The sequence below is a fragment of the Balaenoptera ricei genome, chromosome 8 (genome assembly GCF_028023285.1).
Source record: "Balaenoptera ricei isolate mBalRic1 chromosome 8, mBalRic1.hap2, whole genome shotgun sequence".
In the NCBI taxonomy this organism is placed as follows: Eukaryota; Metazoa; Chordata; class Mammalia; order Artiodactyla; family Balaenopteridae; genus Balaenoptera; species Balaenoptera ricei.
In genome coordinates, this window is record NC_082646.1 from 9,917,250 (window position 1) to 10,039,145 (window position 121,896).

The 121,896-nt window shown below is 41.5% G+C and overlaps 2 protein-coding genes across 4 annotated transcripts; one reads left to right on the forward strand and one right to left on the reverse strand.

Moving 5' to 3' along the window:
* The first annotated feature begins 35,678 nt into the window (after positions 1 to 35,678).
* On the forward strand, positions 35,679 to 39,485 carry BSX (brain specific homeobox). Its single transcript, XM_059929269.1, has 3 exons — positions 35,679 to 35,940; positions 37,957 to 38,153; positions 39,246 to 39,485. The coding sequence occupies exons 1-3, from the start codon at positions 35,679 to 35,681 to the stop codon at positions 39,483 to 39,485; spliced, it is 699 nt and encodes a 232-aa protein (XP_059785252.1).
* Positions 39,486 to 56,062: 16,577 nt separating this feature from the next.
* Positions 56,063 to 115,462, reverse strand: JHY (junctional cadherin complex regulator). 3 transcript variants are annotated; one of them, XM_059929270.1, is made up of 8 exons: positions 115,149 to 115,462; positions 101,197 to 101,716; positions 84,403 to 84,516; positions 68,994 to 69,655; positions 64,561 to 64,855; positions 59,136 to 59,216; positions 58,226 to 58,354; positions 56,063 to 56,260 (listed from the first exon to the last, which is right to left on the reverse strand). In XM_059929270.1, the coding sequence occupies exons 1-8, from the start codon at positions 115,460 to 115,462 to the stop codon at positions 56,063 to 56,065; spliced, it is 2,313 nt and encodes a 770-aa protein (XP_059785253.1). The 3 variants fall into 3 exon arrangements, with proteins under 3 accessions (XP_059785253.1, XP_059785255.1, XP_059785254.1); XM_059929272.1 differs by lacking the exon at positions 84,403 to 84,516; XM_059929271.1 differs by lacking the exon at positions 59,136 to 59,216.
* Between the last annotated feature and the right edge of the window lie 6,434 nt (positions 115,463 to 121,896).

The following is a 121,896-nucleotide window of genomic DNA, read 5'->3' on the forward strand; positions in this document are numbered from 1 at the left end:
ATTATCTATTAAAAAGAAATTCCTTTCTTGGAAAGAGATAGTAGGAGCTCACCAACAATATACTATTCCCTACTCCCCTCCCTTAACACACTCACAACTAGAATTCTCTGCACACACACCCCTTCCTTCCACAGGTGCATTTGAACAGTTAACTTAGAGCAAATGCTCTCTCTCGTACCACAGGCCCAGCTAGGCACACGAAGGCAGCCATGCGTCTGTGGTACGCACAGGAGTCCTCATGCATGTACCCAACAAGAGTCCCGTGTGTGAATATGTGTGCTTTAATGTACATTTCTTATGTGTATATATGTATGTGTGTGTATATGCATATGTATGTATATGCATGTGTGCCTCTGACCCAGCCCCCTTACTCGCTGCCCTCACCTGCACCTGCTCCCACATGTGTACACCTGGACGGAGGCCTCCAATTACAAGGCAAAATAGGTTAAAGGTATCCTATTCAGAAGCACTGAAGGGGCCTAATTATAGGTGACTGTAAAAATCTAATTAGATGAGGACTCATTAGCTGCCAAACAAGGGAGGAGAACGCAGACCTGAAAAGACCTGAATGACAAATGCAGCCTCCCTGACAGTTAGGAGAGAGGGGCTTAAATACCCTTTGAGAAAACCAGGACGGGGTAGACAAGAAGGAGGGCAAGGCCCATAATCAGAGGAGGGGAATCCTGCAGACAAGTCTTCCCCTGCTTGTTCCTCCAGCACCTGCCCGGAGGCCATTCCACTTGCCTTCCAGTGCTGGTGCCTGAAGTAAGAGGAACTTGTGACTTGCATCCGCGCTCTCCTTCCTGCTGTCTGAGCTACCTCTGGGCTCCCTCAGGAATCCCGGGTCCTTGGTCCCCTCCCACCTGTCTAAATCCATTCTGCGGGCTGCAAGCGTGCCTCGTGAAGATGGCTCACATTCTAATCCTGACTCAGCCACTCCCTAGCTGTGTGACCTTTGTGAGCCACTTACACTAAATGCACCTGTTTCCTCCATTGCAAAATGGACTGATAACATCTATCTTCCAGAGTTGTGAACAAGCAGAGAATTGTAAATGAGAAAGTGCTACGTAAACTGCAAGTTGCTACATAATTATTAGCTATTATGGACCATATCGGCTGGACCAGATTGGACGTTCCTAAAGGACAAGAATCATGTCTGAGTCATCTTTGCGTTCAGACTCCAGCTATGGGTATCTGATTGAATGGAATTGAGGAGTCATTATCACTGTGGGTTCATTAGCAGACCAGAACAAATACGTCCTCTCTGCCCTGGTGTGGACAAATGGGCAGAACCACTGGCAATGGGATGGAGCTGTGGTGACTGCACTTGAATTCCAATATTTATTGAGCATTTATTGTGTAGCAGGCATCATCTTAAGAAGTTTACATGTATTTATTTATTTGATCCTCGCAACGTCCTTAAGAGGAAGCACCTTATCAGCATCATCCCCATTTTAAAGATGAAGAAATGGACTCTCAGATTTGGGAACTTACCCAAAGCTACGCAGCTGGTAATTAGGGGAGCAGGTCTTGAACCAAGGCAGTCTGGCTCCTCAGCCCACGCTCCTTAACAATGTAGAGTTTAGGTACCAGCTAGCATGGGAATTACATTTGGGCCTTGTGAACTTTTTGATGCCCTTGGATTATACGTAACATTTCCTGAGTAATTATAATACACCAGGTACCATGTTAAGACTTTTATATCTTATGTCCTTTAATCCTTCCAACAAGCCTGTAAGTGCTGCTGTTTATTTTCTCGATTTTACAGGTGAAGAAACTGAGGCCCAGAGAGGTGAAACGAATTGCCCAAGATCACAGTAAGAGATGAAGGTATAGGTGTACCTCATTTTATTGCAATTGCAGCTGGTGTTTTTCTTCTTTTTTTTTTTTTTTTTACAAACTGAAGGTTTGTGGCAACCCTGTGTCAAGCAAGTTTAACGGCGCCATTTTTCCAACAGCGTTTGCTCACTTTGTGTCTCTGTGTCACATTTTGGTAATTCTTGCAATATTTCAGACTTTTCCATTATTTATTTATTTATTTGGCTGCACCACACAGCTTATGGGATCTTAGTTCCCCAACCAGGGATCGAACCTGTGGACTGTCAGGGAAGTCCTGAAACTTTTTCATTATTATTATATTTATTACAGTGATCTGTGATGAGTAATCTTTGATGTTACTATTGCAAAAAGATTACAACTCACTGAAGACTCAGATGATGGTTAGCATTTAATAGCAATAACGCATTTTTAAATTGAGGTATATACAGTGTTTTTTTAGATATAATGCTATTGCACACTTAATAGACTACAGTATGGTGTAAACATAACTTTTTAAAAAATTGAAGTATAGTTGATTTACAATATTGTATTAGTTCCAGGGGTACAGCATAGTGATTCAGTTATTTTTTTTCTGATTATATTCCATTATATGGTATCACAAGATATTGAATATTATTCCCTGTGTTATACAGTAAATCCATGTTGCTTATCCATTTTATGTATAGTGGTTTGTATCTGTTAATCCCATACTCCTAATTTGTCCCTCCCCCATCCCCTTTGGTAACCTTTGTTTTCTATGTCTGTGAGTATGTTTTTGTTTTGTACATAGATTCATTTGTATTATTTTTTAGATTCCACATATAAGTGATATAATATAGTATTTGTCTGACTTACTTCACGAAATATAATATTCTGTAGGTATATCCATGATGCTGCAAGTGGCATTATTTCATTCTTCTTTATGGCTGAGTAATATTCCATTGTATAACTATGCCACATCTTTTTTATCCATTCATCTGTTGATGGACATTTAGATTGCTTCCATGTCATGGCTGTTGTAAATAGTGCTACTATGAACATTGTGGTGCATGTATGTTTTTGAATTAGAATTTTTGTTTTTTCTGGATGTATACCAAGGAATGGTGTTGCTGGCTCATATGGTAGCTCTATTTTTAGTTTTTTCAGGAACCGCCATATGGTTTTTCATAATGGCTGCACCAATTTACATTCCCACCAACAGTGTAGGAGGGTTCCCTTTTCTCCACATCCTCTCCAGCATTTATTATTTGTAGACTTTTTGGTGATGGCTATTCTGACCAGTGTGAGGTGATACCTCATTGTAGTTTTGATTTGCATTTCTCTAATAATTAGCAGTGTTGAGCATCTTTTCATGTTCCTGTTGGCAATCTGTATGTCTTTGGAGAAATGTCTGTTTAGGTCCTCTGCCAATTTTTTTGATTGAGTTGTGTTTTTTCTGGATATTGTTTTATTAGCTTTTTGGTTATTAACCCCTTGTTGGTCACATCATTTGCAAATATTTTCTCCCATTCTGTAGGTTGTCTTTTTGTTTTGTTGATAGTTTCCTTTCCTGTGCAAAAGCTTTTGATTAGGTCCCATTTGTTTATTTTTGCTTTTATTTCTTTTGCCTTGAGAGACTGATTAAGAAAATATTGTTATGATTTATGTCTGAGAATGTTTTGCCTGTGTTCTCTTCTACGAGTTTCATGGTGTCACGTCTTTATTTATTTATTTTAAAAATAAATTTATTTATTTTATTTTATTATTTATTTTTGGCTGCATTGGGTCTTCGTTGCTGCACGCAGGTTTTCTCTAGTTGCAGTGAGTGGGGGCTACTCTGTTGTGGTGAGCGGGCTTCTCATTGCGGTGGCTTCTCTTGTTGTGGAGCATGGGCTCTAGGCTCACGGGCTTCAGTAGTTGTGGCATGCGGGCTCTATAGCACAGGCTCAGTAGTTGTGGCGCATGGACTCAGTTGCTCCACAGCATGTGGGATCTTCCCGGACCAGGGCTCAAACCCATGTCCCCTGCATTGGCAGGCGGCTTCTTAACCACTGCACCACCAGGGAAGCCCTCATGTCTTATATTTAGATCTTTGAAACATTTTGAGTTTATTTTTGTAGATGGTGTGAGGGAATGTTCTAATTTCATTGATTTACATGTAGCTCTCCAGCTTTCCCAACACCACTTAGAGAGAGTGTCTTTTCTCCATTGTATATTCTTGCCTCCTTTATCATAAACTGTTTGATGATAGGTGCATGGGTTTGTTTCTGGGCTCTCTATTCTGTTCCATTGATCAATATGTCTGTTTTTGTGCAGGTACCATGCTGTTTTGATTACTGTAGCTTTGTAGTATAGTCTGAAGTCTGGAAGGGTTATACCTCCAGCTTTGTTCTTTTTTCCTCAGGATTGCTTTGACAATTCTGGGTCTTTTGTGATTTTTTAAATCCCGTATAAATTTTAGGATTCTTTCTTCTAGTTCTATGAAAAGGGTCATGGGTATTTTGATAGAGATTGCGTTAAATCTGTAGATTGCTTTGGGTAGTATGGCCATTTGAACAATATTAATTCTTCCAATCCAAAAGCATAGGATATCTTTCCATTTCTTGGAATCATCTTCAATTTCCTTTATCAGTGTTTTACAGTTTTCATCATATAGGTCTTTCACCTCTTTGGTTAATAAACGTAAGTTTTATCTGTACCAGGAAACAAAAAATTCATGTGACTCACTTTATTGCAATATTCTCTTTATTGCAGTGGTCTGGAACCAAACTCGCAATATCTGAGGTGTGCCTGTAGAGTTTAAGTTGGAACTTTGTTAGTCAGACTCAGAACCTACATACTGAACCCCATGATATTTTGCAGTTACTTTGCAAAAGCAGCCACCTCCTTTGCTGAAGCTGTAAGAGTGATTCTATGTGGTCTTGTTCTAAGAGGAGAGAAGTCTGGTGGGGGAGGACCATTATGGATGTAGAGAAGAGACTGAGCAGGTCATGGTGCATGAAGGCAGAAGGAGGGAGAGGGAAAAAGAAAGCAAGCTGGTGACAGTGACTGTGTGTCTTCTGAAAGCAAGATATCTTGTTAGTCTCTTTGGGGTGAAAAGATGATATAGGCCTCCAGAGTATTTGTGGCTTGGAGGTGGCACAAAACTAACTCTCAGATGATTAGGCTACAAAGCTTACATGTTGAAGAGAGGTGCTTTGGAGGTTCATCATGAAGAGATATGCATATGGTGGAAGGAATCAGAAAGGATAAGGAGGTATTTGACCTGGGTCTTTTTTTTTGGTTGCGTGGCATGTGGGATCTTAGTTCCCCAACCAGGGATCGAACCCACGCCCCCTGCAGTGGAAGCGCAGTCTTAACCACTGGACCGCCAGGGAAGTCCCCTTGACCTGGGTCTTGAAGGGAGGAGAGGATATCAGTGAATGAAGAGAGCTGAGAGGGCCTTTCCAGGAACTACAGTTGTGATGCCTAAACTTTCCTTTTTGCAATGGTCCCACATTTGAAAGATTGTGCTATCAAAGTACAATAGATTTATTAAGTAACACGTTTTCCTATTTATAATTAAAGCAATAAAGCTGTCGATTAAAGCTCCTGATCATCACTTATTAGCCAACATTTATTCAACAAAACAGGTATTTAGCACCTTCTATGTGTATAGTGCTGTGCCTGGTACTTGAAATACACTGATAGATAAGAGACTGCCCTCCTTCAAGGGACTTTCTGAGATTTCTAGTTGAAACCAAAGAAACTAGACATCTCTGTCCCATACTATCTTGGGTACATCTGTTATTAGGCCTTTTGAAATATTTGAAAAGAAAAATGATTACCATTTACTGAGAGACAGCGATCTGCCAGACACGCATTGGGCACTTTATATGTGTTTTTATTCATTCGTGTCTCCCCTCCACCTACACTCAAATGCAAGCTTCATGTTTTGTTCATTGCTGTGTCTCTAGTCTCACCGTGATGCCTGCCACACACTAAGTGCTCAACAAACACTAGTCAAAGTGACCACATGAATTAACTCGAATCTCTCAACAATCCTGCCAGGTAGTGGTGATTTGTTTTCTTTCACTGCTGAGGAATCTAGGACTCAGGGAGAGTGACTAAGTTGCTCAAGTTCACGCAACTCTCAGTGACAGGGCGGGGGTTTAAATCTTAGATCTGTCTGACTTTAAAGGTGCTCCTCTCATTCTATTCTTCTGCCAGAGAGGCCTAAAGACAGGGACACTAGGTTGGAAAACCCTGAGATGAGAAAGAAATATGCAAAAGAGGGTTGGAGCAGGGGGCGTGGCCTGGGCGCAGGGTCAGAAGAGGAGTGGCATGAGGCTGCCTCACGTGTTGGGGTGGAAGGCCAGTGCGCTGGGCAGAGGACTTTGCCTGGATTGGGAAGGCACCGTCTAACGCAAATTTCCACTTGATTGGAATCATGTTTTCGAAAGATTAGCAGCAATGCATGGGGTGGTTTGGCTTTTAGAGAGATGGGAGATGAACAGGGTCATTAATTCACCCATTGAGGGAGAGGTAATCAGTAACTGAATGGAGGTGGTGACAATAGGAATGGGAAGGAAGGATGATGTCAGGGCAGACTCAAATGCCCCAATGAGGGGTCCAAGATAAAGCTCAGAGATGGATTTGCAGTGACAAGTGGGTGAGGCAGCTGGTATGAATGGTCTTCTCCCTCTTCCTAGAGTAACCTCCAGGTGGGCGGCAGCCTCTGTTTTAGGGCCACAGCTTTAAACAGTCATCTCGGCAGAGCCTATGGCTAGCCATTTCCTTTGCAAGTATTTATGGAGCTCTTAGTATGATCTGTTCACAGCCTCAGCATCAGCACTTTTTTGCACTTTGGGCTTAGGTCAATAACATGCATTAAGGCTGTACTACGGTAGAGTTTGGAGATACAATGAGAGCAGACATGTGGGACTCTATCAGGCTTCCTAGTTCAATCTGTACATAACACCTCCTTTCACTTTCTTCAACTGTAAAATAGGGATAATAATTGCACCCATCTTACAGGAGTGCTGTGAGGATTCAATGAGCTAACACAGGTTAAGCAAATAGAACGGTGCCTGTCATGTACAGTAGTAAGTGATTAGTATTTGCTAATATGATGTGTAAGACAAAGTCCCTCCCCTCAAGGCCATCATCGTGTAACTGTATTCATCCAGTCCAGCAAGACGCTGCAGTAACAGATATATATACAAGGGACAGAAAGAGTTATAAAGGGGAGTGATTTTTTAAAAAAATTTTTATTTAAGTATAGTTGATTTACAATGTTGTGTTAGTTTCAGGTGTACAGCAAAGTGATTCAGTTATACCTACATATCTATTTTTTTTCAGATTCTTTTCCCTTATAGCTTATTACAAAATATTGAGTATAGTTCCCTGTGCTATATAGTAGGTCCTTGTTGATTATCTATTTTATATATAGTAGTGTATATATGTTAACCCCAAACTTCTAATTTATCTCTCCCCCGCTTTCCCCTTTGGTTTTCTATGTCTGTGGGTCTATTTCTGTTTTGTACATAAGTTCATTTGTATCTTTTTTTTTAAGATTCCACATATAAGTGATATCATATGATATTTGTCTTTATCTGGCTTATTTCACTTAGTATGATAATCTCTAGGTTCATCCATTTTGCTGCAAATGGAATTATTTCATCCTTTTTTATGATTTTTCATCCTTTTATGGCTGCAAATGGAATTATTTCATCCAGTGTGTGTGTGTGTGTGTGTGTGTGTGTGTATACCACATCTTTTTCTTTTTTTATTTTAAAGAAGGGAAGGAAACTACGGCTTTATTAAGATATAATTCGCATACCCTTTTTCTTTTTGGCTGTGCCGCGGGGCATGCGAGATCTTAATTCCCTGACCAGGGATTGAACCCGTGCCCCCTACAGTGGAAGTGAGGAGTTTTAACCACTGGACTGCTAGGGAAGTCCCCCACATCTTTATCTAGTCATCTGTCGATGGACATTTAGGTTCCTTCCATGTCTTGGCTATTGTAAATAGTGCTGCAATGAATATTGGAGTGCATGTATCTTTTCGAATTATGGTTTTCTTTTTTTTTTTTAATTATTATTATTATTTTTAAAAAATTTTATTTATTTATTTATGGCTGTGTTGGGTCTTCGTTTCTGTGCGAGGGCTCTCTCTAGTTGTGGCAAGTGGGGGCCACTCTTCATCGTAGTACGCGGGCCTCTCACCATCACGGCCTCTCTTGTTGCGGAGCACAGGCTCCAGATGCGCAGGCTCAGCAATTGTGGCTCACGGGCCCAGCTGCTCCGCGGCATGTGGGATCTTCCCAGACCAGGGCTCGAACCCGTGTCCCCTGCATTGGCAGGCAGATTCTCAACCACTGCGCCACCAGGGAAGCCCTGAATTATGGTTTCCTCTGGATATATGCCCAGGAGTGGCATTGCAGGATCAAATGGTAACTCTATTTTTAGTTTTTTAAGGACTCTCCGTACTGTTCTCCATAGTGGCTGTATCAATTTACATTCCCACCAACAGTGTAGGAGGGTTCCCCTTTCTCCACACCCCCTCCAGCGTTTATTATTTGTAGACTTTTTGATGATGGCCATTCTGACTGATGAGGTGATAACCTCATTCCAGTTTTGATTTGCATTTCTCTAATAATTAGCAATGTTGAGCATCTTTTCATGTGCTTTTTGACCATCTGTATGTCTTCTTTGGAGAAATGTCTATTTAAATCTTCTGCCCATTTTTGAATTGCGTTGTTTGGTTTTTTTTTGATATTGAACTGCATGAGCTGTTTGTATATTTTTAAAAATATTTATTTATTTGTTTATTTTGGCTGTTAGTTGCAGCATGCAGGATCTTTTTTTTCTTAATTAATTAACTAATTTATTTTTGGCTATGTTGGGTCTTCGTTGCTGCGCGCAGTCTTTCTTCAGTTGCATTGAGCGGGGGCTACTCTCCTTGCGGTGGCTTCTCTTGTTGCAGAGCATGGGCTCTAGGCACGCGGGCTTCAGTAGTTGTGGCGCACGGGCCTAGTTGCTCCGCAGCATGTGGTATCTTCCCGGACCAGGGCTCTAAACCATGTCCCCTGAATTGGCAGGCAGATTCTTAACCACTGCACCACCAGGGAAGCCCTGTTCGTATATTTTTGAGATTAATTAAAGGAGAGTGATTCTTATGGATGCCTGTCTGTTGTTCAACCTCATCCCAACCACTGAAAGCCAAGCTCTCTTTATATCTCTCCAAACTCCTCAGCAATAAAATGACTATAACTCTTTCCAAGCTTCCATGACCCTAGGACTTCTCACAAATGTTCAGGCGTCAGAGCCCCCCATACAGTTTTGGAGTTGATCTTTATCCCCCTCCAGCTCAGCAGATCTGCAGATATTAAGTCCTGGGACAAATGAGATTATGTTCCCTTTGGAGAGAAAAAAAGACAATCTTCACCTCTCCCTGGACACAGATATTCATTTGCCCGATAACCTGCAAAGCAGATGAGCCTCTGAGATGCCCTTTTTCTTGTTCACTTAGGGGTGAAAAATTACCAGCAAAAAACCAATTAGTATCTTCTACGAGCAAGTCCCAAGCCTTCTGGAGCCAATTCTTTTACTCCATCCTCTGCACATAAGCAGCATCTGCTTTGGGATCTGGTCCTAATTGAGTCCAACCTGTGCCGTTATCATGTGTTAATTGTAGCCCCAAGAGAGAAGAGGGAGGGAGGGGGGGTGGAAGGGAAGGGGCTCTCTCCTTCCTTTGTCTCCAGCCTAGAAGAAGACAATCAAGAAAGAGGGTGGTTGGACAGAGGGGCAGAGGTCAGAGATGGAGGAACTACCTAGACGCCTGAGTGGCTGATTTACATGTGATGAAAAAGAATAAAAACGATTCTTTTTTGAGCACTTATTATGCACCAGGCCTTACTATTATTATTACTATTATTATTATTATTATTATTATTTGGCTTGCGGGATCTTAGTTCCCTGACCAGGGATCGAACCTGGGCCCCGGCCGTGAAAGCACTGAATCCTAACCACTGGACCGCCAGGGAATTCCCACCAAGCCCTATTCTAAATGCTGTATACGGATGAACGGATTAACGGATTACCACAACAAGTCTCCAAGTTAGGTATTGTTATTAGTTCTCGTTTGAAAAAATGAGGAAAATGGGGGCACTAAAAAGTTAAGTATTTTCCCAAGGCCACGCCACTGAAACGAAGGGAAGCCAAGATTTGGGCCTTGACATTCCTGCCGCTGCCTCTGTGCTTGTACCCACTGTGCTGCACCGCTTCTCCCCTCCGCTGCCCCTTGGCTGCACTTGGAGAGCTGAGTCAGCGGCACCATCGGGGCAAAGACTCAAGTGCAGGTGCTGCCGCTGAGAATCACCAAGCCTGGGTCTCCGAGGTCTCCCAGTTACCTGCTGAGAGAGCCTGGATGAGCGTCAGGCAGCGGGTGGCCCCTGGATGTAGAGCTCTGACCTGGCTGCAGAGGGGAGGTGCAGAGGAAAGAGGCGCAGTGTGTGGGGACACCCGGTCTACTGGGCAAACAGGATATGCAACGGATTGAGATAAGCAAAGGCAAGTGAATACCTGCCATTTGGGCCACGGCCTGAAACCTAAAGCCCAGACTCCCTAGTAAAGCATGAGCGGTCCCTCGCCCTGTGGCCCCTGTCAACCTCCCAGCCTCAGGTGTTTGCCTTGGATGAAGACTGAGAAGAGGAAACCCCCCTCTCCTGTCACAGCTTCTTCTCATTTCCACCCTACTGGCAAAGCCCAGCATCCCCCGGACTGCAATAGAATTGCTTGGGTTCAAATCCAGATGCCAGGCAGGCTCCAATCCTATTTCTTAGAGCACAGGGCTGCATGTTCAAATGTCCTCGGGAAATAAGGGAGGTATAATCCAATAGTGAGTGAGTGGTGCTGCCCGCCTTAATGTGAAGAGCATGCATTTTGCCTAATGGCTTTCAGGATAAAAACATTTAAAAAACACTGCTGAGTAGTGCAAGGCTCTTAGCTCCCCAGGAAGAGGAGTGATGCAAGTAGACCTAGAATTTCTCCTTTCCTGTGAATTCCTAATAGTAAGGAAGCAACACACTGTAAAGGCATGGATGGACTCCGCAGGCAGGTTACGTGATTTTGATCCCAGCTCTGCTATTTAGTGCCTCTGTGACCTTGGACAAGTTATATGCCTCCCTCTGCCTCAGTGTCTTCATCTGTAAGATGGGGAGAATGGTAGGACTCACCCACTTCATGAGAGCCGCTGTAGGAGTTAAATGAGTTACATGTAAAGTGCTTAGAACAGTGTCCCGCACGCATTTAGAGCCATGTAAGTGTTAACAATTATTATTTCTATAGTGCACATTTCACAAGTTCTGGATGCTGTGGACATGTAATGACAACCTACAGTTCTGTATGCAGCCTGACAGCAAGAAGGTAATCAAGAGTTACATTTGGGCTTCCCTGGTGGCGCAGTGGTTGAGAATCTGCCTGCTAATGCAGGGGACACGAGTTCGAGCCCTGGTCTGGGAAGATCCCACATGCCACGGAGCAGCTGGGCCCATGAGCCACAACTACTGAGCCTGCGTGTCTGGAGCCTGTGCTCCGCAACAAGAGAGGTCGTGATAGTGAGAGGCACGCATACCGCGATGAAGAGTGGCCCCCACTTGCCACAACTAGAGAAAGCCCTCGCACAGAAACGAAGACCCAACACAACCAAAAATAAATAAATTAATTAATTAATTAAAAAAAAAAAAAAAGAGTTACATTTGTCATGATATCTCTAACTTCGCAGGTTCCCTGGAGTTCACCATTATCTCACTACTTATTATTTTATGATTATTAATAAATAATTAGTAATAGTATTTATTATACAGTACAATGTTTAATAATAATAAAAGTAATTAAAAGTAATAATAGTAACAGATTACATATAGACAGAGCTTTCTGTAAGTTGGGCACCATCCTATATGTGTTCTATATGTCATCTCAGTCTTCACATTAATTCTCTGTGACAAGGACTATTATTATCTCCATTTTACAGATAAGGTCCCTGAGGTTTAGAGAAGTTAACTAATTAATTCACTTTTAAAAAGCATAAAAAATGTGCTGCCTAGATTTAATATAATCCTATGTCAATATCTGTGAATATTATGGACAAGAAATTCTGGGGATAAGAACTATTCTTTTTTTTATTTGGCCTCACTGCGCGGCTTGCAGGATCTTAGCTCCCCAACCAGGGGTTGAACCCAGGCCTAACCACTGGACTGCCAGGGAATTCCCAGAACTATTCCTTAAAAGGGAACCCTTCTAGTGCTTATTTCCAGGATTTCCAGGTAATGACCTGTTAGGCTGGGAGGAGACTGCAGGGAGTAAAAGGAAGCAGAGAAACTCAAGACTGAAGATGTACATCTTAAACTGTGCAAATGTGAACGCGGGAAAATGTGCATAGCACTTGGCATTTTATTAAGTGCTTTCTGGTTGCACCGGATCCTTTTTGAAACAAGGCATTGTGTAGCTAAATAAATAGTGATGTCACATTCTTTTTCTTGAAGAGTCCCCTGCAACAACTGTGAGATCCTTATTTTATAAATGGGGAAACTGAGACTAGGAGGGGTTAGGTGACTTGCCTAAGTTCAGTGCAGAGCCAGGATTCAAACCTATGTCTTACAGATTTCCATCTAGCAGCCTTTCCTTACACTGTGCTGCCTAAGAGTTCGCAACACTGCTGGTGCAATCGAGCCACCATATTCATGACACTGTACTAAGTGCCATGGAGGAATCAGAGAGCATCTGGACTAGCCACTCCTTATGCTTCAAATGCAGAGATAAGACACATGGGGAACTGAGTTAGTGGTAGAAGAAATGTCCCAAAGCAGTGTAATCGGAAATAAAGGGAAAGCAGTTCTCAGATGTCAAGGAAGAAGTCAGATTCTGTGCCTATAAAAGAGATTTGTGCACAAAGTATATGGAACATGCTGACCAACTAGAGGAAGCCAAAAGGGAGAGAGCCTGCGGCCCTGGTCAGCCCTCAACCCTGTCATCCAGCACCCAGCTGAACCCTCATGCGCAGAATCCTTTATGGCCACAAAATGGCTCTTCCTTTTCCTTTCGAGTTGCGAGCGTGTTTCATCGTGGTTTTGATTGAGGACTGGAGAATTTACGCCCTGCAGCCCTTCTCCCCAGCATTCTCGTCACTTAAATCGGTTGAGCCGCCTAATTACCTAAATACTTCTGGCCGAGAAGCAGGATGGGGATGTTGAGGCTGGTGTGCCTCTCCCCTCCTCCTCCTCCCCCAGCTGGGCCATCCCCATCTCAATTCCAAAGGCCCAGCAGTTTCCATTGGAGTGTAGCAGCTCCATTTCCCTCCAGTATTAATAATTATGACATTAGAAGGGTGATCTGCTGCAATTCAGCCGTTCTGTTTGCAGGCTGGTGGCTGCATATCAATGGCATGATTAGGCAAATGAAATCAGATTGACGCTGTCGTGAAATATTCACATGGCCAGAATGCATATGCTTCAATCTCATTGTTCCCATTATTAAAGCCATTTTATAATCTCATAACATTTAGACTCACACTTTGCATTTCTAATTAACTTGAGGAGTGACTTCGCTGGGAATTAATTGCAACTTGTGCATTCTTATACACACAAACTCGCGGAGCAACAAACTCCGGTTGGCAATCATGCAGTTCACCCGCAGGATGGACCCTAGGCTGACTTCTGTTCTAAACCATCCTCTCTGTCAGTTGGGAAAAGTGGCTGGGGACATTGGTTTTCATTAAAATTTGGCTACAGATTGCATGCAGGAACAGTCTGAGTGCCAGAGTCCCATTTCCCTTTGGGGGGACTTGTGTCCACCTGAATAGCCTTTCACAAAGAAGAGATTTGATGTGAGGCAGCGGTTTTCAGCCTTTTGGATTCCATGGATCAGTAATATCTTTAAAGCAATAATAATAATAATGAAGGATTTGGGATATCTAAAAAGCTGTCATATCGAGCTATTATATTGCCTTTATTGAAAATTACTTCGGGATGAAGAATGTGGTGTATCTCTCACACTTTAGTTGGTTAGTTAGCATTTGAAAATCTCGAATCAAAAGTCCATACCCTTGAAGTGGCCGCTACAAGCGCTTTAATGATCTCTATTAACATCAGAGCTTTGTTAATGCGCACAATTGGTGTCAGAAATGTTTTGTTTTTTTTTTTACTGGTGAAATGAATGATGTTCAAGACATGTGGATTGGTTAGAAATATTGACGAGGCACTTTTCATGAATGAACTGCGTAGCAAGGTAGCCTACGCCCTTCAGAACAGTGCCTAGGCCCAGTATTTTGCCTGGTCTTATTTTGAGAAACTTATACAGGATCTGGCTGCCTGGCATTGATTAAAAAGTGATCTGGAAAAAAAAAAATGGTTCTGAAGAACCTAGGGGCAGGACAGGAATAAAGACGCAGACGTTGAGAATGGACTTGAGGACACGGGAAGGGGGAAGGGTAAGCTGGGACGAAGTGAGAGAGTGGCATGGATTTATAAATACTACCAAATGTAAAACAGATAGCTAGTGGGAAGCAGCAGCATAGCACAGGGAGATCAGCTCGGTGCTTTGTGACCACCTAGAGGGGTGGGATAGGGAGGGTGGGAGGGAGACGCAAGAGGGAGGGGATATGGGGATATATGTATACGTATAGCTGATTCACTTTGTTATACAGCAGCAACTAACACAACAATGTAAAGCAATTATACTCCAATAAAGATGTTTTAAAAAAAAAAGTGATTTGAGTCTACCGTGAGTGAACCTTGCTTGCAAGATGCTTGATGGAGTGACAGATTCTCAGCTGGGGACAATTTTGCACCTCCTGCCCCCGACCAGGGCCTTTACAATGTCTGGAGATACTTTTGCTGGTCACAGTTGCGTGTGTGTTTTGTGGGGAGCCATTGGCATCTTGTGGGTAGAGGCCAGAGACGCTGCTAAACATCCTGCAGTGCACAGGACAGTCCCCGTCCCCAACAGGGAATGACCCGCCCCCAAACGGCAACAGTGCCCAAAAACCCTGGAAAGGGATAGAGCTTCAACTTCGTTGAGCCCACGGAGCTGGCTGTAGGACTGTTTTTGTAGCTAATTGCTAACGTTTGCATGTGTGGCAGAATTTAGTCTGTGCCTCTCTTTCACTGTAATTTAGGACCTGCTGGTGAAGTTGGAGGGAAGTTACCAATGTCTGTCAAAAAGAACCTAATAGGGACTTCCCTGGTGGCACAGTGGCTGGGAATCCGCCTGCCAGTGCAGGGGACACGGGTTCAAGCCCTGGTCCAGGAAGATCCCACATGCCGTGGAGCAACTGAGCCCGTGAGCCACAGCTACTGAGCCTGCGCTCTAGAGCCCGCGAGCCACAACTACCGAGCACGCGTACCACAACTACTGAAGCCCGGGCACCTAGAGCCCGTGCTCCGCAACAAGAGAAGCCACCGCAATGAGAAGTCCGCGCACTGCAACGAAGAGTAGCCCCCGCTCGCCGCAACTAGAGAAGCCTGCGCACAGCAACGAGGACCCAACACAGCCAAAAATAAATAAATAAATTTATGAAAAAAAAAAAAAAGAGCCTAAAAATTGTGCAAGACCAAGCTGTCTTAGGTCAGTTTGACACAACAATGCAGAGTCTCGGGGTTTTTTTTTTACTTTGGAAACTTTAAATTTTGTTAATTCCTGCCTTTAAAAAGAAACAACTACCATCCACTATCACCATCACATAGTAACTGAATAAAAATCTTTAATACCAAAGACATTTCTTCCCCCCACCCCACCTTTTTTTTTTTTTTGGCTGCATTGGGTCTTCGTTGCTGTGCGCAGGCTTTCTCTAGTTGCGGTGAGCGGGGGCTACTCTTCGTTGCAGTGCGCGGGCTTCTCATTGCGGTGGCTTCTCTTGTTGCCGAGCATGGGCTCTAGGCGCGTGGGCTTCAGTAGTTGCAGCACGCGGGCTCAGTAGTTGCGGTGTGCATGCTCTAGGGCATGTGGACTTCAGTCGTTGTGGCATGCAGGCTCTAGAGCACAGGCTCAGTAGTTGTGGCGCATGGGCTTAGTTGCTCCACAGCATGTGGGATCTTCCCGGACCAGGGATTAAACTCGCGTCCCCTGCATTGGCAGGTGGATTCTTAACCACTGTACCACCAGGGAACACCCTTTAATACCAAAAACATTTAGTAAGAATGATCCTTTAAGTAAAATATGTTCAGCTTTTTAAAAAACTCATTTTTTTCCCTCAACTCATTGCATTAGGATTTTGCTCCAGTTTCCCCTCATACTGGCAAGAATGTGCCCAATTTAGAAGCAAATGTTGCTCTTTTTCTCTTTAAAGGGTATCTTGGATTCAAGGACCAGCCTAGAAAAGGGAACATCTTTCCCAGAGAAGATTGAGAAAATCTTCAGGCAGCCAGGCCACTGGGACATCCTTCCTTCACAGGGCTGAAAATCCACAAATGGTACACCCCTCCCCCAAACAAAACAAAACAAAACCCAAGTAGCATGACTCCCATTCTACAGAGGAGAAAACACGCTTCAGCGACTTGTCCGAAGTCATATGACTAATATGTTCTCCAGTATCTGAGCCCAGATCTCCCTGCCTCTAAGATCTTAGAAAGGAAACATCTCTGCCAGGATGTGGCCTAAGGACTGTGAGTGTGTTTCCTCTCAGTGTCTGATGGATCATAGGATTCAATGTTCTCTGGTGGATCACCTGGTCCAGAGATCCCCAATCTTAAACATGATAGATCCGTGAACCTTTTAAAGATAATTATATACTTTGATTTTTTCCAAGGAAAAATATTTTTTAAAAAAAACCCCAAAACCTGACACTACTAATACCATTTCAGCAAAGAAAGGATATTTTAATGCTAGGAGAATAGAAAGGAAATAATTCATTCCTTCATTCATTCAACAAATATTTATCAAGTGCCCATTACATACAGGTATTCTGGGTGTTGGTGAAAAAACAGAGAATGAGAATATCAAAGTCCTTGTCCTTTTGGATCTGACGTTGCAATAACAATCTCCGTTCTTTAAGTGAAATAAATTTAACTCTATGAAAGATTCTTCCGGTGTTCTTATTGTTCTCTTTTCATCTCAATTAGTAAAATCCTTGTGTGGCAGCACTGGTCCACAGACCAGCATTTGGGAATTCTGCATCTAATGCATTTGTCTGTTTCCAGGGACAGAGCCCTGAAGTTACTTCATATGGAAGAAAATCAGATCAAAATTTAGATGCTGTCTGGATTCTCACAGGGCTCAAATGGGAAATGGGGCATGGCCTTGTACACCACTGGGTGGCATGAGCCAGGTTTCCGTGAGTGCAACTTCTGACGCTTTGGTTTTATCGGTAAAGTGGCGATGTCCAGCTCACTTTGCCTGCTTTTTCTGCACCTTCACGGATAACTCTGGAAACCCTCCAAAGCATTCCAAGCACCTTTGCGTCTCCCAGTTCACTGAAGCTCATTAACAGCCCTGGGAGGCTCAGTTCATTTCCCAAACAGGGAAACCGAGCCCAGCAAGAGGTCACCTGGCAAGGCAGAGATGGCTTTAGGACCAATCCCGGCTCTTCCGCTTTTCATCCATGGATCTACTCACGGGACAAGTCAGAGTTATCTCTGTTCAGAATAGAAAAGGCCAGAAGCATCTCCAGGCCTCTGTACCAACAGTCTTGTTTGTTTCTTTCCCTCGATTGTTTGGGTTCTACCTCTTCCAAATCACCCTTCCCACTCGGCCTGAAGCAGTGACCTAGGAGTTCAGGGTAACGGGTTCGCATGGCTAGTATCTCTTACTTGCTGAGCTATCCAGCAGGCTTGGAAATGGCAATAAAATTACTCAAATACTGGGACAACCCTGGTGGTGCAGAGGATAAGACTCCACACTCCCAATGCAGGGGGCCTGGGTTCAATCCCTGGTCAGGGAACTAGATCCCACATGCATGCCACAACTAAGGAGCTGGTGAGCTGCAACTAAGGAGCCCTCCTGCCGCAGCTAAGAGCGCAACCAAATAAAATTTTTTGTTTGTTTTTTGTGTTTTTTTAAAAAATATTTATTTATTTATTTGGCTGCATCGGGTCTTAGTTATGGCATGTGGGCTCTTTCATTGCAGCGCGGGCTCTCTAGTTGTGGTGCACAGGCTCAGTAGTTGCAGCGTGTGGGCTCCAGAACATGTGGGCTCTCTAGTTGTGGCGCGCAGGCTCTAGAGTGCACGGGCTTAGTTACCCCATGGCAAGTGCGATCTCAGTTCCCCAACCAGAGATTGAACCCATGTCCCCTGCATTGGAAGGCAGATTCTTTTTTTTTTTTTTTTTTAATTAGTTAATTAATTTATTTTTGGCTGTGTTGGGTCTTTGTTTCTGTGAGGGCTTTCTCTAGTTGCGGCAAGCGGGGGCCACTCTTCATCGCGGCGCGCGGGCCTCTCACTATCGCGGCCTCTCTTGTTGCGGAGCACAGGCTCCAGATGCGCAGGCTCAGCAATTGTGGCTCACGGGCCCAGCTGCTCCGCGGCATGTGGGATCTTCCCAGACCAGGGCTCGAACCCGTGTCCCCTGCATTGGCAGGCAGATTCTCAACCACTGCGCCACCAGGGAAGCCCGAAGGCAGATTCTTAATCACTGGACCACCAGGGAAGTCCCAGTAAATAAATATTAAAAAAAAAAAAAGACTCAAACACTGAAGAAGTGTCCCTGCAAGAGGGCACAGTGAAGAGGTAGGAGCAAAGGGGGAGAAGCAGGCCTGAAAGTCTGAGGCTGGAAGGCTGTTCAAGGAGCTCCCCAGGCCACCAAAATCCTCAAGGTGAAAATGAGAAGGCCGGGATCCTTGCCAAGCTTGACAGTTGGAAAATAAACACTGAGCTTCCCCTACTCTGTGTGAGCTTGGTTAGGTTTGCTTTAGAGAAAGGAAAGTCTGGCTGGGATCTTTAAGCAGCATCCTGTCTCTCCTCTGGCCTCCAGGCAGGCCTGCGTTTGCACCAGTCCTGGTGAGTGCCATTGGACTGCACTCCCCTCCCTCCAGCCAGGGCTGTGCAAGCCCTCAGCCCTCCATCCAAACTCCTGCTCTTCCCAGCCATCTTCCATGGAAGCTTCCTTGGCTGATGAGAGTGTGGGCCTTCACAGGTCTAACCTTGTTAATGCTCATTCTACTTTCTTCTTTAACTATGGAATTCATTCTCAGTCACTGGTGCTATTGCCACAGAGAAGGGTGACTGGGTGACCGTACAAAACAGTGCCTGATACCAAGATCTTTCTGTTTGGTGCTGAGAAGTGTGAAGGAATTTTCTGAGGGAGATGCATCTCTTTTTATTTTGTTCTTTAGGCAAAGGCTAAAAATGAATTCGTGGTTCCTGAGCCCGTAACAACTGCAAACAAAATGAAGAATACCAGGAAGCATGGTTGGGATGGGAGCAACCTCCTTGGAATGAATGCTTGGCCATGGATGATCTTCAACATGCACGACCAAGAGGTGATTTTTTTTTGTAGAATATTTTATTATTTTTAATTGAAATATAACTGACATGTAACATTATATTAGTTCAGGTGTACAACATAATGATTCCATATTTGTATATATTTGCAAAATGATCACCACAAGAGGTCTAGTTAACATCCATTAGCACACATAGTAACAAATTGTTTTTCTTTTGATGAGAACTTTATTTATTTATTTATTTATTTATTTATGGCTGTGTTGGGTCTTCGTTTCTGTGCGAGGGCTCTCTCCAGTTGCGGCAAGTGGGGGCCACTCTTCATCGCGGTGCGCGGGCCTCTCACTGTCGCGGCCTCTCTTGTTGCGGAGCACAGGCTCCAGACGCGCAGGCTCAGTAGTTGTGGCTCACGGGCCTAGTTGCCCGGCATGTGGGATCTTCCCAGACCAGGGCTCGAACCCGTGTCCCCTGCATTGGCAGGCAGACTCTCAACCACTGCGCCACCAGGGAAGCCCTGATGAGAACTTCTAAGATCTACTCTCTTAGTAACTTTCAAATATACAAAACAATGTTATTAACTATAGACACCATGCTGAAGAGGTCACCTTTTATATATAGCATTTATTATGCTATTTAATATATATGTCCAAACATGTGACGAGCTTAGTTTCTGCTGTCAATAAGTGTTGGATCAATTAGTTAATCAATGAGTGAATACAATATGTTTTTCTATCCAGCATTATTCAGACCACATGTGGAATATTATGTTCAATTCAAGGCAGGCTCTGTTTTAAAGTTCAGAGGTCCATAGTGGTGAGATGGCTAAAAAATGATGTGTTACAAGGAGCAGTGCAGGTTCTGGGAAAGAGAATACTCAGAGAAAACAGTAGAGCTTTGGAATTTTTGTTTGTTTGTTTAATATTGGAAAGGCTTCTCTGTAGCAGTGAGTTTTCTCCTATGTGATTCTGTTGGTCAGAACAGGGACCAGTAGTACAGGTGACATGGAAGTAAATTGAGTCTTCATAAGAGGGAGTCATCGAACTGTCTCGGATCTTCTAGGTGGGAGGCCTACTTTGGGTGGAGGTTGGACAAAATATCTGGTAATGCCCTTTCCTGTTATAAAATTATACTACATATATGTATATATGTGTGTAGCATATGGGTCTCCTCCTGTACCCAGACATAGGTTTTTGTTTGTTTATTTTTATGAACGGGTAAATGTAGGTAAGACCATTTACTCTCTGAAAGTACACTATTTAAAGGAATGTGAATATGGTCATACGTAGATATGCATGTAAAGACTCAGAAGCACATAACAGTGTTTCCTAATTTTTATTAAACACCACGTGCTGGACTCACTAACCACTTTCCACGCACTGTCTCATTTAAAGCTCCCAACCATCCTGTGAGGAGGTGGGACCATTTATTTATGTCCCCATTTTACAGATGGGACAAAGACTCTGTGAGGTCCCAGATAACATACCCAAGGGCACACAACCAGGTAGACCTGGGTTGAACATCCAGGAGTGTCTGATAATCAGCCTCATAAAAGAGGATCTGTGATCTGTATTTAAACACAGACACACATTCTGAGACTGTGCATTTATTACAGAGACCACATACATACCTGCTGTTGTCCGATTTAGTCATTGGCTCATGGGACAGTGGGACTGCAGAGTGGGTGGTGTAGCTTCTCTTCTGAGTGATGGGCTCTCCCCACCTCCTTCAGGATCTGCTTACCTCAACTTCAAGGAGCCCAAAGGCCCATGGCCAGGCTGGCCAGGCTGGGCCATGATGTTGGTCTGGGGTTTCCCTGCCATGGCCCATCACAGAATAGAAATAACCTCAGGTTTCTTTAGTTGAAGCAAATGAAGCTTTCTGTGCCTTATTTCATTTTGGTTTTTGTGCGTTTTGTGTGCATATGTGCATATACACGTGGGTTCTTGTTTTTATTTTCCTAATGGACGAAGTTGGCATGGGAGAAGCTGAGCTCTCTGCAGCAGGCAGAAGCCTCCCAATGAATGAGGATGGTTAAATGAAAGGAGATGCTTTTCATAATTTGTCTCAAACAATCACTTAATGGGCGCAGGAAATTTCTGCGAAATGGGTGAATAGCATAGGTCCATTTTATCAGCCCCTTAATGAAGTAAAGCCCGCTGGCTTTTAAGACCCAGGCAGCAAACAAAAAGTGGTCTTTATCCTCACACACCAAATCTGTGCGTCAGTAAAGTGCAGGCCCTGACAGGAATTTCAATTATTTAATCAAAAAGAAAATGAAAGAGGTCTTAAGTGTTGTGATTCGAAGACAGCCTTTTCATAGACCAATCTAGTGTGTGCTCACATTGAATATGAAGCAAAATGGGAAGGAAATTAAGGCAGCTTCGGCTTAAATCATGTGATTGCAAATAGTAAATTAGTTTCTCGATGTTTTCATTTAAGTGTTTAAGTGGAAGGTTTTATTCCTAATGTAGTGTAGTGACACAGAAGAGAACCCTCGCCGACTCCAGCTTCGCCGTCCTCGTTTGGTGATGCATTTACGCTGGAGCGGGAGAGGGGGGAAGGGAGACTAAGATGGAGAGAGAAGGGGAAGGGGGCCTCAGTCACGCTGAGATGCTTTTGTTTCAAATTGCTACCGAAGTAGCTTTCACAGCAAACTCATTAATCGAGCAGATGAGTAACGTCTGTTGAAAATGTACTAAGCGAAATGCATTTAATTTGGAAGGGAAATCAGGAACTGCATTAGTCAGAGCATTTAAATGGCAACATTATCCATTCGCCTGTTGTTTTGTTTGATGCGGGCTCGCTGAGTTTGTTCTTAAGGGATAAGGGTTGGTAAAACTGGTCGGCATTGAACTTCAGAGAAAACATGCCCCTCTGGCTTTCAAAGGCTTCTGGGTGGTTTTGCTGGGGCTCAAACGAGAGCCTGCTGTTGGGATGGGCGAGGATGTCACAGGAATCTCTCGGGGAAAGTACTAATTGGGTTGGACTGAGTTGACCTCTGGCTGATGCAACAAGTAGCTGGAGGTCATTTCTTTGCAAATGAGCATCCCTTTGTGTTTGTAATTAGCTTTGATTATTTGGCTGGGGGCTCCCGGCGGTGCGGGAGATCAGGCTCTGGGTTCACTCCAGAGAACAACAGTGAGTGGACTTTTAATATCAAATTAGGCACTAGGGCTTGGCATCTCTGAGGGTTAGACTTGCCAGCATCCCTCCTGCAGCCCACAGTGAGAGGAGTATGACGGTGAATGTGTCTTTAACTGGCACTGTCTTGGCTCTGCTAGGATTACTGACCCTCGTGTATGTTTCAGTTTCATTCATCCAAAGTCCCACCTCCTCCATGCAGTATTCCTTGCCTACCTCAGGCCAAGAGATCTTTTTTTTCTCTAGACTCCTAGAAAGCTTTTGGTCTATGTTTCTGTGATGCTTTCTGGACACTTGATACTGAGCATACACTAACTTACCGTTGCCCAACTTTCTTTTTATGGTTGAATGGTATTTTTGCTCTTTCTTTTTATTATGGAAATTTTCAACAAATAGAAAAACAAAGAAAATAGTATAAGTAACTTCCATGTACTGATCACTAAATTTTAACAATTATTAACCTCTTGTCGTATTTACTTCATCCCCCCTGACCCAGCCCCTGCGATTTACTTACATTTCTCCATTATTCTAAAAGTATTTTTTATGATTGGTGCGTTCAAAGCAGGATCTAATCAAGGACCACACATAATGTTTGATTTTGTGTCTTAAGTCTCCAGTCCTCACTTTATTTTTATTTTCCTTGTGGCATTGCCTTTTTGAATGAAATGGGCAATTGTCCCATGGAATGCTGGATCTCCTGGATTTCTCTCACCGCTTCTATGCAGTATAGTTTAGCTTGCTTTTGTATCCTTCGTATTTTCTGTAACTTAAAGTTGGATCCAAGCCTGACTGGATTCAGGTTAAACATTTGGCAGGAATACTTTACAGGCGATGATGTGTGCTTCATGTAGCATCACAACAAGGGCACGTGTAATGTCTGGTTGTCCCACCATTAGGGGTGCTAAGATCGATCATTGGGTTGAAATGTTGACAGCCTGATGGCACTATATAAAGTTACATTTCCTTGTTCGTAAACAGCAAGTAATCTGAAGGGTATTACTTTGGTGCCATTAACAAAACCCAGTTTCCCTATTTCACAGCAAGTGAGAGCCAAGGATGTGCATTAGAGTTTCCTGTTTTCTGCAGCACCTCGTAGGAAGAGATGTAGTAATATTAAAAAATACTGGTTGAAGGTATGAATGAACGAATGGATGGACACACGAGGTTCTGAGTGAATCAAGTGAAAAACTTAACATAACGAGAAATTCTGCAAACCCACCTGTGACTGATACGCTAGTTAAAGGGTTCAACACCTTTGGGGGTCACGAAACACTAACACTTCACTGGATGTGGAGAGCCTCAGGTTTTCTAGCCTCAGCTCTGCCAACAATTTGCTGTGTGACTTTGGGCAAATCACTTACCTTCTCTGGAATTTATTTGTACAACCAGGAATACAAAAAGGAAAATCTCTAAGGTTCTACCAGCCTTAGAATTCTAGGACTCTCAAAAAGACAAAGAACTATTTGGACCAGGTGGTTGGAGGCTGCAGATCTGAACCCACTTGAATCTGCAAACCCCCATCCGCTTCCTGTGCTATAGGTTTGTGGTATTTAATAAGCAACCACCTTCCCCATAGCTTGTTATCTCATAACCAGCCATTCCAATTCCACTGCCACATAGGATCTCTGCCCCATTTGATATTGAATTGGAAAAGTGACCAGGGATTGACTGGCTTTCATGCCATTTTGTAACCAATGGAAAACACTTGCTTCTTTCCTGAGCAAAGTAAAATCTTCCAGGCTTGATCGTCTGAGTGGCTATTTCACCTATGCACTTATTTATTTATTCACTTGTTCAGTCAGTCAATATTTGAGGCCTTACCATGTGCCAGACATTGAACTAGATAGATGCCTAGGGTATAATTGGTCCTCCTTACTGTAGAGTTTACAGTTGAGAGAGGGATACAAATGATTAAAGAGGAAGTTGCAATGTAGTGAGAAAACTATGATGATGTCAGAAGTGTGTGGTAGCACAAGCGCAGGGCACTTAATACCCCTGGGGGCATTAGGGAAGGCTTCCGGCAGGAAGTGATTTGTTTTAGCTGAAAACTGTATAGGAGTAAAAGCCAGCGCTAGAGTGAGAGATGGCAAGAGCAGTAAATGTTCCTGGCAGAGAGGGTAGCATAACATACTGCCAAAGGATTTTAAGCATGGAATAACAATCAGATTTGTACTTTTGAATCATCACATTGGCTAGTGAAGAAAAGATTGGAGGGAGTGACAAAAGAGGGACACAGAGACCATTAGCATTTAAGATCATGCCGTTACCATGAGGTTTGAAAGTCTTAAAAGCAGATCATGTTGTATTTATATTTGTAACTTCTAAGCTACTACTATCATGCCTGACATCCATAGAAAGTGACTAATAAATATTTGTTGAATGAATGTTAACTGAATGGCTGAGTGGACTTACATCTGGAAACACGGATAACTTACCTTCTGGACTTTCTAGTATCTTTCTTCTAATTCTTCACGCATAGGGATTTGAGATAAAAATTTCCTAAAATGTTATCATCCACAGTTAGAGCTCTGCTCAGAAAACCTTCTTTGGCCCCTACCCTCACCCCACTGGGCTCCAAATTGAGAACAAAGTCTTCTATCTTGCAAAGCACTCATTAATAAGCCCCTAACCACATTTCCAAATACTACTCAGAGTCTCTACTCTAGTTATGCTAATCACAGTATCCTGCAAATACGCTCTGTGCTATCCCACCTGTGAGTGCTTGTACGTGCCCTTCTCCTTTGCTGCAACAGTTTCATCATCTCCACGCCACCTGACCAATCCTGGATGGTCCAGCTCCAGTCCTGTGTCTTGCATGAAGCCTTCACTCATGCATTATATTTGATAGATGATTTAAATAACATTTTATAGAAATTACAGTAATAATAGTGGTTGATTTATTTACATTATAAGTCAAAATGAGGTTTAGTGGAAACAGCCCAGTCTTTGAACCCGTGCAAGCCTGGGTTTGAATACCTCTTCTGCCATTTACCAGATGCCTGGTCTTGTAAGTCCTCTCTCTGAGCTTCAGTTTCTTGAAATATAAAACTAAGCTAATTATCTTTACTTTGCTGTATAAATTGGAGAGAATATATTAAAGCATGTAATACAATGCCAATCACAGAGTAAATGCTAGAAGCTATTATCCTTAATAATAATCAACATTTTCATCCTGCTTGACAGTTTTGAAAGATCTTTTGCATATTGTCCTCATAAAATAGTCCTACAATAGTCCTCCGAGGTAGGTAACATTATCTCCACTTTGCAGATAGAGTAACTAAGGCTTTCAAGGGTTAAGTGACCTAGTAAACACAAGAGTATTATCCTTAGATCAGTTGCATGAGAATCACCTGGGGCTCTCTGATGTGCTACAGAAAAAAGTATAGACTGATACTATCTTTATGGGGTACAATTTGGCAAAGCCAGTGAGAATTACAAACTTGATCCAGCAATTTATCATCTAAGAATTCCTGTAGACATACTTGCCTATTTGCAAAATAATATATGTGTATGGTTATTTATTGCAGCATTGTTTGTAATAGCAAGAGATTGGAAACATCCTAAATATCTTATTATCATCGAAGGGGACTAGTTAAATAAAATCATGGTCGTCCATAAATATTATAATGTGCAACCAAAAAAAAGTTAAGTAAAAAACCAAAATGCAAAAGAATTTGTATAAAAAGAGAAAGGATGTGTGTATGTGAGAGGAAAAAAAAAATATATTACATAATATTTATATTTCACTTATACATTTATTTATTTATTCACAATATATATTATGTATTGGGTGGCTGGAAGAGTGGGATGGGAAAATTTTTCACTTTGTAACTTTTATGATTTTTCACTTTGCATTATTTGAATATATTTCCTATAGAAAAAAATGATATGTAATCTAGTTGGAAAAACAGAACCTGACCATAAAAAGAGATAAAACATATAAATGTAGTATTTAGCCTATTCCAAAAGCTCAGTGAGTAGAATATCTGCTAATTCCATGATGATTAAATACTGTGGACAGGAGTGGTTTTCTGAGGGAAAAGGGTATGAACTGGATCTAGATTTGGATAGAAATTATCTACGTAGATGGGAGGTGATAAGGATGATCCTTCCCGAAAGAAGATAGATGAAAGCAATTTTTAATAATCAAGTTTTGTGAGGCTAAGACCTCAGAGTGCAAAGTGGAGGCTCTGTTTTAGTTTAGTTTTGAAGAGATTTCCCTACATTTGCCAGTCCATATTTCTTCCCCCCCCCAAAAAATCACATGGTATTTTTTTAAAAAGCACATGGTATTACCACACCATCTTGAGGGGCTGCCCACATTCCAGCCAATAAGGAGGGCTCTGGTAACCTGCACTAAATTGTTCTCTTACCTGGTAACTGTCAAATAATACTGCAGTCAATTATAGAAATATTTTCGTGTCAATTTGGGGGGATTCCAATACTGGAAAATATTAAAGACACAGAAGATAAAATTAAATCCGTGGCCTAAAAGTGGAGGCAAGATATATATGTATGAGAAAAAGCCTTCAAATGCACACTCACATTTTTATAAGGTACATGTTCAATAAATGTTTGCAGATGTAAACTGAATAAATCACAGAGCTCTTGGCTTCACTGTCTCCCAATATAATTTTCTCCCCTAGTTACAATTGAGCCTGCATCATCTCAGTGATGAAAATATTTTGCTAATTAAGTAAAATGCACAGAGAATCTCTTGGTTGGTTGTTTGTTTTGCATGTTTTTAGTTTCATGTGTTGAGGTGTGTGTGTATTTCAAGAGGAAATAAGGCTTACACTTCTCTGAAATTTCTTTGTTCCCTGCACTTCTCTACCCTATCTCTCCAAACCACCTCACAGGGAGCCTAGCCAAGGTAAGGTACCTGGTAGACACTCCGTAAGTAGTCTTTGTATGATTGGTTCTCCCCACCCTCCACCAGAAGAAAATAGACCTGATGTGGATATCATTTTCTAATTTAATGTTTCGAACCCTGTCTGGGGGAAAGTAGGAACATGAATAGCGCAGCCATCCAATAAGAAGGTGTCATCTTTCTTAAAATCATCTTCAAGGTATCTTCTAGAGCTAAATAGCTATTCCCCATTTGTATCCAGGAGACCACTCCCTCATAGCTCGTAGTCATCACCACCTTCCCAATACATTCTTTTTTTTTTTTTTCTTGACAAGAAACTCTTTCTAGGATTATATAAGCCTGCTTTTGTGTAGCGACACGGTGTTGGATTCATTATTCACATGTCCGTGGTAGCCCTAGGGTTCCAGTATTGATCATTTGGCCTTGCTTTTATCACCACCAGCATCACCACTACCACCATCTCCATCACCACCTCCATCAGCACTACCGTCACCATAACCACCACCACTTCCACTATCACCACCATCATCACCAGTAGCAGGGCCACTTATTAAGCATTAGCTGTGTGCCAGGCACTGAGCAAAATGCATTACCTTTTAAAAATTGAGGTACAGGAATTTCCTGGCAGTCCTGTGGTTAGGACTTGGCGTTTTCACTGCTAGGGCCCCAGTTCCATCCCTGGTCGGTGAACTAAAATCCCACAAGCCACACGCAGCAGCGCAGCCTAAATAAATAAATAAATAAAATTGAGACATAATTGACATATATCCATTAGCTTAAATTCTCTCCAAAACTACCCTATGAGATGCAAATATTGTCCCCATTTTACAATTGAGAACAATAGAGCTTAGAGGGATTAAACAAAATTTCCACGGCCATACAGCCAGTATGCAGCAGTGATGGAGCCAGATCTCTAATCTCAGTCTGTTTGACTCTAAACCCTGTTCTATCTTCAACTGGTTATGTATACTGCCCTCATCATCTTGAAGTGTACATGTGTGTGTGTGTGTGTGTGTGTGTGTGTGTGTGTTCATATTCCAAAGTTAAAACTTTAAAACATCCTTTCTGGTTCTAGTTATTACAGATCATGGTATGAATTTATAAATCCTCCAATGAGAAGAATTGGGGAGATTGTTCTCTTAAATCAAGGGTGATAGTTTCAAGTTCCATTCCAGATGAGAAATAAGCAGCATCTATTATTGCTTTAGTTGTCTATTTTTCAAAGATAATGTGGTTGGAATGAACAGAGTATGGACACTGGGGTCAGATAAACCTGAGTTCAAATCCTAGCGTACAAAGCTGAATGATCTTGAGCTCCTGACTCTACCTAAGTGATCTTCTGTTTCTTTGTATGTAATAAGGAAGAGTTGTGATACTCAAGTGAGAAGGCAGAGCAAAATATATGATGTATAATATAAATGCAAGAAATTCACCTCATTATCCATAGTGCCATCATTGAAATTGTTAAAAAACATTCTTCAAAGACATTCCTTAAGTGATTAAATCGATATTATTCTTAATTTATGGATGAGAGTGAGGTGTGTGATCAACTTTGAAATCACGTATAGTTTATATGAAAATAAAGACTTGCAGAACTTTTACTAAGGAATAAAAGTTTCATGTCCCTTATAGGCAAATATCAATTAAAAACAACTATGTACTAATTTGGGTCCAGTAACTGATGGAGAAAAGCTAAAATCATAATAAAAATAATGTAGTGAATTTTGATTTGAACATTTTGGGGTTGAAGTAAAATAATTCTTTTTTCTTTTATATTTTAATTTTAAAATGACTTTTGAATAAATATTATATTCATATGATTCTTACTCAAAAGATACAAAAGGGCATTTAGGGAAAAACCTGCTTCTCATCAAGTCCCCAGGACTTCAGTCCCTAAAGGCAACTAATGCTTTGAGTTTCTTTTGTATCTTTCCAGAGGTATATATAGAATATGTAATCAAATTTGTGTAGTTTCCCCTATCCTTCCCCCTTTAAAACAAATGTTAGCATACTTTGCTCTTTTCACTTAAAAATACATCCTAGAGCTCCTTTTGTTCTGGGTTTGTGTAATTTAGCCATGATGTGCAAATCATATCTGTTGGATAAATTACGATGTGCATTTGTAATTTTGATATATAGTACCAAATTGTTCTCAATAGAGATTGTACAAATTTGCATTCTTTGCATCAATATATGAGAGTGATTCTTTCCCCCACAGCTTTGCCAACAGAGTGGGCAATTAGATTTAAAAACTGTTTTATTTGACCGGTTAATGATGTCTCAGTGTAATCTTTTATTAGTCTTATTTTTAGTATTATTGTTAGCATCTTTTAAAATGGTTAACAGACATTTATTTATATTTTCTTTTTGGTGAACTCTTTCAATCCTTTGCCCATTTTTAAATTGTACTCTTGATTTTTTTTTTTTATTGATTTGTAGGAACTTTTTAAATTTATTTATTTATTTTTGACTGTGTTGGGTCTTCGTTTCTGTGCGAGGGCTTTCTCTAGTTGAGGCAAGCAGGGGCCACTCTTCATCGCGGTGCGCGGGCCTCTCACTGTCGCAGCCTCTCTTGTTGCGGAGCACAGGCTCCAGACGCGCAGGCTCAGTAGTTGTGGCGCACCTGCTTAGTTGCTCCGCGGCATGTGGGATCTTCCTGGACCAGGACTCGAACCCGTGTGCCCTGCATTGGCAGGCGAATTCTCAACCACTGCGCCACCAGGGAAGCCCGGAACTTTTTATATATAAGTAATTATCCTTGTGTCTGGGATATGAGTTGCAAATACTTTCTCCCAGTTTATTGTTTGTCTTTTTCCTTTGCTTATGATAACTTTTGCCATGCAGAATTTTTAAAAATTAATTTTTTAATCAATGTTTTCTTCTCTGACTTCCAGGTTTTTATGTTATACACAGATTATCTACCATCTTGGTCATTGTAAGACAAATTCAATATTATTCTCTTATAGTGACAACATTTGTACCTCCCATTTTTTTGGTCCACTAACTTGATTGCATTACCAATGAGAGTTTACAAATAAATATCAATCTGTTTCATGAACAGTATTCTCAAACAAAATATAAACGGTCCAGCATTTTAACAAAACATACCAAATATTTAGTTCCATGTACATAGTCCTTTTGGGAAATGTTTACAAATTTCTATACCCAATAATAGAGTTTGAAAGGGTCTTACAATCTCTAACATTAGAAATTCACATTGTATTATGGTAGCAACTCATGAACCTTTATTTTTAAAACTATGCATTACTAATTTTGTATTGTTTAAAGTACATTGTGCTAGTAGGTGCTAAATTTAAAATCTGACATAGAATTTGAATGGTTTGGAATGGGAGAAAAGAATACTTAAAAGGCATTTTGTTAGCTTATTGGGTTTTTTCCTCTGGTAATATACTTGGCTACTCTTCTGGGGACTCAGTGAGGAAATGGTGGAATACTAATAAGAAACCTATTCAAACCTCATTCTTATTCTACTATATGCCTCTTAGAGTATTAAGAAATGATAGGTAATCTCTCGTATTTCAAACCTTTAACTTCAGGGGTTTTTTTTCTGTCACTTTTTGAAGCATGTTTTGAATTGAGATGCCAAAGGCAGCATAGAAAACTTCAAGAAAGAAATAAAATGAAAGTTTTAAACTCTTCAGACTGACCTTGTCCTGAATGAGCAAACTGGATAGAGTTAGTCTTCCTTATGTTAGGAATACTGTGATTTGAATACCCTGTCCTTGAATGTGTTCTCATAGAATTCACATCCTAATTTTCAGTGTAAAAGCATTATTTGAAGATGCATTTGCGGGAAGCATTCAGTGACTCCTGTTCTTTTCCTAGGCATGTCATCCACTTTGGTAGTGCTTAAAATAAAGTACTCAGATAGAAGGTGAGATGAAACAGACAACAAGCAATATAATACAAAATGTTATGAGTAAAGTGTGTTACTCAGATCCTTCTAAAATACATTTCTCCCTTTATTTTGAAGGCCACGGTATAGGCACCTTGGCTAATGGAATCAGTCTCTTCCTTTGATCATCAATAGGGTTATCTTTTCGGGAAACTAAGTCCCAGCTCAGATGACAGTTTTAGATGAGGCTGACATGAAAGAGAGAAGGACTGTTTAATTGTCAGCTCCCTGAAAAACATGTATTTTCTCTCTTTAAATTAATAATTCTTCATCTGAAACCATAAACAGGAGCTCGATCAGGTCTTGTGGGTTGGGTGGTGGAAAATTTATTTGATCCTTAACTTTTGCTCAGAGCAGTGAACGGGATCTGATTTTACGCGTCTGCCTGGCGTACGGTTATAGCCTGGTGGCTCCGGGTGATCAATTTCAGTCAAATGAGAATGAAAAATAAATGTAATGTGAGTACATTTATTTAATCTCCTAAGGCTTGGAGAAAGCTTGCGAAGACGGGTAGTGAGTACCCTGGAAGATAGTAGATGCTCAGTGAATGTTCACAATAATAGAATATAGTGGATAGATGAAGGGCAAGTATTGAGAATGTGCTAGGCTGGCTTCAGCAACTGCTTTCCATTTTAAAAAATTTACTTATTTATTTTTGGCTGTGTTGGGTCTTCTTGCTGCACGTGGGCTTTCTCTAGTTGCGGCGAGCGGGGGCTACTCTTCATTGCAGTGTGCATGCTTCTCATTGCGGTGGCTTCTCTTGTTGCGGAGCACGGGCTCTAGGTGTGTGGGCTCAGTAGTTGTGGCTCGTGGGCTCTAGGCACGGGGGCTCAGTAGTTGTGGCTCACGGGCTCTAGAGCGCAGGCTGAGCAGTTGTGGCACACGGGCTTAGTTGCTCCGCAGCATGTGGGATCTTCCCGGACCAGGGCTCAAACCCGTGTCCCCTGCATTGGCAGTTGGATTCTTAACCACTGTGCCACCAGGAACGTCCCTGCTTTCCATTTTCTATGTGTGTCTACCTATATTGGAAAAGGGTAAAAGGAATTATGGCAATTTACTAGACACGTGCTGTCCAATAGGTAACCATTTGCCATATGTGGTTATTGAGTGCTTGAAATGTGGCTAGTCAGAACTCCTGAACTGAGATGTGCAGTAAGTGTAAAATACACAGTGGATTTTGAAGATTTAGTATAAAAAAAGAATGCAAAAAAAAAAATCTCAATGATACTTATATTGATTATATGTTGAATAATAATATTTTTGATATATTGGGGTTAAGTGAAATACATTACTATTTCACCTGTTTCTTCCTACTTTTTAAATGTGACTAGTAGAAAAATTTAAATAACTTATGTGGCTCGCTTTATATTTTTATTAGACATCGTTGGTCTAGACTTTAGAGATAATCTAGGCAATGAAATATTTCTGCTTTTAAGGGGCAAACTGTTTGCAAACTATAAAAAAATATGACATTTACTCCTTACCTGGGCTGGCGGGAGTGGAGGGAAGAGGGAGACCTGTTGGCTCTGGAATGCCTCTTCCTTTTACCCTAAGACTTACCCGAATTGAATCTCAAGATGGGGCTGGGCACCTTGGGGGCCTCCTTCACCCCACCGGGGAAGAAGGATGGGCCAGGCCAGAGCTCCAGCATCATAGAGAAACTTGCCAGCTTTCTTCACCTCGAGATTTCCCCGAGGGTCTGGGCCGTAAGTCTTAGAGGAATGTGAGGCCGGGACCCGAAAGGAACTTCTCCAGGACAAGCCCCGCGTGCACAGCCTGCCCCTTGCGCTGTGCTCAGGCCCCATAGCCCCCTTGGCGAGCCCAGCTGGGATTATCTGAGTGCGCTGGGATAAGGGGGTCTCCTTAATGGACAAGGGTGGCGACCGAGGAATCCCTGTCCCTGCGCCACTTCCGATTCCCCTGTTCCTGCCTCCGCGCCCCCAGGGGCCTGCATTGGTGCGGACGGCGGGTCGCACTCTCTCAGCCACGGAGCTTGGTTTCCCAGCATCGCTGAAAGCGGAGAGGGAAGGAAAACTCCCGCAGTCCTGGAAGTCCTTCCACTTCCCAGAGCTGTCCAGTTTCTCCCTCCGTCGCTCACTTCCTAGGTTCCCACTGGGGCGGAGGCGGAGGCTGGAGAGCCGGACTCCCGAGGGAAAGTCTCCCTCGGCAGCGCTGGGCTCTTGGGCAGGCGGGTCCCGGCACGAGCAGAAGTAGAGAAAGGGGAGCGTGGCCAGTCGGCCCCTCCTCCCGCGCGTCTTGGCCAGCGAGCAGGGCCTGGGGAGATAGCCTTAGCTTTGGGGGACAGCGGTGAATGTGAAATAAAAGTATATGAAATAAGGGGGAGGGTAAGGACTGAGCAGGCTGTCTACCCCGCCCCTTCGCTTCCCTCCTCGGATCCCTCGAACACTCCGGGAGACGTGTAAGAATGAATTCTGAGAAAGGGTTTGCAGCGCCTTGGCTCCAAGGTAACTGCTACCCAAAGGCGTTTTTTACTGCCCCTGGTCCCAAGGGACATTCAGTAACCTTGTCATTTCTGTTTCTGAGGCAGAAGTTAGTCCCTGCCCCCAGAGTGAAGCTAAAATCCCACCCCCAAGGCTGGGTGCAAATCTGTGCTCGGTCTGCGTAGGGATGGAGTGTAAGCGCGCGCTGGCTCGGGAAGGCTCTTTACAGGGGCTACTTCTGGTTGTAAACCCACCACGCCCTCAACAGCCTCTAATCCTTTAGGGTCTTAGGAGACGGGATGCCTCGGTTTCCACTCACAGGAAAGAGTAAGCGCTCTCTGGCAGCAGAGTGGATGTGGGTAAAGTGTGGACAGTCCCCTCTTCACGAGTCTCCTTGGTCTTCCTTTAGTCCTGCGGGAGATGACTGGACCAGGGCTAAGGACCAAGCAATGACTCCTGGAAGTCTTCTATGTTCCCTCTCCGTGGCCACCTGCTCTCCGGTCTTCAGTTCTTACAATTATAAACTTTAAAAAGATCACATTTCACACTCCAGGACAAAGAGTTCTGACTTCGTTTAGAGGCTTACTTGCCAAGAGCTTATTTTAAAGTTATTTCCCCCTTCTTCCTCCTTCTTCTCACTCCCCTCGTCTGTTTACCGTTTACCAGTTCATCCGTATGGAATACGACGCTCCCACTTCTTGGAGCTCTGTAGTTTGGGGCCTAATTGATTCTGGTAATTAATTTGTTCTACCTGCTAGATCAGATGGAAATCCTACCCGTGCGCCCAAGGATTAGCACTTGGCTTCCTAACACCTCCTCTAATTATCTAATAGCATGGGTTGTGAGGACTCAGTCTCTATTAAAACACTTTTACTATTAGCAGTGGTGATTGGAATTGTGATGATGACTAGATTTCAACAAATTAGAGCTTAAAAATGGGGAGATGGAAGAGAAGTGGCTTCTTTTAATTTCCCTGAGTTTAACATCAATAATTAGAGCAATTTTCAGAGATGCGAGCTGAAATTACCCCTGCTGTGCTGTAGATGATCACCTTAATTTTAGCAAATTGACTCCAGGGAAATAAATGTGACAGATTTAAAAAAAGACAAACATTAAAAAACAAAAGATTGGGAGGGAGGAAAATGAAAAGAAAGGCTGCAAAAGGGAATGGGAAACAAAAACACAGTACAATTATTTGGGGGGGGGGCGCTAGGGCTGAAAGGGATAGTATAGCAGAAATAGCAGCCCATGTGAGCGGAATGAGGAGAAAGTAATGGAAATTTGACAGGAGGTGGAAGGCTGGCATTTAAGAGGTAGTTCTGGACATATTTACACAGATCAAATTACTTGACTAATGTAGGTATAACTTTCCTCACACCACCCTCTAAAACTGAGGTAAAGAATGTTACGATCATCATCAACATTTTATTTATCTACCTTGACAATCCAGTCATCCCTCAGTCATCAACTTCAGTTGGGTCTAGCAGATATGGACTCTCTCCTCACTTCTCCTCTTCCCCCTCTGCTGTCATTTCTCTAAAGTTTTAAAGCCCAGGCCCCATTGCTGAAATAAGTGCTTTATTCCTGTTGCTTCGGGGCCCTTTAAATGCCTCCTGCTCTCTAAAGAGGAGTTTGTCCGAGGGTAGAGACTTTATCTCTTTCGTTTTCTTTAAAAACGGCCGGGAGCTGGGCAGCTCCTGCCGTGGCGGGGAGAAACTGAGGTCGAGAAACCTGGTAGGAGCAAGAACCCGGCCCACTCGGCTCCACTCTCCCCGGGCCTGGCCGGTCGTATTCAGCACCGCGGACAGCTCCCCGCCCCGCCCCGCGCCCACCGCACCCTCCCCTCTGCCTCTGGCAGCCTTGCCATTGGCTCTCCCGGCTCCCCTCTCCAAGCTGCCAATTCTCCTACACATAGACCCAACCTACCCAAGAGCTTATCTTCTCGCCTCTCCAGCGCCGGGGGTAGCCCAGGCCGAGGAGAGAGCATCAGGGATCCGAGCCTCGAGGGTGGCTGGCTCTCGACCAGGCGTGCTGAGACGCTGCCTGCTTCCTACTCGTCGTCCCCGGCCCTCGCCCTGTGGCAGGCGCTCGGTTCAAGATGAATCTCAACTTCACCTCCCCTCTACACCCGGCGTCATCTCAGAGGCCCACGTCCTTCTTCATCGAGGACATCCTGCTACACAAGCCCAAGCCGCTAAGGGAGGTGGCCTCTGACCACTTCACCAGCTCTCTGGCCTCCCGGGTGCCTCTGCTAGACTATGGCTACCCCCTCATGCCCACACCCACCCTCCTGGCTCCTCACCCCCATCACCCTCTACATAAGGGAGACCACCACCACCCTTATTTCCTCACCACCTCGGGTAAGTAGCAGGGGTCTCAAGGTATGGGGAAAGAGAGAGAGCACGTCTTCCAGCAGAGACCCTGAGCCTGTGACGGAGGAGAGGAAAGGCCAGAGCTGGCTGGGCCTGGCTTGGCTGGGCCTCCTTCCCTAAGTGACAGTGGAAGGTTGGGGATATGGCTGAGAACACAGGGAGCTCCCTTGAGGCATTCCAATCCAGGGTAGTAACTCGTGGTCACTCCTCACTTTTTATAATGGAGGAAACGTGCCAAGCCAAGAAGTAGCTGTAGATTTTGGCGATATTCTTGATGGGCAGTGTTCAGTTTCCTTTCTCTTGGTCTTCCTGGCCACTTTGGTCCATCTCTAAGTCCCCATCCCTACCTCTCCCACTCTGAGGGAGACCCCTGACTATCCCACCCCACGGAAAGGAACTCAACTTTCCAGCCCAGAAGCTCAAAAGGCTCCAGTGGGGCCAGCTCTCTCCTCCCAGGCACTGAGCATTTGCAGATATAGACACTGCAGGGGTTTGGAAGTGAAGGAGGGTTTTGGGATATTCTGAGGACTGAAGGTTTGGGCTGGCCCGAATAAGGGAGAAAAGGTAAGAAAAAAAGAGGGAGAAGACGCGACTGCTCATTACCCCTCTTTACTCCCAACATCTAGCATTTAATTCACAATCTTGGGCTGGGCTGCCCTCCTTTGCCCCTGTTGCTGATATCTCTGGAGCCCAGAGCCAAAGTATTTTGATTTCCCAGGCATGGCAAAGAGCGGGGACCAGCAAAGTCTGGTTGGGACCGGGAGATGCGGGGAAATACCCAGGTTTTTCTTGTGCCTCTCTCTGAAAGGCCACATTCACGCTTTCTTTTCCGGCATCTTCATTCCAGACAGAATAGAATAATTCGTTGAGTCCAGATGCAGAGCGCAGTCGGAAAAACAACCCTAGTCGGGGTGGGGGCTGGACAGACGTGAGCCAGTTTGTGAAATGTGGGCGCTGGAATCCACGACAAAAGCTAAAGCGTTTGTGAAGCGGTAAAACCCAGACTTCGGGGCACTGGGTTGGAGGGGCAATTGTAAAGCCTGCGTCCAAGTCCGCCTCTCTGCTTTGGCTTCACCGCCGGCCAGAGACAATCTCTTTTGCGCTGCACCCATGTCCCCGGCAAATAGTAGTGGCCAAAGCCAGAGATACCGGAACTACTAGTTTTCTGTTTTTGCTGTTTCCCCCCCTGGGATCAGCGGATATTGATGTATGCGGCTGTTGGTCCGCTTGGTGCGTCTCAGACATGGTAAAGCTTGCGAAGGTCAGGAAAGACACGAGAAGTCTCCCGCGGCCCGGGAAAAGCGCTCCAATCCTTCTGCGTGGGGTTGGAGGGAAAGAATGAGAGCTAGATTAGAGAGCGGGGTCCCCAGCGCGACCCCGAGACTGATAGGAAACGTGCGAGGCGGCAATTACCCTTCCGTTCTCGCTCAGGAGCTTCGCCGCACTTGGGAGTGTTGGCTTGTTCCCTTTGGCCAGAGGCGGGAGAATGGAGGCGGCTCAGGGAAGAGAACGGTGTTTTTTAGTGAGGTTGGGAAGCAGGATCACATTCACACTTCTGTCAGCCCCAGGACATCGCTGATGGTCGTCAGGGGTCTGGAAGATTGGGGGGAGGGGGGATGGTGGGGAGGAGGATAGCTGCTGGACCCTCCGACGTTTGCAAGAAAACTTCGGGAGGCGCGGCCGAGGATTCTCCGGAAGTTTCTCCAAGAAGACAGTATTTAAGGCCTCCGGATCTATTTTATAATTTTCTTTTCCGTTTTATTTACTGTTTATTGTTTGTGTGTGTGTAGATGGCCTTTCTGATAAAGATCTCCAAGCGCTATTCTTGTGATTTATTCCCCCTGCCCTGCGATTCCTGGGAGAAGCCCTGGAGAAGCTGTGGGGCGAGGCGGGGGCCGGCGGGGGCACGAGGTGGAGCGGGTGCCGGGGACGAGGGTGGGGAGTGGAGCGGGGGTCGCCCGGGGAGGTCGGGCTCTGCCCACTTGACCGCCCTTCCCTCCGCAGGGGTGCCTGTCCCGGCGCTGTTCCCGCACCCCCAGCACCCAGAGCCGCCGGGGAAGCACTGCCGCCGCCGCAAAGCTCGCACGGTTTTCTCGGACTCGCAGCTCTCCGGCCTGGAGAAGAGATTCGAGATCCAGCGCTACCTGTCTACGCCCGAGCGGGTGGAGCTGGCCACGGCCCTCAGCCTGTCCGAGACGCAGGTGGGCCGGAGGACGGGGAGGCCCCATCTCCGCTCGCTCCTCTCCCCCCACGACTCCTAACGCCTCTGGACCGGCCGCGGAGTTCTTGAGTGCAACGACCCCGCTGCCCTTTATTCTAGGCTGCTCCGAAGACCCGTAGTAAAAGTACCGACACCTCCCATCTCTTGTCGACTCACCGAAGCCAAATCTCTCGAGCGGGTTCTGGACACGGAGGAAAAACCCCTCGAGTGATTCTGATGATCACTCCCCGCTCGAGAACTATCATTTCTGTGCCTCCCCACCCATTTCTGAGCAGGGCAGTAACCCGGGTCAGACGTAAATCGGTAAGAGATAAGAGGGTTCTTGACCCGAGAGAAGCCCACACAAGTTTTTTTTTTCTTCTTTAACCTCTCTCACAGCCGCGAGTCTTCATAGCCACCCCTCCCCAGCACACGCACACGCACGCACACACACACACGCACGCACACGCACACGCACACACACTAATATAAGCCTCCTTTCTATTGCCCTGTCCTGAGTGGAAGAACTGTTTTCATCTTCTTCCAAATGCTATTCACCTGCAACCTCAAAATACCTCGCTCCACTCCCTTTCCTATTCTCTGTACGTGGAAACCCAACTTGCCGTGAAGTCATAGCCCTGCCAGGCCTCAGTGATTTTCTCTCTGATGAGAAGCAGCACGTCTGCTTCTCATCTTGCTGTCCAGCAGTCTTGCTGGACCAGGTGTTTAGATGTCACAGTCAGAGGAACGTATCCTGAACGGAAAGGAAACTTATCCACGCAACACTTACTATTAGATATTCTAATTGATAGCAGGATTAGTATTTACTAAACACACCATTTTGAGCCTCATCGTTATTGCAGGACAAGTACTTCTGAGAGCTAGGATGCTTGATTCTCATTCAAGCTAAGACAGTAACTTGTGAGCCGTTCAGGTGTGACTTAACCCAAGGTTGGGCCTGTCACAACTTCTGGATAATTCGTCAGTGGATTGCGGTCTATTTTCTTAAACTCCAGCAATCGCTTTTGTCTTAGCTCAGTAACCATGGGTCTGAAGGAATGACGTGATTTTCTTTGTTTCTCCCCGCAATCAGGTGAAAACGTGGTTTCAGAACCGGCGGATGAAGCATAAAAAGCAGCTGAGGAAAAGTCAAGACGAGCCCAAAGCACCTGATGGGCCCGAGAGCCCTGAGGGCAGCCCCCATGGCCCCAAGGCCGCACCCGCCGAGGCTCGGCTGGGCCTGCCCACGGGTCCCTTCGTGCTGACCGAGCCGGAGGACGAGGTGGACATTGGGGACGAGGGGGAGCTGGGCTCAGGGCCGCACGTGCTCTGAGCCGCCGGGCTGGGGAAGGCGAGGAGGACGCAGCGGGGCGGGCCAGGCACATCGGCTCCGGGAAGACAAACACGACACACCTGTTAACCCTCCAACCCCTGCGGGGCCTGCGCCGCGCGGCCTCCCGACCCCCTCCCCCGCCCGACCGCCAGCTCGCAGCGCCAGTGCGGGGGCGAGTGTGCGCCTGCTTGGCTCGTCCGCTCGCCCCGCGTCTTCGGCAGCGCAAAGGAGAGCACGGGCTCCTGGCTCCCTAATTCGGTGGGGGACCTCTTCCCCGCCGCGACTGCAGACCCCTCGGCCCTCGCCCCTCAGCCACCTGTCCCCGCTCCGTTGGCCAGGCTCTCCACCGGACCCCTTGCCCTTCCTTGGGCAGACCGATGGGCTGCAGGTAAGGGACCGGGTGTCTGGGCCCTCCGCTCTGCGGGGATCCGGATCCGGACCTGATCCTTAACACATTCACTCCCGGACAGACTCGCGCGCTGCTCGCCACTAACCTCCCACTCGCCCCGCCCCACCCCCCCAATCTCTAACTAATACTAAGGCGACTCCCTCCTTCTCAGGGCGGCGCTTCCATCCTCTAGCGTCACTGTTCCCCTCAAGAGCTCGCGGTTCTGCACCCAGGAACCCTTTTTGAGCTTGTGGTCCCCCAGGCACCCGCGCTCTTTACTCTGGTTCCCTCTCCCTCCGCCCCCGTTCTGAGCGGCGCTCACGCGAGTGGAGACACTTGGGCAGAGCAAACCCACCGAGCAATTTTGCTTCCCGACCTTGTTGCGCGCCTGTCCAGCAACTCTTCCATGTCCCACCGGTTACTGGTATTTTAAAAGCGAATGTTCCTCGGGTTGTGTGTGGAAATGCTCATTCTCATTGCATTTTAGGGAACTCGGAGTTTTAGCAAAATGAAACCTAAAGGGGAATACGCATCCCCTTGCAGGCGTGCACCTGTTTGGGGACCCTTGAGGTGGGGCAGGAGTCCTATTGGCCCTGCGCGTTGCCCCCTCCCTTTCCCCTGGGAGGTCTCCTATTCTTTTACCCGGGTTTGCACTCTCTTTAGATAATAAAGGGCTCGCCGGGCAAAACTGGGAACAGACACGAGTTTCCGGGAATCGTTTGTTACCGCGACCTCCTGCGCGCACGCTCCCACCCCTCCGCCCTGGGCAGTTTCCTGTCCCCCGCAGGAATGAGCAGGGCTAATAACTTTTCCTTAACAGATTCCCATCTCCCCGTCGCCGATTTTTCTGTTTTTAATCGTTTAATAGTCTAGAGTTCCACCTACGTGAAAAAGGTCTCTGCAAATAGTATTTTTTGACTCTGAAGTGCTGAAAGGACGGAGATCTCTTGATATTAGGAGTGTGAAATTATGGTAATGAATTGTGTGACGACACTACATACCCAGTACACTTATCAAATATAGCAGCCGTGCCAGAGGCGACCTCAGTTTCCCATCTTCCTTTCGCTCTGGTTGTGTATTTAGGTAAAAGAGCCCAGGAAGGCTGGAAAAGTGTGTGTGGCTAGGTAGAGTACTGACTCTTGGGTTCTAATGACTAATAGCAATTATGAAAATTACAGAGGTGTGAGCTTGGGTTACATTTAATTACACTTTTCGGTTCCTTATTTCTCTAATAAGAGGATGAATCCTAAAGATCCTTCTGGGTCTAAGTTCTATGATTCTATGAATGTAGCAGCAGATTTTTTTTTTTTTTTTTTTCCAGTAGGCTTGTTTGGGGAAACATTAACTTAAGCAAAGATAAGCGTCAGAGTGAGACCTTTATCCAATCTGCACCATTTAGGAGGCAAAGCTATTGCTTTAAAAACACAAGCATTGTATACACTATTTGGGTTTTCCAAAGTGCTGTCAATCAACAATCTGTGAGTCATGGCAAGGATTATTTTTCTCTTCATAGATAAGGAAATAGAGGCTTGGCGAGATGGAAGGATTTACCCATGAAATCAGGACTAGCTAAGAGCCAAAGCAGGACAGAAAATATTTCTTCTGACTCCTTGATCACTTCTTTGCCCAAAACACTTTGCTTTCTTCTGGTAACATGGTTGGCATTTTGCTTCTAACACTTTGTAAGGACACCTCTCGTATTTATTTAGATTGTGTAGACGTGCTACAAAAGCAAGTCTAGGTTCAGATTTCTCCTCTCTCTCCCTGTTCAGATAATGATAGTACTGTTTTAAAGCAAGAGTTTCTGGCAAATGCTTTGTGAAAGACTTGGTTATAGAAAGAAAGCAATTTGTGAATAAGAATGTTCCTAGTAACCTGGGAGAGAAAGTGGATACTGTTATGCAAGGGGAACATCTCAAATACTTCTAATCCCAGGAAGAACAACTACTAAAAGGGATTTTGGGGGAGAATCTTTGAAGTGAGTAGAAATACTATGTTTTGGGAGAAATAAAAACAATTAAATTAGATGGTTAACACAAACCCCAAAGCACCAAGCATTTCTTTCTTTCTTCTCTTGTCTTCACAAGAAGATGTCAGGGCTTATTCTGGGTCTCAGAGTAGCAGATTAGCTACATTTTAAGACTCTCTGTCTTGAAAAAGCAGGTAAAGAGGAAACACTGTTAGCATAGGCACAGCTCTGCTTGATCAGAGGCAGGAGGAATCCTGGGGCTCAGGGAATGGCTGTGTCTTTCATTCATGAGCATCAAACACAAAAAGATGCTCATTCTGCCTCATCCTTGTCTCCCTCTGTGGCTATTCCTGAATAGATTAGTTAGGAAGGGAAGAGCTCAGACGTTCAGCACCAGCCACACTGACGGTGGCACCATTTTCTCATCAGACAGTATCCCCTGAAATTGGCGGCAAACAATTCAATAGCAAAGTTCTCCTAGTTTTTCTTTTCTATTCCCTTTCTTCCTTCCTTCCTTCCTTCCTTTCTTTTTTTCTTTCTTTCTTTCTTTCTTTCTTTCTTTCTTTCTTTCTTTTTCTTTCTTTCTTTTTTAATACACAGGGAGTTAGTGATGATAGTAGAGGATAGACAAAATTTAGTCTCAATTTAATGTAACATGATAGCACTTTTTGGTTTTGCCCTTCAGTACTGATCAAAGCCTCCATAGGCTGAAAAGATATTTTGTCTGAATTACCCAGGCTTTTGCCTCGACTCAGTTTCAGTTGGTGGTGAAGATCTGACAAAACCATGTTCATTATGATGTATTAAAGTAAAGAAAGCCATACGTAGGTCTGATTCTGAAGGGGCAAAACCATCTTAAAATAGCCAAGGTGGACAAGTCATCCTACATGTAATCCCAAATGTAGTAAATAATTTGTTCAGTATTTGTTCTCAATGCTGTTTCTGATGGACTTCATTTCATAGCTTCTCAGAGAGGGACTCGATAATATTTCTACTCACATGACATAAGAACACAAGAAATCGACAACACGTCATTCAGCCCAGTATTAGCTGATAGTGGCACTAAGAAATGATTAATTGGAATCCATGACACCGCTTCAAAAGACAGAGGACTGGCTTTTGTCGATGGATATGATAACTAGAGATAAAGAGGTGTGAAGGCACAGAGCAAGCAGAATGCTTTCTTCTGCTAAGAGAATCGTGCAACAAACATACTTAGTTGAAGCAGTGACTCCCTGGTCTTCTTGCATTGGGCTCAGTGTGTGTGCAAAAATAGTGAAATAGTTTATATTGATGTTATATTCTTGGCAGCACATTTTAAAGAGGATATTGACAAACTAAAATTCATCCAGGAATGAATACAGGAACCTAGATAGTAAAAGGTATAGGAAACAGAGGAGTGTGAGCTTTTTAGCTTGGAGAAGCAAGGCTTTAGAGAGGGTTGGGAGAGGAGATTGGCTGTGTTTCTTGTATTTCAATGGCTACAGAGCAATTACGTATTGGGAGGGTATGTCTAGTCTGTCCTGCTAGAGAGGGCAGAACCAGAACCAGTGGATGGTTCCAGGCAAGCAGATTTTGGAACAATATTTGAGCAATTTCTATAGGCCAGGTACTGTGTTGTCCATCAATAGGACAGGCTAAGTCCACAAAACACTAAGCACTTTTCACTAGCAAAGTTTGATCAGAAGCTGGAAGGCAAAACATTTAAAATTATTTGTCATCTTACTAAGAATAAGATTTTACTTCATACACTCGAATTTAAATAAATAGACCAGGACTTCCCTGGTGGTGCACTGGTTAAGGATCCGCCTGCCAATGCAGGAAAAATGGGTTTGATCTCTGGTCTGGGAAGAACCCACATGCCGCGGAGCAACTAAGCCTGTGTGCCACAACTACTGAGCCTGTGCTCTAGAGCCCGCGAGCCACAACTACTGAAGCCCACATGCCACAACTACTGAAGCCCGCGTGCCTAGAGCCTGTGCTCCACACAGGAGTAGCCACTGAAGTGAGAAGCCTGCGCACCACAACGAAGAGTAGCCCCCGCTCGCTGCAACTGGAGAAAGCCTGCGTGCAGCAATGAAGACCCAACGCAGCCAAAAATAAAATAAATAAATAAGATCCCACATGCTGCGTGGCCCGGCCAAAAAAAAAAGATACCTAGAAATCAACAAAAATAAATTTAAATAAATAAATAAATAGACCTATCACAATTAGAAGAGTTAACAGAAACAAGAAAAAGAAGAAAAGGATATTACTTTATTCATTAAAGGAGTCCCAAAACCTCATTCTAGAAAGTAAATGAAAACAAGGTGATATCCCACTGAGTTAAGGACAAAGTTACAGTCAGGAAGGAATTGTCAGTGTTAGAAGAGACATTTGACAAAAATCTAAGCCCTTCATTTTATAAACGAAGACATTAAGATCTAGATATAATGAATGTGTGGCCAATGTCAAATAGACAGTGGCAGAATTAAGACTAGAAGCCAATTTTAATTTTCATAGCTTACCACTAATTCATATTGTGATAAAGGTGGCAGTGGGGCTATTGTCATTGTATTATGTGGAGGAGAGGATTTTGCCTAGCAATTTTGGATGTAAAATTTTTTTAAATTAGCTGGAAATTATCTAGCAAATTCTTAGATCAATTTATGGAAAACCTTCTAAATAAGAGCAATCTGAAACTTAAATTGACATTCCTAGGAGGCACTGAATCCCTTAGCCCTGTTTTCATCCAAGCCACAGTTGAATAACCACTTACTCGGATGTTTTCTTTTTTTTAATTGAAAATGATGTTTTATTTGAATAAGGCATACAATAAATTTATACTATTATAATTTATGCCAATCCCTATATTATGCTTACGTTTTTTTTTTCTTAACTACAAACTTTTACTATGTTAATATATGTTGTGAATGATCATAGGATACATTTAACATATAGCACTGGGATGTTTTAGAAGAGGTTCATGTATCCTCTTGTAGGATGAGCTAGATGATGCCTAAGCTACTTCCAATCCCCCCACTTTTCTATTCTAAAACTTTTGGCCTAATCTCCTTTAATTACAGACAAAGCAACTGAGAGTCAGAGACTGACTTGCCCAATGTCATACAGGCTATTAATTTGGTGTTACAGAATTAATACATGCAGAGGTCAGAGATAATTCCGATAAATATTCAGAAGTGAGATGAGAATTTGAAATGACCCTCATGTTTTCTCTTCAGTCAGAATCTCTCTGTTGTATTTTCTGATTTTAATCCCACCTTCTAAAGACACGTTTCTCCTTCCCTCTCGGAATTCCTGGCATGTACACTAGATAACCGTCCCTCCATGATTTCATTTATAATAATTCTGTGAGCTCTCTCTTATTACTCTCTTTATAATATTGTGGAACCACATCTGATTTGGCCTCATTGCCACTGGCTAGATGGCTTAGAGACTTCAATTCCAATCTTACTTTAGCTAATGATTACATGATTTCTCTTACTTGGCCTGCAAAATATGAGGAGAGTACCCTGTAAATCAGTTAAGAATGGGGAGGGGATGTGAGATAACAGTTATAAAAGTATATACTGTGATATCTTGGATGAAAAGTGCTAGAGAAAGATGACGAATTACAGTATACATCTGAACATATCAGTTTGTTCATTGATACCAAACTTCAGAGGACATCAACTGTAGCAATATGGTTACCTAAAAGATGAGTATTAGTCTTGTGTGCCTTCACTATCATTACAAAGGGGATATTATATCTCTTTCCAAGGAGTTTTACTTTTTTTATAACTTCATCTTAATTTCTCTTTGTCACTGACCTCCCGTGTGGCCTGAGAGGACAAGACAGCCCTGGATGAAATAGGAGTTAGAAAGTGTCATTGAGGATGCTTTATCTGGAAAGCTCCTTTTCCTCCCCCTTACCTGTCCCAGCCCCATTCTGCCCCTGGTTTCTGTTATCCCATTTGGTGACGGACATGATGTTATATCAGGAGTCAATTTAGAAAGAATTGTCTATGATTCCAATACAGAATGTACGAGGGAAATCCAGGATTTAAGCTTCCTTCTGAAGCCTTTAAGAAATTTTTTTTAGTTTAAAAAAGGCACACCTTTTGCATATACCTCTGTAACAAGAATACATAAAAGAGTTGTTTCAAAATATTAACTAATATAATCCCTGGGAATTATCTGAACATTTCTAACATCCGTGCCCTCCCTAGCCTCCAGGGCTACAGATAATGGAGTAACCATGTGTGCTTGCCAATATTCTAGCCAGAAGTTAAAGAATGGCCAAATAGGGAATTCCCTGGCCATCCAGTAGTTGGGACTCCGCGCTTTCACCCGCCAAGGGCGTGCGTTCCATCTCTGGTTGGGGAAACTAAGATCCCTCAAGCCGCAGGGCAGCAATCAATACCTACGTACATACATACATACATATACCAAATAATCTTTATTCCTCCTCAGTGCTTCACTTGGGAAGGGAAACAAACTATAGAAAGCAATGGGAATAAAGATAGGAGATGGCTCTTTATCCCGAGTTTAAGTTGGGAATAATTTACAAGCTAAAAACAAAAAAATGAATACTTTATGCTTGCTCTGCTCTTTTCCCATCTGTTTTTTTTCTCCAGTTCCTAAGTTCTCTAATTTTAATTTTAAAGATTTGAGCTTTATCATTTACCTGTGCACAGTGTTTAAAAAGTCAAATAGTTCTACAAGGATTATTTAAAAAGGAAGCAGTCCCCTGTCCCCTTCCGTATTTTCTTCACTACAGAGGCAACCAGTTTCTGTTTTGGGCTGATTGTTTTGGTATCTTATCTACCTTCATGTTTCTAAATGACTTCACTGAATTGCTGCTTTTTGGTGTTTCTATTTCAGGAATTATCTAGTACTTCATGCTATAAAAGATGAAGATGTAGTTCTCTTTCTCCCCTGTTCCCACCACATATGTGCACCCTCTCTATCTCTCCTCTCAAAACTGTAATTTTGCTTAGAGCATTATTATGATGTGCATGTGTAATTCTCAGCTAAGCCAGGTAATCAGCTGCGATTACTTTACTTTTTCTGCAAGGCTTTTTGTTTTTCTTGGAATTAAGGCTCATTTTATTATTCTTAATTTTTAGTGTACTTGTGACTAATTTAACTCCAATTCTTCACCATTTGTCTCTACCTCCCTCCCAAATGTTCATGTATTTTAAAAAAATTTTTACTGGAGTAGAGTTGCTTTACAATATTGTGTTAGTTTATACTGTACAGCAAAGTGAATCAGCTATACATATACACACATCCCCTCTTTTTTTGGATTTCCTTCTCATTTAGGTCACCACAGAGCATTGAGTAGAGTTCCCTGTCCTATACAGTAGGTTCTCATTAGTTATCTATTTTATGCATAGTATCAATAGTGTATATATGTCAATCCCAATCTCCCAATTCATCCCACTGCCCCCTTCTCCCTTGGTATCCATACGTTTGTTCTCTACGTCTGTGTCTCTATTTCTGCTTTGTAAATAAGATCGTCTATACCATTTTTTTTCAGATTCCACATATATGCGTTAATATATATTTGTTTTTCTCTTTCTGACTTACTTCCCTCTGTATGACAGTCTCTAGGTCCATCGATGTCTCTACAAATGACCCAATTTTGTCCCTTTTTAATATTTTGTCCCTTTAGTAATATTCCATTGTATATGTGTACCACATCTTTATCCATTCCTCTGTTGAGGGACATTTAGGTTGCTTCCCTGTCCTGGCTATTATAAACAGTGCTGCAATGAACATTGGCGTGCATGTGTCTTTTTGAATTATGGTTTTCTCTGGGTATATGCCCAGGAGTGGGATTGCTGGGTGATATGGTAGTTCTATTTTTAGTTTTTTAAGGAACCTCCATTCTGTTCTCCATAGTGGCTGTACCAATTTACATTCCCACCAACAGTGTAGGAGGGTGCCCTTTTCTCCACACCCTCTCCAGCATCTATTGTTTGTAGATTTTGTGATGATGGCCATTCTGACTGGTGTGAGGTGATACCTCATTGTAGTTTTGATTTGCATTTCTCTAATAATTAGTGATGATGAGCATTTTTTCATGTGTTTGTTGACCATCTGTATGTCTTCTTTGGTGAAATGTCTATTTAGGTCTTCTGCCCATTTTTGGATTGGGTTTTTTGTTTTTTTGATATTGAGCTGCATGAGCTGCTTGTATATTTTGTTAATCCTTTGTCAGTTGCTTCGTTTGTAAATATTTTCTCCCATTCTGAGGGTTGCCTTTTCGTCTTGTTTATGGTTTCCTTTGCTGTGCATGTATTCTTAACATTTTGATTTCCTGAACAAATTTCTCCCAGAGCCCCCTGGTCTGCTCCCCTATGGATTCTGGGTCAATGCATCTTCCTTCCTCTTCATCTCGGGCATTCCTTTCATTTTACTCTTGTTTCCTCTATCTTCCTTTTTCTTGGTTTACTCTCTCATATTGGTGGAGCACACGGTTCTGTAGTTTCCTGATTGTTGTATGAAAAGTCAATGTTTTGAGATCATTCTTGTATAGAAACATCTTTATTCTAGTTTGATGCTTTATTAGTATTGTGGCTAAGTATAGAATTCTCAATTGGAAATCATTTTGAATACTTTTGAATAATTTTGAAGGCATCATTCAATCGCTTTTCAGCTTCCAATTGCTGCTGTGAAGTCTAACGCCATTTTGATTCTTGATTCTTTATCCTGTTTTATTAAGTCATTTGTTTTCCTTTTTGGAAGCTTGTAGGGTACTCTCTTTGGAGCCAGTGTACTGAAATTTTGCAGTGATATGCCTGAGTTGGAGGTCTGTTTTCACCCACTCTTTTGGATACTCAATAGGCCCTTTCAGTCTGAAAACTCATTTTTTTCAGTTATGGGAAAATTTCTTGAATTAATTCTTTGATGATTTCTGTTCCTTTTTTTCTATGTTCTTTATGGAACTCCTATTATTTTGATTTTTTTCAGCCTCCTGGATTTATCCTCTAAATTTATTCCTTTCTCTCCTATTGTCTGTATTTTTGCCTTTTTGCTCTGCTTTCTGAAAAAATTCTGAATGTTATTTTATAACCTTTGAATTTTTTATTTCAGCTATCATGTTTCTAATTCCAAAGATCTCTTTAATTTCCTCCTCCTCCTTTTTAATGGTATCCCGTATAATATCCTCAGATGTTTGGAAATCCTTGATTGTCTGCTCATATTTAAGTAGGAGAAATAAAAAGCTAATAGGAAGCTCTGAATACCCAGTGCGACCTGCTGACTGTGAACTTTCCTATAGGATAACATGGTTGAGTTCTTCAGTTGGAGAACCTCTGAAATCAGAATTTTTAGCTCCTTTCTTTTAGGCTGGTCAGATTCCCCAGAGAAGAATTTTCCAAATTCCTGCGTATAGGATGAAGGCCCAACATTCTGGGAACCACATGTCAGAGGAGGACCAGAGGTCTCTGTATTTAGAACCCCTGTGCTCACTGTTGTCTCTGTTCTCAGGATGGTGCCTCCTAACAGCCAGTTGTTTCTCACTCCTGAGACTCTGTAGAGGGTCGAGCAGCCTTTTACCAGGGTGGTGGAGGGGAGTCATCCTTCATTTAACCCCCTCACCCCCTTCCCCCCCCTACTTCCAGCAGTAATTGACACCATCAGTTCCTGAGCATTTTGGGCATTCTGTAGTGTATATCAGATTGATTCTTGGATTTCCCCATTGCCTGGTTACGATTTAGTATTTTTGGAGGCTTCCAATTGTTATTATTATTATTATTATTTTGCAATTTATTCATCTGTTTTCCAGTTTTTAAAAAGTTGCTACTGGTATCCCTCTTCCTGTTCTCCCTGTTGTTTTTTTTTTAATTTTTATTTTTGGCTGCCTTGGGTCTTTGTTGCTGCACGTGGGCTCTTCTCTAGTTGTGGCGAGCGGAGGCTACTCTTCGTTACGGTTAGTGGGCTTCTCATTGGGTGGCTTCTCTTGTTGCAGAGCATGGGCTCTAGGCGTGCAGGCTTCCGTAGTTGTGGCACTCGGGCTCAGTAGTTGTGGCTCGCGGGCTCTAGAGCGCAGGCTCAGTAGTTGTGGCGCACGGGCTTAGTTGCTCTGCGGCATGTGGGATCTTCCCGGACCAGGGCTTGAACCCGTGTCCCCTGCACTGGCAGGCGAATTCTTAACCACTGCGCCACCAGGGAAGTCCCCTCCCTGTTCTTATATGTTTATGCCTTTAAAAAACCCGTTACTGTGATTTTAGTGGGGGCTTGCCAAGGGAGTGAAACAGATGTGTGCGTGCGTGTGCATGTGTGTGTGGGTGCTCAATCTACCATATTTATCCAGATGTCTCATAATTTGAATCTAAGATTATTTTATTCTGGCTTTTACAATGAGTGATGGAGGTATTGATCTTTTACCTTGATGTTTCTTTTATGTAACTGAATTTGTTAAGTTCAAGAGAGTTGCATTATCATTAGAACATATTAAAAGGCTGACTTCATTGCCAAAGCACAGGATAGCCCTTCTTACCTCATATTCAGTGATGTACTACCAATGGCTTGGGATCTATCCATCTGAAAGCATTGGAGGTTAGTTAGTCCTTAAGAATCTTTGTCTGTGAAAGGTCCTGAATAGTTTTGCAGGATATTCGTAGAAATTTCAAGGTGAGGGAATTTATCTTATTTCATTTTCCTTGATCTCAGATTGATTTAAAACCTGGGTCCTTAATTCTCTGAGTAGAGAATCAGAAAAGATAAACAGAGAAAGCAAAACAGAGCCACACAGAAATACACACATACACACACACATGCACGCACGCGCTTATAAAGAGAATGATGCAGACAGGACAAGGAGAATTGGAAGGTGATCAGTTAAGACATTAAGTGTTTTGTGACGCACGGACGCGTCTGCATTTTGCCCTGATAACAGGCCATCAGCTCGTTTTCAGAGGGCTGCTGCCTTCTTCAGCTCAATCCGCAGATCAAAGCAAAACTGTCTGCTTGCATTTTGCAGTCAGAATGGGGATGCTAATTTATACTCCTTAATGTGTGAGGGTAAGAGACTCCTTCAATTAACTGAATTCTATAGCTGGCAAAATAAAAGGTATACAAAGAGGCTCAGGCTGGAAGAGCCGAAATTCTCATTAAATCAAAAGGTCCAGTATTCATTACCTCGTGCATCTGAGGCTAAACACTAAATATGGGGATCATCAAAGGAGGTTTAATGGGTTAAATTGAGAATATAATCTAATTAAAACATTAGACACGGCAAATAGTTCTTTGATATTCATCTAAAGGTTTCATTAAAACTGGGTACTTGAGATTTGTATGATAGATTATCAATTTTAAGTAGAGACAGCATCCTTGGTACTGATTCAAAGTGTCACCATTGTGTGGAAGCAGGGGAAATGGGAAAAGACATCACTGCCAGGTGACAGGTTAGAGATACAAGGTAAGGCCAACCAGGATTCATGATAGTGATTTTGATCACTCTCCGGATGACAAAAAAGAAAGCATAAGGATTAATTTAGGAGACAAATTTGCCACAGAGGAAAAATTCCACTTGGGGCCCAAATTGTTTGGTGTAGAGGTCTACAGTGGTTTTTTGCACTGGACATTCATTCTGTTCTCTACTTCCTTCTCCTGTATAGACAGCTTCCCAAAGGATAACTGATTATACTTCGTGGGTTTTAAATTTCTGAAGGTTATTTCTCCCAGTGTCAAATTTGCACCATAAGGATATCTACTATTTAAGCATCTCTTGCAAAAGCTTGGGACTCTAGCAGTAAGAGGTACTCTGAAAAGCCAGTCTAGCAGCCCTGGTATCAGGTCTGGTCTCTATGAGCTGCCAACTCAGTAAAGAAAATTTGTGAAATCTTATCAGATATTTCCAGGGTTTCACTAAATTTATTTGCCTGAAATGCTCATATCATTGTAATCCTCTCGACCTGTTAGAGCTATTTAATAGCGGAAGACCATTTATTCAGCTTATTGAAAATTAATTACTTATATTGCCCAGGTTTGCAAGGGGACAATGAAAAGGCAGTGGAGAGGCAGCAAGGGAGATAAACCTTGCCCGCCAAATTCTTTTTTCTTCTCTTCATTTTACTCAAAGAGGCCCTATATTGAGTGGTAGAGAGAGCTGAAAAATCTGTTCATTTTGCATCTTATTGCATCTCGTACTGTGATGTTTTCATAACCTTTTGGGAAAGCCCCAACTTTTCAGTTATTCCACTGAACCAAAATTAAGTAACCAAACATGAAGAATGGGAATCTTTAAGACGAGAGAATAAAATGAATGAACGAATGAATGAATGAGTGAATGAATGAAAGAAAAACCTGCCATCCAAAACCTTTTGCTTTCCATTGAATGGATGTTTGCTTAGGAAATTGAGATATTTTGTATTTTCCCAGTACCCCTGTGAGAAAGATGTGTGGCTTTGCTTAATGAAGTTGAGAGGGGGAGTAGAAGCAAATACTGTACTTAGTCTGGAGGCAGTGAGTTGCGGGGACACTTCTGAATATCAGATTTTTAGTTATTCTGAGATCCTACTTCAGTATATTTTAAAAAGTGGAATAAATATCTAAATAAAATTTTATTAGAATACATAATTCTCCTTTTTTGCCTTTCTAATATAGAAATTTTGTCTGGCAATATAGACCATTTCTTATAATGAGGGATACAGAGGGAGTGAGATACTGGATAAACAAAATCCACAATAATGAAACACTGACTTTGTGCTGCTGTTTAAATCCTGTCTCACTGGGAAAACAACTAAAGAGGCAATGCAGCATTCATGTGTCCTTTTGTCTTTCTGTTTTTACCCATTACGAATAAAAGTTATGAAAACTCACTTAGCATTAGGGAGAAGTCCTATAGTCATCCTGTAAAATACTTGAGTGTTAGAGGAAATGTGTATTATTCAAGATTTATTCTTACTCTGATAGAAAAAGATGATCTTTAAAAAGGCATATTTAGGGAAGCAACCTTAATTTTTCCTTAAGAACTTTATATTTTCAAGTGCAACTTCTAATATAATGGTAATATATGTTTTGAAGCACATGTTAGAGTTAGTTAAACTTGTCCTGGTATGTGCAGACTATCACCCAAATTCAATTCATTTTATGCAATTTTTCAATAAGTAATTAAAAAAGAATCCCTCCTGAGTTTATCCAGTCTGATATTGTAGACCATTTGCTATCAATTCAAAGTTCTCAATTAGCTCCAGTGTTGTTCTAATTACTGGATGTGTTTTCAAGCAACTCCCAGCTAATAACTGTTGGGATGAAGAGTCATTTTCTCGCTATAGACTAGACTGTGCATGCTCATGCTTTACTGTGATGTTTTGACAATGATTCATTAACCAATAATAAGGCCCCAATTGGAACAATTAGACATCGATGCCTTTGCTAGGCTGACCTTTTATTTTGTTCCTCAATATTGTCTTTTCTTGAGTTGGTTTCTAGATAACTCCCAAGAGACTCCTTACTCTACAAAGCAATATCATGAAGACAGCTGTCATTAAATTCAGCTACTTGTACAAAAGCTCCCTCTAGGAGGATGCTCTTGTTAGAAACTCAAGATGGAAAAACATCATAAAAGGAGTCTATGATAAGAGAGAATACATGATTTAAAGGTCCTTTATACCAGTTCATAGAGATTAGGGAGTTAGGCACTATGTCTTTCAATGGCTTGTATAACATCTGGTCAAATCCAGGCCCTCCATCGTTACGTCACTCAAGTTTATGGTTCCTTGTCTTCTAATAGGCAGATTATTTTTATTTCCTAAATATCTGAAACAGAAATATGATAAAAATTGATCACTGATCCACTCAGGTCTATAAAAGATCAATATTATTGTTAATAGTACAATCGCCTTTAAAGGAGGAGCCAAACAAGTGTTTGTCATTTACTGCTTTTGCAGAATCTCTACTGTGTCTTAGTATCATCGTACCTTAGTGACATTCTGCTGGATCTTACCATTGTGGGATGACTTGGGGCCAGATGAAGCCTATTTTGATCTATTCTTTGATTTCAACCCCAAGCTTTCAGCAAGTATGTTCTATTTCTTTAGTCAAACTCATTTTAGATGCTACCTGTCACTTTCAGTGTTTGTGTACAAAGAATTTTGATTGCTCTAGGGCCATATATACTGGATGGTAAAGCTTTGCCTTGAGTGTAAAATTCCTGTGAAATGTTGTTTGATATCAACTGGATCATTGAACCTGCTTCAGCTGGGTGTGGGTTCTTAATAGTAGGTGTGAAAGTGCCTGAAGGATTTAATGCTTAGGCTGAGAGAAACAGTTAGGGAGAGGTATTTAAATGTTCTGAAAAAAAAATTGAAATAGTGTCTCTTTTATTGGTCAACATTTGAGTTGCATTGTAGATGTCTCTTACAACTTCATCAATGTAGTAATGAAGTTGCCAGACTGTACGTGTTAAAAATGCAAGGTAGATAGTAAAGCATATTTCTAAAAATGGAAATTAAATGATGGAAGTTCATGTCCCAAATTGAAATATATAATTACATCCTCCTTGCCCACACAGAAAAACAAGAACTCTCTTCCCACAAACAAATAATCAAATAGTGCTGTCCTTGCTGTTGAAAGATTGGAGTTTAGACCTGGCTAGTCTCCCATTGTAGGACTGAAGGACTTCAGAGTCACTTATCCTTTCTTGATCTCCATTTCCTCTTCTGAAAAATTGGCACTTGAACAAGATAAACCCCTTCCAAGCTCTAAATTCCTTTAAGATAATTTAGTAGAAATGGAATGTTTAAAAAATTTACCCTGTCCCTTTAAAAATGAAAATATGGAAATATCTCTTATGCATTATTTTTAGCTTCCAGAGCAAGTTTTAAAATATAGGGAAGTTTAAAAATATAGGGGAAAAAAATCATTCTATCTCATGTTTCTAGAAAAGTCTTTAAACATGTACCTTGAAGGGTCCTCTTCTTTTACAGATACATTTTAGGAGCAGCTTGGGCTGTGATTTTCCTGAACTAACTCCTCATATGTACTATGATTTTCCAAATACTACTGAAACATGATTCTCCAGTTTACTGTTTATCTTCAGATACTTGTTATCTTTTCAGACTTTCAATGCTGTTTCCAGTATTAAGAAAAAGTTTTGTACAGGCAGCTTTTCTACCACATTTTGGTATATGTAAAATGTGTACAATATAGGAATAAATCTCCAAAGCCAGTCCTTACGCCACCTGTATAGAGAAACAGATTTTCCCTAAATTATTGTTAAATGTGTCTGATTCTGGATGTAGCCATCTAAGAATGCAATGCCCATCTAGTACAAGCAAATAAGTAAAATTTAAATCCTAATTTAATAGGATTTAAAATAGTCCCAGGGACTATTTTAAGACCTGGGAATTTCACAATGTTTATGCAGTTTCAAAAGATTCTTTAAAAGGGAAAAAATATTTATTAATATTGACATTCAGTAGTAAACTAAGGGATGTTTTTGTCTTACCTAATGTTTTTGTGTGGAAGCACACATTTGATGATATTTTAAGATATTTTTAATGGCAAGATGTTCAGCATATTTATACACTTGGAGTCAGCAGCTTTGAGAAACTGTCTCTCTCAGAGGTGCCCGAGTTGAGTGCTTTTGGACTTGGTGGATTTCTAATTAATATCTTGACGCTCTGTTAGAACAACATTGAGATTTGTTTTATTTGAGTAGCACATCTAGAAGCACTTTCATTTTTAAAATTTTACATATAAACCCTTGGCTAAATTTAGAGATTTTTGAAATATTTTGGAAATGATATCGCAAAATTTACCAGTGTTTAGTCCAAGTTGAGTTCTTTTCAATAGAAACTGAAGTGTTTATAGTTTTTTTTTAATCAGAAAAATGAGAAAGAAACACAAGGAGATACATTTATTTCTGGGTAACTTTAAGAGTTTCATTATGCTAAGAAAGGGTAGCGATCATTTAAGAAATTAGAAGAGCCAATATAAAACCAAAAAGAAATAAAAGGATCCAGTATAAAACCAAAAGGCTTTATTCCCTAGTTCTTATTCAGCCCCAATATTAACTGATTTGAAAATAAATAATTAAAATAGTTTTTCTTCCTGGAAAGTAAAATATGGCGCCGTAATGTAATAGGGCCCCATATTTTAAATCCTGTACGAAGCAAACATGGACTGCAGTTAGATGATGCTAGGTCATCACTCTCAGTGCAGAGCAGTGGGTTGGAGCTTCTCTTCTCCAAGTCCATTCCCTGGGCATCTCTGGTCATATCTTGTCTATACAATGTGAAGGGCTTTAAAAGCAGCCACAGCTTGTTTTTCCCTTTCATGTCTGTTCTGCAGTACTTCCAGCAGTGAGATTTCAGGTAAAATGTCTTCTTTTCCAGCATGGGTTGGATTTTTCTTTTCCTTTGAGGCTTGATCACTCAGATTTGAAGGTTTGGGTTTGGGGATGGTCTTAGCATATTCCAAAGCCTAAAAGCATAAAGATAAAATTTTATTTGAGATGGGAAGTGAACCCTGGATTCCTTAAATTAAATCTAGTCTTAGGAAAGGTTTATTGATAATGTAATTGGAGACTATTGCTACAATAATGTACTAAGGGATGGATGGAAATGGAGACCAAATGGAAAATACAAATAATGCAATATAATGCACAGTTTAAACAAAATAAATTAGCCACGTAACAAAATGCTGTGGAAAAAAAGAGAGTTGAAGAATGATATGTACAGTTGTGACTCTGGATATTTTCTTTATAAAACTGAGTTTTATTCAAGTGCTTGAAAATAGATTTCTTATGTGTTTGATCTATTTAGCTTCTGGCAGTCTTATTAAAACCAAACCTCTATTAAGGAGATATTAATTGACCTTTCCATCCAAAGAGGACTTGTTACAGGGTGAGACCAAAGACATCACTGTAGTTGAGATAAAACTGAGTCTCCATTATTACACCAACTATTCTTGTTTCTGGGTTCTTACAACTCTGGCAATTATTTATTAGAGGTTGAAAAATTTTTTTTCCTTTTCTTTAGCGTATCTATAGATACCTGGATACTAAAAAAAGGCAGTCTTTTTTTCAGTGATGTCAGTTCTGACAGGCATTACAATAAAAATGAGATTACTGAATATGATTTCTAAATCTGCCTTTATATGTTTTACTTTTTTAAAATTAACCATTTTTTAAAATTGAAGTATAGTTAATTTACAATGTTGTGTTAGTTTCAGGTGTACAGCAAAGTGATTCAGTTATATATATATATACATGTATATATATACATATATATATGTGTGTATGTGTATATATATATATACTTTTTCAGATTCTTTTCCATTATAGGTTATTACAAGATATTGGATATAGTTTCCTGTGCTATACAGTAGGTCCTTGTTGTTTATCTTTCATATATAGTTGTGTTATATGTTAATCCCAAACTCCTAATTTATCTCTCCCCACCCCCAGTTTTACAGTTTAATAAGAGTTTCTTGAGAGCTAAAATGGGAATGGATAGTATATGTAGGTCCTAGAAGGGGAAAAATCTCCAAAACAGAAAAACTCCAGACTTTTCAGTGTGTGTAGGTGACTTCTATTGGAATTTCTAATTATAGACTTGTTGCCTTGAATCTCTTCATGAACAAATAATGGACTGGAGAAAAAAAGAAAAAGTGGCATCATGGAAACTCAATCAAGTGGATTGAGGTCTTCAAGGTCTGAGGAAGAAAGGCAATAGATAGAAAATATGAGAGTCTGTGAAAGAGAACACGAAGTACAAATTCCTAAAAGCACCAAAGGGTCACTTGTCCCTCATGCAAAGGGTCCCATGTCCTTACCGGGACTGAGGCAGAGACTTGTACTGCAAACCTCGGTGTCTCCATAGAACGTATTTCATTCACATCACAACTTAGAGTTGGATGACTTCTGAGAGGGAGAACATCCTGTATTTATCATTTTTATTGAGTAAAGAAACCTATATAGTACCATCCCTTAGGAAAAATATAGGGAATGAACTTGAGAGAAACAGTGAAGGACTTTCCTCTGACATAAGCACCCAGAGATGGCAAGAAGATGCTAATTTCTTAAAACTTATTTAATGGTAGAGAAGGAAATTGATAGTTAATCAGGATTATTAGTTTTTTTCTACGAAATCACCTAACCATTGAATTTTTGTGTGAGAAACTCAAAATACTATACTTGGAGGAAAACATGTGGAAGACTAAAGATAACAGTGAACTTCAGGGAGAAAAAGAGGCTAACTTTCCAGCATCATATGTGTGTATATCATTTTTACATCAGTATCTGTGAATGATGGGGAGCCGCAGGAACAGTAGTAGCTAAATCATCCTCTGTGTTCAAAAAACGTGGGGAATTTATTGTCATGAGGTCACAGAGGTTTCCCTTTAATTCTAATTAAAAAGACAATTGCCTTGGTGAGAACTTCTTACCTTCTGCCGAGGGACAGCACATTTATTTTCAGTCTTTGCTATTTGTGGCTTTGACGGGATGGATAGTGCCTTCAAGTTGTATTCCTTTACTTGTTTTGCATATTCCTTTTGCTGTATTAATTTCTGCATCTGTCCAGAGAAACAAAGTGAGGGTGACTCACAGGTCCTGCTAGATCGCTCTGTTCTCTATTTAAATTGACACTAATTTTAGTGAGCTGGGCATACAGTATCAGCCGCACGGGGGAAATGGGATCACCGCGTGTAAGGTGACAGCAGTGAAATGGTTAAGTTAATGTTTCTCCTACAAATAGTTTCTCTTGAGGGGGGGAATGTCACTGCAGTAGCACACCCAGTGTTCACTTAACAGTGGCTAAATCACATTCAGCCTCTTCTTTGTTGCGTTTACCCAATTTATTTTCATTTTTGCTTCCAACTTTGAACTCTACTCTCTTTTTATGCCTTGAGTGCAACTGCAGTTAAAACACATTAAATGAAGATCTCCTTTCACTAGAGGAAAGAGAATAAAGTGGATGCACTTTTCATGGCTTGGGAAACTCTTACCCTGAGTGTCTTCTCTGTAGCCACTCTTCAGTATTATCAAGATAACTCTACTGGGAAAGACCCACGACCATATAACACACATCTCTTTTCATGTGCACGTGCCCCACTTTCCTGTTTGGGCCTTCAAAACTAACGAAAAGGTGGATACATAAAACAACATTGGCTGAGTAATTTTATTTTATGGTAGAAGGAGTGCCCGGGGCTTATTACCAATGCTATTTCAGAAGGGTCTCTATTCAGAGGGAGACACTTGAATTAGGACTTGGTTCTGGGGATATCTTTATCCAGTTTTGCTGGAAGACAAAGGGCAAATCCAATCCTGGAAATGCTATATGTACATCACACTCACTTTGTCTCTGATGGACTCAAGGTCAGGTCCGAGGCCTCCAAGCTTCATGTCTCTGTTCTGATAACCTTTCAGCTTGGAACTCTAAAAATACAATCAAAGAGACAGTTTCTTTTAAAGACTTGTATGTCCCCCACACTCAAGTTGTCATAGCCACATAAGAAAGGGAAGAAGCAAAATGAAGAATGGCAGCCTGTGTGGACCGTGGGACAGTGGGTGTGTTTCCCAACAATTCTTCCATTTTAATGGTCGTCATTGATAATCGTTTCCTTGGTAATTTGTAGCTGGTGAGCTAACATGTTTGGACTTTTCCACTTCTGCAATAAAAAACATTGAAATTCTGAAAATTATAAATAAAAAATTTCAAGTGAGTAAAATGCTGCTTTGTTATTAACATTTTTAACATAACGGATACATTACTAATTTGCTGCTGCTGCTATGAGTATTATGTCTAGTTTTGTACCGTTCACTGAACCAACTGATTTCCCTGGAAGAGACGATCTAAACGAATCAGGTAAGCACACTGCTTCGAAGAGAGGGCACCCTGTCTAATGTCATAATACTCAAAAGAAAGGAAACATTTAAGGGTTAAGAGTCTAAGCAAGACCCACTGAGAAACTCATTTTATTCAGTGTGATTTTGGATATTTTGAAAGGTACAAATAATTTTATATGATAATGCTTATTACCCTTGCATATTTAAAGGGACAGAGTAACAGACTGTGGCTATTTAATTATTAAATTATGTCAGTTGAGCACAGTAACAGGCAGGAAAAATACTAACGTGCTCCTGACTGTAGGACAGGTTAAGATATTCCCCAAACTCCCACTTTTGACATGAAGTCTGACTTGCTACTTGCAGCAGATACCCAGTCTGAAGCAGCTTAGCTTTAATCATTCCACCAACTCACAAAAGATGTAATGTAAAGCATGAATAATTGCTTATTGCATCCCTGTTGAAGTTCTTACTATCACCTCGAATGAACATCGTGGCTGTCACAGAAAAACAGAACCGAGGGTCTAGCACTGCAGACTGACACAAAGGAAAGAGTGTGGCCCGAAGGGGTCATCTCCAAACGCCACTGACTCCTTGACAGGCTGAGCAGCTTCCAGTGAAGAGATGTTTCTCAAGGGAGAGCGATGGCTCCTAACAGAGTTTGTTCTGGGTGACCGGCAATCAAAAATCCTGGATTTACTTGTTGGCTTCAAGTAATCTTGATTGGTTCTCAGTGCTGTAATTTTGTTTGATCTCTTTCCATCAAAAATCTTTTTAACAGCTTTATTGAGGTAAAATTCACACACCACCAGATTCACCCATTTGAAGTTGTACAGTTCAGTGGTTTTTAGTATAGTCATCAAGTTGTGCGAAAGTCACCACAATCCAATTAGAACATTTTCATTGTCCTAAAAAGAAACCCCATACCCATTAGCAGTCCCTTCCCTCCCCCCACCTCCAGCCCTAGGCAACCACTAAGCTACTTTCTGTCTCTTCAAAAGGCTTTCATAGTCAAAGAATCCCTAGAATTTACTTTGATTTACCTCTCTTTGGCTGTTACAAGACCAAAAGGTCACAATGGCACCATGCCCCCCCCCCAATTTTTAAAAATTAAATCAACAATAATAGTCTCATTAGGTCTCCAAACACAGGGGGAAAATAAAAGCATGTTTTCAAAAAATCCCCGGTGGGGTTTGCTGCTAGTCTTTGAATGAGATGCACACAGGGTGACATCAGCCAACTCTGGCTCTAGCTGACGGCTGACCAGACCAGATCTACCCCTTGGAACTGGTGTCCACTGGTCGTGGCTTTGGCAGAGTCTGGCATAGGATCTCCTGGTGGAAGGTTTCTGCTGGCCATCAATCACACGTCTTCTCAAGCCAGAAGAGTGACTTTTATTGTAAACGTGGGGCAAAAGGTGCCTGACTTGAAAATGACATTGACTGTCCCGGGAGGACTTGTTTCAACTCTGAGAGGTCGTGCCCCGCTGTGGGGGACACTGCAGGGCTTTCCTCCAGAACATTCCTCAGATGTGTAAGGGTGAGAAAGTTACTCAGAGACGGGACGGAAAACAATGCCTCAAATACTGGGGAACAGCAAGTGAAGGAAGTTTGCTCTGCGGTTGCTAAACTTAATCCAAATAAACCTCGTCTTAGAAGCAGTCAAGCAGCAATACCCGGATTGTCTGTGACAACAAACACACGAGTTAATTACTGCAGCTCAGCTCAACACAGCTGTCAGAGAACTCCTTAAGCAGTTATTTTGTGGCAGGTTGCGGTAGATATTTTTATTACTGTTTGTCATCACTTGTGCCGTGTTAATCTCTCACTGCCTGATGTCTGGATTCAGTGGCATGGACAATGCTGAATGTTCATAAATTGGTCACAACAGAACTGCCAGAAGAGGAACGGTGCTTGGGCCTATTATCTTGACAAATCCTCCAATTTTTAATGTGATTCAAGTCGATTCCCTTGGAAACCACGAGATTTGCTTTGACTAGGAAATAGGCATGACCTGGGTAATGAGTCCCTCTGCCTGGGGCCCCGGCTACCTGCTGTCCTATACAAATAGCTCGGTTCTAAATCATTTTAGCTTCTGGAATGGCTTCCCGGACAAAGAGTGCTTCTGTGTCTTTGTCGGATGTAGGCTGAAAGTCTTGGATGGAGAAAATGGATACGTGTGGATTGCAACGTCTCTGAGAGAAAGCAGGAAGGCAGGGATTTCCCAAGTTGGAAAGAGGGCTTGGGAAGTGGGAAGTGGAAGTTCTCTTTCTTCCTCTTCCCTCCCCTCCCCGATCTTAGATGTCTCATGATACACACCATCACTGGGTACTGTCCTCTGCCTTCCCTCGGTAAAACACAGATTCAAACTACCAAGAGGAGAAGGAAGGGAAAGGAAACTAACATTTAGTTGATGTCTATTCTTTGCTAGGCACTAAGCTAAGGTTTTAATACATTATTTCACTTAACTGTCAAACCAAATCTATAAAAAGAACAATTCTGATTGTGTGTATGAGGAAATAGGGGCTCAGGTGAATTAATAGCTTGTCTGAGTCACAGAGAGATTAGGTGATGAGAAATTAGAAATGGCTGAGTGCGTGACTTCCACTAAACCCTGCTCATTAGGAATTGTTAAAAGCTTGCATTTTCATCAATAATCCACAGTTGGCAAGAACCCTAACTCAGAAGGTTCTCTTCCGAGGTAGTGAGTTTGAGCTCTTTTTTAGGCCCTGGTAACTCGTAAATTCCAGAGTGACAGGACGCCCTCACCTTGAGAATGTGTTGGTTCCTAAGCTCTGAATACATTTCCCTATAGAAATAATAATACACACAGTGTCTGGCTTCCTAGTCCAGTCTACAAACCCTATTCTATTTATGAAGTACTTGAAAACAGTACTAATCGTACCTCAGATTAGGTACGATTAACTGTCAAGTAATGATGTTTTGGTGGAAAAATAAGTTACTTATGAACCCAGGAACACATTTCTTCTTATTTACTGTGAAACTGGGGATCATCCCAGCTCTAAACAACCAGTAGTGGTTTCCACAGCCTGGGCAAGAATTAGGTACCCCGGCAGGACGGAGGATGTGAGGGAGGGTCAGATGAGGAGCTCAAGGAGCCCTCAGGTCGGCGTGTGGGAAGGGGCGGAGGGGAGGACCCCGGGGTTGTGAGCGAGCTGGAGGCCTAGGCTCTCAGGTGGCGGCAGTGGGCTGGGGCGTTTCATGTGCATCAACCTCTGAGGTTCTATCTCAGGAGGACACACCAAGCTGGTCCTCCTTTTCTTCTCTGCAATATGACCCACTGTCATTCTAGTCCAGCTTTCCCTTCTTCTCTTCAAGGCCACCCTTTCCTTTTTTTCTGAGACTCCCATGTGGGTGTCCACTGACTTCACGATCCCCTATTCCTGGAGTGCCCTGCATCTGCCCTGCACACCACAGCCAGAGCAGTCTTTCTAAAACATTAATCTAACTGTGGTTAAAATTCTTCCATGCCCCCCGCCAACCCCCTTGCCTCCCCACCAGCTGAGGGATTAGAGCCCTCCTTCTTCCAATGACGAGCAAGATCCTCGAAGACCCGGTCCCCGACCTACTTCTCCACTGTCACCTCTCGACACTCAGCGCCTCCCACTTTGAGTGACAGCAGCCCTGAAATGCATCAGTTCCCAGCATGCTTTGTGTTCTCTCAAGCTTCAGAACATTTGCTCACACTGGTCCCTCTGCCTGAAATGCTTTCAGTCTTCCTTCTTTTGCTAACTCTCAATCATCCTCTAAGGTGCCTCACGATCACCTCCTGAAGCTCTGCTTGACCCGCAGGTGGGGATGTGTCCTCCTCTGTGTTCACTGTGCATCTCTCTCTCTTATTTCAACATGATACTGCTGGGGACAGGGCGTGGCTCGTTTGCTATACATCCCAGCACCTGACACAGTTCCCGGTAGGAATTCAACACATATATGTTGAGTTGAACTAAGGATGGCTCCATAAATCTGCCTTATAGTGGACGCCCCACTGGTGTCCACTGGTCCCCCAGCTGCTGGGAGTGTTGTCTGCTATGGCTTACAGTCGAGTCCCTCCCTAAGAACTGCCCTCAGCCAGATGGAGCGGCTGTGCCCAAAGTTACAACCCTCCCCCAGAGACAGTCAATAGCCAATGGCTGATCCATGTGGGGGAACATCTGGGTTCCTTGCCTCTGAAGGGCCATCCCAACTTCAGAACCCTCATGGGCTTGGCTGAGGCATCCTTTGCACCAGCCTCAAAGCCGCCCCTTCTCCCTCACCCGGCCCTGCCCCCTCCCTCCCCGACAGGGGTGGTTCCCCGGTAACTCTCTTGCTCACAAATCTCCATTTCAGAGTCTGTTCCTGGCGGGGCCAATCCACCACAGGACTATTGCTTCCAGCTAGTAAACTGGGCAACTATTTCCCTGTTGCCCAGTAAAGCAGAATGCATTTTCCAGCCTTTTCCTTACTATTTGACACTAGAAACAAGTGATCTTTCCTGAAGGGTTTTTATTGTTTGTAACAGTAGAGAAACACAAAGGACATAAAAAGGCTCCTTCAACGCTCCTTCATTTCTTCCTGGAAATCTTCCTCTTTGCCTCCCACCCCCATTTCCCTTATTTAACAAAGCAGACCTGATGGGAAAGACCTAAGTGCACAAGGGTGCTAGTCATGGTGAATCTTAGGTAAACACAGAACTCAGTAAAGCAAACATTTCAGAAGAAAGCTCAGTCATTGGCTGGCTGTCCTGGGTGTTTTACTGCAGGAGCCGAGGTGGGATGAAGGCTGAGAAGGGGTGGGGACTAGAGAGGAGGAAGGAGGGGGAGGAGGGAGGAGCACCAGCAGCATCCCTATTCCAGGCCCGTGATAAGGAGAATGAAAATCCAGGTCCCTGTGTATTAGCAAAATAAAAGTTTAAGTAAGTAAGATGCTTTTATTACCTTAATGCTGCTGCTTTTCCTATGCTTCTTCCCCTTTTCCAGTTGAAACAGATAGCCTTCAGAATTGCTACGGCTAATTTTCACTTGGTTTCTTTGGCTTCTCTCTGAACTGAGTTGGGATGCACTTTCCACCCTTGATGGTATGGGTGGAAGCGTGACGCCGGGTAAGGCCCCTTCGTGGGGATGCGCCTCAGTCAGATGCATTAGGGCTTGCTGGTGCTGCTCCATCGTCCGGGTGAGCCGTGAGTCTGGGGAAGCACTACCAGGTTGGCTCTCAGAGGAAGAATGGAACTTCCTTAAAGGAAAAAAAAAAAATAGCACAAATCTGTTAATGAAACCTAGATACATAAGACTTTTAGCATAAAAGTCTTTATGAACCATTAATTTGATGTCTTTATCACTCCCCCAGTCAAATTAATGTTCTTTAGCTTAATCTTTTCATAAATACATTAATTTCTTAATATCCTCTATTTTTTCTTTAGGATATTCTAGCTCTTGCTTAGAACTTTCATTTAGTGCATTCAGAATAGAAAAAACATCATTCTGAAAAATCAAAGGCATTCCCACCACAAAACACCTGGACAGGTTGGATTAAATTAAACAAATGCCCTTTTAATTAGATAGTTGGATTTGTAAGAGAGACAGGGAATCTTCAGAGACCACAAACTAAACAGAAACTAAAACTAAAGCAGATTTAGATAAGATGAAGCTATGGCTTTCTTTGAGGGAGTTTGGACCTAAGTGCTTGAGTTTCACCATTCAACACTGGTATGGGATATGTGAGATCTTGGCTCTGTGTCAGGCAGAGAATCAGAACTAAGATGCCTGCGTGAAGGCTGTAACCCTTGAAGAGCTACACCCTCAATAAAATGGCAGATTAGTGAAAAACTCATTCACCAGCCTTGGGCAACAACAAAGCAAGCCTATCTGTCTTAATGTAGGCTCTGAGGTGGGAAAAAAATTCCCTGTAAATAGCTATGGGACAATATTTGGGGTTCAAATTTACCTTCCCCACATAATCATGGAAATCCAACACCAAGAAATTAACATAAAGTGATCCTAGAGGAAGGATACCTCTGTAGTATCTGGCAGAAGCAAGTTCTCTGGAAGGATACATTCCCACCCAAGCCTGCCTAGGTGTCTACAGATAAGATGGATAAGTTCACAATCCAAAATCCTAGAACATGTGAGTAAATAACCTACGAAGTATGAGAATCAGCAGATACACATGCACACACACACACACAAAGCAGTAGTAGATTTCTAAGAACTTAAGGTAATTGAATATTAGATAGCATTCATAAGGAAGCATGTTTATAATGATTAAAGACATGAAAGAAGAAATCAAAACCCTGAGAAATATATTCTGAAAAAATAACAGGAAGGTTTTAATCAGAACCATATAGAACTCCTAGACATGAAAAACACCATTACTGAAATTTACAACTCAGTGGATACACTAAAGAGCATATTGGAGCTGAAGAGACTTAGAAACTTAGAGGAAATTTCTCAGAAAGAAGCATAGAGGGATAAGAGATGGAAATAAGAAACAGTTAAAAAGACACAGAGTCTAGAATAAGAGAATCAAATATACATCTACTTGGTGTTCCTGAAGGAAAATTAGAGCAAATTTGGGAGACATAATATTCAAAGGACAAATGGGTGATAATTTTCCAGAATTTATGAAAGAAATGAACCCTCAGATTTAGGAATCCCAGAAAAAATCACAAGCAGGATTACAAATTTCAAACCTAGATACATCACAGTGAAGCTTCAGAACACCAAAAACAGAGACCTCAAAATCAAGAAGAGAAAAAAAGACAAAGACAAAAAGAATGATAATTACATTGATAAAAGACTTTTCAAAGAAATAGAGAAGCCAGGAAATAGAAAAACAGTGTTTTCAAAGAGGTTAATTCTTTATCAAGTTAAACATAATTTAAGATAGAGAGGAAAGTAAAGGAATTTCCAGTAAATTTACCAGTGAAATGTACTTGCTGAAAGAACTTCTAAAGGATCTACTTCAGGAAGAAAGAGTAAAATGGAAAAAAGAATGGGAGGCAAAGACAATAATAAACAACTGGTTAAATCTAAAACAGCACTGACTCTATACAACAATAATAAAACAACAATTAGTTTTAGAGATATAAGATGCTGGTTAAAAATAATATGTATGACACAAAGGGTGACTGGATTAGAACAATCCAATGATTTTGAATATGTCTGCAGAAGAATAGAAATTTTAACACTAGACTAGTTAATAATGTAAGTTTAAAAAAAAAAGAATAGAAAGAGAATATGCATTTCCAAATCAGTAGAGGGAAAAAGTAGCAGAAAGTTCTATCAGTTCAACAGACAATATTAAAAAAATAAAGACAATACGTATTGGAAAAAGTAGGGTGGCTAGGACAAATTAAGATAGTAGAAATTAATCGAAATATATGAGTATCACAAAAAAATGTAAGTAGTTTAAAGTTTAATATCTGCCCACAAATAACAACAAAAGAAAAGCCAAACAAAAAAACACATGAGAACTAAATAGTTTTACTGGAAAATTCTATGAAATCTTCAAGAAGCAGTTCCAATTGTACATGAAGTCTCCCAGAGGATATAAAACGGGGGAATTATTTTAAGGCTGGTATAATCTTGATAACACATCCAGACGGGGGCCAATGACAGATTGGAGAATTTTAAGCCAGTCTCACTTCCTGCATGTGAATGTTAAATCCTAAACAGTGTTAACAAATCAAATCAAGCAATATATTAAAATAGTATGACAAGTTGGGTTAGTCCTAGGAATAAAAGGATGATGGAATGTTAGAAAATCTGTTAACACATTTAGCCACATAAAGGATTCAAGGAGAAAATTTTTCAATTGATGCAGAGAATTTGATAACATTAAACATCTATTTATGATAGAAGTTCTTTGCAGGAAAAAAATAGGAATAGGAGGTCATTTCCTATTTATCTCCCTAACTACTAAAAATTAAATATTTTTAATGGCAAAAATGTTAGACTCACTCCCTCTAAAGTCAGGAAGAAAAGACAAGAATGCCTGCTATCTATCTATCACTATGTCTTCTAGGAAGCGAATTCCTAATCTTATTAATTGTACATTCCATACCTCCAAGTGGAACACTTAAATGTCTTCTGATTAATTCATGTGTGTCAAATTGTCTCCCTACTTTGAAAATAAGCTCCTTGAAGGTTCCCATGCATCATACTACTTTTGTATCTTTTATAGCATTTTAGTCCTATATCCAGCCATATCAGGTATGTAATAAACACATTTGACTGAATGATATCAAGAAATACCCCGATTTTAAAAATAACTTTTCTTTCTTCTAATTATAGAAGTAATGCATCTACATTGTAGGGAACTTGGACAACTCAGAAAATATAAAGAAGAAATTAAAAATAATCCCAATCTCTCTTGCCAGAAATAACCACTATTGACATTTTTGTGCATTTTTCATCTTCTCTGCACATTTTGACATAGTAGATAGAGCTCATACTCCTTAAGTGTAATTTTTGTACTGTACTATTTTCTCTTTATAGAAGCATTTCTTCATAAACATGGTTTTTAATGGTTACATGATATTAAATATTATAATTAATCTAAACATTTCCATATTCAATTATTGTTGTCATTTCTGTAAATGATATATATATATATTATTGAAGTGTAGCTGATGTACAGTGCTGTGACAATCTCTGCTGTACAGCAAAGTGACTCAGTTATACACATATAGACATTCTTTTTTTGTATTCTTTTCCGCTGTGGTTTATCACAGGATACTGAATACAGTTCCCTGTGCTATACAGTAGGACCTGTTGTTTATCCATCCTAAATGTAATAGTTTGCATCTACTAACCCCGAATTCCCGGTCCATCCCTCTCCCTCCCCTCCTCTCCCTTGGTAACCACAAGTCTGTTCTCTATGTCCGTGATTCTGTTTCTGTTTTGTAGATAGGGTCATTTGTGCCATATTTTAGATTCCACATATAAATGATATCATATGGTTGTAAATGATATGTTTACACCCACGTGTTTTTTTTTTTTCTGTATTTTAGATTATTTTATTAGGATAGACCATTACAGAGTTGGAGAGAATTTGTTCCCTGTGGACATTACTTGCGACCCTTAAAATATACTGATCTTTTTTGACTGGGTCCCTCTGCCCTTCTCCCTCCAACCTCTGGTTTAACGACACTAGAAAAAGTAAAGGAGACAGGGAAGAAGAAAAGAAATACATCAAAAGTGGACTATTTTCTGCAGAAATCAGAGGCAAGGACGTCGTTAGGAGAATTTTTCCTCTTGCCTGACCATCGCCATGAACACCCCCCGCCCCTCCACCCCATCCTCCCCCTCCTATCTTTCTCTAGCAGCCTCTCATTACTCTAGAAAACCACTTGAGAACAAGGAATTCTTACCATAATATTTCTAAGTTCTTATACTTTGTTTCTGTATAAGTCCCTTTGGGTTGCTTCTTATTTTCAGTTGATCCATTATCATTTATGTTAGAAACAGACTGAGAGCCTTTCTGGCTAAGGGATGCATGCTTCTTAGTAAGTTCATGAAGATAGTTCAAGTCCATATTGGAAAGAGTGTCAATGTGTAGCTGCTGATATGAAAATCTTTTCTCTTCTTGGTCTTTGTGTCCTCTTTCTGTATTAACATTCATCATTGAGTGATACCTGGTAGAATTTTTATATAGTACCTTGTCAGAAGCCTGGTGTGGTGGAGCAAATTTATTGGAGGTTACTTTGGGTTCCTGGCTTCTCGGTATACCTGAGTATTGTAAATCATTGTTCGGGGCATTCATCATCACGACTGTTTCCTGTTTCACTGCAGTATCTATAGGCTTATTTGGGGTTTGCTGCTGTCTGGAAGAGTTATTCTGGTTTCCCTGACTGACAACCAGCTCTTCAGTCACCAAAGGCTTTGGGCCATGCCGGTGTTTATGCTGTTTTCGAATCTTGTGCTTGGCTGGTCTTCTGGAAGGTTGCTGGCCATTGGTTGTTTCTGAAGATTGACCTCTGGGTCCACTGCTTGATTTTGCATTTTCAAATTGAGACCAGTGTTCCTGGTAATCCTAAAAAGATATTTTTAGTTAATATAAAGTTAAAAGATTGGCACTCTTCACAAATTTTAGTGTTTCTCAAACTGGGAGTTAAGACTTCTAGGAAGGTGACCACAGAATTGAAAAGAGATAAAGAAGGAGAACAGAGGGTCCTTTCCTCGTTTCAGGTAATGAGAGGGTGATTAGCTGAGTGGTTCCTCCTGGCAGTTTCAGATTATGAATTTTCTAGAAAGAAATAGCTTAGAATGGGCATTATATTAAGGGCAAGTCTTTGACCTATGATGTTGTAAAATGAAGTATTACCAAATTGGGGGGGGAAAAGCAGCTTTACCTCTAAAGAGCTGCATACAACGGAAGTGCAAATCAACATCAAAATATGCAAGTTTATCTTAACTAAGATGATTATTTAAAAAAATATTATCCAGAAAGAACATCAACAATTTGCTTTACCCACCAAGTACAAGTTTAATATGAAATACAATTCAGATTATCAGATCTTCTTACTCATATAGGTCAGAAGCTAGAAATGATCTCTTCACCAGATGAAACAAATTAGATTTTATTCAGAGGATTATAAAAGAGTCTGTGTGGTGATAGGACATCTGTGAAACCACAAGGGTTGTTTTGCTTCTGTTCCTTAATATAGCCTGTACTTAGGCAATCAAACATCTGGGGGAAATATTTCAATTTCAGAGCAGTCTTTATGCTTTCCAAAGTCTTGTAACAACAAAATGTACTCCTGGTATAATAGATACACTATGTAACTATATTGTGCTAAGCCATTTAGACATATTTCCCAAGGAATAAAGCGCTCATTACTTTGTGAAAAACTAGCTGAGTTAAGAGGCCTTTGGAAAGAATGATTAAATGCTTACTGAAAACAGTCAGAGGACCATATGCCTCAGTGTGTTATATAACTGCAACATAATTCTTCCTTGCTGAACACACGTATAAAAAGCCTCTGTGGCCTGTATCTATGCAATGTTAATCGAAAAATGCAAGTTACCCAGATCATTTGAGAAAAAAACTTGAATAAATCATGTTTTTGCTCAAATTGTTTTAAGGATAAATTCAACTTCTATTTCACTTTTCTGATATAATTGCTAAGGCTCATCCTACTCCTGTATAATATCATTTAATGGTATTCTATGTCTCATGAAATCTCATTATAATGATAAGGTTGAGATTATTCAATTTAAAACAGTAATATACAATATGACTTCTTATATCAGTTTTCAAGTAAGAATGACTTATAATTCAAAATTTAGAGTAAGTTTTTAGAATTTGAGCTTTCTGGAGGATTGGCCAGGTTCTTAGTAGCTCCTCTAAACTTTAAATTTTTACCTGCGGTGCTCCAAAAAAGAAAAAACTTCCTTTTCTATCTGTATTTCAATTAAGAAAGGTCCTTCCTTTCATGCAGTATATTGAGCTGCATGGGGGAAACGTGGGCAAGGAGGCTCTGCCAACAGACAGCCCAAGAGCATCCTTCCTGGTAGTGGATCCAGAAGAACATTGTTATTTACACTCTTGTAGGTGTGTTCATGAAACACAGCGGCTCTTTTCATGGCTGTCATCACTGTTCTTGAAGCTCAAAAAAGATCCCTCTTTGCTATGACCTAGAGATATTTATTAACGCTGATAATGTCATTCTTTTCAATATTTGTTCAGCCTTCTTTTAAATTGAAGGATAGTTGATTTACAGTGTTGTGTTAATTTCTGTGGTACAGCCAAGTGACTCAGTTTTACACATATATACATCTATTTTTATATTCTTTTCTGTTATGGTTTATCACAGGATCTTGAATATAGCTCCCTGTGTTATACAGTAGGACCTTGTTATTTATCCATTCTATCTATAATGGTTTGCATCTGCTAATCCCAAATTCCCAGTTCATCCCTCCCCCACTTCGCCTTCCCTTTGGCAACCACAAGTCTGTTCTCTATGTCTTTGGGTCTGTTTCTCTTTCGTGCATAAGTTCACTTGTGTTACATTTTAGATTCCACATGTAAGTGATATCATATGGTGTCTGTCTTTCTCTTTCTGACTTATTTCACTTAGTATGATAATCTCTAAGTCCAACCATGCTTGTTCAGCCTTTAAATTGCTAGAAAAATCAGTGACCAGGAACTCTTTTTCTGCTGGCGTCTGACTGTACTTGTCCAGCTCTCTCTCTCTCTCATTTCCACCAAAAAAACCTATCAAGAGGGCTTCCCTGGTGGCGCAGTGGCTGAGAGTCTGCCTGCCGATGCAGGGGACACGGTTTCGAGCCCTGGTCTGGGAAGATCCCACATGCTGGGGAGCAACTAGGCCCGTGAGCCACAATTACTGAGCCTGCGCGTCTGGAGCCTGTGCTCCGCAACAAGAGAGGCCGCGATAGTGAGGGGCCCGCGCACCGCGATGAAGAGTGGCCCCCGCTTGCCACAACTAGAGAAAGCCCTCGCACAGAAACGAAGACCCAACACAGCCAAAAATAAATTAAAAAAAAAAAAAAAAAACCTATCAAGAATTTTTTTTCCTGGGGTACCAGACCCCAAATCTTGGGTTACCACTTGGTCTTAATCATGTTATACCTTTTGCAGCTGACAATTCAGATGACAGTAGTGCTCTTCACAGGGTGCTTTGTCAACAAGGCCAAGGACTCATCATTTCAGGAGAAACTTCAATTGCCTCGAGTGTTAAATCCACTGTTCATGTAAATGTAAGTGCCCAGAGACGGCATTTCAGTCTCCAGAAAGAAAGCCGTTTATGGGCTTGGTGTGATTTCTCTCACCTTCCGAGCAGACTACTTGAGATCTGAGGTTTACTAAAGATTTATTACCTACAATTGAGGCATCAGGTGTCACTCTTTAGGTGGCAAGACCCTAGTTCCCTGAAGTTAATATACAAAGCCATTCTCAGGCTATTTAATCTCCATCAGCACCGAAATCCTCTATTTCATCCCCCTCTCACTGGGGTTCTTTTGTTACCAACACTCACCATCAGTCCGGACTACATGCACTCAGAATAACTGCTTAATGGCAGTAGGTTTTCCCAGCACACACAAAGCAGAGTCCTTTGGCTGGAGCGTTAGCACCGGGGTCTCCTGATGCCTAATGCTGGGATGATAATTTCTCAGTAAGATCTGTGCTCAGTTATTAATGCTCCTTCCTACTGTGCCATCCAAAGGAAGTCTGCCCCCAACCCTGAGAAAGGCAGCATCTGGCTATTTCTCTTTCACGACTTTTCCCGTTTACATGACATAAGCAGAGGGGAGAATGCATGCTTTGATGTCAGCCAAAATGTTAATCTGCTTTAAAACAAAAGCCGTTCTTGTTCTTAGTCACCCTGATCGACCCTGGAGTCCTGAGGGTTGTGCCTGGGCTCCAAGATTAGCTCTGAAGTTTCTTTTGTGTTTACTAACAACAAAACACACATTCTCTGAGTCTGGGTTATACATTCCATTCGATAATATTAATAAAATTTAGAGAACACAGTAGCTCTAATTTTCAGTGCTAGTATAGAAGGACTCTATGCTCAGGTGAATAAAAGCGGCATAGCTCTGTTGATAGTGCTGGAGGAAAACCAAATGAATAGCTCTTTGGAAAGGTGGGAAGATCACTTAGGATGTGGTCACAAGGATGTTGACATAAATAAGTCAAAGATGCTACATATCTTTCATGCTATCATTTCTTTTCCTTGTCTAGAGAGGCAAGTTATTTTATTTAGAGGCAAGAAAGGAAACATCCTGTTTCATCCTTTTGAAGACTCACGTATTTGGGGAACTTTCTTCTTTCCCACTGACAGCATGCTCCTTTCCTGGGAAGGATCTTCTGCTGGTGGGAGTGTACCCTCTTGCACTGGCCAGCAAGGGTCTGACCCTTAGCTCAGTACTGTGTCTGGTTCTGAGCACACAGTGGAAATGGGATTTGGAAAATCTGTGAAGATTCACAGGAGAGCACAAAACGATTCAGGGCAACAAGACCTATGTGGACAGGTAAAGTGACGACGGATTGCTTGGCTTGAAGTAAGGATCTTACGCATGTGTAGGGCACTTACATAGAAAATGATGAGGATGACCATCAATTCTCAGTAATTTTTTTAAATAGATCTTCATTGGAGTATAATTACTTCACAATACCGTGTTAGTTTCTGTTGTACAACAAAGCGAATCAGCCATATGCATGCACATGTCCCCATATCCCCTCCCTCTTGAGTCTCCCTCCCATCCTCTCAATCCCACCCCTCTAGGTCATTGCAAAGCACTGAGCCAATCTCCCTGTGCTATGCTGCTGCTTCCCACCAGCCAACTATTTTACATTTGGTAGTGTATGTATGTCGATGCTACTCTCACTTTGCCCCAGCTTTGCCCTCCCATCCCACATCATCAAGTCCATTTTCTATGTCTGTCTCTTTATTCCTGCCCTGCAACTAGGTTCATCAGTACCATTTTCTTTCTTCAGATTCCATATATATGTGTTAGCATACGGTATTTGTTTTTCTCTTTCTGACTGACTTCACTCTGTATGACAGACTCTAGGTCCATCTACCTCACTACAAATAACTCAATTTCATTTCTTTTTATGGCTGAGTAATATTCCATTGTATATATGTGCCACATCTTCTTTATCCATTCATCTGTTGATGGACATTTAGGTTGGTTGCATGTCCTGGCTATTGTAAATAGTGCTGCAATGAACACTGTGGTGCATGTTTCTTTTTGAATTATGGTTTTCTCAGGGTATATGCCCAGGAGTGGGATTGCTGGGTCATCTGGTAGTTCTATTTTTAGTTTTTTAAGGAACCTCCATTCTGTTTTCCATAGTGGTTGTATCAATTTACATTCCCACCAACACTGCAGGAGGGTTCCCTTTTCACCACACCCTTTCCAGCATTTATTGTTTCTAGATTTTTTGATAATGGTCATTCTGACTGGCGTGCCATTCTGACCAGCGTGAGGTGACACGTCATTGTAGTTTTGATTTACATTTCTCTAATAATTAGTGATGTTGAGCATCTTTTCATGTGCCTCTTGGCCATCTGTATGTCTTCCTTGGTGAAATGTCTATTTAGGTCTTCCGCCCAATTTTTAACTGGATTGTTTGTTTTTTTAATATTGAGCTCCATGAGCTGTTTGTATTTTTTGGAGATTAATCCTTTGTCTGTTGTTTCATTTGCAAATATTTTCTCCCATTCTGAGGGTTGTCTTTTTTTCTCGTTTATGGTTTCCTTTGCTGTGCAAAAGCTTTTAAGTTTAATTAAGTCCCATTTGTTTATTTTTGTTTTTATTTCCATTACCCTACGAGGTGGGTGAAAAAATATCTTGCTGTGGTTTATGTAAGAGTGTTTTTCCTATGTTTTCCTCCATTTGTAGTTTATTTTTGTGTATGGTGTTAGGTAGTGTTCTAATTTCATTCTTTTACATGTAGCTGTCCAGTTTTCCCAGCACCGCTTATTGAAGAGGCTGTCTTTTCTCCATTGTATGTTCTTGCCTCCTTTGTCGTAAATTAGCTGACCATATGTGTGTCAGTTTATCTCTGGGCTTTCTACCCTGTTCCATTGATCTATATTTCTGTTTTTGTGCCAGTACCATACTGTCTTGATTACTGTAGCTTTGTGGTATAGTTTGAAGTTGGGGAGCCTGACTCCTCCAGCTCCGTTTTTCTTTCTCAAGATTGCTCTGGCAGCCCTTGGGTACTGATATTCAGGGGGGAAAAAGAAACACCCATGTGTTAAAAAAAAAAAAAAAAGATTGCTTTGGCTATTCGGGGTCCTTTGTGTTTCCATACGAATTGTAAAATTTTTTGTTCTAATTCTGTGAAGAATGCCACTGGTAGTTTGTTAGGGATTGCATTGAATCTATAGATTGCTTTGGGTAGTACAGTCATCTTCACGATATTGATTCTTGCAATCCAAGAACATGGTATATTTCTCCACCTGTTTATGTCATCTTTGATTTCCTTCATCAGTGTTTTATAGTTTTCTGAGAACAACAAGTCTTTCACCTCCTTAGGCAGATTTATTCCTAGGTATTTTATTCTTTTTGTTGCAATGGTAAATGGGAGTGTTTCCTTAATTTCTCTTTCTGATTTTTTCTTGTTGGTGTATAGGAATGCCAGAGATTTCTGTGCATTAATTTTGTTTCCTGCAACCTTACCAAATTCATTGATTAGTTCTAGTAGTTTTCTGGTGGCATCTTTAAGATTTTCTATGTATAGTATCATGTCATCGGTAAACAGTGACAGTTTTACTTCTTCTTTTCCAATTTGTATTCCTTTTATTTATTTTTCTTCTCTGATTGCCGTGGCTAGGACTTCCAAAACTATGTTGAATAAGAGTGGTGAGAGTGGACATCCTTGTCTTGTTCCTGATCTTAGTGGAAATGCTTTCAGTTTTTCACCATTGAGTATGATGCTTGCTGTGGGTTTGTCATATATGGCCTTTATTATGTTGAGGTAGGTTCCCTCTATGCCCATTTTCTGTAGTTTTTTTTTTTTTTTATCGTAAATGGGTATTGAATTTTGTTGAAAGCTTTTTCTGCATCTATTGAGATGATCATATGGTTTTTATTCCTTAATTTGTTAATGTGGTATATCACATTGATTGATTTGTATATATTGAAGAATCCTTGCATACCTGGATAAATCCCACTTGATCATGGAGTATGATCCTTTTAATGTGCTGTTGGATTCTGTTTGCTAGTATTTTGTTCAGGATTTTTGCATCTATGTTCATCAGTGATATTGGTCTGTAATTTTCTTTTTTTGTGATATCTTTTTCTGGTTTTGGTATCAGGGTGATGGTGGCTGCGTAGAATGAATTTGGGAGTGTTTCTCCCTCTGCAATTTTTTGGAAGAGTTTGAGAAGGATCGATCTTAACTCTTCTCTAAATGTTTGATAGAATTCACCTGTGAAGCCATCTGGTCCTGGACTTCTGTTTGTTGGAAGATTTTTAATAACAGTTTCAATTTCATCACTTGTGATAGGTCAGTTTATATTTTCTAATTCTTCCTAGTTCAGTCTGGAAAATTGTACCCTTCCAAGAATTTTTCCATTTCTTCGTGGTTCTCCATTTTATTGGCATATAGTTGTTTGTAGTAGTCTCTTATAATCCTTTGTATTTCTGCAGTTAGTTGTGATTTCTCCTTTTTCATTTCTAATTGTACTGATTTGTGTCCTCTCCCTTTTTTTCTGATGAGTCTGGCTAAGTGTTTATCAATTTTGTTTATCTTCTCAAAGAACCAGTTTTTTTTTTTTAAGAGATTAGAAGTGGTCCCTGATCAGATTCAGGGCCAGTTGCTTCTCGGAATGTTTGGTGATATTCTTTTTTTTTTTTTTTTTTTTTAAGTTTAATTTTTATTTATTTATTTATTTATGGCTGTGTTAGGTCTTCGTTTCTGTGCGAGGGCTTTCTCTAGTTGTGGCAAGTGGGGGCCACTCTTCATCGCGGTGCGCGGGCCTCTCATTATCGCGGCCTCTCTTGTTGCGGAGCACAGGCTCCAGACGCGCAGGCTCAGTAATTGTGGCTCACGGGCCTAGTTGCTCCGCGGCATGTGGGATCTTCCCAGACCAGGGCTCGAACCCATGTCCCCTGCATTGGCAGGCAGATTCTCAACCACTGTGCCACCAGAGAAGACCAAAGAACCAGTTTTTAGTTTTATTGATCTTTGCTATTGTTTTCTTTGTTTCTTTTTCACTTACTTCTGCTCTGATCTTTATGATTTCTTTCCTTCTACTGACTTTGAGTTTTCTTTGTTCTTCTTTCTCTAGTTGTTTTAAGTGTAGGGTTAGATTGTTTATTTGAGATTTTTCTTGTTTCTTGAGGTGAGATTGTATTGCTATAAATTTCCCTCTTAGAACTGCTTTTGCTGCGTCCCATAGGTTTTGGGTCGTCGTGTTTTCATTGTCATTTGTTTCTATGAATTTTTAAATTTCTTCTTTGATTTCTTCAGTGATCTCTTGGTTATTTAGTAGCACACTGTTTAGCCTCCATGTATTTGTGTTTTTTACAGTTTTTTTTCCAGTAATTGATTTCCAGTCTCATAGCGTTGTGGTCAGAAAAGATGCTTGATACAATTTCAATTTTCTTAAATTTTCTGAGGCTTGATTTGTGACCCAAGATGTGATCTATCCTGGAGAATGTTCCATGTGCACTTGAGAAGAAAGTATATTCTGCCACTTTTGGGTGGAATGTTCTATAAATATCAATTAGATCTATCTGGTCTATTGTGTTATTTAAAGCTTGAGCTTCCTTATTTATTTTCTGTTTGGGTGGTCTGTCCATTGGTGTAAGTGGGGTGTTAAAGTCCCCTACTATTATTGTGTTATTGTCGATTTCTCCTTTCATGGTTGTTAGCATTTGCCTTATGTATTGAGGTGCTCCTATGTTGGGTGCATAAACATTTATAATTGTTATATCTTCTTGGATTGACCCTTTGATCACTATGTAGTGTCCCTCCTTATCTCTTGTAACAGTCTTTATTTTAAAGTCTATTTTATCTGACATGAGTATTGCTTCTCCAGCTTTCTTTTGATTTCCATTTGCATGGAATATCTTTTTCCATCCCTGCACTTTCAGTCTGTATGTGTCCCTAGGTCTGAAGTGGGTCTCTTGAAGCAGCATAATATGGGTCTTGTTTTTGTATCCGTTCAGCCAGTCTGTGTCTTTTGGTTGGGGCATTTAATCCATTTACATTCAAGGTTATTATCGATATGTATGTTCCTATTACCATTTTCTTAATTGTTTTGGGTTTGTTTTTGTGGGTCTTTTTCTTCTCTTGTGTTTCCCGCTTAGAGAAGTTTCTTTAGCATTTGTTGTAAAGCTGGTTTTGTGGTGCTGAATTCTCTTAGCTTTTGCTTTGTCTGACTTCTCCATTGAATCTGAATGAGATCCTTGCTTGGTAGAGTAATTTTGGTTGTAGGTTTTTTTCTTTCATTGCTTTAAGTATATCCTGCCACTCCCTTCTGGCCTGCAGAGTTTCCACTGAAAAATCAGCTGATAACCTTATGGGGATTCCTTTGTATGTTATTTTTTGTTTTTCCCTTGCTGCTTTTAATATTTTTTCTTTGAATTTAATTTTTGTTAGTTTGATTAATATGTGTCTTGGTGTGTTTTTCCTAGGGTTTATCCTATATGGGACTCTGTATGCTTCCTAGACTTGGGTGACTATTTCCTTTCCCATGTTAGGGAAGTATTCAACTATAATCTTTTCAAATATTTTCTCAGACCCTTTCTTTTTCTCTTCTTCTTCTGGGACCCCTATAATTTGAATGTTGGTGCATTTAGTGTTGTCCCAGAGGTCTCTGAGATTGTCTTCAGTTCTTTTCATTCTTTTTTCTTTATTTTGCTCCTCGGCAGTTATTTCCACCATTTTGTCTTCCAGCTCACTTATTTGTTCTTCTGCCTCAGTTATTCTGTTATTGATTCCTTCTAGTGTATTTTTCATTTCAGTTATTATGTTGTTCATCTCTGTTTGTTTGTTCTTTAATTCTTCTAGATCTTTGTTAAACATTTCTGGTATTTTCTCAATCTGTGCCTCCATTCTATTTCCGAGATTCTGGATCATCTTTACTATCATTACTCTGAATTCTTTTTCAGGTAGATTGCCTAGTTCCTCTTCATTTATTTGGTTTTGTAGATTATCTTGCTCCTTCATCTGTGACATATTTTTTTGCCATCTCATTTTTTTTTTTTTTTTATGAGTGTGATTGTGTTCCTGTCTTACTGGTTGTTTGGCTTGAGGCTTCCAACACTGGGGTTTGTAGGCTATTGGGTAGAGCTGAATCTTGGTGCTGAGATGAGGAACTCCCTGAGACCTCACTCTGATGAATATTCCCTGGGGTCTGAGGTTCTCTGTTAGTTCAGTGGTTCATAAGAGGGAGGCCGGGGAGATCAGGAGAGGCAGGTGGGAGGGGCCCTCCAGGAGGAGCTGAGCTGGAGAGAAGCAGAGGGCAATTGCCTCGCCCACTCGGGCCCAGGGAGCCTGCTGAGCTCCCAGGCCGATTCCCTGCCCTCCAAAGCCCTCTCCAGGCTGCATAGCTCCTTGGGGGCATAGGAGGGAGGACAGGGAGATCAGGAGAGGCAGGCAGGAGGGGCCCTCCCAGACGGAGGAGCAGGAGAGGAGAGGAAGGCGTTTGCCTTGCCCACTCAAGCCCAGGAAGCCTGCTGGGCTCCCAGGTGAGGCCCCCCACCCTCTGAGACCAGGGATGAGGAGCAGCCTGGGCCCCTTCTGTTCCTTGAGCATAAGCCCCACCCCCCACAGCCCCCAGGGCCTTTTTCAGCCCTGTGGGTCCTGAGCATTGGCCCCGCCCACTGCCCAAAACTCACCCTTTCTTAGGCCCTGCCCTCCATAGCCAAGGCCTTCCCCCCCACCCTTTTCTTTTTTCCTCTTCTTCTTTTTTACTATTGTGGTATTGTTGTACCTTCCGGTTGTCGATTCATCTTTATTTTTATTTTTATATTCTTCCTGACATAGGTTAGTTTCCTAGTCTAATTTTATTTTTTACTTTGTTATTTATTTTATTTTATTTTTTTTGGCTGCCCCAGGTGGCTCGTGGGATCTTGGTCCATGAACCCAGGGTTGGGCCGAAGCTTCTGCAGTGGGAGCTCTGAATTCTCAGTATTTTTAAAGTGAAAACACACAGGCTTAAATGGTCCAGGGACCTTGTTTCCAGCATATCACCCTCTCTTCTCTTGTCCTCTATCTCCAGTTTCTGATCCTTTCAGCATATAAATGTGTTTAAACCTCTTCTTTTAAAAAAAAAAAATTAAACAGTCCCTTACTTGATCTCATTCTCTGGTTAAACCTCATCTCTTAATCCACAGCCAGGCATCTTAAAATGTAGGCTGGTCTTCATTCCCCCAGCTCTCATCCTGACCTCTGTACCCTGCAGGAGAGCCCTTATTCTCACTGAAACTGCTTTGCTCAGGCCACCAATGACCTTTTAGTGCTAAATCCTATGGTACCATTTTCTTTAACTTTCTATTTTTTCAAACTTACACAATTATTTCAAACTTACAGAAAAATGGCAAGAATAGCACAGAGAACCCCCAAATATCCTCACTGATTCACCACTTTTTAACATTTAGCCACATTTCTTCATTCTCTCTCTTTCTGTAGATCTCCCACTCTCCATTTGTAGACAAACAAATCTACATTCTATCATTTATAGTATTATTGTTTGTATCATCATTACTTAGTTTGTCTGAATCATTTGAAACTTGCATATATGAGTTGCATACATCACTCCCTTTTCATGGCACCTTTTTACTTGTCTTCTCTGCAGAGTTGAACCCTGTTCACTGATTTCCCTTCCTTGAAGTCTTCATGTCTCAGGTTCCGTGACACTGTTTTATCCTGGTCAGCTTTCTGCCTCTCTGGCAATCCCTTTGTAATCTTTTACCTTCTCTACCTCTGCTCTCCCTTAAAATATTCTTACCAATTTCTCCAGAGCCCTGTTTTTGACCTTCCTTTCTTCTCCCACTACCTACAATTCCTGGGGCAGCTCAGCAATTCCCATGGCTGCAACCCACCAGGGAATTCTTATGATGCAAATGCACATAGGCTAACTCAGATGTCTCTCCTGAGTTCTAGGTCCTCCTCCCTACAGGCACCTCCAAACTCAACGTCAGGCCCACTGCTGGCCTCACACACACCCCTTTCATTCCCAGCACCAAAGCCCTCCTTTTCTTCCTCAGTGGTGTTGGTGCCACTAATCAGACACTCAGAAACTATTCTCTTTCTCTCTCCCACGTTCACCTTGTATTTAAGCAATTGCTAAGTTTGTTCATTCCACTTCCTGACCACCTCAAGGCAGGGGCTGAGGGGGATCAGATGCTGTCCTAACCTGCCAGGAGTTCAGTCCAGCTGGTGGAAGAGGATATACCCACCGTCCTGCAAAGTGAACTGATGACATGTGGAGTGTGGGGCAAACAGAGCAAATGCTGCCACCTTTCCAGTTCTCCCATCATCTCTTGCAGAAATTACAGCAGAAGTCGCCTGACTGGTTTCGCTGTCTCTGCAATCTTATTATTCTCTTCCAATCTATTCTTCAGACCTTCCCAGTTTGTTAACATGCAAGCCCGATGATGTCATTAACCTGCTTACAATTTGCCAGTGGCTTCCTGCTCTCCGTAGGATAAAACTGAAAATCTTTTGATCGGCATAAAAAGCCTTTCATGGCCCCTAGCTGACCTGCCCAGCCCTGTGTCCCTCATACTTTGCCCTTTAGCTACTGAACTCCAGGTAATACTCAGGACAGACTAGATTGCCCTGCATTTTTACACCTCTGCTCCCATTTGTCTGTTTGGCATATTTTGACTCATCCTTCTAGGGTCAGCTCAGGTGCTATCTCTTTTCAGGAAGCTTTTCCTGTCTTTTTAGGGCAGAATTAGGTGCTCTTTTAGTTACACTAAAAGAAAGAATTAAATTATACCTACTTTTATATCACTGCATTATAATGATTACATAACTGTCTTCCCACTACCAAAAGTTTTAAGCTCCTTGAGGGTAGGAATCATTTTTTTTTTAAAAAAGGATCTTTTGTCGAGTTTTATTTACTTTTCTGAAGAGTTTTTTTTAAAAAAAACATGTCTTTTGGGCTAGTCACCTAAAAGCTAGTGGTTGGAATATAGTAGGTACTCAATAAATATTTGTTGTCTGAATTATTTTGATTTCACGTAAAGGTATCTCTTAGTACTGAGTTACTCATTGTTAGAGTAAGTTTACTGAGGGATATGCAGATTCTTTGAAAATCATCTTTCAAGAAAAAGATTTCAGATGAGGCCCATTTTCACTTGAGATTCACTAAATGACCTTTAAATGGTTTTTTAGTCAACCATTAAATATTGAGATCAGCTTTGGGTAAAGCAATGTGCTAGGAGGTGGAGAGGAATACAATGCTAAGGTTCAAGGAGCTTATCGTGTAGTTGGTACAAAAGAAACACAGGCAACAGCTAATGAGACAATGGCCGAATAGGATTAAACCCTGGAGGAGTGGTTCCAGCCACATGCACCACAGGACAGGGGTGGGAGAGGCAGGAGGGGGACCACAGAGAAGCCATCGGAGGTGGGTAGTTGAAGAGGAGAAAAAAAGTCAGCCTGGAGGTTTGTATGCTGAGTGCCCCGCCAGCATACAGGGTGCAGCGAACACCTAACAGATCCTTTCTGAATAAAGAAAGGGAAACATTCCTTGGGCCGCTCTGTCTTGCTGTCATTTTAGATGCAACAATCTTAAGATGTTTTGCTCCTTATTGTCTTTACTCAGGAGTGGGTTAGAAACAAATGAGTCTTGTACCCTCAGAGATGAAACAGTATCCTTTTTGCTTTCTTCTGTACGAAGTTTTTTTTACTGTCTCTGCCTAGGGCCATGCCATGCATTAAGCACTGTGATTTTACCTTGATTATTTTATCACTGGCCAAGACGCCTACGATTTTCCATAGTGACAAGTGTGAAAGCTAGAGTTTGCAAGAATCTTACATGCTTCAACTGTGTTTCCTATAGTAATTTAAGTAACTAGAGATAAAGGATCATAGATTTATAGCATTTTGCAGCTGGGATGGACCTTGCAGTTCATTTTGGCCAATGCTTCGTTTAAGAAAAAAGAAACTTAAGGCTCGGGGGAAGCTGAGATTTGCCCAAGTCACGCATCAAGTAAATGGCAGGTCAGGGCCCAGAACTCCCTGTCTTCTGACCCAGTCCTTTACCCACAACACATAACAAGCCTTAAGGCGTTTCCTTTGTCCCCTCGATCCTGTTGGCCGAGCTGCCTAGGCTCTCCATCAGGTCTGGTAGGAGACCCTGTCCTCTAGGTCCACTTCTAGGAGACATTTGGCCCCATCCTCCCAACTTCTGGGTGTGGCCTCCCTGGCATCAGCTTTCAGGAAGCTTCAGGTGAATGGCTGTTTTCATTTCTTTCTTTCTTTTTTTTTTTTTTTTTGGCAACTCTAAGAGTAGCCTGGAGGCTACTGCAAAGGCAAAAAGATGATTTGAGCCGTCCCCCTTTTCTAACTTTTCTGAAACTGGAATGAATTTTCTTCTTCTTCTTCTTACTTTTCCACTGTACATAGTTTTAACTAATGATGTCAACAGGCCCTATAGGCTGGGTGATTTCAAAGGGCTTTATCCCTTCTGAAGCAGGTATAAAACCTGGTCCAAGAGCAACTGCCCCACGTAACACTATACACTGGATTAAGAAGACATCAGCTGCTAGAGCTTTTCTTGATTCTTCTAGAAAAACAATCAGTGGGGACGGTTTCATAAAAATCTTCCCTGAAACCGCATTGTGATTTCAAAGTAGTAAACCCATGGCCAAAAAAGGGATGTCATCACGCTAAATTACTAGGTAGTAGGTGTTTATGTTCTGCAAACGAGGGCTCAGTGAGGCTCTGAGGATTCCCACCCATTTTTAGGGACCATATCCCCCATCACCTAGGGATACTATATGACTGATAACTCCAAAAGGAAACAGACTTGGGAGCAGCAGAGTATTGGACAATATTTTGGAACTGTGATTTTTTTTTCCTGCCTGTACTTTCTCCATGCCATTCCTCTGAATGTTTGAAGAGTGATATGATGATTTTTCTCTAGGAAATAGAACGTTGGGAAAGTGGGTGGGGTTGGCTAGCTGAGCAAGTAATGACCCATCCGGGCAGAAGGCAGTCTTACCCATCAGAAGGTGGCATAAGAATAAACCCTTAAGTGATAAGATGTCAGTCACAAACATCACTTAGATCCAGCAGTAACCCTTGAAACACACTTAAAATTCAATCTAGCAGGTGACCTTTAGCTGTTGGGCTCTTTGATGCCATTTGTCTTCAGGGTCGATAGCGACATTTCCAACCTCTCTGGTGTTCTGAATAGACGGCTTGTCAGTTACTCTGACGGGGTAGGAGATCTAAGGGGGTAAAACATATACAGCACGTTAACTGGATTCATTTTAGTCTTATGGCCATGGGGCTCGAGTCTGTACTCTAGAAAGAGGTCCTGCAGGGTTACATTTTATTTATAGTTCATTTCAAGGATTCATCTCAGTCCTTAGGCATCTGGATTATTCCCAAGGAAAATGGGAATAAACAATGTTTTCTCTTGCAGGGATGACGTGAGAATTGGTGTTTTGAGGTCAAACTACTAATTATTGGGTTGGACAAAAAATTCGTTCCGTAAGATTATGGAAAAAAACCTGAATGCTCAATACATACTCAGGGGACCTGATTTTAGAACAGTTATCTGAGCCAGACGCTGCAACTAATGTTTAAGTATGCCAAACAAATAATGAAATAACACTATACTCCAAGATGATGATAAGAACAATAAAAATAACTAATATACATTGAATGCTCATGATAGCTGTCCTAAGCACTTCATATATGTTAATTCTCACAACAATCTTACCAGGTATGTACCTTTTATTATCCCCTTTTTGCAAATGAGATAACTGAGGAACAGAGAGGTTAAGTAACTTGCCCAGAATCAACAGCTAGTAAGCAGAGGAGCCAGGCAGTCTAACTCCAGAGACTGTACATTTAGCGATTTTGCTAAATTAACTCACTTATTAGAAATATCATCTTTGACTTGCAGACTGTAGTTTTGACACCCCATAAATTGGAATGATGTAGGTTAGTGGTGCTCAACTTTAGATAGATATTAGAATAACCTAGGAAGCTTTTAAAAATTAATGTTCTGGTCCCATCCCAGATCAATTAAATCAGAAGCTCTGGGAGTGGCCCCAGATATGAGTCTCGTACTTTAAAAGCTCCCCAGGTGGGTCTAACCTGAAGACAGGTTTGGGAGCCAGTGATGAAGGCAGCGACGTGGGATTTAGGTCCCCAAATTATTGATGGATTTAGGTTCCCAAATTATGGAGGCTCTCATTAGCTACCTGTTTTAAGTCAAGGAATTAGATTGTCTTCTGTGCTATACGGAATTCTAGCCACCAGGTAGCATTTCAGAGAGCAAACTTAAAAGTTCTGCAATAGTAACGTTGGCAAAGATTCTGGCGGTAATTATCCAGTACACTCTCTAGTGCTTCTGTACCATCCCTGGTAGACGTTCCTCCCCTCGCTGCCTAATCACTTGCCCCTTCTCCAGGCAGGAGTTATCTGCTTGTCACTATTCGTATAGGTTTAAAGATCTTGACGGAAAAAGAAGGAACAAGGTGGCTTGTGAACAGTTCCTTTCTGTGGGAGACCTGGTCCTTTCAAACATTCCCTGGAGGAAAATGTTAGACCTTTGAATCTCTGTTTTATCAATGATGAACGTTATTTTCCATCCTCGAGAAACCTAAATGCTATAAAGTTCTTCCTTATAAGAGCAGTGATAGGTCTGTCTGTAATTTCTATCCCTCTGCCCTTTGAAATAACGTAGAATAAGTCAATCCCTCTTTCGGAAAACAGCCCTAAACTGGTAGAACCTAAGATGCCTTCCCCAAGCCTTCTCTTATATAGAGGACTTCTCAAGACGTCTTTGTCATTCCTCCTGGGAAAGATTATGCATATGAGGTCCTGTGGCCACCCTGCTTTGTCACCTGCAAGATGCTGGTCTCCCCATTTCTAAACTGATGTCCTTAATTTAGAAATTTAGATTCAGGATTTGATACTTGTTTTGTTAAATTTCCCCTGGTGGGCTGTGCGGTGTGAGAAGCGGCAAGGTGGAACGCTGGAAAAAGCATGGGGTTTAGAATCTGTCATGGCTGCGTTTAAATTCTCACTCTGCTGCTGACTTTTACTTCATACTTATGCAGACAAGTATTCAATGCAGAAAGAGGCAAAAATACTTGTTAAATATTAACTAGTAAGCAGGCATTTGACAGTGAAGATAACCTCATTCCTTACTACTCAAGGTAGCTTCTCTGGCACAAGAAAGACAATTTGTTCCTCTTGTTTTGGGTGTAACCCCTTCCTACCTGAATGCTTCCCTATCACAACTGCGCTACTAATATATACAAATAAGGGAAATAGTGTGAAAGTTTCAGTACTTAAAGGTTGATCTGAAAATGGGAATAAATGAAAATATAACTTTTTCCATGTTTGAATTCTCACCGCTAATACAAGGAACAAAATGTACTATTGGATCATGGCAATTTTAAAATTACAAATGGAAGTAATCAACAGGTTTTGAGTGATTACCTACTCTGCAAATGGAAAACTTCACAATACCATGGAACAGTTTAACTTGTGCTGAGATGGAAAGTTTGGAGTTATAAATGCTATAAATGCTCAAGGTCAGGAACCACTTCTCATGTTTCCATCTCTCAGTCCCTCACTGGTTCCAGAAACATGGGATGATAATAAAAGTATTAGATTTTACAGCTTCTGTCATCATTTTCTCAAAGGCTTCAGTCCCTTACTGCCATGACGTTAAACAGATACACAACTTATTTAAAAGAAAAATCAACTCCATCCTGGAGGAGAAATGAAGGTCGGGGCAGGAAAAAAAAATCTAAATAGGCTGCCTAAGCAGGCGAGGAAATAATCCTTTTTTAAACCTCAAACACACAATGTCTTGGACAAGCTGGAGCCTTGGAGAAGTTGGGTTTATTCCTAGATCTGCCACTAGGGGGTTTGATTCCCGGCTTTTGTAAAGGGGACTTAGTTTAGTTAATTTGGTTTTTCACTGGTGATATTAATTGTTTGATTAACAACGATGGGATCCCTTATGGAGCTCTGATAAAAAGTTTACAAATGAAAAATACATTGTCCTACGCTTCCTTCCCCAGAGAACATAGGATGTATAATATTTCCATCCACAGGCTGTTTTGGTAGAACTTGGTGTCTGAATCACTCCACTAAGTCTCTGGGTGAGTAAAACATACTTCTACATTATCTCTTTGAAAGTGGAATGGGACACAACCTCTGCTAGCTATTTCTTTTTTTTCCTTGGTGAACCATTCTATTAATACCAATCAAATCGAGAAAATGATCAAATGAAATTGCATTTTGAGCATCATAAGCTGTGTAATGTCTATTCTGTTAAATTGGGGCCATAATTGCTTCTCCACTGAAAAGATACAACAAAGACAGCAATCATGGCATGTCATTATCCCAGACTAGAAAACCGGCCTTTGCTGGGAGGACTTCAAAGGCTTGTGGTTCTCGAATTGCATTTGGCTGCTATTGTTGGAGCGCAGGCAATCTTGATTAGGTGTTTACACTGAGGTAAGGCGCAGAGCAGAGCGCCTGAGTGCCTGGGTCTAGAGCCATTAAAAAATTGTACATTATGTTCCTGGCTTTGAAGTGAGGGTTTATATGTAGGAGAGCAACTCAGATTGAGTACAGCTGAGCTAGATTGGGCTGCTACTTCTCTCTCAAAGAAACTCATCAGGTTCTTAGAGAATCAGCGCCACAAAAAAAGTTGATGCTTTTCCAAGAGCTGTATGTGAATCACTGTGTATCCGCAGAGACACACACTGAAACATGTTTAAATAGAATATCACTGTGTGGTCCTGCAGTCTTGGGAGGTTCGGGTCCTTTTTTCCTCTATTGCTTTCTGTTAATAACCTTGTGTTTAGATGTCGTGGGGAGTCTCGCATTAATTAGGTTCCTTGTTATTCTCATTCCTTGATGGTGTTAACAACGAGCATATATCCCAGTTAAAATAGGCCAGAGAATCCTATTTTTCTAAATGTGGTATTTGCTTGCCATCATTCCAACACAGCTGTTATTGAATCCCCCTCTTTGGGGCATAATCAGCGGACTCAGTTGATGTTTCTTTGTTAACTTGGCTAGTGAGCGATCTGCAGTTTTAACTCTGTCCTATTTCTAATACACTTTGCTCTGTGTCGGTTTGCACCTGCTAAGATCAATGCTACTGCCCCCTGTATTGACACACGGCCAGCAGAAGAGGTGGAGGCAATGGCAACACAGAGAGCCCGCCGCGGTCAGGCTCCAACACGGGGATTTAGTACAGCTGTTTGAATTATCTGGGGATTTGCATGAATTATTCAGCTATTAGAGACAAAACACCTGAAACCTGAAATGTTTTGGCTCTGCCTGGCCACTTTCTCCATCCTGTAGAACACTTCGTAATGTATCAGTATTTAGCACATACGTGCTCAGGAAGAAATTGATGACACTGACACCTCTGGGTATATTATTTTTACATTCATTTTCCAGATAAGATACTTGAGCTTTTAACAACCCCAAACTAATTATGCCAGTCACCTACTTTAAAATCCTTTGATGCTGTTCCATCGCCCTTACCTTTAAAGGTTTATAAGGCCCTCCCTCCTCTACTCTTCAGCCTTCCCTCCCTGCTCTCTTTAGACTGTACTTTTTCAGGTCTGCTCTTGGGCCACATGCTCTGGGTCCACGCACGGGGCCATTCTTTGCCTGGAAACTCCCCTTTACCTCACTTATTCTGACCAATCCCATTCACTGTTCTAGCCTTGGCTGAAATATAGTTAGCCTTCCCTGATGCCCTGGAGGAGGTTATACCAGATGCACCTGAACTCACGGCCTTAGTGCCCTGTCCTTTCCCTTGTGTGATGAGTTTCACCCTGGTCATTATGTTTGTCTCGCCTCTAGATGTTAAGTCCCATGAGGGCAGGAAAAGTAGGGACTCCGTGCTGGACTGTTCAGCTCCAGAGGCGCTACTCCCATGAGCTACGTGGTGGTTCTGGATGTACCTGGCGCATATGTGCTCAATAAATATTACTGAGTGAGAAGGTCAATCTACATTGCTCACTGGACACTCTGTTTACATCAGAACACATCTAATGTATCGTTTATCTGGCTAGATCTGTGGTTTATATTAAAGCCTGGAGGCTGTCAGCAAAACAAGGTGGAAGCTAGGATCCCATCTCTGTTCTTTCCCTCGTTGGTTCGGCCCCAGGCCCAATGGCCCTTCAGCACTTCAGCCCTTGGCATTTGCTGTTCCCTTTTCCAAGGAAGCCCTTTCCTCAAATATTTGCATGGCGCTCTCTCCCACCTCCTTTGTGATCTATTTACAGTTGTAACCCCACTCCCAGCATCCCCTCTCCCTCTGCTCTGCTTCATTTCTCTCCTCACCATTACATCACCTACTAATACGCTGATTATCTGTTTTGTCTGTTGTCTGTCTCCTCCTAATAGAAGGTTAGCCCCACGAAGGCTGGGATTTTTGTCTGCTTTGTTCACAGATGTATTCCAAGTACTTAGGACAATGCCTGACACATAATAAGCTCTTAATAATTATATGCAAATGAACGAAGCAATCAACCATTTTCAAGAACGCAAAAGAGATTTTTAGGAATGTGTTGTGAAACGTCTGTGAAGGTTGATTAGCTAGCGACCTGAACTCCCCATAACACAACTCAGAATATTGTAAGTGTGACCTCTGGATGGTCACAGGATTCAAACTGCTCCATTACTAAAATCCTTCAATGATTCCATGTCATGTAGAGGAAAGGCCTAACTCTCTAGCACAGTAGTTCTAAGACTTGAGCATGTATCAGAATCAGTTAGAGGGCTTGTTGAAACACAGAGGTGAAGGCCTCACCCCGGAGTTTCTGACTCAGGAGATCTGGGCTGGGGCCCGAGAATTTGCATTTCTAATGAGTTGCCAGGCGATTCTGATGCTGCTGGTCCAGGGACCACATCCTGAGAGCCCCCACTTTAAAATGACACACAGGGGCCTACATGAAAGGCCCATGCCCATTTCTCTAGCCTAAATACGCACACTCCCATCCTCATGATCTAGTCATGCACAGCACGAAGTTCTCCTTAACTAACTCGCTAGGTTAAGTAACACTCTCCAGTCCTTTCTTAAGACAGTGGGCCGAATGCTCATGGCTGGTCGGCTGCTCTGTGGTATGCCTTGGTACGTCTATTTCCACTAGTTGAGTTATATGTTTACCAAGAGTCTTTTACGTGTGTTCTCAAACCTGTCTATTCCTATTGTACGTGTTGTTAAAATTATGAACTTTCTTTTTAAAGGTTAGATCATCTGGAGAAATCTGAGTGTGAATAGAGAGTTGTTTCCATGAAAAAATAAGTTAAATAATTTAGAATGACCCAATAAAGCAAATGGAAAAATAATAACTGAGGGGGGGGGTCTGTAAAAGACTAGGGGAACAGTCACAAAAATCTAGAAAGATTATGATCTTAGATCGTTTCTAAACACTTTTTAAGTTTTTATGTTGCTTTCAAGCAATCGGAAGTGGACACCATAGATCTTTCAAACTGATGTGAAAAAGACAATACAAAACTGTCGTCCATAGAATATACACTGACAGGAAGGCCCAGCCCCTCAGTAAAAGGTTGGCGAATTAATGTGTATTTATATACTTTAAGTGAAAGTAAAGTATTTAAGGTCATCGTTTGTCATATCTGCTTTAACCACTTTACTTGATTAACTGACCAACTGCCTGTTCGTGACCAGCACCAAAGTGGTTCCTCCTGTACCCACAGGTCTCTACTTAAACGGTGTCCTTTCTCGCCCTCATGCCACCCCATATGCTCTCTCTGCCTGTGGTAACTTTGCTGTCCACCTCCACCTGTTACTTTCTACTTCTCCCTAAAGACTCAGTTCAATGACTGCCTCTTCCGTGAAGCCCTCTCTGACTTCCCCCGACAGACTTGGGTACTTCTTCTTCTGGGTTCCTTTGGGACCAGACATGTCTCCAGGACAGCAGTTGTCACTTGGTCCTGACTGTTTACATGTCTGCTTCCCACTTGGCCGGAAGCGCCTGAAGAGCATATACACTGACAGCAGTGTATAAAATGACCACAGAATCGTAGCATTTGGGGGCATTCGGTAAAGAGGCAAAGGATGGTTCCCATCACCATAGCTCTCGACTTTACTGCACAACAGTGCACTATGGCCTGGGTAAGACAGCACAGAATTATCAGGTTCTCCAGGCACATTTTTGACAGCTATCCTTAGACATGATTAATTCTGTTAAAGTTCTGGTTTTCGAAAGGGCGTGCTTCAGTTATGGGGAAAGTTTTCTTTCCATGGATCCCTCCTCAGTAATGTCGAATTAATGAAGTGTCACTCCACAGACCAGATAAATAAGTGCTGAATAGTGCATACAAGAAAGATGGCTTAAGAAACTTCTTGTATTGAAAAACCATAAAGTTCAATTTAAATTATGCTGTCATAAGTAAGTGCTCTTGTTGTGGTTGCACAGGGCAAAATAAAAAAAAAAAAGATCAATCAATGAACATACACAGAGTACCTACTCTGTAGAAGAATATTTTTAATGAGTATAATATGCGACATGGGACTCAAAAACACCACCAAACTGGAAGAATTCTATAAAAAATAATTCTGTGTTTCTAACCAAACATAATTAGAAAAAGATGATCATAATTTAAATAAAGGTAAAGTTTAATTTTATAGACAACCAAAAGTTTCACAAACCATGAAATTTAAAACCATGGAAAAGGAGAGTGTTATATCACTTAGATATTAATCTTATCCAATAGGAGGCTAAATTCAAATCAAATGTTCAATAATAAATATAACATATTTATACAGGGCTATATGATTATGCAAAGTGTTCACATACAGCATCTTATTTGGTCATCTAAATAATCCTGGGTCTGTAGAAGAAGGCAAACATTTGTAACCTCACTCTGATGGGGAAAAACAAAGCTCAGCAAGATTTTTTTTTATTTACCAAAGGGAATAATTGGCTCTAATAATAATGGGGCTCAAATCTGGTCTTTCAATGCCAAATTCCATTATTTAAGTCAAGAGCACAAGCTCGTTAGTCTTTTTTATTTTTTCATTTTGAAAGTGGTAAAATTCTGAACCCCCCCCAAAACTATTTAAAAATCACATTCCTTCATAAAAGATGTAGAAAGTGCTTACTGTATGCCAGGCTCTCGGAGTTCAGAGATGAGCCAGCCCAGGCCTTTAGGAGCTCAGAGTCATGTAAAGACATACAGACACATACACTAAATAGTGCAGTGTGGTGTTATGGATTCTAAGGTGGATGTTCAAGGATGAGGGAGGAACTCAGAGAGTCTTCATAAAGGTAGGGGACTTTGAGCTGAATCTCAAAAGCAGGCTGAGATTTTCCCAAGCAAACAAGACAGGGAAAAGGAATCCATCAGCCTGGACAGAGGCCCAGGGGAAACGCTGGGTTCTGGGAGCTGTGAGTTCCCAGAGTATGACTGGAGCATAGGATGCAAGGGAGGAGTGACAAAGGATGAGGCTGAAATGGCAGGAAGGAGCCAGGTCACAAAGGGCCTCGAGTACCACTCTGAGAGTTAGAATTTTATCTTGAAATCAACAGGGACTCTCATTAAGCACGAGATTGATATGATCAGATTTGTATCTAAGAAGAACACTTGTGAAGGCAGTGGAGAAGATAGATTTGAAAGAGTTGTGATATGAAATTGTACTTCAAAACCAAAGTGTCAAATATTCGTATGTTCCTTATCACCAAGTGTAAATATTTGAAATATAACTGAGACCAAAGGCAACTATTAAAGAAATATTGCCAACAAGTTGGGTACAAGACTGTAGGGTCCTGTAATCCATGGGGCAGTGTTTGATTGACTGGGGACCCTCAGGAGACGGCATGGAGAGTGTGAGGTGTGTCCACCCTCGTTGTGTGCAGTCTTTTGGGAGTCACATCATAGAATGGGCTGCTAGAGCCTACAGATGTTATTCTTTTGACAGCACTTTGTTCTTATTCTACCTGCAGTCACGTCCCTTTCATTTTGAGACACTGTAGCCTGAAAAAAAAAAAAAAGCTGTTTAGGAGAACCTATTCCCGGGGTGGATTCCTTTCTCGTGGCTTGAGGAATGACCAGTGGTAATAACAGCTTCCCTTCACTGAGTGTCTGCCACGTGTCAGGAGCTTTGTATAAACTCTTCCAATAGCTCTCCAAGGCAGAAATGGACCCCATACAATAGATGACGAAGATAAGGTTTGAAGAGTCACTTGCTCAAATTTCTAGTTAGTGGTACCACCCAATACACGGAAAAGCCAGCATTTAACCCATGATAGTCTGACTCCCAAACCAGTGTTCTGTTTCAGTTTCATCTCTTCTCCCACTATATTGTGTTGCTCCCTAGGAGAGAATGCTGCTTCCAAGGCTGGGGCCCCAGAGCTTACATAGTCTTTTCTTTCTCATCCATTCACGTCTCAACTCGAATGGTATCTCCTCAGAGAGCCCTTCCCCAAGTACCTCGCTAAATATCCCAGTTACACCCTGCTCATTACTTTATTAAAGAAAGTTGTTTCAGTGTCCTTTGAGATGTTTATCCCTACTTGAAGTTATTTTGTTACATGTTTCCTGTCACCTGACTGGATGTAAGTCCCTTGAAGGCCGGGCTCTGCATGTCTTATTTTCTGTTACATCCCTAGCACTAAGAAGAGTACCTAGCACACAGTGTTGCTCAATAAATGCTTGTTGGCTGAGTTACCTGCTGCCTCAGCAACAGTCTCAAAGACGTGCTGATGCTCAGCATGGGTAGTGGATTCTATATAGGACTTTATATTGTTTTGAAGGCCGTAGGTAATTGAATAACCTTTCTATAGTGCACATTGCAAAGTATGTGTAATTTCTTTAAGAAATTTCAAGGAAAAAACAGAATAACATGTATAAAGCACTTACTGCTCCTTCCTGAGCCCCTACTAAATTTCGCCTTCATCAGCCTTCAAAGTCACATTAGAATCAAGATAGAAAGGTAGCTCAGGACTTCCCTGGTGGCGCAGTGGATAAGAATCTGCCTGCCAATGCAGGGGACACAGGTTCGAGCCCTGGTCCGGGAAGATCCCACATGCAGCAGAGCAACTAAGCCCGTGTGCCACAGCTACTGAGCCTGTGCTCTAGAGTCCGTGAGCCACAACTACTGAGACCACGTGCCGCAACTACTGAAGCCCACACGCCTAGAGCCCGTGCTCCGCTACGAAAGAAGCCACCTCAGTGAGAAGCCCGCGCACCACAACGAAGAGTAGCCCCCGCTCACCACAACTAGAGAAAGCCCGCACGCAGCAACGAAGACCCAAACGCAGCCAAAAAAAAAAAAAAAAAGGTAGCTCGTTGTTCAAGAGACAATTTCCTTTAATGGTAGATCATAAATCGACTCAAATTCTAGTGAGTTTCAGACAAATACTTATGGTTATGAAACAAATCATAAATAAAAGTAAGTACTGAATATTCACCAGCAAAGTTATTGGCCGACTGTGATACTTAGGTGCCTTCTAGCGTGTGTTGGTTTTTACATCAGTTCCTTGCCTCACACATCATGTGACTAAGATCTTGCAATGTATTCAAAGGTGATTTTTCCAGTGCATTTTAATGTGAGATTAACAGATCTATGAAAAATGGTGAAATGATTGTGGAGAAATTGAATTTAAAAATTAGTGGTTCTACTCTGAGCCATTATTTTCAAGCAAAAGTGCAATTTAGGTGACCCTGAGCAATCAGGGGGGTGTAAAGTTACCAGGGTTCCTACAAAACACTGTATATTGTAAACACATAGGCATGGTTCAAAAATAAGAGATATGGAAAGGTATAAAGTGAAAAGTTTTGCTCCCACCCTACTCCCCCTCCACCCTCTACAATTAACCACCTATGTATCTTTTCTCACTTTTTTAAAGCATACCAAGAAGATATGATATGTATATTTTTATTCCTCCCCACTTTTTTGTACTGTATACACTTCTATACAACTTTAGCTTCTCTCTTAGTAATAATAAATCCTGATAGGTTGTCCATCCATAATGGTTCATGAGGAACATCTCATTTAGTTTTTTTTAATAGCTACAGTGTACTCTGTTATATGAATGTACTATAATTTATTACACATTCCCCAAATGATAGACATCTGGGTACTTTCTAATCTTTTGCTATTAGAAATGAGGATGAAATGAATGATTTTGTTCAAGGGTTATTTCAAAACTGCACACATATAACTAGGATACATTCCTGGGAGTGGAAGATGTTGGGTCAATTTAAAAAATAATAATTACTAACATGTATACAGTGGTCGCTATAAGCCAGGCATTGATTTAAGCTCTCTCCATATATTAACTCATTTAATCTTCTTAATAACCCTTTGAGGAAGGTACTAGTATCATCTCCATTTTAAAGATGAGGTTACTGAGGCACAGAGAGGTTAAGCAACCTGCCCAAGGTCAGATGGCCAGCAGGTGTCAGTGTCAACCAACCTGGCTCGAAAGCCTATACTCTTGGCCATTATGCTTTGCTTTCTCAAGGAGTGTATGTAGTATTTGTATTTTAAGTAGATATTAACAAATTGTCCCCCATACTAGTTAATCCAATTTATTCTCTCACCAGCTTGACTATACTTTTTTGCCCAGAGGTAAACTGGGCAAAAACTGGGAATTTTGTTGGTTTAATTATAGATGAAAAATGGAATCCCAATGTAGTATTAATTTGGATTTCTCTTATAATGACCAAAGTTGGATATCTTTTTGTATGTTTAATAGCCTTATGTATTAACTTTTCTGTGAATTATCTATTCATATCTTTTGTGAATTTTTATATTGGGATATTAGTCTTTTTCTTATTGATTTCTAGGAGCTCTTTATATATTAGAGCTATTAGTGTTTTGGCTGTGATATGAATTAGAAATATTTTTTCTAGTTCTTTATATTTTGGCTTTCTTATGCCTTTTTTCTTGCAGAAGCTTTTTTGTTTTTAAATTTATTTATTTATTTTTGGCTGTGTTGGGTCTACATTTCTGTGCGAGGGCTTTCTCCAGTTGTGGCAAGCGGGGGCCACTCTTCATCGTGGTGCGCAGGCCTCTCACTGTCGCGGCCTCTCTTGTTGCGGAGCACAGGCTCCAGATGCACAGGCTCAGTATTTGTGGCTCACGGGCCCAGTTGCTCCGTGGCATGTGGGATCTTCCCAGACCAGGGCTCGAACCCGTGTCCCCTGCACTGGCAGGCAGATTCTCAACCACTGCACCACCAGGGAAGCCCCAGAAGCTTTTGATATTTATGTACAGTTGACCCTCAAACAAAGTGGGGGTTAGAGGCACTGACCCTCCACACAGTTGAAAATCTATGTATAACTTTACAGTCAGCCCTCCATATCTGTAGTTCTGTATCTGTGAATTCAACCAGCTAAAGATCGTGTAGTACTGTAGTATGTATTTTTTAAATAATCCACAAATAAGTGGACCTGTACAGATCAAACCCATGTTGTCCAAGGGTCAACTGTAGTCAAATCTATCAGTCTTTTGTAGATTTTGGACCTCAAATTGGGTCCTGCCTTTATCAAATCATAATATCAGATCATATATTCTCACACTAATTTGGTTCTATTTCTAGACTTTCTATTCTGTTCTTCTATTTTTCTGTCTGTATATGCATTAAATATTACCCTACTATTTCATTATTGAGGCTTAAAATATACTCTGTTATCTAGTGGGGCTAGATTCTCTTATGACTCTTAATTTGCAGAGCTTGCTTTATCATTTTTTTTTTTACAATTTATTTTATTTTATTTATTTTTGGCTGCATTGGGTCTTCATTGCTGCACGTGGGCTTTCTCTAGTTGCGGCGAGCGGGGGTTACTCTTCCTTGTGGTGTGCCGGTTTCTCATTGCAGTGGCTTCTCTTGTTGTGGAGCACGGGCCCTAGGCAAGCGGGCTTCAGTAGTTGTGGCATGTGGGCTCAGTAGTTGTAGCATGCAGGCTCAGTAGTTGTGGCTTGCAGGCTCTAGAGCACAGGCTCAGTAGTATTGGCACACGGGCTTAGTTGCTCTGCAGCATGTGGGATCTTCCCGGACCAGGGCTCGAACCCGTGTCTCCTGCATTGGCAGGCAGATTCTTAACCACTGCGCCACCAGGGAAATCCCTGCTTTACTATTATTGCCTGTTTTTTTTAGTGTGAACTTTTCAAGTTTTATTTTTTTAAAAAAAAGGTTCACATTTTTTACTGGGATGTTGTGAACTTCTTAGACTTACTTCCAAATCTTCCCAAATACAATACACTGCTTAAGACCCTGTCTGATTCAACTGGGCATGGAGGCTTGCAACAAAATGATGTATTAAAAGCTGGGTTTTCTTGGCATGTAATGGTAATTGACATTTACTCATTCATTGAACAACAGAGGTCATTTATCCTTTCAATATTTCTAGTTTTAAGATATTTGTCATCTCTTTCAAAGAAATGAGTAGGGGAAAACAGATTTTCAAATATGAAAACCTTCCAGATGGATGCTGCTGAATATAAAACAGCCTCCAAACCCGCCACTCCAGCTTCTTACCTCCCACCCCCAAATCAACAAAATAATCCCATCAGCCATTGCAAACATCAAGGGTCAATGGGTACTGACTTGCACAATTGTTACTGTAGGTTTTTGAAAAACCTTTTATGTTCTTTCTGTGTGGTCCAAGCACCAACAGCCTTGCCATCACCTGGGAGCTTGATAGAAATGCAGACTCTTGAGTCTCACCCCAGATTTACTGGATCAAAATCTGTATTTTAACGAGATCCTCAGGGCGTTCATAAGTATCTTAAAGTTTGAGGGAAAAAAGGATCAGTGGTTGTTAAAGTGTTGGCCTGGTAGCAGAAGTGGCGTTCCCCTGGAACCATGTAGAAAATTCAAATCCCTGGGCCCTACCTTACCCCTACTGAATCAGAAATCCTTGGGTTAGGTCCAGAAACAAGCTCTCCAGATGATTCTGATGCATCTAATGTTTGAGAATCACTGCTCTAGATCAGTCTTTTTTTTTTTAAAGTCATGTTCCTTGCTTTTTTTAAAAAAAATATTTATTTATTTATTTTTGGCTGTGTTGGGTCTTCGTTTACTGTGCGAGGGCTTTCTCCAGTTGCGGCAAGCGGGGGCCACTCTTCATCGCGGTGCGTGGGCCTCTCACTGTCGCGGCCTCTCCTGTTGCGGAGCACAGGCTCCAGACGCGCAGGCTCAGTAATTGTGGCTCACGGGCCTAGTTGCTCCGCGGCATGTGGGATCTTCCCAGACCAGGGCTCAAACCCATGTCCCCTGCATCAGCAGGCAGATTCTCAACCACTGCGCCACTAGGGAAGCCCTCTAGATCAGTCTTAATGAAACACTAGGAACACCTGGGGAGCTCTGAAAGCTCCCCATGCTTACAGTGTACCCCAGATGACTTAAATTAGAGTTTCAGGGCTGCAGGCCAAGGAACCAGTATTCTCTTCATTTTCCAGGTGATTCCAACGTGATGCCAAGGACAAAAGCCACTGCTCTAGTCTGGAACAATGCTTCTCAAACCTGGCTTCATATTAGAACCACGTGAGGATCTTTAAAAAAAAAATACTGATGCTCGAGCTCTCACCCAGATATGTAAACTGGTCTGGGTAGAGCTGAGAATCACTTTGGGTTTTTTTCTCAGACAAATCTAATATCCAGCCAGAACTTCAAACCACTGCTCTAGAAATACCGTTTCTCCCACATAAACTTCAAATCACAGTAAAGAGAAGGAGGTGGCGAATAGTTTGGAGGTGATGGAAGACAGACACGTTTCATTTCCCATACACTTACTGAGCCCTTACAGTGTGTTAGGCTAATTACCATGAAGGTTAAAAATAAATGCAAAGCATAGTTCCTGCCCATCAGGGGACATATAATCTGCACTGGTAGAAAAACCTGCACATACTGCATATATAAATAATGATTTGAAAGGAACACATTCCGTGCTACTGACTATAATTCAATAAACAAGTTACGCCTATCATTCTATCATTGTTAGGTCAAACTAATTTGTATCCTTTTTTAAAAGAATAGGAGTAAAATGAAGGAAATATAGGTTGGAAAATGGTGAAGCAACAATTTTGAATATAATTAGCAATCAGTCCTTAAACATTTGAACCTGGAGAAAGTGGGGGACAAAGTCAATGGCCACTTCAAAGAATAATTCACAAGCTTACAGACTGGGCAAGCCTAAAATGCTTTAAAGTTTCCTCCTTGGCATAATGAGAAGAAAATTATGCTTGGAATCACTGGGAACACACCATGGTATTGTTTGCAAACTTAAGTTATAACTATTAAGAAAAATTAGCAATTACAAAATCAATTAAACAGTTTATAATAAATCTTTTTTCACTTTTATTATTAGAAATATAAGTAATTTTTTTGGCCTCACTATTTGCCTCTTCTCTTTTGAGAATACATTTAAAAACAAAGGAAAAATATTGTCCTAGTCTAGGAGAAATTATTGGCTATAAACATTTTTCACAGAATTTATATTTTAAAATGAGCAACCAAGCAAAATTCAAAATTTCACATAAGTTTTATGGAAAAGTACATTAACAACTAAAACTGAGTCAAAAATGTTAAAAATTCTGTTTGAAGTCAGCTAAGTATTCATTTTGATAATCAACTAAATATACACACCCGTTCCTTTGTTTTATTATTAGTTACAAAGGCAAGGATGTGACATAATCATTTAAGACCGTATAAGGAGTTTCTCAATTAAGAAGAAAAAATCACAAATATTCACCCACCTCATCCCTCTTGTTCTATCAGGAAATACTTACAGGTTAGAACAGGTGAGAGTGCTCTACATAATACCAGTTTGAATTTGGGAGAGGTCTAAGGGCATGCCTATTTAATGTAATAACCTCTCCTTCATATTTGAAAATGATCCCACATTAGTGGGTGATGAATTTCAAGTTGTCTCCTCAATAAGGGTGGTAGATGCACTGATCCAGCCACTGTTTTCCATGTTCACGAACATATCAACTAGGAAGTGGGCTGATGGGATCTTTATGTGCACCCATGAAATAGGACTAAGTTTACTGGCTCCAACAGGCTTTTTTTTTTTTTTTTTTTCTATTCTTTGGCCGTGCCGCACAGCATGCGGGATCTTGGTTCCCCGACCAGGGATCGAACCTGTGCCCCCTGCAGTGGAAGCGTGGTGTCTTAACCACTGGACCGCCAGGGAAGTCCTCCAACAGGTTTTGAATCCATCATCTGGGATAGAATTTACCCTCAAAACGATCAGATGAGAAAGGGACGGCACTTATTATTATTCCAGTTTTATAGATGGGGAGACTAAAGTTCATAATGGTATCACATCATTTGCACAGGATAAAAGACAGTACAGTGATTATCAATGGAAGTTGGAAAGATAATAGAAAGATAATAGCATCGACTAGATAATTTAAAAAAATACTCATGTTGTATCCTGTCCCCCTTGCACTACCACCCAATATGTATACAGAATCTAAGTTGAGAATCACTTCTGTAAGTGAGCTGCTGTTATTGATATGAGTGTGTCATTGCACCTCCAATGTACTGGAGGAATTTAATAGGGTTGAAAACCAGTGCCTTAGTGGGAACAAAGGCAACCAACATAGGGAATCAAACTCTCGGCCCTGTATTTTATCTAATGGAGCATACAGTTAAAAAAAAAAATCTACGGTTCCTTGAATAGAAACATTTTGAATATAATAATTGAATTACAGCACTGTAAGCCACTGATGGCTTTTATTTTGCTCTCAAGAATTTGTGGAATAATTCCCCTGATTCTTCAAAGAGGGGCAAGGTACATGGAGTTCATTTTACTCAGCCAGGTGGTTACAATGATGTCACCATCCCAAAGGAAGTGATACCTAGCCATTTCAAACAAAGGCAAATTCCAGTCTAGTGCTCAGAAGGGATTTTTAAGTAGCTGCTACATACCTGTTCTGGGTGAGTTTCCCGCCGTTTTTTATTGTGAAGTTGAAGATAAGAGTCCGTTTTCGGAGTGGGTAATCCCAAAGTCAGCTTGTTTTTTTCCACAAAATATTGTTTGGACTTCCTTCGCCGAGGGCCGCGTGATCCTGGCAGGAATACCTCACTATGTGAACTTGAACTCTTCAAGTACTGAGAGAGGTTGCTGGATTTCTCCTCCAGGTCACTGCTGCTCAGCGCTGAAAACGGCCCGCTGCAATGGGCACCATGCTCGTAGTTTGGGCTTAAAAATTCACTCCCAAGTAAGGCGGCTGTGCTCTGTGGGCTCTTCTTCTGTTCACCTTTCCTCCCTGAGAGTTCCATCGAAGTCTCCTTGGAAGGGTAAAGTGGATTCAAAGTCAGATTTTCTGCAGAGCTGTTCACAGACTCTGGCAATGCTTCCACGCCCAACAACTTCCCCTCCTCTTTTTTCCTCTTCCAATTTGGGTCATATCGCAGGTCTGAGTATTTGTCTTCTATGGGTTGTTGACTGCCCAAAGCAGAAAAGAAATGTCAAGTCCTTTATCCAAACAGATTTACTCGTTCTCTTTAGCTGATCATCTTATTCGAAATCAATCTCCATCTTTCTCCTACAATTTTCCTTTTACTGTCTACATGGGAAAGACACATCCCAGGCTCAGATTAGACCTACACACTACACATAAGGGCAAAAAGTCATAATTATCTAAGTTCATTGAAATATGAAATAAAAATGGGGGATGGGGACTTCCCTGGTGGCGCAGTGGTTATGAATCTGCCTGCCAATGCAGGGGACACGGGTTTGAGTTCTGGTCCGGGAAGATCCCACATGCTGTGGAGCAACTAAGCCCGTGCGCCACAACTACTGAGCCTGTGCTCTAGAGCCCGCGAGCCATGACTACTGAGCCCGCACGCCTAAAGCCTGTGCTCCGCAACAAGAGAAGCCACCGCAATGAGAAGCCCGCGCACCCCAATGAAGAGTAGCCCCCACTGGCTGCAACTAGACAAAGCCTGTGCACAGCAACGAAGATCCAACACAGCCAAAAATAAATAAATAAATATATTTTTAAAAATTTTAAAAAATAAAGTGTACAATTCAGTGATTTAAAAAAAATGGGGGATGGTTAATTTCTATATGCTGGAAAACAAATGTCTATAATGTTAAACCAGTAAATGGCCTTGATGCAAGGAATGCTATTACTTAAGACACACCATAAGTTGAATAAGTAACAAGCTGCTGAAGATAAAATGGATTTCACACTTAGCTAGTGAGCTACACATTTAGCTGTTTATCTGGCAAGGGAAATTCGACTGTTGCCTGAACAACGACTCAGTCTGAGCCTTTCGTGGGAGGAAAGCAAGACTTATCCCAACTGAATACCTACATAGGTTCATCCTCCTGTATCAGTGACTTTTACTTGTGACTTCATTTCGTCTTTGTAGATTTTATCAAATGTGCTATAGAAAGATCTCTAACTTTTGGAATCAGATGGTGCCTCTGAAAGCTCTCAGTTTGTACTCTCTTGGTCAAGTCTATGTACACAAAACTCAGCAGACAGGTCAGTGTGAGCTTTAAGCTGTAGACAGCCCTATCTGAATAAAAGGTTAAGCACAGGGTCCAGCCCGAGGGGAGTGAACTGGTCTGTAATCAGTACATATGACCCCAAATAAAGTCCTCCCTTTTCTCCATGACGATCTCAATTTGTAAAGTACCTCCTAGTCTTAACCAAAAAAGAAAAAAAAATGCTGGTAATATGCCATATTTAATGGCTGCTTTGATCTTCAAAAGCTAAATGGGAGAGATTTTCCTTCCTTGGTACAGTAGATGCAATCCTCTAATCAAAAAGAAAATGTAAATCATCTGGGCTTTTTATGCTATTTGATATTCCCGTTTATAGAGGACATAATTTTATGCTGGGTAAACAAACTAATGGTGCCCCTAATGTTAATTTAGTCTCCTTAATGTGGACCTAGAGTTCTTTGATTTGATGTAAAGCAAAAACTAGAGCAGAAAGCCCCAACTCCTATGTCTTGCTTAATTGTCACTTTGAATTTTTAGTGTCTTTTTTTTTTTTTTGGCTGCGCTGCGAGGCTTGCGGGATGGGATCTTAGTTCCCCGACCGGGGATTGAACCCGGGCCACGGCAGTGAAAGTGCTGAGTCCTAACCGCTGGACTGCCAGGGAATTCCCCTTGTCACTTTGAATTTTTAGTTCGCATATTAAGATGGAAAACTTCTTGGGATAGGCTGCTCTTCCTTTTCCACCAAGGGAAGAAAAATGATATTCTCCTCCAGCAAAGTGCCTGAATGGAGATGGTCCATATTTGTCAGGAAATCGACATCAAACCGTGCAACTCGCCACTCCCGAAACTCCACAGGGCTACCTGCCTCGGAGGCTTTGAGAAGGTTTCTCCATGTGATGTCCCCTCACGAGAACTTACAGGAGTTTTTGGCCCTGCCTTTCACTTGGCTCCAAGGGTCACTGGGCATGAAGTGTACCAGGGGCAGCAAGGGGGCCAGTAGGGCATCATCTAGATTTGGGACTGGACAGACCTGGGCTTAAGTTCTGGGTTTGCCACTACCTATCTGTACATCAGCTGGCAAATCATGTCACCTCCAAGCTGGTTTCTCTCATCTGTAAGTAGGGGATCAATTATATTTATTCTGTTTATTTCTCAAGGTTGCATAAAATCAAAATGAGACAATATAGCTTACTTCATGTTCTGTATTTGTGCTTATTTCACTTTTCACTATGGCAACCATATCTCCTCACCTGGTTAAGGTCCTGGGCAGCAGGGACAGAGGGTTATCCTTCCTTCCCTAACCTCTACCCTGTGCTCTGGGCAGAAGAAGCAACAAGTGATGCTTCAATCAATAACTGAGCATTAGATATTTATTTTAAAAAAACCCAACAGCAGTAAATTAGAATCTAAACATGCAGAAAAACTTCCTGCATTGGACCAAATCAGTGAATGATTTTAGGGCTTATCTTGTGCTGCACTAAGTATAAGGTTCAGCAGTGGTTGTTTAGATGGGGAAGAAAAGATGAAAGTACATCTTCAAGTAAATAAAGATATAAAGATTTTTTGAAATGAAGAAACATGCCATTTCCCGTATCTATGATATATTGAAAGGAAAAAGTGAGTCTAACTCTCCTCGTTCATTCATTCACTTGATTCGACAGAATTTAACTTTCCTCATGCATTTGCTCGTTCACTGATTCTATATTTATTGAGCACATACTAAGTTAGGGGGATACAGTGGTGAGCTCACAGCCTAGTGGGGGATACAGACCAGGAAATGAGCTATTTGTGATTAGAGTGATGAGTGCCCTGATGAGGAGCATGGGGCCATCAGGACTCAGGAGGGACACCCAATCCCATCTTGGGAGAAAGGGAAGCTTTCTGAAGGAAGTGATGGCTTAGCTGAGACCGAAGGCTAAGAAGGGCAGCAAGTGTAAGCCAGGCTGAGGAAACAACACGTAAAAAGGAATGGAGGGGAGAGAGAACATGGGGCTTTCAAAGAACAAATTCTACGTGGATAAAATGGAGGGTGGGAGGATTAGAACTCAGGCTTAAGCAGAGGTGAAATCTTGAAGGGCTTTGTAAACTCTGTGAAGGGTTTGGCTTAACTACATTAACTTGAGAGTTTGGATTTATTTAATTAAGCAAAAATCATTTACTTAGAGAGCAAAGATGTTATAGTAAGACAAATACTTCTGGATAGGCAAAGTGATGAGTTTTTGGAAAGGATTCTGTACAGAGGCCATATGGTTTCTTGGGGCAAAGTTTTAGAACAGGTAGCCCTGTCCTCTGCACTCTTTAGAGTAGGGGTTGGCAACCTTTAAAAGTAACACACGTTATTGGAGCCCACTGTCTTGCTGCTTTTCTGGGTGAGTTGTAGAGTGCTGGCTTTGGGAAGATAGCACACACTACTACGTGCTGATCTAGGGAAAGCTTACAGTGAATCTCTAGTTTTCTCCTTATGGCAACCCTATGGGGAGGTGCTATTATTATGCCCATTTAATAGATGAAGAAACAGGCTTGGAGTGTCACTTTTCCAAGGTCACAGAGCTCATACGTGGTGGAGCCGGGATATAGACCCTGGCAGTTGGCCCTGGGATCTGGCTCCTGTCCAGTAACTCGCCCTGTATCACACAGCCAATCCCAGAGGTGGTGGTGAAGCAGGTGTTGTTGCAGGGCCTGCCTTAGGGGAGTTAGTGAATCGGTCGGTCAGTCAGTTGGCCAGTCAACAAATATGTACTGAGGGGCTCCCCACGTACTAGGCACTGGAGGTGAGCGGTGAGTGAAACAGAAGCAGGTGGATGGAACTGGCTGCTGAGGGAGGAAGACAGGCAGACGGATCTTATGCACCAACAGTAATAATCAAGTAATAAACTAGATGCAGAAAGAAGTACAGAATGTTATGGGCATTTAAACTAGGAGGACAGACCTTGTTTATCAATGAAAATATGTTGACCTCTTATTTCCAGATCCAATTGCTAGATGATATCTCAAAGTCCATTCCAACTCTCTTGTTCTGTGATCCTATGATGAACTCACAAGAGTCAATAAGCGAGGAATGCCCACTCTTTTTAACAAATAGGTAGTCTTTGATGATTGAAGGAAATGGAGTCCCTGACTTCCATCTCTGCAGTTATACTAAGAAAACTGGCACTCAGACTGGTCACCAGACTTAACTAGCATTAGCTGATGATGGCATGATGTCCATGGTCAGGGCTATAGACACCCCTCAGTCTCATGGAGTAAATGGTATGGAGTATTTTGGTTCTGAGAAATGGTACCGTAGAAAGTCAAAGGACAAGGGTCCTAGAATCGGATTGCCTGCGCTCAATCCCTGGTGCCACCAGTTACCGTGGGAGTGTGGGCAAGTTATTGTACTTCTCTGTGCTTCAGCTTCCTCATCAATAAAATGAGGATAATAATAGTACCTACCTAAAAAAAATAAATAATAGTACCTACCTCATAGTCGTTGAGAGTATTAAGCACATTTATATACGTATATATGCTTAGAACTATGTTCTTGGCATGGAGTAAGGAAGGTCCCAGGAAGGGCCGGTTATAAAAGCACATGCCAACAAGCCCCATCACTGGTCTCTGCTTGCTGTGTGTTGTGTTCTGGCACCATGACACAACATTGGTGTGTACTATGGCTTCCTCCTGATGGATCTCATGGGATTCTTCTCTCCCTAGGGCTTAAGTTATTTCCAGGACACGAAGTTGGCTCGTGATGCACTAAGTGGCACCTTAGTGGCCTGAAAGAATGAACACTTATCTTTAAAAATCCAATTTTTTTTTACCACGACCTAGGCAGCACGGAGAATCTGTTTGAACGGTAATTTAGGAAATGGGATTAAGAAATATCAGTGTTTCCACATGATGAGGTATTTTAAGAACTGCTGAAAGATGATGAGGAAGATAAAACTGGGAGAATTCAATTACTTTAGACCTTCAGAAAGAGCTGTAATTTCTAGCCTCAACAAATTGCCATTCTTAGATGCCCACGGAAGCAATCTCACATGCCCTGAAAAAGACTGATATTTTAAGTGAAACCTAGAAAATACAGAAGGGTTTGAAACAAATCAGACATAATGAGTCGCTCTGGCTGTGAAAGATGTTTTTGAACCAATCGTTTGAAGAGACACTCTAATAATGTGTATTTACAAGATGAGAATCGGAAAATGTGGCTCTTCTAAGAGCTTTAATTACACTGTACCGTGTACACCTGCAATGATTATCTTAAAACATGCCCCTTTCTTCCCCTTTTGATGGAAACCATATGTTGAGACAAATGGGAGTTTATGTTTTGCAAACTATCGAGCATGGAAAGCTGTAATACTTCACAGAAACAAATCTAATGGTTGAAATAGAACATGATACTAAAGAACCCCATTGTTCTGAGCTTGTGTGCGGGAAGCTCAATTGTGTTGTGTGGTCCAGGTCAACACACTGGAACAAAATGAGTGTGAAGTGCTCCTTCATCAGTAATCGTGTGCACACAAAACACCTCATTCCCTCCCCGTTTGATAGGAAGGTTACACAGACGATGAGTACACAATGCTTTTGTTGCTGTTCAGACAACAGATGCCAGGTCTGGCCTTCAGATGCCCAGGTTAGAAACGGATGCAGAGAGGAAGGGGAGGGTGGTCTCATATGCATATGCCATCCTATCTGCTGGCTCTAATGGACCATATTTGAACATGACTGTGACAACTTCAGTCCAAATAAAATCAAATCTCCATTTGACGAAGAGCCTCATATTCAGTTTAGTATTCAATCAAAAAATTACTAAAATTAGAGCATGTTTCTAGTACAATGAACATCCTTTGCACTCATAGTAAAATATTCAATAACTGGTCATTTTGCCTGTCGAGGAGGTGAATAAAAGCATTGCTGTTAATCATTTAGCAGTTATTTATTTGCCACTTTATTTTAAGTAGGCAGTTAAATTGAAACTGCACATGTTATTATTGATTTAGGTTTAATTTAATCCTTTTAAACAGAACAATTATTCCCAATTTATATGCCATTAAATCTTTTATGCATATGAACAGCAAATTCACTTTCTGTTTAAGTGTAAAGTTTTTAATGCTTCTTTAAGGAGCTATAAAACTGACAATTGTTTCCAAGGATTTCTGAGTTCTGTGCTCATCTTAATCTTTTTATCAACAGCTTTTAAGTAAATAAAATGAAATAAATCCAAAGGATTAAAAAATCACTTTTGCAAGTATGAAATAAAATGGTTCCACAAGTATACTGAAATGCTTTGGGGAGGCTATTTACAACCCAGAAAATTTCATTTAATGCAGGCATTTATTCTGCTAAAAATATTAAACATCTTAATAGAAGAAAGGTAGTTTAATGAACCGAAGGCCAAAGACTGTCTTTAGAAACACACTCAAGTGAAGGGACTGGATTGTTATCTAGTGAAGTTTATTTACTGCAATTATAGTTTAGATAATTCCAGCTGAAGTCCCTTTCTTTTTCTTTTTGACAACAGGTTTATGGCTGCAAAATAACCAGATATTTGCCCCAAGTTCTTATTAGTACCAGTCTTGATTCAAGGACAATCTGAGTGTTAAATGAAAATAAATTATCTTAAGAGGGCGTGTTAGTAATTGCAATGTAAAATTCTCGTACCTCATTTCTAATTAAGATTATCTTATGTGAAACAAAGGCTGCATCTTCACAAGGGAAATGCTGTATGACACAGAACATATTTAGAAATATAATTCCTCTCATTCAGTGAGAGTTTACAGTGCTCAAGCCAGACATTTTCTGTGGAAGGCTTGGATATTCTTTTCATTCTCCAGAAACAATGGCTAAAAGCCAGGGACCCAGATTTACAACATTTCCAGGTGCATACACTTTCTTTAGATAGAGTCTCTTGTATTTTAAATGCCAGATATTTACAGCAACAGAATTGCCAGGTAGCTGTGACTTCATGGGAAAAAGCACTAGACAGGTCTTGACACCTGGGTCCTGGTCCAGATTTTGCCACTGAGCAGCTGTGTGAACTTGGGTGAATTTGTTATGCACTCCAGGCCTCAGGTTTCTCCTTTTACAGTAAGGAATAGACTGACCTTTAAGAGTCCTAACAGCTCTCAGAATTCACTAATTTTTAAATTGAATTGGGCCTATCATGCGAAACTCAGCGATGTATATAAGCATTGGGAAAAAAAACATTTATTTTAAATTCAATCCATTGGTTACAACCTTCCTAATCCTCTTGATAAACTTGCAAGATTGCAGGTGATGTAAATTTAAATTACACTTTGGGAGGTTTCAAACTCACTATTTATTTACTTATTTTAACACAGTAATGCATCCGCATTTGGAAATAAGCTAGAAAGGAACTCGTGGTCGTCTCCAAGGGCAATAAAATCCCAGGAGTCACAGTGGCTTTAGCATTTCTGGCGGGGACTGTGCCTCTGATAGACACAATTCATGCCCAGGCACACGCCTTACTCCCTCCTCTGCTTGTCTGTCACGATGGCACCGTGCCTGCTCTGAGGAGCGCATCAGGGTTTGACTGCTGCATAGTTTGTGAGCAAGTGAGCATAAAACAGCAATGATGGGACTTCCCTGGTGGCGCAGTGGTTAAGAATCCGCCTGCCAATGCAGGGGACAAGGGTTCGAGCCCTGGTCTGGGAAGATCCCACATGCTGCGGAGCAACTAAGCCTGTGCGCCACAACTACTGAGCCTGTGCTCTAGAGCCCGCAAGCCACAACTACTGGAGCCTGTGTGCCACAACTACTGAGCCTGCGCACCTAGAGCCCATGCCACAGCTACCGAGCCTGCGTGCCACAACTACTGATCCCGTGTGCCACAACTACTGAAGCCACCGCAGTGAGAAGCCTGAGCACCGCAACGAAGAGTAGCCCCCTCTTGCCGCAACTAGAGAAAGCCCGCATGCAGCAATGAAGACCCAATGCAGCCAAAAATAAATAAATAAATAAATTTATATTAAAAAGAACAGCAATGATAATGCCTACGACAAGTCACTTCTCTGCTATGACTATACCCATGTGATCAGAAATAAATAACCAAAACGCTAGTAGCTATCCCCAAATACTGTTGTGAAACCCCTAGAATTCGGTATATAGTAGAATGTATTTGAAAGAGGTTGGCCAGCCAATGGCCTTAAATTGAAAATCAACCTAATCAAGACAATATAAATCAACATGGATGAATGCTGCTAGAAACTAACAGGAATGAGAGTCGACTCCTGGAAGCTCTCAGAATGTTCTTGGTTATACTAGAATATTAGATCTAGCCTCAAGTGTCACATTTACTCTCCCAACCACAGCAAAAAAAAAAAACAAAACCAAAAAACAAAACTCTACAACACTTATGAGAGGAAGTAATCTCCCCTCAGCTTAAATATATCCAATGTGTCCTACAAAACAGTCTGGGAAATTGGAGGGGGAAATTAAAATACTGAGTTTTAGTTTTTACTAAGTCTCCCTTTACCCACTTTCTGTTTTGCTTATCCCATACTGCTACTGAAGTCCTAGAAATCATCATTCAATATTTCACTTGATTCTTGCATTATTAATTGGAAACAACATACAGTGGTCCCTTGGTATCTGCGAGCAATTGGGTCCTGGACACGCAGGGGATACCAAATTCCACAGATGCTCAAGTCCCAGAGCCGGCCCTCTGTATCCACGGTTCCACATCCGCTAATTCAACCAATTGTGGATTTTGTACTACTGCAGTACTATTTATTGAAAAAAATCCTTATATGAGTGAACCCGCTCAGTTCAAATCCATTTTGTTCAAGAGTCAACTATATATGAAAGTGTTTGAGAGGAAAAATTATATACCACCATAAAAATGCAGATAATTATTCCTGAATCCTTTTCTTACCTTCAGACAATTCTGAAATTCAGTTCAACTAAGAATACCTTACTGTGCCTATCTCCCACCCAGTAATTTCTGGCACACGGTGGTTTATGAGACAGAATGTGGGATCTTTTGTGAAGGCTACACTTCCCAGGTGATGAGAGAGATCTCAATGAATGAAAACATTCCGTTTCCCAGGAGAGCTGCTGAGGAATATAGGCTCCATGACCTTACTGCCCAAGGTAAAATGCCATTAATATTTATAGTATTCTGAGGGCACAGGATCCTTTATAAATTTGTATTACTTTACTAATATTTATAATTTTACATGCATATTTAATCTGGCCTCAGTTTACTCCATATTGAAGTTGTTATACCTTTAATTTTTGTTAGAGAGCAAAACTGAATCCTTTACCAGATCAGCCCTTGATCACCTATCTAGATACTTATAATTAGAGGCTCAGACTTTGATGTTAAAAGAGAGTTCATTCAGTTAAATTTCTGGCTCTGCCACTTAGTAGCTACGTACACCTACACAACTTTCAGAGCCTTGGTTCCTTATCTGCAAAATGGGGATAATAATGCCCATATCTAAGAGTCTCTTGTAAGGATAAATGAGATAGTATATATATCAAGCAAATAGTCCTACAAATGGTAGCTAATTATATTGAAGTATTTTTGTAAATAAGACCTTATCAAACACATATACTGGTTACTGTACTGCTGCTTTCTGATTTTTTTTTTAACATATGAGGTTTCAGAAGGCCCCAGAGCTGAAGAGGTTATTTCTAATGCTCTAGGAATTACATTGATCTCTTTCTTCTGAGTGCCGAGTGTCATGGGGCTAGTTCTGGAGTGGGGTTTAAGGATTATCATATGAAGATCCTCTTTCCACTCTTGATTCATTCACTGCAGTCAATGCTGCTCCAATTTCCATTAAGTAAAAGGTTTTCTCTAATCCATACCCATCGAACTGTGGCTTGACTTTGCTGAGGAACAAGGGAGTAATTGCTTTGAGGGGGTTCTAGTAACATCAAAACACAAGAGTAGGGCTCAAGTGATTTTGTCAGGCAGCTTTTAAAACGGTTGCCCATAAAAGCAAGAAGAAAGAGATTTTCTTCCGTTTTAAGGCAAGGCTTTGACTAATTATTTTGAACTACAATTCCCAGAATGCCATCTACCTGACAGAAATGAAAGTCTTCTTGAATTTCATACTGAGAGCCTGAGATCAATTTGTCTATTTCATGGCTAGTAAACTACTCAGATCCAAGTAACAATACACCTAAGAAAGGTTTCCAAGACTAAAGTGAGGCAGAGAAAGGGGCCAGTAACAAAACACTCACCTGAAGGATATTTTTGAGGCATTACTTGGCTAAATGCTTCAGTTCAGCTTTCCTTTGTAGTACAGAACTGGTCCTGTAAATGTTCAATGTATGAAGCACTGTACAGCCAAACAATTACTAGGGCTGTAACCCATTCTAACCCTGGGGATTATAGTCTATCATTAAGGATTTCCAAGGCAAATCCGTCCAAGGAAAATACCATTATTTAAGGATCTCTGAGTCAGAAGACCAAGGCCCTAACGATGCTTCTGACTTTGTAAGTATGGTTTTTTATTTTGAAATATATTGAGTGGTATTTACATTGTCCTTGGGTAAAAAGCAAGGTTAAAGTCAGGTCTCTGAGCCCCATTCAAAGAGGAAAAACTCAACATTGGGGAAATGAGGTCACATAATGGATCCCTGCCTTGGTTTCTTCATCGTAAAAGTACAGACAAGAATACCTATGCACCACAAAAGATATTTCTTTTCCGATGCCCCTCCCACCCCCGTAGTAAATAAAAGTACCATTTATTACCTAGGAAACTATGACTCTCTTAGATTAGAGCTACAATACAAACATGGTTTAAAGGTCCCCAGCCTTTTTGGCACCAGGGACCGGTTTTGTGGAAGACAATTTTTCCATGGACAGGGGTAGGGGTTGGGGAGGGGGGATGGTTCAGGTGGTAACACGAGTGATGGGGAGCGATGGGGGGCAGCAGATGAAGCTTCATTCACTGGCCCGCCGCTCACCTCCTGCTGTGCGGCCCGGGGGTTGGGGACCCCTGGTTTAAAGCAGAGAGTCAGACTGCAGGAGTTTTCTGTTCCACCACTCACCCGGTGAAATAAATGGGTATAACATAACCGGTTTCTTTAAGCCTCATTTGCAGTCTTCAAGATGGGATCATTATAATGTCCACCCGTTGAGGCTGCCATAAGGATTAAATGAGATGATACATGTAAAGCGTTTGGCACAGGGATGGGCTCGGGACAAGCATTCTATAAATGCTATTGTTGTTAGAACCTTAAAGTAATCTGTGCCTTTTCTTGTTCCTTCCAACCCCAGTTCTAAACTGTCACCAAGTCCTATCAATTCTTTATACACATATGTCTCCACTAATGATAAATTACCTATGAAGGAAATGAATAAAAGATTGCTACGAAGGATATACACTCATATAAGAGTATGTGTAGGTTGGGACTTCCCTGGTGGTCCAGTGGTTAAGACTCTGTGCTTCCACTGCAGAGGGCGAGGGTTTGATCCCTGGTCAGGGAACTAAGATCCCCCATAACGTATGGCGCAGCCAAAAATAAAAAGAAAAGAGTATGTATTGATGTATGTATTGATGCATTGGTTATCTCTCAGAGGAAGACGGGGACGGATTTGAGAAGGGGAACCAGGAAACTATCTGTAGCATTTTATGTTTTAAAAAATATATCTGAAACAAACATGGCAATAAGGGTGAGATGGTATTTTTCTCTGTACTTTTCTGTAGGTTAGAATTTTTTCTTGATTAAAAAACTCAGGGAATTTCCTGGCGGTCCAGTGCTTAGGACTTGGCGCTTTCATGCTTTCACTGCTGTGGCTCGGGTTCAATCCCTGGTCGGGGAACTAAGATCCTGCAAGCCGCACGGCGCAGCCAAAATACATAAATAAAATAAATTATTTAAAAAAACACCTCAACATCAATAACAAAGCACTCTGATGTTGGGTGGCTTCATCTCTGCCAGCTTCATCTTCCTAATCTGTAAAATGGGAATAGCAGCACTTTCTTGCAGGATTACAATGAAGAATTGAGTGAAATTCTTCAAAAGAGATGGCCTTTCAAAAGAGACGTCATTACTGTTATTGTTGTCATTGTAATTATTACCTGTACTTTACCACCATCCCAAGACCCCTGTCTAATCAATAGCTTTTAACTTCAGTACTCTAGCATATCATTTATATTTTCATTAAAACTGAGTAATATTGTACTCATTTAAATCCTCTTAGATGTTTTGGTGACTTGTAGCCTAAACTTAATACCCCATAAGTACTGATTATTAGAAATTAAATCTTTATGTGATTATATATGCCCGGGAAGGTAGACCTCTCCTAGCTCAGGTAGGCTTCTACCCCCAGAACGTCCTTTACAGACAGTGATGGCAGTCCTGTGAGAGAAGCAGGCTGGCTCATTTGACAGATGAGAGAGTGAGCCTCAAAAGACTGAAGGGACTTATTTCAAATTATACACTAAACGGCAGTGCCTGGACCAACTCAAGACCACCTGGCTCCAAGTCATGGCATTCTGCTAGACCAGGCTTTCTGGGATTTCTGCAAGGTGAGGTCATAGCAGTGGAGACACTTGGAATATGGATAGGAAATAAGGAGCATAAGAAATGCAAATGCCCTTATTATTAATAACTATTCTCTTCTTGTGCTTTTTTTTTTTTTAATTTATTTATTGATTTATTTTTGGCTGTGTTGGATCTTTGTTGCTGTGCGTGGGCTTTCTCTAGTTGCGGCGAGCCCGGCTACTCTTCGTTGTAGTGGCAGGCTTCTCATTGTGGTGGCTTCTCTTGTTGCGGAGCACGGGCTCTAGGCACGTGGGCTTCAGTAGTTGTGGTGCACGGGCTTAGTTGCTCCGTGGCATGTGGGATCTTCCCAGACCAGGGCTTGAACCCGTGTCTCCTGCATTGGCAGGCGGATTCTTAACCACTGCACCACCAGGGAAGTCCATGCTTGTTTTTAAAAAATAGAAATGAATATGACAAAAATCTTGGCTCCAAGCTGTCCTTAGCTGCTTGGAGACCTGTCTCACACACACTACAAAGGTGCTCATTACAACAGCCTGTCCAGAAACAGACTCACAGACTTAGAAAATAAACTTACGGTTATCAAAGGGGAAAGGTTGGGGAGAGGGATAAATTAGGAGTTTGGGATTAACATGTACACAGTACTATGTATAAAACAGATAATCAACAAGGACCTACTGTACAGGGAACGCTACTCAATATTCTGTAATAACCTATATGAGAAAAGAATCTGAAAAAGAACAGATATATGTATATGTATAACTGAATCACTTTGTTGTACACCTGAAACTAACACAACATTGTAAATCAACTATACTTCAATATAAAATAAAAATTAAAAACAAAAAACAAAAAAACGAAAACCAAGAGCCTGTCCTTACTTTCACTTGGGACAGTACCAGTAATTATGTAACAATGCATTTCGGAACCCACTGTTTTCTTACACAAGCCAATTCCTTACCTGTTATTCGCACCAGCATCTTGGGTATGGAGGTTTGTCTGAGCTGCTTTTCTGCTTGCTTCCTCTTCCGTCTCGCTCAAGTTCTCCTCCTCTAAGCTGTCAGGGTCCATGTCGTTGTCCTGAATTCGGTCTTCAGGTTTAGACTGGGACTTGGTCTCTTGAGTGAGGCTTTCTGAATCAGATTCCAAAGAGTCTTTTGAAATCAAATGTAAGTCTTCTTTCTTAAAAGGTGGCTCCGTGGACTGGACCTTGAAGTTGGTGTGATGAACAGGAGACTGAATAGAGAGCTTGGGAATTAATTTACTATGAATCATCTTGAGAAAATACAAAAATGAACAGGGATACTCTTGTGGATGGCAGCAGCTGGCTGAATATTTAAAGTCGTGGCTCGCAAAAGAATTTGCCTAAAAAAATTATATTTATGTTACTCTGTGACTACTGAAATCTCTTTAATTCCAATGTTAATCAAAAAATTAAATAAGAGAGACTTGTTATTACCTGCAGGCTTTTGTATGCCCCCTTCTGTGTGTATGAGAAAGGTCTATTGGAAAAACTATTATGTTTTTCTCTCTACAGAAACACATCTGATGTAGAGCTCATAAACAGTCTGAGTAATCAAATGCAGCTTTATTGAGAAAATTAAATGACTGGATTCCTTTTTTGAGCTTCCAAGGGCCTGTTACAGATAAGCCCGGACAAAGCGAAATGGCTAATTATGGACAGTACTTCAATGCCTTATTTCCAAGACCCAGGGCACTGATATAAATATGCCATGTTCAGTAGTATTTATGGACAGAGTAAAAACAGGTTCAGGGTCTGCCTTTTGGAAAATAAAGGAGGGGGAGAGAAGTAGAGTATGGTTTCCACAGTTGGAACTGCAAAGCTGATGGAAGCTGTTTTGCTCCTAGACCTGTATTGGCTGGCTCTATCGTTTGGAAAACTTTTTGATATCCAGATTGCTGTTAGGTAGGAATGTGTAATTTAGGTGGACATTACATGGAGATCAACCTCAGCTCAGAGGAAAAAAACAAAAAAACACCCATGATAATGATTAAAACTGTTCAACAAAAGATTTGGTGGCCTTGTGAATTCTGCCATTCAGTGATTCATAGCAGAGGCTGGGTGTCCACCTACCTTAACGGAATGCTGTTCTGGGGAATGTTGGGTGGGCGGAAGATTGACCTGAATAACAGCTCGGGTCCCTTGTAACTAGCTTAAGAGTATGATTCCAAGTGAGCCCTCCCTGTCTCAAAGGGCTGTCATAAAGACTCACGAGATGGTTTACGGAAAGGATGCTTTGAGTTCAGATAGGATTGAAAGGAAATGATGTTTTTGGATGTGCTTCCTTTCATCTCTACCTGGCATTTCTATTTGCTCTGTCTTCCATCTCACTGCCTTTATGCTGTTTTTTTTTGTTTTGTTTTGTTTTGTTTTCTGTAGGTCAGTTAACAGAAACAACCTTTCTCATCAGAGATTACTGTAAAGTTTGTTTTAATGGCTTGCTCTTGTTCTTTGGGCAAATCCTCTCTTTAATTAAATAACACGACCTTCTTCCTAGTCCTAGTTGACCTTGTTGCTAATGTTTCCAAGGAACATCCTCAACTCCTTGGAGGAAAGCACCTTAACAAACAAAACAGACCAAAGGTAACATTCGTACTTCAATACATCTGATATTTAAATATCTATGGTTTTCTTTTTAATTCAAAGTTCCCCCTTGTTGGTAGACTAACATATTATTGTCAAACTGCACAGACCAGTTTGCTGTGTTAATTCTCTTATTTTAAAAATACGAATTTCATTCTACCATATTATTTTAATTTTGATAAGCAGATCAACTGTTGCTTTTAGGATATTTTTAGAAAGTGGCAAATCCCTCAAATACTAACACATTTTAACTGAAACAGTTTGTAATAAACACCAGTCTTACTTTAAGAGTTCAAGTCACTGTACTTGGGATCTTAAAGAAAAAAGCTTAAAATAATCATTACATTTCAATGTGGAATTGCTCCTTCATGAAATAATTCAGTCCCTTCAATTTCTCTTTTAAATGACATAGACTCGGACTTCTTGGAGTTAATCAGTTAAAAATGTCCATAGAAGAAGATATAATTTTTGTCATTAATGAAGTTTGGGAGATTATGAAGAGAGCAAAGGCAGATACCATCCAAGTTGGGTCTTCTGTGGAAGGTGTGATTTTATAAAAGCATGGGATTAAAGTAGCAAAAGCTGATAGCTGAAATAAATTAAAAGTGGGCCTTTTAAATGTAGTGAATGTTGCTGCCTAGTGGCACAAAGTTTTTCACTGAAATTTCTGACCAAGAGGGGCTGACACATCTCCTAAGTAAACAAGACAGACAGGGATAAACCGGTGGCACTAAGAAACGGCTAATTCCCTAGGGGTCCCCTCAAGACCTTGGGCCTAGCCCATTAGTACTGGGAGAAACACATTTCCTTCTGCAGGTGAAAAGGAGCCCTGCTTTAAGGACTCACCTACCAAGATGAGTGGTAGAGGAAAAGTTGCCCTCTTTTGGAACAAGCCCAAAGCTGCCCAAAGGGGAGCTGGGTTTATTTTCTCCCCCCGCCTTTTCTCCGATGGACAAGACTGGGCAACCAGGAGCATTTTAAGGCCCAGGAAGTGATGAGCCCGGTGGGTCTGATGCCCTGGACCGGTCTAATCAACCCACGCTAGGGCTGTTCTGGGAGTCTGGGCGCCAAAGTCCTTCCAGATCCCGGCCACCAGCCCCTGGGCCCCGTCCCTGCCTCGGCCACCGTCTGCCCTTCCCGCCTGTGTCCCAAGTGCTCCCCGGCGCGGGCACCTCTGAGTTCTCCCCGTCCAGATCCAGTTTCCTCGAGAGGTTTCCTGCCGTCCCCACTCTCAGTCCCACCCCTCCCGATCCCCTCCTCTGGCGCACCGCCCACCCCGCCTGTCACCTGCCCGGCGCTCCTGGCTGCCGCGACCCCGGCGGGCCCTCATCCTCAGCGCCTCCGCAGCCCGGCTGCCTCCGGGTCCCGCCCGCGTCGCCCAGCGCTGCCCTGGAGACCGGGACCAACAGGGCCCGCCCCGCGCGACTCGGCCAGCACGGCCGTGGGTGGGGCCGCACCGGGAGGGCGGGGCCGGTGCGGTCCAGGCCCCAGCATCCCAATAACTCCGTGCCCTGTCTTGTCCTGGTGGAGAGGGTGGGAACGGTTGTGATGACGGTGGCCAGGGGAGAGCTCCCAGGACCCCGGGAGCTCTCGAAGAAGCCGCTCTCAGGTCACACTGGCTTTTCCAAAGTTGTAATGCAAGGAAAGACAGGGCACCGAGTGGGAGGAGATATTTGCAACACACACTGCTAGGAAACGTGAAGAACTCCTACAAGTTAAGAAGGCAAAGAATCCAATTAAAGAATGGGCAAATGACTTGAACAGGAATTTCACAAAAGAAACCCAATGGCCAATAACTGTCTGTTGTTGATTGAAAAGGTGCTTAATTCGTTAATAATCAGAAGCGGATAAATTAAGACCACCGTGGATATAGCTCCATACTCACCAGTTGGGCACGCGTTAAAATATCTGACAGCGCCCAGGGTTAGGGAGGAGGTAGAGCAAAGACCCCCTCATATACTGCAGATGGGAGTGTGAGGTGGTGCAGACACTTTGGAAAATGGCTTGATATTAGCTAGAATGTGTACACCCTATGATTCAGCAATTTCACCTTTAGGTATTTACCCCACAGCTGTGTGTGCTTCTGGGCACCCAAACTGGAAATAACTGAAATGTCCATCAACAATAGAATAGTTAATTAAATTGTACTATTCCGTATACTGACATACTATACAATAGGGAAAATGAATGAAACACAGCTGTGTGCAATGACACAGGCATCTTAAAAATATATTGATAACATTGAGTTTAAAAAAAACCCAAATAATTTTGCATATAAATATTTATAAAGGCAAAATTAAACTGTATTATGTTTATGGATGCATACTTAGTAAAGAAAACTATGAAAACAAAACCAAAGTAGTGATTCTCATAAAGTTAGGATTGTGGTCAGTTCTGATGGGCAGGGCAGGGTGGGGATTTTTAGGGAAGAGTGCCTTTGAGATTGTATTTCCTGACTTTTAATGCTGGTTACAAAGATATTCATTTTATAACAATTCATTAAGCTATACATTTATGTATGTGTAGAATATTACACTATTAAAAAAAGTCTTCAAAGAAGAGTGAAGAAAGGAAGGGTTGAGAATTATATTCATATTAACACAGCATTAAAACCACAAATAGATTTGAATAACTGACTTCAAAGAGGCAGGAATTCTTCAATATCAGTTGTCTCATTAATGATCGGAAACACAGAGAATTGGAAAAATCTTGAGTACTCAATTTTACCATTTTTTATTCTGCTTTTTATTAGAGTTAGATTTTTTTGACAAGGGAATTAAAACCTTTATTATGGTAAAATAACTGAACCCTACAACATTGCTTGATTTATTTGATTTGATTATGACTCAGGGATACATGACTGATTAAAGCTACATCCTAGTTTTGTTTCATATGCTTGTGGTTGATGCTATTATTTTTAAAAATATCTATTTGCTGTCACCTTTGACTTTTAGTTCAACAATGATTTATTAATTTACTGGTCAAATTTCATTACAAAAACTTAAAGTAATTTTCTTCCACCTTCCCTTATTTTATTGAAATAAATATAGTTGGAATTGACTAAGAGGCCTCTGACTGATTTGGAAATAACTTTTTTTATTAGTGGCATCTTTTCTTTAATTAATTAATTTTTTAATTGAAGTATAGTTGATTTAAAATGTGTTAGTTTCAGGCGTACAGCAAAGTGATTCAGTTGTGTATATATATGTACCTACATATATATGTATATATATATGTATTCTTTTCCAGATTTTTTTTCCATATAGGTTATTACCAAATATTAAGTATAGTTTCCTGTGCTACACAGTAGGTCCTTGTTGTTTATCTATTTTATATATAGTAGTGTGTATATGTTACTCCCAAACTCCTAATTTATCCCTCCCCACCACCATTCCCCTTTGGTAACCATAGTTTGTTTTCTTTTCTCTTTTTTCTTTTTTTTTTGGCCACACCACATGGCTTGCGGGATCTTAGTTCCCGGATCAGGGATCAAACCCCGGCCCCGGCAGTGAAAACACCGAGTCCTAACCGCTGGACCCCCAGGGAATTCCCCATAAGTTTGTTTTCTGAGTCTGTGAGTCTATTTCTGTTTTGTAAATCAGTTCATTTGTGTCATTTTTTTAGATTCCATGTATAAGTGATATCATATGTATTTGTCTTTCTCTGTCTGACTTACTTCACTTAGTATGATAATCTCTAGGCCCATCCCTGTTGCTGCAAATGGCATTAATTCATTCTTTTTTGTGGTTGAGTAATGTTCCATTGTATATATGTACCACATCTTCTTTATCCATTCCTCTGTGATGGACATTTTGGTTGCTTCCATGTCTTGGCTATTGTAAATAGCCTTTGAGATCGTATTTCCTGACTTTTAATGCTGGTTACATAGATATTCATTTTATTACAATTCATTAAGCTATACATTTATGTATGTGTAGAATATTACACTATTAAAAAGTCTTCAAAGAAGAGTAAAGGAAGGAAGGGTTGGGAATTATGTTCATATTAACACAGCATTAAAACCACAAATAGATTTGAATAGCTGTATTCAAAAAGGCAAGAATTCTTCAATACCAGGTGTCTCATTAATGATAGGAAACAGAGCATTGGAAAATATCTTTAGTACTCAGTTTTACCATTTTTAAAAAAATGAATAACAGGTTTTTGTTTGTTTTGGCTGCGTTGGATCTTCGTTGCTGCGGTGCGTGGGCTTCTGACTGCGGTGGCTTCTCTTGTTGCAGAGCACGGGCTCTAGGCGTGCGGGCTTCAGCAATTGTGGCACGTGGGCTCAGTAGTTGTGGCGCATGGGCTTAGTTGCTCCGCGGCATGTGGGATCTTCCCGAACCAAGGCTCAAACCCATGTCCCCTGCATTGGCAGGCAGATTCTTAACCACTGTGCCACCAGGGAAGTCCAATTTTACCATTTTTTATTCTGCTTTTTATTAGAGTTAGATTTTTAAAAAACTTTTTTGACAGCAGGTACCTTGTGAGTATACAGCAGGACCTAAATGTTACTTGAAGAAATGAAAGCAAGGTTGCTGAAAGCATTGATGTTATTCTGTCCAACATATTATACAGTTAACATTAGAGCAACTGCAAACATGCAAACAAACTCCAAGCAGAAGAATTTATTCCTCATAGCAGCTAACAGGATATGTTATATAATCAGGGCTAAGTCATTCGCACTTTTTGACTGTCTCATCTACTGGTCTGTGGAAATTGATGCTATGGTTCTTCAGAGTCTTCAAGCGTTTTCTGCATTACCCAGAAAAGAGTTTATTCTGCTTGTCTGAAAATGAGTGGTTCCTATGAGTCAGGAATCCACCAATCCAGCAGCTACTTGCAGAGACTAGTCACGCACAGAGGATGGAATACCCTGAACTTGATTTTCCTCCTTCCTCCTCTGGAATGGCTGTCCTGATTATTCTTACTCAGAGTCACTAAAGGCTGGAATAATAAGCACAGGTGGCAGTCAGACAGGAGACAGAAGCCACAGCAGTTATTTTAATGGAAATAATTTAATATGAAGATTTATTAACTGAAAAGTAGCAAAGGGAGCCCAGGTATCCTGGGAATAGTAGCTACAGGAAACAACTACCCCCCC

Coding starts and splice junctions, on each gene's coding strand:
- BSX (XM_059929269.1), top strand. CDS start 35,679: ATGAATCTCAACTTCACCTCCCCTCTACACCCGGCGTCATCTCAGAGG. Junction 35,941..37,956: donor TTATTTCCTCACCACCTCGG/GTAAGTAGCAGG, acceptor TTCCCTCCGCAG/GGGTGCCTGTCCCGGCGCTG. Junction 38,154..39,245: donor TCAGCCTGTCCGAGACGCAG/GTGGGCCGGAGG, acceptor CCCCGCAATCAG/GTGAAAACGTGGTTTCAGAA.
- JHY (XM_059929270.1), bottom strand. CDS start 115,462: ATGATTCATAGTAAATTAATTCCCAAGCTCTCTATTCAGTCTCCTGTT. Junction 59,217..64,560: donor GGAAAAGCAGCAGCATTAAG/GTAATAAAAGCA, acceptor TTGTATTTTTAG/AGTTCCAAGCTGAAAGGTTA. Junction 56,261..58,225: donor GTGCTGTCCCTCGGCAGAAG/GTAAGAAGTTCT, acceptor TTATGCTTTTAG/GCTTTGGAATATGCTAAGAC.